The 144179-nt window shown below is 37.6% G+C and overlaps 2 protein-coding genes across 5 annotated transcripts; both read left to right on the top strand.

The window, feature by feature from the left end:
* Positions 1-46853: 46853 nt before the first annotated feature.
* LOC107772896 (uncharacterized) lies at positions 46854-54900 on the top strand. 4 transcript variants are annotated; one of them, XM_075244938.1, is made up of 19 exons: positions 46854-47223; positions 48226-48480; positions 48856-48980; positions 49174-49218; positions 49327-49408; positions 49492-49560; positions 49637-49807; positions 49910-49975; positions 50918-50986; positions 51220-51390; positions 51468-51526; positions 51666-51836; positions 53064-53167; positions 53277-53374; positions 53911-54033; positions 54117-54165; positions 54238-54299; positions 54463-54524; positions 54610-54900. In XM_075244938.1, exons 1-19 carry the CDS (start codon positions 47032-47034, stop codon positions 54668-54670), a joined length of 2034 nt encoding a protein of 677 aa, XP_075101039.1. In that variant the 5' UTR covers positions 46854-47031; the 3' UTR covers positions 54671-54900. The 4 variants fall into 4 exon arrangements, 2 of the variants coding, with proteins under 2 accessions (XP_075101039.1, XP_075101040.1); XM_075244939.1 differs by having other exon boundaries at positions 46855-47223; positions 54250-54299; XR_012705477.1 differs by lacking the exons at positions 54463-54524; positions 54610-54900 and adding an exon at positions 53461-53500 and having other exon boundaries at positions 54250-54299.
* A 17418-nt stretch (positions 54901-72318) lies between these two features.
* Positions 72319-89450, top strand: LOC107788317 (nuclear pore complex protein NUP155). The gene is made up of 13 exons (XM_075242962.1): positions 72319-72717; positions 73912-74081; positions 78745-78871; positions 79735-79997; positions 80268-81906; positions 81984-82196; positions 82368-82615; positions 82716-83127; positions 83516-83721; positions 86588-86945; positions 87746-87964; positions 88089-88417; positions 89034-89450. Exons 1-13 carry the CDS (start codon positions 72559-72561, stop codon positions 89149-89151), a joined length of 4461 nt encoding a protein of 1486 aa, XP_075099063.1. The 5' UTR covers positions 72319-72558; the 3' UTR covers positions 89152-89450.
* Positions 89451-144179: the final 54729 nt, after the last annotated feature.

Genomic DNA, 144179 nt, shown 5'->3' with positions numbered 1-144179 from the left:
AGTGCGAGTGATGAGTGATGGAGTGACATTGATGTGAGGTTGCATTTACTTTTGTTGTTGCTGCATTTATCTGTTAAACTTCTTTGTGGCATTTACTGAGTTATGGAATTTACCTGTGTATTTCTATTATTTTTAATTATGAAAATAAATAATTGGACTATTTAACTTAGCTCGTCACTACTGCTCAGGTGAGTTAGAGCGCGGCGATCGTTGAGTTCAGGCCGGTTATCTGTGGAGATTGCAAGGTAGCTGCTAGCGCCTGCAGGACCTTATTACTCCTTTTGTCATTTCTTCTTTTGGACAGTTAGACAGTTTATATATCTTAGTTTATAGTTTTAGATGCTCATGACTTAGTGACACCCCGATGTTTGGGGCTCATTTCCGTAATTTTCTATATTATATTTAGAGTTGATATAGTTTATGAAAAATTTAAATGTTTAAATATTTTATTAAATTCTTATAATCGGTTTAGTAGTAATATTTTGGGAAGTAGGCTTGCCTTGTAACACGATAGGCGCCATCACGACCATAGTTAGATTTTGGATCGTGACAGGTATGCGGGTCGCAAAATGCAATGCAAAATCGATGCCCAGAAATGGGCTTCACAAGATAGGTTTGCAACCATTTTGCGGTCGCATAACTACTTCTGCGATCGCAGAATGGTTCTGCGATAGCAGAATTTGTCGCAGAATCGCATTTTCCAGTATTTGGTAATTTGGTCATAACCTCTTGTAGAAATGTCCAAATGACGAACGGTTTGAAATGTTAGAAACTAGACTCAATGATCTTTCATTTGATAGGTAATACACCATATAACACTTGGTATCATGAGAGTGATGCACATTTGAAGTTGTGTCTTGTGCGAACTCACTTTAACTTTAGTCTATTATGAAATTTTTAACTTCTACATTCGATGCCGAAACCGATCGAATCAAGTCCGTTTGACCTCAAATTTTGCACATAAGTCATAAATGGTTTCCAGAATCAGATTCCGACCCCGATATCAAAAAGTCAACCCCAGTCAAACTTCCCAAAAATTAAACTTTCAGCATTTCAAGCCTAATTCCACTACGGACCTCCAAATAATATTCCGGACACGCTTTTAAGCCCAAAATCACCATACGGAGCTATTGGAATCATAAAAATTTGAATCTGAGGTTGTTTATACATCGGTCCATATCCGGTCCATTTTTCTAACTTAAACTTTAAACCTTGGAACTAAGTGTTCCAATTCATTCCAAAACCTCACTGGACCCAAACCAATTACCCCGGCAATTCACACAACAACTGTAAGGTACAATTTGAGCAGTAAATGGGGGAAACGGGGTTGTAATACTCAAAACGACCGGTCGGGTCGTTACATTCTCCCCCACTTAAACATGCGTTCGTCCTCGAACGTGCCAAGAGTTGTTTCCAAGCCACCAAATCACTGTTCCATCTTACCACACATGTACTCGGGGGTGAACCCACGTCACCCTATTCCATATAAGCTTGACAACACAATACAACTGAAAACCATTAATTTAACCTTAGCCCAAAAACCTTGGAGTTTAATTTCCAACCTTTAGAATTTCTTTCAAGACACAAATATTACATTTGCACACCGTATAAGTCCGAACAAGTTGCATCGAGCTATAACTATAACCACGGATATGATCAACCAACATATTACACAACTCGCATGCTCGTAGCACCATTCCTGATCGCAGTGACTACTCCAAAACCAACCACATACTAGTATGCCTTAGACCAAAATTAAAATTTAACACCTAACCATGAAATTAAATTGTTAATAGCAGATTCCCCCACTTGGCTCAAAGCCATAGATTAAAACACACCATAATTCACAATACCCATACTCTATTACTGTCATAATATCGTAGTCAATTCAACAAAACTTCTTTTCCAACTCATGCAATGCCAACCATAAAAATACCCCAATCAGCCGCTAAGCTCGCATTTATTCTCTTAACAATCAAGCCAACCTTCTCAGCTAGATTCAAATTCAAATCTCCACACCTACACCCCGTAGGCAGAAAAGAAACTCTCTACTCAAGTCAAAAGAATACACCTACGTAGATTACTCTGCAGGGGATAACCCACCTGCTTAACCTTAAATTAGTATCTTGTTATACCCTTTAGCAGTCACAATTTCTACGCAATCATTAAATCTTTCCAAGTCCAAACTTATTAACAAGACATGAGAATTTGGTCTGCCCAAAATTTAACAATGTGAAAGATCCTTCAAAACATTCGTTACTCGAGACTGTTCGTCACAGCAAATCAAAATCAGGCACCCAATGGCCTTTCCTTTACATTTCAAGGAAATACTTCTCGTTATATTCCAATCATCTTAACACATCCCGCGGTCACATCATACCTATCATACCGCTATTCTACTGCTCATCGAGCCACAATTTCCACTATAGGGTCATTACCGTACATATAAGTCCAATTGTACGAGTTACAACTGAAGCTACCAAGCTTAAGCTACGAACTAAACCTGGCCTCAAGTCCTCCAGATTGGCCCATCACCAAAACTCATAATACACATCTCGAACCTCGTTCATAGAATCACAAGTCGGTGATGCACAGCTGATATTGAGCGCTCATGTGCGCATACGAATACGTGGAAGGAATTCAAAGAGTTATGTCTCATGCTGAATCAATCTCGCACGATAAAGAAAGAAAGATGGGAAGTATATATCTTAAATGCCTTGTAGCCTCTCGAAGATAAGTATGGACGTCATCATACATATCCGTAAGACTCTACTAGACACTTGCTCATGATTTGTAGAACCTATGAACCTAGTGCTCTGATACCACCTTGTCACGACCCAAAATCCCACTAGTCGTGATGGTACCTAACCTAACCCGTTAGGTAAGCCAATTTCCATCTATCCAATCCCAATAAAATTAATTAAAAGAAAATATCTAAAACCGATACATCTCCCCAAGAACTGGTAGTACAGATCATGAGCTTCTAAGAATAGAGTATACAAAGCGGAAATGAAATAAATACATAGTCTGTTTGAATAATACATAAACAGATCTTTTATAAATCTAAGGCTACCCTGAACAAGAGGCAGCTACAACAGGAATGCAGGTATAACTTCAGATCCTGCAACCATCGAGCACAGCAACAACGGCAGCTATATCTGCACGCAATGTGCAGAAGTGTAGTATCAGTACAACCGACCCCATGTACTGAGTAAGTAACAAACCTAGCCGTAGGTTGAAAGCAGTGATGAGCTTCTACCAAGGTCGGGTCTAAAACCACTAGTCCACAACAGTCCATAACAATATTAAAGCAAATAATACCATAAGAAACACATAGATAAAATGCTCAGCCAAATCATGATTTCAAAAATAATAGTTCTTCCTTTCAAATACATTCGTGAAAAACCCAAATCGTTTGCCGAAGTTGCCAAAAATATGAATAGTTTGAGAACAGTAATTTTTCCAAAAATCATTTCAATAAAAAATAAAATATCTGATTTTCTTTCCAAATAACCAGTGTAAAACAAATGCATCACTATGCCCATCTGTCAACGTGCGTGAGAAATCATGAATAATGTGATACCGTACAGCATGAGGAAAACACATCTCTATGCATATATGTCATATGTGCATGTCAATGCAATGTATCTCAGAGATTGTACTCATGTACTCACACTCTCAGAGTACTTAATATCACTATCTCACATTCTCTCTCACTATGCTCAGAACACTCAATCACTCAGGGCTATACAATACCTATTGCGGCGTGCAGCCCGATCCCTGTTTATAGTCGACTGCGCTCACTGGGGGTGTGTACAGACTCATGAGGGGCTCCTACAGCCCAAGCACTATAAGCACGGACAACTCATGTGCTGCACGGACAACTCATGTGCCATAATATAAATGACTGGAGTATCAAATCCCTGGATTTGCACGGTCAACTCACGTGTTATGCGGACAACTCACGTGCCATAATATCAATCTCTGGATCTGCACGGTCAACTCACGTGCTACGCAGACAACTCACGCGCTATGGTATCAATACCTGGATCTGCACGGACAACTCACGTGTTGCACGGACAACTCACCTGCCTCAATCAAATACCTCACAACAGGCCATCATCCTCACTCAGTCATGTACCTAAAATATCCTCACAATCAAGCCCTCGGCCTCCCTCAGTCATCAATCTCTCCAGTCTCTCTCTCTCATGGGCTCACAATGTCATGAGAATAGTCCAACAATGATGATATAATGTATCAATAAATAACAACAGAGACTGAGATATGATATGCAATGAAATGAATATGACTGAGTATGAATTTTCAATTTAAAATAAATATTTCACAACAATATGACCTCTGTGGGTCCCAATAATACTGGCACATAGCCTCAACATGATTTTTAATATGCTTTTCAGCTCAATTTCTTTAACTCATAAAATCGCATGAAAAATGCCAAGATCATTTAACTCAAAAATTCCATAGAAACAATTATGTCATAATTTCTATAGTGCGCGCCCACACCTAGCATGTGCGTCACCTCCCAACAATTTACAGAATACATATATTCAGGGTTTATACCCTCAACTCTAAGATTAGAAGAGTTACTTACCTCGAACAAGACAAATCCAATGTCGAGCAAGCTAAACAATGCTCTAGAAATTCCATTATGTGCGTATCAGCTTCCAAACGGCTCGAATTTAGTAACAATTAATTTGATTCAGCTCATAAAAATTATAAGAATTAATTCCATATCAAAATACTAATATTTTTCAAAAATACGAAATTACGCCCCAAAAATACCCATGGGGCCCACATCTAGGAATCTGATAAAACTCACAAAATCCGAAACCCCATTCAACCACGAGTCCAACCATACCAAAATTATTCAAATCCGACCACAACTCGGCCTTCAAATCCTCAATTAAAATCTTTGAAGATTTCTACCATTTTCAACCCAATCTTTACCCATTTGAACTCAAAAATCTTTGCATAAACCTTATTGATATGTATAAATAATCCTATTACACCCCAAGAATCATACTCTTAATCACCCATCTTTACCCAAACTCGAAATTGAAGACTAGGGGTTAGAACCTTACATCTTGGGTGAAGATCTTGTGATATTTCCTTGTTGGATTTCAAAGCTTGAACAAGATCTTGATGAACAAAGCACTTGAGCTTCTTCATCTCTCTAGAAAACTCTCCCTTCTCTCTAAAAATGTCAGATTTTTGCTCCAAAATGAGTCCCAAAGCCTATTTATCAAAATGGGATCGGGTTATGAAAAGAAAAAAATTAACCCTCCGAAAGCAGGTCTGTGATCGCATAATGGACCGCAGAATGGGTATGCGGGTCGCAAAATGCACCGCAAAATCGATGATCAGAAATGGGCTTCACTGGACAGGTTTGCGACCATTTTGCGGTCGCATAACTACTTCTGCGATCGCAGAATTGGTCGCAGAATCGCATTTTTCCAGCCTTTGGTAATTTGGTCATAACTTCTTGTAGGAATGTCCAAATGACAAACGGTTTGAAGAGTTAGAAACTAGACTCAAAGATCTTTCATTTGATAGGTAATACACCATATAGAACTTCGTCATAAGAGTTATGCTCATTTGAAGTTGGGTCTTATGCGAACTCACTTGAACTTTAGTCTATTATGAAATTTTCAACTTCTACATTTGATGCCGAAACCTATCGAATCAAGTCCGTTTGACCTCAAATTTTGCACACAAGTCATAAATGGTTTCCGAAATTGGATTCCGACCCCGATATCAAAAAGTCAACCCCCGATCAAACTTCCCAAAAATTAAACTTTTTGCATTTCAAGCCTAATTCCACTACGGACCTCCAAATAATATTCCGGACATGCTCTTAAGCCCAAAATCACCATACGGAGCTATTGGAATCATAAAACTTTGAATACGAGGTCGTTTACACATCGGTCCATATCCGGTCCATTTTTCTAACTTAAACTTTAAACCTTGGAACTAAGTGTTCCAATTCATTCCAAAACCTCACCGGACCCAAACCAATTGTCCTGGAAATTCACACAACAACTGTAAGGTACAATTAGAGAAATAAATGGGGGAAACGGGGTTGTAATACTCAAAATGACCTATCGGGTCTTTACATTTATGTATAAAGAATATCGTAGTTGGATGTACAATAGGAATTATCCTAATCGTCGGTTTTTTAGGGAGGAATTTATAGAAGGGGTTAAGGAATTTATTACGCATGCAATGTCACTTGAACCATTTTAGATTGGAGGGTTGATTATGTGTCCTTGTGTGAAGTGCAAGTGTTTGCATTTTTTTGGATCGGAGGATGTTAAGGCTCATCTTTATAAAAAAGGGTTTATGGATAATTATTTTGTGTGGACTAGTCATGGAGAGATTGATGGTAATGATGGTGCATTTCATAACGTAGTTGTTGGTGAAAGTAGTAGGTCGGTGGGGAATAACGTTCAACATCCTAGATACCATGAAATGGTTGTGGATGCTTTTGGGATGCACTTCGATTTTGAAACCCATGAAAGTGTTGAACAACCTCTTAACGAAGAGGCAAAATATTTTTATGAACAGTTAGAGGATGTTAGTCGTCCACTAAGCGAAGGGAGTATGCACTTTCAGTTGTCTGTTGCGGTTAGATTATTAAGTATCAAATCATATACCAATATTTCTCAAGCGGGAATGGATTCTTTCATTGGCCTTATGAGTGAACTAGTTGACCCAACTTTCAACATACCTGAAGATTTCTATCAGGCTAAAAGATTGGTTTCTAAGTTAGGACTCTTATCTATGAGAATCGATTGTTGTGAAGATGGTTGCATGTTGTATTATAAGGGTGATGCAGATTTAGAAAGTTGTAGATTTTATGAAAAACCTCATTTTAAGCGGCTTTCCAGCGGGAAGAAGGCTGCTGTGAAGTGCGTTATGATCGTTATCATAGGATGATCATCAGGCCTGAGGGCAATGGGTAAGATTTATTTATTACTTCTTTATTTTTTCTGATTTATAATAGCTACTCTTGTTTATTTAATGTAATTGCTATGTTGCAGGTTCATTCCTAATCATCAGGTTACAAAGATAATCACTGATATTCTTGGCGGGTTGTATAATGCACCCTATCCGACTTGGAGTGACTTTACAGAGGATCTCGTGCAACAAATGTTCAACCAATTTAAGGTTTTAATACAATTCTTATCTATTTAAGCATTATATTAACAATATTTTCATCTAACGTTAGATATTTTATTTTCAGACTAAGTGTGCCTGGGAGGACCGGTATAACCGTGAAATTTTGCAAATTGGGAGTACAAATGCCGTAAGAGACTCTCTGATTCCTTCTGCTCCGCTCGAAAGGTTAACAAGAAGCTTCATGGGTTCTACCGAATTTATGGGAGGATCTGCAGAGGTATTGGGCCACCGAGATATTCGAGAAGCTGAGTGAACTAGGAAAGAAGGCCCGAGCATCTGAGAAGGGTGGCTCCTTGCACTGTATGGGTTCAAGGAGCATGGGGGATACGAGGAGACAACTGGTAATTCCTTAAAATATTTCGGTCTATTTTTATCAAACTATATTTATATATGTTAATTTCGTTAATACGTTTTATTATATTTGTAGGAAAAAAGATATGGGAGGAAGAAGAGTCATGATGAGTTCTTCATGGAGACTCACATTTGGAAGAAGAAGGCACCGACAGATCTAACTAGATAGGTCGAGGACCGGGCAGAGACTACACATGTAATTTTCATAACTACTATAAATGTTTATAATAATATATAGTTAGTAATTTTCTATCTTCTAAATAAAGGGTCTCTACAAGATTAATGTGGAGGAGTACACTCAGAGCTTGCCACCGAATGAGAAAGGCGAGCGAACGCCCATTTCACACGAAGAAGCGCAGAGGATATGGTTGGATGTTATCGGTGGTCCTAAAAAGGGGATATCATATGGCTTTCCAGATAAATCATTTCGGCGCTACAGGGCTGGATTACAAGGTATAGGGACTTCCTCCCAAGGCGAGGCAATTGATAGGTCGACTATATCGTCTATGGAACAGACGATCGCAAAACTAACAGCGAAGCTTGAAAAGACAAAGGCTAGAGAAAAAAGTAGAGATGAACAATTTGGTACCCTTCAAGTTCAGCTAGAAAGGAGGGACGAACAATTTAATCTCCTTCAAGTCAGCTGGCCAATCTTCTTGCTAGTGGTGCTTTCCCCATTCCCCGGTCTCATGAGCCTTCCCCATGTGCCGACGATGAAGGTTCTAGGAGTCTGTCACGACCCAAACTAACCCTTGTCGTGATGGCGACTATCGTGGAACTAGGCAAGCCAACTCATTTCCAAAACAAACCGATATTTTTATTTCAAAGATAATTTTAATGCTATTTAACATAAAAATCTTCGTAAAGGAGTTCAATTCAAAACACAAATGCGGAAAAGAAAAGTCCGACATCGGGGTGTCACTAGTCATGAGCATCTACTACAATATGTCTAACAATATCAAGACTAACTTAGCCGGGAAAATAGCTAAATACAACTAAAGGAAGATAAGAGGGAGAAGAGCAGGGCTACGATTGCCAGGCAACTACCTTGCTATTCCCGAAAAAAAAAACCTGCAACCAGAATAGTCAATAGCCGCTACCGTGTCCAAATATGCCTGAATCTGCACACAATGTGCAAGGAGTAACGTGAGTACACCAACTCAATAAGTAACAACAATAAATAAAGACTAAGCAGTAGTGGCGAGCAATAAGCATATAAAGTTCATATCATGAAATCTCAGTAAAATACAACATGCAAAATCAATGTTTGAATCAAATCATCTCTTTTAAACCCAGTTCCAGTAAAATCATTTAAAGATATTTTTCAACAGTTTTCAAACAGACGCTCAATGCAAAGGTGAGTAAAAATGATGAAATCATAAACAGCCCCTCGGGCAAACCTCACAGTCACTCGTGCCACTCGGGCATACCTCACAATCACTCTTGCCACTCGGGCATACCTCACAATCACTCTTACCACTCGGGCATACCTCACAATCACTCATGCCTCCCAATCACTTAGCACTCGGCACTCGCACTCAGTAGGTACATGCGCTCACTGGGGGTGTGTACAGACTCCGGAGGGTCTCCTTCAGCCCAAGCGCTATATCAAGCCAAATCATGGCATAAATCACTCAGGCCCTCGGCCTATATCAAACATGCTGCGGCGTGCAGCCCGATCCCATAATTATCCGAACATGCTGGGCGTGCAGCCAGATCCCATAATTACCCGAACATGTTGCGGCGTGCAGCCCGATCCCATATTTATCCTCACAAATCAGGCCCTCAGCCTCACTCAGTCATAGACCTCTCAAGCCACTCGGGCATTTCAGTAAAAACAGGGCATTCAACCCAAAACAACATTTATATGCATCAAAATAGAGTAATAAAACTGAGTTATGCAGTAAACAAGTATAACCATGACTGAGTATAAATTTTCAATCAAAAACAGTGAGAGGATAGTAAGAAAAGGCCCCTAAGGGTCCAAACAGCACTGGCACAAGGCCCAAACATGGCATTAAGCCCAATTTATACAGAAACTCTTTCTAAAACATATAACTATCATATAATTTCAACAAAATATGCAACTTTACAGTTACTACGGGACGGACCAAGTCACAATCCCCAACAGTGCACGCCCACACGCCTGTCACCTAGCATGTGCGTCACCTCAAAATAGTATAATGATACGAAATCTGGGGTTTCATACACTCAGGACTAGATTTACAATCGTTACTTATCTCAAACCGGTCAGATCTCTACCCATAAATGCTCTTGCCTCTCGACTCGGCCTCCAAATGCTCCGAATCTATTCACAATCAGTACAATACTATTAATATACGCTAATGGAATGAATTCCACAAGAAAAACTATCAAATTAGCCCAAAACCCGAAACTGGCTCAAACCCGGCCCCCGGGCCCACATCTCGAAATACGATAAAATTTACAAAACTAGGAAATCCATTCACTCATGAGTCCAACCATACCAAATTTGTCAAAATCTGACTTCAAATCGACATTCAACTCTCAAAACCCATTTTATGAAGTTTCTATTATTTTTCCCAATTTTCCACCCCAAAGTACTAATTAAATAATGAAATGAGTGATATATTCATGTACATTAACCAAATCCAACTTAGAATCACTTACCCCGATGAATTTCTTGAAAACCCTCGAAAAATCACCACAAATCGAGCTCCCTAGGTCCAAAAGGTGAAATAATGCCCTAAACCCCATTTATATAGTGCACTCTCTGATCTCCACTACGCTGACCGCGAAAATCCAGGCACGGCCGCGAAAAAGTAGCGTTGTCCGTGCTTCTGGTGGTTGTAGTGATAGACTTTAGTATTTTGGCCATAACTTTCTCTGCAGATATCCAAATGCTGACTTCTTAAGCTTTCTGGAAACTAGACACGAAGGGCTACAAATTTCATTTTTAAATCATCTCAAACTTCCTTGTAGATCAATAGATATAGGCTTCCGAAGTCGGACCAGCGAATTTGCATATCTGCCCTGGAACGCCCCCGCGACCAAATTTACGCGGTCCGCGCCCCCTCCTCCGCCCTCAGCGGAATTTTGCCGCCCTCAGCGGAATAGTTTCCGCCCTCAACGAAATGTTAAGCACCAGAACCATGCCTCAGTTCCGGTACTGCCCAGACTCGCTCAAAACTCACCCGAAACACACTCGAGACCCCTAGGACCTCAACCAAACATACCAACCAATCTTAAAACACCTTACGAACTTAGTCGAACCTTCGAATCACTCAAAACAACATCAAAACACCAAATTACCCTCGGATTCAAGCCTAAGAACTTTTAAATTTCCAAATTCTGCATCTGATGTCGAAACCAACCAAACCACGTCCGAATGACCTCAAATTTTGCCCACACGTCACAAATGACACTACGAACCTACTCCAACTTCCAGAATTCCATTCTGACCCCGATATAAAATTTTCCACTGCTGACCGAAATTGCCGAAATTCCAACTTTCGCCAATTCAAGCCTAATTCCACTACGGACCTCCAAATCACATTTCGGACGCGCTCTTAACTCCAAAATCACCTAAAGAAGCTAATGGAACCATCAGAATTCCAATCCGAGGTCAAATGCTAAAAAGTCAAACTTGGTCAACTCTCCAAATTTTAAGCTTCAACAATGAAATTCTTTCTTCCAATTCTATTCTGAAATACCTGCAAACCAAAACCGATGATTCACACAAGTCAAAGTACATCATACAGAGCTACTCATTCCCTCAAACAACCGAGCGAAGTGCAAATGTTCAAAATGACCGGTTGGGTCGTTACATCCTCCCCCACTTAAACATACGTTCGTCCTCGAACGTGCCCAGAGTTGTTCCAAAAGCCATCAAATCGCTGTGTAGATTTCCCATGCACATACCCGAGGTGATCCCACGTCACCCTATCCCATACAGGTCCGATAGCACAGCATAACTGAAATTTCTTAATTCAACCCAGCCCACAAGCCTTCGAATCTAATTTCCAATATCCGAAATTTCCTATAAGATCAGAAGTTCGCATCTACATATCGTACAAGTCTGAACAAGCTGTACTAAAAACCGTAACCATAACTCGAATACTCAAATTCAAATACCGCATAGCTCGAATGCTCGAAGCAATGATTTCTAATCACAGTATCGGCTCAAATCTACCTAGTGCCGGTAGTAAACCTCATATTAGATAAAACCTCATTCTAAAACCTTCGTACACTGCCGATGGTGAAAGAGACATACCGAATTCATAATTATTCATTAGACCAACAGGTCATGGAGCTCCCGTTCCTTCTACAAGAACTGTAGCCAATTTCAAAGCCGACTTCCGATATTATCCTACCAATTATACCACAATCAAATCCGATAGCATCCATTCTAGGCCCAATGACCTCGTCTCATCCAACACGACCACTCTAGTGACATGACACATTAATACAATCTAAAGCCACAACCTGTGCAATCCGTGCATCGGATAGCAACATTCCAGATGTACCCAATCATAACAATGACCAATACGCCATCAACCAAACAATATCCAATACTATTCTCGCTCAAATTCCGCTATAAGGCCACAATAGAATCGCACCATATATGCATGTAACCAACGAATCACAACTCCTCGTAGCATAGAAGAGTAACTCACAGATCATTTCAGAATACGAATAAGATTCACATCAATGGAATGGCACATCCTTCAACAATAGCAGTATGAAGCCAACCAATCCGGCTCGGTGTAGAATACACATCCTAATTGGGCCTACCAATGGGCCCTAAATCAACTCTGGTCAGCCACCAATAGATAAATAACCTCTGAAAGTCCACAATGACTGAATCATAACACATTCTATCATCTGGCTAGCTCCGACCATAACTTCACAGTCCACAACCATGAAACAATCTGCTCCTGAGAACTCTTGATCTCCAATTCCATAGAACACACGAATCACCATATTTGATTCTGCCTCCACCGCCCGAATGCCTAACACCTCTCTCATACACAATCATCCCACGAGAAATACTTTTAAAAAAAATTCGTGCCACCTAGCAAAAATTTGAATATCAGCAATTGATCAACCGGGAGAGTGCCGCAATACCAGCGAAGTATCCATAAATCAAAACACACTGCCCCTTCTGAAATGTACACTCTCATCAAGCCATACCAAATAGTAATATCATTTACCTAGTCATCTGAAACCGTCCATGCTGCCTAAGAACTTATGTCCTTCCCTTCAAAACTGAATTGTAATCTTGTACATGTAAATCCTATTCCCGCACAACATACCACAACTATTATGCCATCATGTGACAAGCATAAGAATTCTATTATCAACTCTGATTCACTAGCAAATTACATACCTTATTAGTCAGATACCTCATTCTTGCTTCTTTCTAGGAGGAAATCATAACACACAACACGTTCCGTACACCGGTAGAAAATATCTGGTTCAAACCATGGTAGAAACCATCATGAATACTTTGAAATCCATTTGCACATAACCAAGCTAGCTGAACTGAATTCCTCTAACTCCACCAAGCCACACAAGTTGCCAAATTCAAGAGCATTGCCACGAAACCCCTATAGATACTAGCCACGTCATAAGTACCCAAAGAACCGATCATACCCATTACTGTGCTAACCCAACCTACTACCAAGTTGTCCTATTTCTCCAAGTCCTTTCCAAATTGCCTTCAAATTGCTACGTTTTCCTTGTTAGAACACTACTACCCTTAACTAAAACTTGCCCCACGAACTCTAGCATAGAATCACACCGCCCTAAGGCTTATAAGCCGCCGAATTCCCTTTTTATGTATCCCAAAGGTTCCACAACCAAAAATGCTTACTCCGAGTTTTCTAGCCATATTTATAAATCGTGAAAATTCTAAATCGCTACATATAAATCTTGAATCCATTAGAATCATTCTTGAGAGTCATCCACTCTACTCAAATCTCAAATTAACCGACCAAACGGACCGAAACGACCTGTGCCCCATTAGCACACCAACACCCAAGGGAAATAAAGAGTAACCCACACTCCTATGCAAGCGAGCAAATTCCTGCTCCATGTACACTACATCCTTTGTGAATAAACACTCAATTATTTTATGGTCATCCTATAACCATAGAGTGTAATACAACTTGTGTCCATAAATTCTTTTACCCGAGTCATCCTCGATCTCGACCTTTGTAAGTCATAATTGATTCACCAGTATACCCCAAACCAAAACTAATACGACACATAACCGTGCAATCAACTCGTCAATAGCAGACTCCCCCACTTAGCCTAATGCTGCAATTACATAAAATTAGAACCTGCAAGGATTTCTCCTTCTCAATTACCAAGATCTCGCACTGTTAAGCCGCCAGACTTCTCGAAATCTTTTATTAAGCTTTTCATGAACATTATGAATCGCCAGCCACAATCACACACGCGACCTCCTACTGGATAGCAAGTAATATTCCTCACAAAAGCTTCATCAACATCACGCCACCACTAGCTGCACACAGGAGATAACCCACCTGTGGAATTCCTTATCGATATCTCCCAATGACACTGCACTGAGTGCAACGACCACGAAATCCGTAAATTTTCCTGAGTTCATGCTGGCCCACCATTTGTATAAGTTTGTACTTTCCCTATTGACATTAAATGTACGTTCAACAATACCTTCCGAACTCAAGTCATATTGCACCTGACACGATAATCAGATCGCCATGCCTCTCTTCATTTCAAACACACTCCTTTCTGCCATATTAAATCTTCCTTTGTACAGTAACCATCACTCCAAATAGAGTCTGCAGGCCAAATCACATACTAACACGATTCCAAACCATTCTACATTTTCTCAAGGCGCACGACTACCCTACCAGTGAATTCATATGCTTATCTGCCACCCTTACTTCGGTTAAATCATCTCCTTTAAGAAACTTCTCAACCTCTACATCTCATACTTGACCCGCTACTACTTCAACCGCGAAACGTTTCCCATCATGTCTTCCCTCATACTTTGTTGCCCAATTGCTGCATCAACTCGAAATGCATCTTTGTCGTACCAGAACCAATAGAATGTTACCAACTCTAAGTCTCTTCGAAGATTATCTTTCTCGAGCCATCAACATTAAAATACCCATTAGCAACCACCATTACTACACAACCACTTACTCTTCTTGAGTCCAAACTCATTGACAGACATGAGAATTTAATTTGCCCCCAAAATTTAACAACGTGAAAGATCCTTCAAAACATTCACACTCGAGACCGTACGTCACATCAAAACGAAAATCAAGCACCCAATGGTCTTCCTTTACATTTCAAGAAAACACTTCTCGTCATATTCACATCGTCTTAACACTTCCCGCAGTTACGTCATACTCACCACAAAGTTATTCCACTGCTCATCGAGCCACAAATTCCACTCGTAGGGATATTATCGGACATATGATTCCAAATGTATAAGTTACAACTGAAGCTACCGAGCTTAAGCTGCGGTCTAAACCTAGCCTCAAGTCCTCCAGACTAGCCCATCACCAAAACACACAATACACAGCTCGAACCTTGTTCATAGAATCACAAGTCGGCGATGCACAATTGATACTGAGCGCTCATGTGTGCATACGAATGTGTGGAAGGAATTCAAGGAGTTATGTTCCAAGCTGAATCAATTCTGCACGATAGAATACAAGAAAGTGAAATTTTCCTAAGGGTTCTGCAGCCTCTCAAATATAAGTACAGACGTCTCTGTACCGATCTACAAGACTCTACTAAACTCGCTCATGACTCATGAGACCTATGTAACCTAGGCTCTAATACCAATCTGTCACGACCCAAACTAACCATTGTCGTGATGGCGCCTATCGTGGAACTAGGCAAGCCAACTCATTTCCAAAACAAACTGATATATTCATTTCAAAGATAATCTCAATGCTATTTAACATAAAAACCTTCGTAAAGGAGTTCAATTCAAAACAAAAATGCGGAAAAGAAAAGCCCGACATCGGGGTGTCATTAGTCATGAGCATCTACTACGATCTGTCTAAAAATATCAAGACTAACTTAGCCTGGAAAGTAGCTAAATACAACTAAAGGAAGATAAGAGGGAGAAAAGCAGGGCTGCGATCGCCAGGCAGCTACCATGCTATCCCTGGAAAAATAATCCTGTAACCGGAATAGTCAACAGCCGCTACCGATATGCTTGAATCTGCACACAAGGTGCAGGGAGTAACGTGAGTATACCAACTCAGTAAGTAACAACAATAAACAAAGACTAAGCAGTAGTGACGAGCAATAAGCATATAAAGTTCATATCATGAAATCTCAGTAAAATACAACATGAAAAATCAGTGTTTGGATCAAATCATCTCGTTTAAACCCAGTTCCACTAAAATCATTTAAAGATATTTTTCAACAATTTTCAAACAGAGGCTCAATGCAAAGGTGAGCAAAAATGATGAAATCATAAACAGCCCCTCGGGAAAACCTCACAGTCACTCGTGCCACTCGGGCATACCTCATAATCACTCTTGCCACTCGGGCATACCTCACAATCACTCGTGCCTCCCAATCACTCAGCACTCGGCACTCGGCACTCGCACTCAATAGGTACCTGCGCTCACTAGGGGTATGTACAGACTCCGGAGGGGCTCCTTCAGTCCAAGCGTTATATCAAGCCAAATCATGGCATAAATCACTCAGGCCCTCGGCCTATATCAAACATGCTGCGGCGTGCAGCCCGATCCCATAATTATCCGAACATGCTGGGCGTGCAGCCAGATCCCATAATTACCCGAACATGCTGCGGCGTGCACCTCGATCCCATATTTATCCTCATAAATCAGGCCCTCAGCCTCACTCAGTCATAAACCTCTCAAGCCACTCGAGCATTTCAGTAAAAACAGGGCATTCAACCCAAAACAACATTTATATGCATCAAAATAGAGTAATAAAACTGAGTTATGCAGTAAACAAGTATAACCATGACTGAGTATAAATTTTCAATCGAAAACAGTGAGAGGATAGTAAGAAAAGCCCCTAAGGGTCCAAACAGCACTAGCACAAGGCCCAAACATGGCATTCAGCCCAATTTACACAAACTCTTTCTAAAACATATAAGTATCATATAATTTCAACAAAATATGCAACTTTACAGTTGCTACAGGACGGACCAAGTCACAATCCCCAATAATGCATGCCCACATGCCCGTCACCTAGCATGTGCGTCACCTCAAAATAGTAGAATGATACGAAATCCGGGGTTTCATACCCTCAGGACTAGATTACAATCGTTACTTATCTCAAACCGGTCAAATCTCTACCCCTAAATGCTCTTGCCTCTCGACTCGGCCTCCAAATGCTCCGAATCTATTCACAATCAGTACAATACCATCAATATATGCTAATGGAATGAATTCCACAAGAAAAACTATCAAATTAGCCCAAAACCCGAAACTGGCTCAAACCCGGCCCCGGGCCCACATCTCGAAATACAATAAAATTTACAAAACTAGGAAACACATTCACTCACGAGTCCAACCATACCAAATTTGTCAAATCCGACTTCGAATCGACATTCAACTCTCAAAACCCATTTTATGAAGTTTCTACTATTTTCCCCAATTTTCCACCCTAAAGTACTAATCAAATGATGAAATCAGTGATATATTCATGTACATTAACTAAATCCAACTTAGAATCACTTACCCCGATGAATTTCTTGAAAACCCTTGAAAAATCGCCACAAACCGAGCTCCCTAGGTCCAAAATGTGAAATAATGCCCTAAACCCCATTTATATAATGCACTCTTTGATCTCCACTACGCTGACCGCGAAATTCCAGGCGCGGCCGCGAAAAAGTAGCGTTGTCCGCGCTTCTGGTGGTTGTAGTGACAGGCTTTAGTATTTTGGCCATAACTTTCTCTGCAAATGTCCAAATGATGATTTCATTAGCTTTCTGGAAACTAGACACGAAGGGCTACAACTTTCATTTTTTGAATCATCTCAAACTAGACACAAAGGGCTACTATTGTTGCCACTAGCATGATTATACTGTTCAGGTTATATGTGGGTGTCATGTCCTAACCTCGTCACTACTTCGCCGAGGTTAGGCTCGGCATTTACCAGTACATGGGGTCGGTTGTACTGATGCTGCACTCTACACTTTCTGTGCAGATTTTGGTACCGGCTCAGGTAGATCGAAATTTTACTATTGGTCCGCTATCCGGAGACTCAAGGTAGATCTGTCGGCGTTCATAGACCTTGAAGTTCCCGTCTATCTTTTATGTCCTACTGTTTTCTTTCATTCAGACAATTATATTTCTTTCGGACTATTACTTGTAGTAAATTCTAGAATGCTCGTGAATTGTGACTCCAAATCCGGGTGGTAGTAATTAATACAGTTTTATAATATTCTGCACTTATTATATTTCATCTTAGTTAATTATTATTATTTACTTAATGGAAATAAGGAATTGGTTTAATGATTCTCTAACGTTGGCTTGCCTAGCAAGTAAAATGTTAGGCGCCAACACGGTCCCGTTGATGGGAAATTTCGAGTCGTGACACATGTAGTATAATATATCTATGCCCGGAAGTAATTATACTAATAAGACTCTTAAAGGTAATCATGTAGGATTCCTAACGTGTAGTATGTCCTAAAACTAATAGGATTATAAGGTTAATATCTAGAATTCCGGTTATGTCCTTTTATTGTGAGTTATTATGCTTAATATTAAAAGGTTATTTTTGTAAACCAATATTGTATTCATGCTTTTATAATAAAATATAGACTAGTTTCTCGGTCGGCACGTGCGTTGCACGTATTGCCGAGTTACATTATTTTTATTTTTATAATATAGTATTTATATTATTAAAATAAAATTAGAGTAAATAACTATACATAAAGAATAAAGTACAAGTTTCTGTGAATGATCAATGTGGATCGTCATATGGTCACTTATTTGCCAAGGTCAAGATGAATAGATGTTTGAACCTACGAAGATGAACAATACAAATTTAGTTAGATACACACTATATCATTAATAAAGAGAGTATAAATATAATACAAATTGAAAATAATGTTATCTCTACGTCAACCGGATTATAGGCCTAAAAACACCTTCGTGTTTTGGATTTTTACATGGTCTTATTACCCGTATTTAAATTACTAATACCTTTATCACCTAGTTAGATGACTATTTTTGTGTATTATGCAACTTAGTAGCAAATGGTAATACTAAGATGAGGAACGTCATGAATGCATACACGTCACACAAAATCATACATGGTAAATATATATGTGCAGTAAATCATTTTACCATTTCCTTTCTGTTAAAATCACAGAAAGAAAAGAAATACTCAATGATAATTATATCTCATTGATTTATGCCAATAGAAAATACTATCAATATTTTCTCATATGGGATCTTTGAAGCTGATCCAATGAATGTATGGTGAGTCGTGATTGTAGAAAAATAAAAGTGTGGTATTATAGATTTCTCTTTTTGGCGTGCTGAAACCCAGTTAATTAGAGTGAGCAGACTACTAATTATGCAAGTGCAAATAATTAATTACAGAAATCGGTGGACCTAATATTTTAAGTTTTTACTAATAATTTACCGATAATTTCGATAAGGTCAAGCATAAAAATTATCAGGGAACTGAATGGTCTACTTTTATAGAGTGCAACATCAATATAACGGGATAAGTAGATTTGGAGCATAGCTTTAGAACTCTTACAAGTCCAACCTTAAAAATATTTTACATGAGGAATAGACTTAGATGAATACAAAAAAAATGAATGTGAAACATACCTGAACTTCTTTTTAGCTTTTTACTGGTTTACCTAATGGCTAGACAATTATGTGGTACTTTTACATTTGTAATTTCTAATAGAAGTTGCGACTCATGAGAATGGCGTCGAGAGGACCGAGTGAGCCGCCGAGGTTCAGCATGTAACCAGTGGCCAAGTCAAAACTTTACTCAAGGGTGTTCAAACTTGAAAAAAGATAAAAATAAATTCTCTCACAAATAGTGTTTAATATATGTTATATCTACAGCCTAATATTTTATCTATATACACAATATCTCATACCCAACGTAGCTTCGCCCCGGCATGTAACTATAGTCAAACCATTAAACTAAATGTCCATAAAAATGAGCATATGAAAAAAATGAAGAACCACAAGATTAGATTGCTTGGAATGCTTGTGTCCAAAAAGTTTAAAACTAATTAGTTGCTTGACCATTAATTTAGAGAAAATATTCATTGCAGTCCCTTTTTAAGCACCACATGAATTTTCATTCCAAGAGATTTCTCAACCGTGTCTGAAGAAGAAGCTCTAATTCGGCAATGAGAGAGAAATTCACCTCTTCGCTTTGAGGTATGCTTTATTAACCACGTCCAGCCCTAAGGCAAAGGGGAAAAATGGAGAGGAAGATTTACGGGCTGGCGTCTTTTGGGGAGGAGGAGATAAAGGCTAAATTAGTATCAAAATTAAATATTATGGGATGCGAGAAGGTGTCATTACTTCAAAGGCATGACTTTTGAATTTTTTTGGTTGTTTGAGTGTTAACCCAAAAGACAATCAGTTAATAAAACTAAATTTAATTCCTATCCTGTCGGGCAATGTCTTCATGGTAATCGGGACGACAGCTACTATGAAAATCTAGGAGGAAAAGGCTAAAACAATACTTCATCGCTATAGAATCAAAGTCATACATATTCTTTCATATGTAGCACTAACAGTATATTTACTTTAATAAAGTGGTACACTTTTAGTCATAACACTAAAAAAAAAAGTCCAAAAATATACATTATCTTTGGTTTTAGACTCAAAGTCATACATATTCTTCCACATGGAGCACTAATAGTCCATTTACTTTAAAAAAGTGATACACTTTTAGTCATAACACTAAACACATTTTATTTTTTAACAGAAATCTAAGATCTGACAAAATATTTGTTCCCTTTATTTTCTTGTTTACCGAAAGAAATAAAGATAATAGATTTATCTAGATAGCAAATGGTAAATATACATAGAATTTATTTACTATTTATCTATTTATTATACGTAAAATATATATTTTACTAAGAAATGTTAAACACCGTTAATTTTTATTTGCAATGATTTTTATCTAGATAACCTCAAATGTTATCTAGATTTTTTATTATATACATAATATTTACTATACGTTGACATAAAATAATTATACGTAAAATTATTGCTGACAGTAAAATAAATTTTATTACTAAAATAAATATACGTAATATATATTTATTAGATTTTTTTATTTTATGGGAGTCAGCGTACTTTCGCACATTAACGTTCAAGCCGTTTTTCATGTACTTGGTCTGATATGGAGATTGGCTTTCGTTAAGTGCAATTTAGCCTAAAATATTCAATCACACAATTGCGCACTAAACTGGCCTTAAAGTTGTTGTTAGCCGTATTAGAGTCCTTCATAACTCAGAAGGACACAACTTTTAGGAAAAGACACTTTAAAAAAAAAAAAACTTTCTTTTTATGTATTTTTTGAAGTAAGATATTTAGGTTATTTACAAGGTATTTTAGTAATTCAACTTTTTACTTTTGAGATTTCCATTTTTAAAATAATATAGATAGATAGATAGATATACTAGTTTCTAGATACGAGCATTACACGTTTATCCCATATCAATCATTATGTAGCTTGTAACCAAATAAATAATATAATAACTATTAACTGCATACAAGTTTCAAAACATTTTGAGTTAAAAACATAACTTATAGTATACAAAATATTATTTGTAGTTATATTTTTATTATTTTATTAAGTACATAAATGTTATTGGTTATATCTAATTTAATAATTTCTTATAAACGATGCTCCTCATGATTATCTCTGTTGAAATCTAGTTGATCTTAAATAAAAAAAAAAAAAAAAAAAGGACCACCCAATTATTGCTATAAAAATTTTCATCTTCCTTCTTCCCAAATATCTTGAAGGAGACCACCTTCCATCCCAATTTATGTGCTCTTTTAATATAAGGTACACTGCAATATTCTAATGAGAAAGTAAAATGATGAAACATGTTCACACAATATTTTGAGTGATACATAAAGATTATTTGCACTAAAAAGCAAATGGTCTTCTAGACTTCTTAAGCTCCACCAAGATGAATAAAAGATAGGTCATGAACATCTTTTTCATCAAGAGCGTGTTTCAGCTGTCCTAGTTTTGATAGATACTCATCTAATGTCGGGAAAGAACTGCTTAAGACCTATGAATTTCGAAGAATCGCTGAGAATACTTGTTATCTTACAAAAAGTTATAGATTTTAAAGTTATTTCTCGAAGGTAAAATTAATTGTGAATGCCAAAGATGGATAGAAGAGACGACATGGTGAAGATAGCTAAGTAGAAAATTTTAAATTGTCCAAGCTATCATTTGATAAATTCTCCAAATGCACATACAACACTAAAGAAAAGACAAATATGAAATAAAATAGTAGCATTTGACTTTAACTAACCTGAGTCAAACTCCCTAGTTGCGTGAAGAGAAAACATGTTAGTAGTTAGCACCATGGATTTTGCTTTCCATAAAAGATCACAAAGTGCTTATTTGACTTTGGAGCACATCAATCTAAGTGCAAAAAAATCCAAACCAGCAAAAGGAAGAATTTCAGAATGTTAATGCCAAATTAATGGGAACGACTCCAACGAAAGAAGGCTATAAAGCCACAAGTTTATCTAAGCAATCATTGGCTTTTCCTATTCCTTTTTCACCCATGTAACCTCTGCCCCTTCGTTCCCACTATATTTCTTATGTTTAAAATGAAATGAAACTATTAATTGCCACATTAATATTTCGTAATCTCCAACTGTAAATTCTTAACAGATACATTCTCAAACTTTGTACGTTGTACGTATTTTATTGTTGAATGAATTATTAATTACCATTAACATGATAAAGGATATTTATGATGAAATATTTTTACCTTTTTATACAATAGTTTAACTACAACAAGAAACTATTTATTTATTTATGAAGGGTCCACTATTTTTTTATGGATATTTTAGTAATTAAGCTTTTAGTTAGGGGTTTTTCACTTATAATATAGTATGATGATTATATATATATATATATATATATATATAAATAATATTCAATAGTAGAGGGGTTTTTTTTGGTAAATAAAAATTAATCTTTTGTGAGAAAAAAGGAAAAAGAAAACATATCATCCTGCTCCTTATGCATGGAGTCGGTCTCGGAAAAAGTTTCGTCTTCCGTCTCACTGGGCGAGGTGCGTAGGTCCTACTCGCAGCTCCTTCTTCTCTTTAGCTAAGGCGTCTCCATTTTCCGTCTACACTCTCAAAAACAAAGTTTCTCCTTTTTCGACTTCCTCTTTCTTCAACGCAACAAGGTACAAAATCCATTTATACCCACTGGAATCTTTGCTACTGTTTTAGTCTCTATTAGAAAGATCATCACCGTAATTAATTTAACCTGACATTTTTTGAATTCGTGGATAATTACTACGTTCTTTCGACCACATTCTCAAATTTCAATTATTTTTATTTATTTTCATTATGCTTGTGCGAATTGAATGGGAGAAAAAAGTGACGATAAAGGTTTGATTTTTTTTGGAATTTAGGGTTTGAGTTGACTACTGTTGTGCAATCAATTGAAGGAGGAGTAAGATAAGGGACTGAATTAAGGATGTGGGCAGCTCTTGCCTTGCGTTATGCTGTGCGGCATGCGCTTGTGACGCTTGCCGGACGGTGGTGTCAGGGATTAGCCGGCGTTCCTCTAGGATTGCGTACTGCGGTCTTTTTTCTCTCTCACTCATTGTATCATGGATTCTTAGAGAGGCTGCTGCTCCTCTAATGGAGAAAATCCCTTGTAAGCTTTTGTTTTTTCCAATTACTGTCAATGAGTTTTTTTCCCCGCCTTTTGTTCGAAAACTCTTTTGATTGCACTTGCTTATTGATCGTTCTCTGCCTCTCTGGTTTCGCTATTGTGGGACTTTCGGATATGCTTATTAGAACAAGTTTTAAAAGAGCATCAGTCGGTTATAAGAACTATGTTTGTGTGTGCTTGAGTTATGTTTATATATGATTTTCCCTTTCAGCCAAGTTAGTGATTTTGAAATGCTATTGTAGCTCATAGTTATTTTCTTCAACCCAATTTACAATACAGAACCAGGATGATTGCTAGGAACCTTGATTTGATTTGTCCTGTAAATTTACCTTCAAATTTTTACCCTTTCGGTTTCCCTTGCCTATTGAGCATTATTTTCCTTGCTATGTTGTTTTTTCTGTTTATTGGAAGACTTTCGGGTGTTATAATTAGGATCTTGATTTATGAGTTTGGAAAAGCTCAAGTGCGCTGCCCATAGGGGTTTGGTTGAATGACAAAGGTAATACATCCGTGTGATGTATAGTAGGTGCACGTCACGAGTTTGAATTCTTTTGTGAACCAAGTTTGGTATTAAGTGTATAAGGGTAGATGGGCGGACTCATTATCTACAAGTTTCGAAGTTGAAAAATTGGATTTTCTGTTAAAGAAAAGCCCACATGCGCTGGATTTTACAGAATGTGAAACCTTGACGAGCTATATTTTTAGCATGAAGAGGAGTTGTGTCAGAGAATAAGAACTCTGTTTTTGCGTTCTTGAGTTTATGTTTATATCTATTTTTCCCTTGCAGCCCGGGTTAATGACCGTGAACTGTTTCCATAGCTCATTGTTATTTTCTTATAGACCAATCAAGATGATTGTGCAGAAACTTAATTTTGATTTGGCTAATAATTTTGCTTTTATGTAGAGGGGCTTTTTACTCTTACAGAATAACTTTACCTATCAATTATATTGCAGGGATTAATAGCTTTCACGCAACACCAAGCAGGGAATGGTTTGAAACAGATGCTGTACTTCGAGTCAGCCTGGGGAACTTTCTCTTTTTCACTATTTTGGCAATCTTGATGATCGGTGTAAAGAGCCAGAAAGACCCACGTGACAGTATGCACCATGGTGGTTGGACGATGAAAATTATTTGCTGGTGCATCTTGGTAATATTTATGTTTTTCCGTCCAAATGGGATCATCAGCTTCTATGGTAAGCAGTGTCATACCTTCCTATCAAGAGTCATGTCCTCGGTCAGCTGAAGCTACACCATGTCTTGCCTAATCACCTCTCCCCACCTCTTCTTAGGCCTACCTCTACCTCTTCGTAGGCCCTCTAATGTCAACCTCTCACACCTGCTCATCGGGGCGTTTGTGCTCCTCCTACTCACATGACCAAACCACCTAAGCCACGCTTCCCGCATCTTGTCCTCAATAGGGGCCACACCCACCTTGTCGCGAATAACCTCATTTCTAATTTTATCTAACCTGGTGTGCCCGCACATCCATCTCAACATACTCATCTCTGCTACCTTCATCTTCTGGACATGAGCGATCTTGACTGGCCAACACTCAGCCCCATACAACATCGTTGGTCTGACCGCCACTCTATAGAACTTACCCTTAAGTTTCGGTGGCACCTTCTTGTCACACAAAACACCAGAAGCGAGTCTCTATTTCATCCATCCCGCCCCAATACGATGTGTGACATCTTCATCAATCTCCCCATCCCCCTGAATAATAGACCCAAGCTACTTAAAACTCCCTCTCCTAGGGATGACCTGCGAGTCCAGCCTTACCTCCCCTTCCCCTCCTTGAGTCTCGCCACTAAAATTACACTCCAAGTATTCTGTCTTGGACCTGTTCAACTTGAAACCTTTAGATTCCAGGGTCTGCCTCCATACCTCTAACTGCGCGTTCACACCGTCTCGCGTCTCGTCGATCAATACAATATCATATGCAAATATCATACACCACGACACCTTCCCTTGGATGTGGCGCGTCAGTACATCCATCTCCAGAGCAAACAAAAAAGGGCTGAGTGCCGACCCCTGATGCAACCCCATCATAACCGGAAAATGGTTTGAGTGCCCACCCACCGTCCTCACTCGGGTCTTTACTCCATCAATACATGTCCTTAATCAACCTAACGTAGGAAACATGTACACCTCTAGCCTCCAAACATTGCCACAAAACCTCCTTCAGAACTTTATCGTACGCATTTTCTAAGTTGATGAACACCATATGTAAGTCCTTTCTCTCTCTATACTGCTCCATCAATCTCCTAACAAGGTGGATGACTTCTGTAGTCAAACGCCCCGGCATAAACCCAAACTGGTTCTCGGAAATAGACACACTCCTTCTCACCCATACTTGAATTCAAAGTCCTCAATATTGGGAATTCAATTTGTAATTCTTACAATTTTGTCCAAGATGCAATGAAGCTTAGTTTAATTTATGAAGATTAAAATAGTCAATTGATATTTCGAGGATATTTTAGTCGTTCAACATTATACTGAAGACCAATCATTAATCTCGAGTCTCAACAGTGTTTCAGACTAGGCCATCTTTTGGGCTAGGCCTTTTAATGTGTTAAAGTTAAAGCATGTATCTTTAATTTTGGGTTAGAAATTATGTTGAAGCAGGCATCTAATATTTTAGGTGTAATAAGACGGTTAGCAGTACTAGTGCTTTTCTTTTTCTTTTTTTTATATCTGGTCTACGCTTTATATGCAATGAGTGATATGATACATAGCGCAGTATATCCATTCACAAGAATTCTTTTAAAGATAATGTTTGAATCATTGTTGAAAGAGTAGCAAACTGTATTTTTTCCATCATGTTGGATTTGCACCTGATTTTTTTATGTGCAGAGACGATTTCGAAGTTCTCTCGGAAACAGTCTCTCTACCCCTCCGGGGTAGGGGTAAGGTCTGCGTACACTCTACCCTCCCCAGACCCCACTAGTGGGATTATTACTGGCTTCTTGTTGTTGTAGACGATTTCGAAGTTCGGTTCTGGGCTATTTCTCCTTGTGCAAGTTGTACTCTTGTTGGACTTTGTGCATAGTTGGAATGACAAGTGGGTTGGATATGATGAGCGGTTCTGGTTTGTTGAATTGTATATGACATGTTGGTTTTAGTTATTCTCACCTTCTTCTTGACTCTAATATCTCTCTATTACTCTCTCTTTTCTCTCCCCTCTCTTGATTGTTTTTTGTTGTTTGAAAATTCTTCAGGTACATCACACTGCTTGTCTCTTCACTTGTGTGTTACGTGGCTACCTTTGTCTTCAGTGGACTTCTCTTCCACTTTTTTATTCCATCTGGACATGAGTGTGGCTTTAACACTTTCTTTATAGTGATGACCCTTATATTCATCTTCGTCTTCGCTGTTGTTACGCTGCATCCATTGGTTAGTTTGCTACTGTACACCTCTCTTTTTTGGGGGGTTCTGGACCATTTTTCCCTTTTCAGTCTCTTCTTAATTATGTGGCATAATATGCGTTCTTCTGTGAATTGTAGGATTTGCTTTTTTCCGTCCTTACACTGATTAACTGATTTCCATATTCCGCCTATCTATTTTTTTAAAAAAATTTGTGATCATGTCCTGTCTACATTAGTGGACCTAAAGGTTCTGCCGTCCGTTTATTGCAAATCCTGGAAGCTGGAAAGTTATGACAGCATATGCGTCTGTCATCCTTTGCTAGATATGTCTCTCTCCATATTCGAATTTTCTGCATCTAGTGTTCAAGTTGTCTTGTCATGAATATCTTTTTAGCTCTCTTTGAACATATAGAGTTTCTGAATTAATTAGTAACGGAAAATATTTTCCCATGTGTTTTCTAGCGAAACGAAAGACTTCTAAAATTGGAAACAAAATTGGGACTTGGGATGTAATTCGTTCTCAACCAAATTTATCGTAATCTATCCTGAAATTATTTGATGTGCAACTCAAGAAAAAATCAATCATGAAGGCCTTATCATTTTTTCATGGAGACTACCTTTCAAAGGAAAAAAATTTCTTATCTATGTTTCGGTATTGGTTAGAAAAAAAATTGATGAGATGATAGCAGTGGTGGACAACTAAGATGGTATTTGGGAATATCTCTACTAGAAAGAGTAAGGGTAATATTCACATATCAGCAGGTGCAAGTGATATGAAATAGAAAAAAAGAATCTTTTAGAAGACAAAGACTTGCGCCCTTAAAGGTTGTAAATCATCCTTCCCTTTGTGTGGGGAAATATTGATTGAATACTCTCAACTCTTTAGGCAGCTAAACACCTTAAAACAATGTTATCAAAGTAACGTATTAAGACAATTGTAAATCATCCTTCCCTTTGTGTGGGGAAATATTGATTGAATACTCTCAACTCTTTAGGCAGCTAAACACCTGAAAACAATGTTATCAAAGTAACATAAGTATTAAGACATGCCAAACAAGGACGGAAACCAAACCGAACCATCTTCTTTGCTGGCAGTCAAGATCTTCTGTCTATAGGAGCAAGAAGAAAGATGTGATCTCTTGAGAAGGTGGTAGAAGGAGGAAAGAACTGAGAGAGAGCAACCTCTGGTTGTTCTTATTTCAGGATGAGGAATACCCGGAATCTACATCCTTAGCTTCCTTTCTGAAACAATGCAATTTGTCCTGGCAGCTCCTCAAAGGACTTCTCCCGTAAGTGTCACTTTTAAGTCATACAAAAATCAGTGATCATGGATTACTGCATGGAAATCTCCTTTATAAAGAGTTGCAAAATGGAATTCTTCATCACTGATCCTCAGATGTTTCCTTAGAAATCCATATATTCTGATTATCACTAAAGAACTTTTAGATGACTACCATTTCACGGTTTTTATTTTGGTCAATACACAAGTTGAACTACTGATGGAGTCACCTGTTCTGGATTTAGCCCAGGTTTGAAAACATTAGCAATATTACTTCCGAATTTCTTGATTCTTTACACATGCTTTGATGCTAAATTAATCAAAGTATAGCAGCCTGGACCTTCTTAGCATTGATATATGGTGAATACCTGCTTATTTTGGAAGATTGCTGCTCAACGACCTATGAAGACTAGGGATCTCTTACTCAATCATACTGAGATCAATGTTTTTATTGTTTGAATGTCATATTATAGGAGGTTTTCACTTAAGTTTCTTGTTCGTTGGCGTCTAACTTTTCTCGGTGCACATATATGAAGCTATCAATAGACTGGAGAAATTCTTTTCTCTAAGATAAAACTTTTATCGTTTCTGCATATGCAGGTGAATGGAAGCATTTTTCCAGCATCAGTTTTATCTTTGTACTGTACCTACCTGTGCTACAGTGCACTTGCCAGTGAGCCTAGGGATTATGAATGCAATGGTCTACATCACTCCAAAGCTGTTTCTACTGGCACACTTAAGGTTGGACTGCTAACAACAGTACTCTCTGTTGTCTATTCGGCTATTCGTGCTGGATCTTCTACAACTCTGCTTTCTCCTCCAAGCTCACCACGTGCAGGTTAGGTTCCATAATTCTGGACTGCTACTCTGTTTAAAGACTTTATGGTTCTTTTATTCACACTTGGTAAAATCGTGCCCTTTCGTTCCTCTAAATTTTGTCTGCCAGACCTTAAGGAGTTATTAAAATGTGGTTCTCAGCACATCGGCTTCCATTTGATAACATGACTCTCTAGGTGAACCACTTGGGTTTTTTAGGAGTCCATTACTCTGATGGTCACTCAACCTTCTGAATTTATCCTATCAAAGTCATCTTTCTTTCGTTTGTAACAACAAAGTCACTTACTATGCCTATAGCACTCAGAAGGTCACTCAACCAGATTTATCAAACTTTTGGTCGCCAAATACCTATTTTACCCTCTAAATTATCAACTTTTATCTTCTGTTTTTTTTTTCTTTTTAGTCAACATTATGGACTTACCTATAGAACAAAAATATTTTGTTTAAAAATAAAAAATATTTTTCTAGCATTATAATGTCGAAATAATAATATAATTGAGCATAATATTCAAGAATATGTAATGTATATTACAAAAATACTTTTATTTTAAATAATTATTTTCTATAGTAGGTGCATGGAATATATATTTTAAAACTTTTATTTTTTTCATTCTCAATTGTGTAAATAAATTTTGAGTTTATTTGATAATATCAAAATTATTATTACGAACAAATTGTTCTAATTAATTTTCTACTATGCTCAATATTTTATTATTCCAACATTATATATGCTTAAATACTATTTTAATTTTTTAAATTTATGAATAAAATTTATTTATTCTAAGGTAAGTCCATAATATAAATTAAAAAGAGAAAAAAATTATTATATTAAAAAGCTAAAAAAAATAAAAAGAAGATAAAAGTTGATAATTTAGAGGGTAAAATAGGTATTTGGCTATCAAAAATTTGAGAAATCTAGTTGAGTGACCTTCTTAGTGCTATTGGTATAGTTAAGTGACTTTGTTGTTGCAAACGAAAGAAAAATGACTTTGGTAGATAATTTTGGATAGTTGAGTGACCATCTAAGTAACGGACTCGGTTTTTTAGCTTATACCGAGGTTTCCCATTTCATTGTCCATTCTAGTGTGATTCTATTTCCTGGTTGTTCATTACTTGTTGTAGACTTCATTTTGCTAGCAACCTTCTCCTGCTAAGTGCTAAGTGATTTTACTTGGACCTGTTCTGCTTGTTTAGTAATCAATCAATCTAAAGTAAATAATAAGAGTATAACTTAATTGTCTAGGCTTAGCAGTTGTACTTTGAACTTGATTAGGCAGAACCTTAGTGTGTTTCAACTCATGTTGCTGCTAGATCTCTACTTCTCTTTCCACAACTGCGCTGCATTTTATTTTCCTCCTGTCACACCTCAGCTGATAGTAACACTTGGTGCCACTATTACCATAGATATCTACAGAGATTGACCGCAATATATATAGATGATTTCTACTAAAATGGTTCTTTTTTGTTCTGGTTGAAGGTGCTGGGAAACCTTTGCTACCAATGGACAAGGCTGATCAGGATTCAGGAGGAAGAAAAAGAGAAAGCTAAGCCAGTGACGTACTCCTATTCATTCTTCCACATTATCTTTTCTCTTGCTAGTATTTATTCGGCGATGCTTTTGACAGGTTGGTCAACCTCTATGGGGGAGAGTGGGAAATTGGTTGATGTAGGATGGCCATCCATTTGGGTCAGAATTGTAACTGGGTGGGTGACTGCTGCTTTATATATCTGGTCTCAAGTGGCTCCAATTCTCTTTCCGGATAGGGAGCTCTAAGCATCCCAAATAGGAGTAATGAATATGATAAGTTTGTATAGGAGTTAGGAGGATCAAAACATCACAACTGGATGGTTTGCATATCTCTCTGCCTTTTCAGTCACTGAATAAAATTACTGTGGTTTAAGTGACTGAAACTGGGCTTTCATTTAACGGCAAAGGGCCAAATATACTCGGTACTTTCGAAAATGGTCTAAGAATACCCCTCGTTATACTATTGGGCTATATATACCCTTCCCGTCATACTTTGGAATAAATATATCCTTATTTTGGATGGATCCAAGTGCCACGTGTCAGCACCAAACGAAAACGACCCATTTCTTTTTTTTTACCCGATCCGTTTTAAAATTCAGTTTTTTTAAAGCATATATTTTGTAAAAACTGAAAAACAAATTTGTAAAAACTGGAAAAAAAAAGGAATTTGCAAAATATATATTTTTAATTCTTTTCAGTTTTTTTAAAGTATTTTTTTTTGTAAAAACTGGAAAAAAAAAATATTTTTTAAAAATGCTTTAAAAACTAAAAAATATATATTCTGTAAAAACTGGAAAAAAAAAAAAGAAATTTGCAAAATATATATTTTTCAGTTTTTTAAAGTATTTTTTTTGTAAAAACTGGAAAAAAAAAGATTTTACAAAATATTTTCATTTTTTTAAAACTAATGCATATGTAGTCCACTGCTTTAGGATAGTCTTTTATTTTTTTTTTCAGTTTTTACCAAAAAAATACTTTAAAAATACTGAAAAGACTTAAAAATATATATTTTGTAAATTTTTTTTTTTCAGTTTTTACAGAATATATTTTTTTTAATTTTTAAAGCATTTTTTAAAAAAATAATTTTTTTTCAGTTTTTACAAAACAAATACTTTAAAAAAACTGAAAAGACTTAAAAATATATATTTTGCAAATTTCTTTTTTTTCAGTTTTTACAAAAAGAAATTCAGTTTTTGCAAAATATATGCTTTAAAAAAACTTAATTTTAAAACGGGTCGGGTGGTCGGTTTTTTAAAACGGATAGGGTAAAAATAATGGGTCGTTTTCATTTGGTGCTGACACGTGGCACTCCATCCAAATAATGGTATATTTGTTTCAAAGTATGACGGGAAGGATATATATAGCCTAATAGTATAACGAGGGGTATTCTTAGACCATTTTCGAAAGTACAGAGTATATTTGGCCCTTTGCCGTTCATTTAATTTAACCAGAGATTGCATACTTCTGAATCAAAATTGTCTTGATATGCAGTCTTATTTCAGTTTCTTTTCCCCGGTGTATATTGAATCTTTTTCAAAACTAACTCAATTGTTCTCGATCAATTAATGATTCAGTGTTGCTCAATTTAATATTTTGCTGTTATGGCGGGATACTTATAACTAACATAGTTCCTTCATTGCTATGAATTATTTCAAGATCATTCTCTTATACCTAGCATAATAACTCGCCCTTTTCTTTTCTCTTTCTTGGTAAATTAGTGACTTGAAGTAGTACATTGTCGATCTTGTTAGCTTATAATATAATCTATTTTTATTATTATAAAAGTATGAATACAACATCGATTTATAAAAATAACCTTATAATATTAAGCATAATAACTCATAATAAAAGAAGATAATCGGAATTCTAGATATTAGCATTATAATCCTATTAGTTTTAGGACATAATACTACACGTTAAGAATCCTACATGATTCCCTTTAGGAATCCTATTAGTATAATTACTTTCGGGATGTCTAATTCATATAAAATTGAACAAGTAAATATCTTTAGTTATGTAATCCTATTACTTTTAGGATATACTTCTTAAAATTTTTTATTATAATTTAATTTGAGAATGTATTATATTGTCCAAATTCATTTAGAAAAAGGAGGGCCTATATTATTATAAAAGCATAAATACAATATTAATATACCAAAATAGCCCTAAGAACTCATATGGAAAGGACATAACTGTAATAACCTATTTTTTTTTACTACAATACCTTCTATGCTAATTTTTAATATTTAAAATTTTAAAATTAATAAATTTTTGTCTATTAAATTCTTATTAAAAAGATGTAGGAAGGTTTAATAAAATTAATTTCATAAGAATCCTCCGTATTGGCAATACATTACTACTCTATAATGTCCAATACCAAGAAAAAATACAAGTAATATTAAATGAACCGCATAAAGTGTTGAAATTGAGAAAAAGATACCCCACGTTAATATATTTTATTTTATATTTAAACTATTTTCCTACTCAAATAATATTGTTTATCAATTTTTCGTGTAATATTGAAAAATACCCAATTATTAAACAATAACTAAGAAAATATTTAAGAATATAAATGTGTTAGGAAGAGAAAAAATATAGTTAGTAAGAGTCAATACCACTAATGATTCTACAAACATAACGATCTAAAAGTGAAATGTCATATCAATCTTTTAATCTTTGAAAATAAAATTTACGGTAGATAAAATTATAATTAAGATTAAATATTCAAAACAAGAGATGAACTAATATTAAGATTTGAATCAACATAAAATAAATTATTTTTTTATGTTAAAACCAAATAATTAAATCTTTTAATTAATTATTTACCAAGAGAATCCAATTCAATTATTTTAAATTTATCATATGAGTAAAATTCTTATTCAAATTAAAAAAAATCTTAGTGTACATAAATTTAATCCATAAAAAGAGCGTTAGAACATAAAGTAAAAAGGATAGTATATTATTAAGAATTAAATGCCATATAAGTGTCTAAGAAAGCACAATTAAAGCTAAATTCTAATCAAGAACACGCTTTCAACACTATATTATAAAGAGTCGACTTTGGTATAACAAGATTATTCTTTGTAGATGCCTCTCGCAGAATCGAAATAATATTTCTATGTCATGCATTACTTGCAAATATCATATTAAGATGCATGACACTATTAGCAATAATAGCAAGCTGTGTACCAACAACAATTTTATGGTGAGGTCAACCACTTTAGATTTGATATACATCTTCAAACAACTTAAATAACCATCACAAATATATCAAAGCAGAGCAATGGTGCTAAATTTATAAGGAAAGCAAAATTGATAATATGGGATAAAGCACTTATGGCTAAGTGTCACACGATCAAAATAGTTGCCCGGAGTTCTAGAGATATATTTGATATTAATGAACCGTTTGGTGGAAAATTAATGGTTTGGGAGGTGATTTCTGTCAAGTACTACCAGTAGTTCCAAAATCGACAAAAGCAGAGACTGTAAAAGTTATCTTGCCAAAGTTATATTTCTGACCTCAAATGAAAAAGATTCAACTAACAAGAAATGTAAAATAAGAACAGATCCAGTATTCAATGTCGTCTTGCTTCGTGTCGGAAACGAAGAAGAGCATCCAATAAAAGGTGATTTGGTTCTTCCTGAACACTTGGTTAGCAATCTCAATGGTAATGGTAGTGCATTTAATGTTAGGATCGGGAACCCGAGTAGTGCAAAATTTAGCCAAACAACGGTATAATAACAATAACAAAGACAATGGAAATTGATAATAACGACAATTAAAGAATATAAAGAAGACACAAATTTAACGTGGTTCGGTCAAGGTGGTCTACGTCCACAAGCGGAGAGGAGCAATTTCACTATACCAACAAGAGTACAAAATTAGAGTAAATGCTCTAATTCCCAAATACCCCAAGAGAATAATCTCACAATACCACTCCAAAGAAAGGGTTCACACAAGTATTTTTCAACACTCACTCTATTACAAAATACTCTATAATGAAATAGAGGAGAAAGTAAGACAAGAGTGAAAAGCTCTTGAATTGGTGTGTTTTCAAATGAGGAGAAATTCCTCTATTTATAGCAAGAAATCCTTGGCCTAATAGTGGATATTATGTCATGGCAAATGTCATGATCCATAAATTTGTTATAGTGGATATTATGTAATGGTAAATGTCATGAAAATTTGGCCATATTACGAATCTCCACCTTGGCCTAATTTCGGCTTATATATAGTAAATTTGCTTCACCTTCTCCGCAAAAATCCTAATGGGCAAAATCATTTTTCATAAATGCCAATCAAGTTCAGGCAGAGCTTGAACTTGGACACTGGAAGAGGTTTTGTAAACATGTCAGCAGGATTGTCTCTAGTGTTGATCTTCTGAACAGAGACTTTTCCTTCAGCAATAGTTTCTCGGATGAAATGATACTTTATATCAATGTGCTTCGTTCTCTCATGATCATTTGATCTTTAGTCAAGTGAACGGCACTTTGACTATCACGGAAAATGGTAATACCACCTTGGTATAAACTGAGTTTTGCAAATAGACCCTTCAACCATAAAGCTTCTTTGATCGCCTTGGTCACTGCCATATATTCTTCTTCGGTAGTAGATAAAGCTACTACATATTGTAATGTAGCTTTTCAACTAATAGCGTAACCACCGATGCAAAATACATAGCCTATCAGTGATCTTCTTTTGTGAAGATCACCTGCATAATCTGAGTCTACAAAACCAACCAAAGTGTTAGTATTTCTCCCAAACTCCAAACATGTGTTTGAAGTACCTCGCAAGTATCTGAGAATCCATTTCACAGCATGCCAATGTGCTTTACCAGAGCAAGCCATATATCGGCTTACCATGTTCACTGCTTGTGAAATATCTGGCCGTGTACAAACCATTACATACATAATACTGCTGACTGTACTGGAATAAGGAACATGTGCCATGTACCTCTCTTCTTCCTCGGACTGCGGGAATTGAGCAACTGATAACTTAAAATGAGCAGCAAGAGGGGTACTAACTGATTTAGCATCTTTCATGTCAAACCTCTCTAAGACTTTCTCCAAGTACTTCTTCTGGGTCAGGAATAGCCTGTTGGCTTTTCGATCTCTTTTGATCTTCATGCCAAGGATTTTCTTAGCTGCTCCCAAATCTTTCATCTCAAATTCACTTTTCAACTGAATTTTTAAATTGTGAATTTCTGTTAAATCCTTAGCAGCAATGAGCATGTCATCAACATAAAAGTAATAAGTACACAAATGAACCATCATTTAACTTCCGGAAGTAAACACAACTATCATACATGCTCCTCGAATAACCATGACCCAACATAAAAGAATCAAACCTTTTATACCATTGTCTTGGAGACTGCTTTAATCCGTACAAGGATTTCTTCAACAAGCAAACATGATCTTCTTTTCCTTCAATTTCAAATCCTTCGGGTTGATGCATGTATATTTGTTCCTCAAGTTCGCCATGCAAGAAAGTTGTCTTAACATCAAGTTGTTCTAATTCCAAATCATACATGACAACGAAGGCAAGCAAGACACGAATAGAGCTATGTTTAACAACAGGCGAGAAAATATCATTAAAATCAACTCTTTGTACATGACTATAGCCCTTTGCAACTAACTGTGCCTTATACCTCGCATCTTCAACCCCTGTAATACCATCCTTTTTCTTGAAGACCCATTTGCAACCAATAATTCTTTTTCCTGATGGCGGCTTCACAAGAGACCAAGTACCATTCTTGTGGAGAGACTCAATTTCTTCATTCATTGCAACTAGCCATTTGGTTGAGTCAGCAGCAGAAACTGCTTCTAAATATTTTGATGGTTCCCCAATTTCTTCAGTTTCCTGTGCAACTGAAAAATCAAATGCAACATAATCTCCAAACCTTAATGGTTGTTTGCCTTCTCTTCTTGGTCTATGTTTGGCTATAGAATACTCTTCTTCTTATGGTTTAACTTCAAGATTCTCAACTTCAGGAATTTCAGCTTCTGGCTCAACTTCAGAAGTTTCAACTATATTTTTCTTCAAAGTTGATGAGCTTGGCTCGGAAGGAATGCCAATCTCAACTTTCACTTAGTTCTGTGTACTCTTTCCTTTATCTGTATTACAAGAACTAGAAGACTCTTTTCTAGAATGTAACATAGAGGATTCATCAAAGGTTACATCTCTGCTAATTATAAATTTTGGTGCCGTGGGATCAGGATACCATAGTCGGTATCCTTTCACCCCAGATGCATACCCAAGAAAAATGCACTTTTTAGCCCTTGGCTCTAATTTTCCATCATTTACATGCATGTATGCAGGGCAACCAAATATCTTTAAACCAGAATAATTAGTAGGAGTAACTGACCACATTTCCTCTGGAGTCTTAAAGTTCAAAGGTGCAGAAGGAGCTCGGTTGATAATATTACAAGTTGTAGAGATAGCTTCTGCCCAAAAGGCGTTTGTCAACCCAGCGTTTGAAATCATGCAACGAGCCCTTTCCAAAAGAGTTATATTCATCCTTTCTGCCACACCATTTTGCTGAGGTGTCATTCTCACAGTACGACATCGAGCAATTCCTTCATTCTTGCAAAATTCTTTGAATTCATCATTACAAAATTTCAAGCCATTATCTGTTCTAAGCCGCTTAACATGTTTTCTTGTTTGCTTCTCAATCAAAACTTTCCATTGTTTGAAATTTAAGAAAACATCACTTTTATTTTTCAGGAAATAAATCCAAACTTTTCTTGAATATTCATCAATAAAAGTTAACATATACCTGGCACCACCTTTTGATGGGGTACGTAAAGGACCCCAAAGATCTGAATGAATGTAATCCACAGTACCTTTTGTTCTATGAATCGCTGGAGATTTGAAGCTGACTCTTTTCTGCTTCCCAAACACACAATATTCACAGAACTCCATATTTTCGGTACTTTGGCCACATAAGAGACCTCTTTTGCTGAGGATGGAAAGACCTTTTTTACTCATATGCCCCAATCGCATATGCCATAATTTGGTGATGTCAGAATCTGATTTATCTGATATTGAAACTGCAGCAACACCTGTAACAGTAGATCCCAAAAGAGTATACCAGATCTGCGTCCTTTCATGATTACAAGAGCACTATGAAAAATTTTCAGAACTTCACCTTCACCTGTGTACTTGCACCCAAGAGATTCTAGAGTGCCCAAAGAGATGAGATTTTTCTTCAAGTTAGGAACATATCTAACATCGGTGAGAGTTCTCACCACACCATCGTGCATTTTGATTCGGACTGTACCTTTTCCAATAACTTTGCAGGCATCATTATTGCCCATCAAGACAACTCGACCTCCAATAGATTCATATGTGGTAAATAAATCCCGACCGGGACACATATGATAAGAACAACCCGAATCTAAAATTCACTCATTGTTAGATTTGAAACTATTATTAGTTACTAAAAAAATAGTTCCCTCAATCTCATCAACAGCTACACTTGCTTCGGCAGTGTCAATATTTTTGTGCTCATTTTTCTTTTCTGTATGCTTTTCTTTGTTTTTCAATTTAAAGCATTCAGAAATAATGTGACCTTTCTTATGACAATATTTGTACATGACATTTATGTATCTGGATTTTGACCTTGATTTAGGTTTTTCACTACTTGAGTCTTTCTTATTGGATCTACCTCTTATGAATAAGTCTTCCCCTTGGTTCCTACTAGTTTCCCCAGTAATATCTCTATCTATTTGTTCTTTTGATTTCAAAATAGATTTGATATCTTTATAAGAGATATTATCCTTTCCATAAAGCATAGTATCTCTTATATGTTTAAACGCCTGGGGTAAGGAAACAAGCAATAACACAGTTTGATCCTCATCTTTGATTTCAACATCTATGTTACTTAAATCCATAAGAAGAGAATCAAAAGTATCAAGATGTGTAAGTATAGAGGTACCTTCAGCCATATGAAAAGTGTAAAGTTTTTGCTTTAGGTAAAGCCTGTTTTCTACTGTTCTTTTCATATATAGGGTTTTAAACTTTTTCCATATGCCTTTGGCTAAGCTTTCTGCTGCAACTTCACGCAAAACCTCATTTGAAAGATTTAAAATAATACTTGATTTTGCCTTTTTGTCTATGATAGCAAACTCCTCGTCCGTCATTTTATCCAGCATCTTCTCATTTCCTTGCAGTGCCAAATCTAAGCCATCCTGAATTAGGATAGCTTCCATCTTTAATTGCCACATTTCGAAGTTTGTACTTCGGTCAAATTTTTCAACGTAAGACTTTGTTAGAGTCATTTTGACTATTTAAACTAACCCGGTTAGATCTGATTCTGATATCAATTTATTAGGATCGGGAACCCGGGTAGTGCGGAATTTAGCCAAACAACGATATAATAACAATAACAAAGACAATGGAAGTTGATAATAACGGCAATTAAAGAATATAAAAAAGACACAAATTTAACATGGTTCAGTCAAGGTGACATGCGTCCACAAGCGGAGAGGAGCAATTTCACTATACCAACAAGAGTACAAAAGAGAGTACAAAATTAGAGTAAATACTCTAATTTTCAAATACCCCAAGAGAATAATCTCACAAGATCACTCCAAAGAAAGGATTCACACAAGTGTTTCCCAACACTCGCTCTCTTACAAAATACTCTATAATGAAATAGAGGAGAAAGTAAGACAAGAGTGAAAAGCTCTTGAATTGGTGTGTTTTCAAATGAAGAGAAATTCCTCTATTTATAGCAAGAAATCCTTGGCCTAATAGTGGATATTATGTCATGGCAGATGTCATGATCCACAAATTTGTTATAGTGGATATTATGTCATGGAAAATGTCATAAAAATTTGGCCATATTACATTTAATAAGAGAAATAATTCTATTATTAGATTAAAACGTAATTTGTGCAAGTCGCACGATAGAATTAAAAAGATATATTAGCTGCCAGAAATGAATATATTGATCAACTAAATAAAATGTTGATCGCAAAATTTTATAGTAAAAATAAAATATTTTTCAGCTTTTGACCAAGCAGAAAATGATACCAATAATTACTACCAAGAAGAATACTTAAACACTTAAATACTTTAATACCAAATGACCTTTTACCATACATGTTTGTTGTCAAGTTTATTATTTCTTACATATGTTAGTGTCACCATATGTATAATAGACTATGTTAAAATTTATCTCCCATTGTATATAAGTTATTTTGAAGAAAAATATGCCCATCATGCTACTGAAAAACTTAGACACGCCAAATAACTTATGTAATAGCACACAGATGGTATATAGAAGTTTTGATAATAACGTCATAAATGCAAAAATTATGATACTGGTCAATGTGCTTCTATGTATATTCTTATCCCTGAATTCAACTGTCTTCTTCCGAAACTAAGGAATATCCTTTTAAATTTGTGTGAAAATAATTTTTAGTGTTTATATTTTGTAAATATAATAAATAAAGTGCAAGGACAAACATCCTAAATATTGGACTATATTTACCGCAATATATATTCTTGCACGAACAATTGTGTGTTACGCTTTCAAGAAGGATATCAAGATCGACACCAAGAGTTCTGGTTAAGGCATAACAACCAAAGCATTAAGAGGAAAACATACACACACAAAAATTATCCAAAAAGAAGTGTTCATTAAGATACCATCACATTAAATACTTTTAAACTATAATACATAATTATCTAACTAACATGACAAAATTGATCATTTGTGTAAGTTTTGAAGATATTCTTTTATTTTAAATTCATGTATTATGCTAATGTAATAATAATTTTCTGCATTTAGATGATTGTTGTATTATTAAACATAAAATTTCTCTCATTAATTATATTTTATTGTTCTTTCATATAAATAAATATTTAAATCATCACATGTTATTACTAACGTGCAACGCATAAGAACGGCCAGCAGACCAGTTCGCTAGTTGGTTTCACGTGCACTTTACGCTCCTTGTACTCCACAATAGGTGATAACAAAAGTTTAAGGAACTTGACTTACCTTCTCCTATAGTTTGTCCTAACCTTTTGTTTTCCTTCGATATAATATGACTGAACTGTTGAGAATAGTAGAAAGAATGAAGAGAAAGAGGGTTCGGGGAGAGGAACGAGGTGGCTATAATAATGATGGCACGGGCTTGGCTAGAAGTAATCTGAAGTGGGCTAGAAAATGCCAGTCCATCCCACCCAACTAGCGGTGATCAGTTGAATCGACTTCACGAGTCGGGTGATGACAGGAATGGCCCCATAATTATTGCTCTTGAGTGTACGTTTCTTTATCGAATTGATAGAGTTTATGCTATAATTACTCTATGTATCTATTAGGTTGTTCATCAAAGTCTACCAGATTGGCATGATTTTGCTTTTCAGGGATTTCTCTATCGGATTGGTAGAGTTTATGTTATATTTACTTTATCTATCTGTTAAGTTGTTCATCGAAGTCTACCTGATTGACATAGTTTTTACGTGTTGTTTTAACAAAGTATTCTTCGAACTTGCAACTTTAATTTTGATCAAACCATACAAAATCTGCTCCAAATGATCTCAATTTTGAAATAAAACTTCCAAATCAAAAGAATCCCCAATCACCAATTTAGTAAATAACACTAAATTAAAAACACTCACTTTGTCTTCTTCAACACTTTCTAAGGTCCAACAATGAGTTTTGAGATTTTTTACAATAAATCACTAAATCGGTTTTAAACTAAAAATTTAAGCATAAATTATCAACATTCAAATGATTTTTAACAATAATGGATCGTTAACCTTCTACTTTCCATCACCAAACAAAAATTCAAGCTTTTAATATTGAACAATTATGGTATTCAAGTAAAAACAAATGAGAACATTTCACTAAGAATGTCAAAAATGGAAACATTCCGCCAAAACCAGTCCCGTTAGGGACATGCCGTGCAATTTTTTGTCACTTGTCGAAGTCTGTTTTGACAGTTCTAAAGTTCTTCATTAATTACTGTGGACTACAACGAGTAATTTTCCAAATATTGTAAATGTGCAATAGTATATGTGCATTACTTAGAAATTGGAAGTCTATAGCTTCCTTTACTTCTTTTGGTTTCTTTTTAACTTCAGAGCTTTGTTTTGATTTACGGAGAGTTTTAAAACATTGAATATATGTGATTTGGTCGTTCCTTTTAAGGTGTTACTCATACAACTATAATTAAAATTTTATTTAACTGGTCTATATCATTCAAAACGTTAAATGCATACTGCTTCAAAAGAAATTTACTTTTTTTTTTTTACTTTTGAAAACTTATAATCCAAAACGTTTGAGGCCATTATTTACCTCTTAATATTCTGATAATTATTGTCCTCTTTTTTCTGAAGATACTAATGTAAAAGAGGTATTAGATATTATTTCCTAAATAAAAAAGGTTAATGAAATTAAGCGAAATTTTCGCAAGAGAGAGAGAGGAGTGCGTGTCAAGAAAGAAAGAAAAGAGATGATAGCGGAAGGTAACAGTGGTAATAAAAACTACCTTAGCATCTTCCTTTACTTGCAATATAATCACAAATTGGTTTTCATAATTTTATGCATTCTCATTGGACAAAGTTCTTTACACCATTAGATAAACTTATCACACCATCAACTAATTAAAAGATTATCACGTGTATTATTTAGTCTAAACCATCTAAAGAAAGGAAAATTTAGAACTAAAATATGTCGTAGATAGGATTCCTAAATCTACTAAAACACATCAAATAACAATTGCCTAAAGTTTGTCCGCAAATATATAAAGCATGTGCGCATCACTAGTTATCAAACTATTCTAACAAAAAAAAAAATAGAAATAATATCATCGGAAATTACCAATTAGCTAGGGCAACTTTACACATAGAAACAAAGAAACCAGGCCATGTCTGGAGAAAAAGAAGAAGGCTCTCATCAGTACATGAAAAAATACCCACTAGGTTACAGGTTTGTTCCAGACAATCAAGAGCTGCTACTGTATTTACTTTGCAAGGTGAAAGGAGAAATTATACCGTCAGGACTAATACAGGACGCCGACATCTACGAACGCAACCCTTTTCAGCTTCCAGGTATGGCTTCGACAGTTACAATGACGTACTTAGATTTTGTGCAAGTTGTATCGACCTAGAAACTAAGTATTAAAACCCTAGCACGTCTCTAGACCAAAACACCTATGCAATAAGTTGAATTGTGACAATGATCGATATTGTTTGCACAAAATTCTATGTTAAGCCAATAGGGGGTGTCACTTTTATTTTTTAAGGCGGTGGACTAAACTAAAACTCTTTTACCGTAATATTGTTCATTCTAATCATCGCGAAATAGTCATAGTTGTTGCTTTAATTTGTTGCATCGATAATTACAGTGACATACTTAGATTTTGTGTAAGTTGGACACTTTTCCTTTTTCGGCCTCTTCTTAATTATGTGGCATAATATACTATTGTCATAATATGCGTTCTTCTGTGAATTATAGGATGTGCTTTTTCGTCCTTACACAATTAACTGATTTCCATATTCCGCCTATCTATTTTTTTTTAAATTGTGATTATCTCCTGTCTAGATTAGTGGAACTAAAGGTTCTACCGTTGGTTTATTGCAAATCCTGGAAGCTGGAAAGTTATGAGTTATGACAGCATATGCGTCTGTCGTTCTTTGCTAGATGTGTCTCTCTCCATATTCCGCCTATCTATTTTTTCGATAGTTACAGTGATGTATTTAGATTTTGTGTAAGTTGTATCGACCTGAAAACTAATTACTAAAACCTTAATACTGTTCTAGATCAAAACTCGTATACAAGCTGAGTTGTGATGATATCGCTTGCATAAAATTCTGTCTAACGCCACTAGGGGTCACGACTTTATTTTTTAATATAATACAAGAAACTTATTTTTTAGTTAATGGTTTTGCCATTATAACTGTAGGAATGGACACGAAAGAGGAGTATACCTATTTTTTCACAAGGAGAGAACGAAAATATCCAAACGGATTTAGGGCTGATCGGAGTACCAGGGATGGAAAGGGATATTGGAAAATTACCAACAAACTCACTCCTATATTCGCTGCTGGTAACTTGCCGTTGGGCAAAAAGAACGTACTTGTTTACTATCTAAAAACCCCAAAGGGCCAAAACGATATCAAGACAAATTGGATAATGCATGAGCTTGAACTACATAAGAGTCTCTTTTCTCGGCACGCTCCAGAAAAAAAGGTATGTACTATTCAACAAGCTTAAGTTTTTGCACTATAGTGTTTAAATCTTTTATATCACTGTTTAAGCTTACCTATAATAACATAGTATATTTTTTTTTTTCACGAATAATAAGTATGATATGATAATCTAAAAATAGAATAGCAGTCTGCTAATTCAGTTGGATTGCACAAATAATATAAATAATTTTACACTATCAGTGCATATAATTTAATTTCATTATTCATTAATGATGGTGTTGAGGTGGACTAATGTTTTGTATAAGATATATAGTTTTCCAAGATGAGTATTCTTATTCTATGTATTTTTTTACCTCTTAATTATGCCAATCTTATCTTACTGTTCACAAAACGAAAGACTTGATAATAACATTAAATTTCATGAATATATAGTAGTAACAACTACCAACTACGTACCAAATAGACATGTTATGTTTTACATATAGTATATTCATATATGTAAAAAATTATATATATGGTTAAAATTATGTATGTTCACTTTGTGTTGCGTGCAGTTCAACAATTTTATAGTATGCAGAATTTATGAAAGGGAAAAGAGGAAAAGAGACGAACAAAGGAATGTGGTAAATTCTTTGATTGAGCCCAAACAAGTGATGAACCATAACAATGGTCAACCACTTCGATCAACAAAGCGAAAATTCAAGACCAATAATACAATTATCAAGTCTCAGAATCCTCAAAATGTAGGCATGAAGTTGAATTATTTGTATAATGGCCATAAATTACAAGCTACTGCTGCTAGTGATTTTGGCCAAACAAAGACTTCATCAGCTGATATCATGTCAACTATAATGGCAAATCCTATAGCAGATTATCATCCTCCTCAAGTAGTGCAGCATACACATGTTACAGGAGATCAGAATGTTTATTTGAGTTGCAACAACAACGACAACATACTCAGTGTATTCCCACGGCAGGATATTTATTTGTGTGGAGAACAAAGTACTAATTCAGGGCTTCATCTCGTGAAAACTGAAGGAAATGCTATTAATGACCAACGGTTAGAGGGCTCTACTTCTCAACATATGAAAAGAGATGAACCTATTCCTCTTGTTCCAGAAAATGATTGTTGGCCACCTTCTGAAGAATTTTGGGACGGATTACCAGACATGCCACCAATGGATGATTTCAGCAACTACATGGATTTATTAGATTTTGATCTTGACCAAACACAACCTAAGACACTTTTTTAAGCTTGGAGATTGAAGAATGGGAGATGTACAAGTGCACAAGTATATGATCTATAATCTGTTGCTGCTGTTAATTAGGCTTGTCACCACTGTTATTATTTTAAAATTTCTATGTTTTCAAAGATTAATCTGGACAAATACCGTTTTAGTTTTCTGTTCTTTTTTACTTTCTCGCTTTTTCTATATAATTTCGACTGTGAATTCCATGACTGCTCTTTATTGTGGAGTCTTTTAATTATTAGTTCTGCATGAAATTTTCTTTTATTAAATTTGTTTACTGCTCATAAAATTAATGCGTTGATCACTATGTATATGTTGATGGATTTGTCGAATTGTTTGCAGTTAATCTGTAACAAGTATTCTTTCGTTGAAGATTATGTGTATAACGATCTAGATGCAATTCCAAGTAGTTTTTTCTTAACTAGTCTTAAGGTACGCGCATTATACATGTACTCGTATTATTGAATATAAAAAGAATTACGTTATATGAAACTAGTCTTTACTAGAGATTTCATGTAATGAAAGAAATTCAATTATATTTCAAGCATGAAAGATATTATATCATTCCGTGAGTGTACAATCATTAATAATAAAAAAACCTATTAGTAAACCATGCAATATAAGACAATGAAATAAAAGATATTACAGTTCAATCGAGTATGCAACACATAATATTTACCCAGAACTGGGGTTCATCACCACAAAGCAGAATCATCATTGAAGATAGAAAAAAAGTTTAAAACAGCAAGAAGAAAAGGATACAACTAAAGCAAGACAACAACATGCTAGTATAGTTTATTGTCAATTGAGATAGATGGAATAAATTAATCTCTTATAGACAGTTCATGTGATAAGGAAAATAAAATTACCTGGAAAGGATGATATTTCGTGTGTGGTGTGATGCATTGAGCCAACGTATCCCTTTGTATTATATAGTTTGTAAGAGCCTACGAGGTTGTTCAAATTAAGTGTTGTTGTACATGTGAAATTTGTATTACTTTGGAACTTCAAACACTGGTCAGGAACTTGATTAGTATTGGAAGTGCACGTGAATTGATACAATTAGGAAAGATTTATGTTACATAGTTCAAATAAAAAACTCTTAATTAATTTTAAAGTTTTAAATATTAGAATTTCCTACTAGTACAAATAAGAAAGATTTAATAATCAAAATTTTGGTCGATTTCAATATCCTAAATATTAGAAAATTAATAATCAAAATTTTAGGTGATGTCAATCTCCTAAATATTAAGAAAATAATCAAATTATAATTTTATACAATGTGAAATTTATTTTAAAGGTTAAAAAATCAATCAAAATTTTAGGTAGGACTTCGTGCATTTAATATAGTACTAACTATGTGTATGTAGCGTCAATTGTTTTAAATTTGTGTACAAGGAGATCGAATTATATAAAATAACTTAAAATAAGTACAACATTCATTTGTTAAAAGGCCCTTAAACTTGTTTCATAAAATCAATATAAAAATAAGACACACAAAAAGCCTACATGGCTTTGATTTAGTGGTCATGAAAGCGCAAGGCAATTGTGAGCTACGCACACATCATATTTGAACTCTCTCATATACAAAAAAAAATATGGTGGTATCAAGTGAAAACATTAAAGGGGTGAGTCCATTATTAATTGAGTTTTGAACCTTGTCCTATCTTCTTCGAGAATTTCTTACTTTCTGATGTATGGATCAATCAAATGTGACAAAAAAATTGATAATTTAGCGAATATGAATTAAAAATAGAAAGTAAAATCGTGAGGAAAAAAGAAGTATAGAAGAAAAAAAATAGAAAGTAAATATATCATTTAATTTAATGAGAGAGAAATTAATTGTATTAACTCACTCAATGTTACCTTTACCAAATTTTAAAATCTTCTATTAATAATTTATAAATATTATATAATTTATAGTAGTACTTAGCAAGTAGTAACTATATAGTAGTGTAGTAATAATTTTTGGGGCCTTAAGTAATTGGGGCCCAAGGCAATGGCCTTCATACCCTAGAGCTGGCCTTGGATTTTAATGGCTTTAAAGTTGAATTCCGCTGTGTTTTTACGTAGAATCCGGATCTGTGGATTACATGCATGCTGCGATTGTGAGTTTTGCAATAGCGTAGAACAGAGTGTTTGAATAATGGACAAGAAAAGTTTAGTAAAGAAGCCAAGCGAAAAGCGAATACAGTATACAATTGGATCCGAACATTACACACTGTACGAGGAGGTAGGGCAAGGAGTTAGCGCCTTGGTTCATCGCGCTCTTTGTAATCCTCTCAATGAGATCGTTGCCATCAAAATCCTAGATTTCGAGCGTGATAAATGTGATCTGGTAAAAAAAAAATTGAACTTCTTTTTATCTATTTACGGCCTTAATTGTCACAATTGATTAATTCTTAGCGTTGAAACCAATTTGAAATCAATGCTTGTTATTTTCTTATGGCGTTGGTTTCTCCAAGTTCCGTTTTTTATGTACATCAGACTTTTCACTCTCCACACTAGTTATAGTTTTTATTTGGTTCATTCTTGATACACAATATTTCAGATGTTAAAGTACTAACTGAGCTTTGGTAGCTTGGGTTTTCAGTACTGAAAATAGCTGAATAGAGGTCTTATATTCATTGTTGGAGTCATATCAGCTTTTCAATTGAGTTATTATAAAGTAGTGCTTTTTTCTTTTTTTTGTTTCCCAGAAAAAGGGATTGATAAGCCTTATGACTTATCCTATACCTAGTAGAAGCAGCTAATATTCCCACTTCGAAAGAAAGTTTATCTTTGCTAGTTAATATTGAGATGATAATCTTGGACCAGTGGTTAGTATTGAGATCAAAGGTTGTGGTGGTGTGGTAAGTATCCCTCCATTCTTAACCAGAAGTCTCGAGTTCGAGCCATAGGAATAGAGTCGCCTTTGGTAAGAAGCGCTTTATCCCCAAACTGAACTTCCCGACAAGAATCAGGATTAGTCGGCCCCAAAGCGTGTATCGAACACCGGATGAGAAACAAAAAAAAAAGGGTAATCTTAGAGCATAATTAGATTAAGTTGTGCTCCTAAAAACTCTCTATTTTGCAATTATCATCTTGAAAAAAGCTCCTTGATCTTCGCTTTCCGGGTGAATTCATTAATCCAAGCTTGGAAATCTATAAGTATAGAGTTCTTATCATCATCGTGCAATGGAGGATTGAATGTGATGTATTTTCTGTATTTTTCGTGAAAGTCTATGAATTATTTACTTCTCGAAAGTACCTAAGTTTACAGATATTATCATTTCGTTTGTATTGTGGTTGCTGATACTTCGATTAAATGAAGAAGCAAGTTGGCTGATTTCTAATCCAGGACCGCGTCTCACGGGAAGCACAGATAATGGTCCTAGTTGACCATCCCAATGTTCTTAAATCACACTGCTCCTTTGTATGTGATCAAAATCTTTGGGTTGTCATGCCGTACATGGCTGGTGGTTCCTGTCTCCACATACTGAAGGCTGCTCATCCTGATGGTCTCGGAGAGGTGGTTATTGCAACAGTCTTACGCGAAGTGCTAAAGGGTTTGGAATACCTTCATGATCATGGCTACATTCATCGGGATGTCAAAGTAAGTCCACCTGTTACATAAAGCCATTACTAGTTTCTTCGCATCAGCCGATCCTTTAAGCATTTGATGAGATTATGTATTCATCCATCAGGTTTCACTGTAGAGTCTTGCACTGCATTAAAGAAGGTGTCTATTGGACTTCTATTGCAACTTGTTTAATTAATTTCATTTTAGGATCTCTTTGGAGTTTGGATATGGTATCAAAGAAGAATCTTTAGGATATCTTTTGTGTTTTACGTCCCATGCAAATATAACAAAGGGAAAATTCTTAATCCATCCTGGTAGTTTAGCAACTGCATGGACAGATGAACAGGACGATAACTTTTCCATAACCTTTTGGAACTTGAAATCAACATACTTGTATGGTTATTGTAGGCTGGAAATATTCTCATTGATTCACGTGGTGGAATAAAGTTGGGAGATTTTGGTGTATCAGCCTACTTGTTTGATTCAGGTGATAGGCAGCGTATACGGAACACATTTGTTGGAACTCCCTGTTGGTATGCTTTAACCCAGAGATTGCTTCTCTCTTTTTGCTATTTAGCTTTTGTAATGTCTGTAGTAGTTGATAACCGTTGAAGAAGTCTTGTTTATACATAGCGATGCACATTCAGAAACTTAGGCATTAAAAATATTGATAAGCTCAGGTTCAAATATCAAGTTGTTTCTCCATAATTTACATTTCTTTTACAGGATGGCACCGGAGGTCATGGAGCAATTGCATGGTTATGATTGCAAGTAACATTTCTGTGTATTCGTACATTCTGCTTTTCCTAATTTTACTTTATCTGTAGGAAGTCTTTTGTTTTTTTGTTTTAAAATGTATTTTCTAATGGTTCCCCACAGAGCTGATATTTGGTCTTTTGGCATAACTGCTTTAGAGCTTGCTCATGGACATGCTCCTTTCTCAAAATACCCTCCAATGAAGGTACAGTGACAGTGCATCCTAAATTTGCTTTCCTGGTGGAGCCTTTGTGACCATAAATGCATTGCATGTTTTTCACTTTGCAGGTATTGCTAATGACATTGCAAAATGCACCACCGGGCCTTGATTATGAGAGGGATAAGAAGTTCTCAAAGGTATTTCTCAAACCATTAGTGGTTATGGTCCAAAAATGTCACTAACATCTGCTTGCAATTTTTTTTTTCTTCTCAGTCCTTTAGGCAAATGATTGCTAGTTGCTTGGTAAAAGATCCTTCAAAAAGACCTTCAGCCAAAAAATTGTTGAAGCATCCTTTCTTTAAGCAAGCTAGGTCCAGTGATTATATATCAAGAACATTGTTGGAAGGCTTGCCAGCTCTTGGTGATCGCATAAAAGAATTGAAGGTTTCATAATTTTTCCCTCCTCTTTGGAGCCATATATATTCCATCTAGATGATAACACAGCCTCAATATTTCTATGGTAACAAGAACCTTTCTTAATTGTAGAGAAAAGAAGAAGACATGCTAGCGCAAAAGAAGATACCAGATGGGCAGAAAGAAGAAATGTCACAGGTTCTGTGCCATAACCATAGCCAACGTCACTAGAAGAAGACTCTGATGATTTGATATCTTTATACTGAATAATATATTAGAACTGGAATTTGTGATTTTATAATCATAAGGGTTATTAGACGTGCATGCGTGATACTATATGGTATGGTACATATATCGTTGTCTAGAGCATGTACTCAGGTAGTGTGTACGCAGACCTTACCCCTACCTTGTGAGGATAGAGAGGTTGTTTCCAATAGATCCTCGGCTCAGGAAAGCATAAGCACCATTAATGAAAATACAGACAAGAAGGGACAGTACCAAAAAGCCATATAAAGGCAGAATAAAAACAACCAGACAGTAAGGTGATCAACAATGAAAGAAAACAATGGTTAGCCATATAGACAAGATTATATACACCAAATGAATATAGGTAATACTTTTTAATGGCTTAGACATAAAACAGGACACTGGCAGTTTGCTGGGAAAAGAGATTAAGGGATTATATTTAGTTCGCATGCATATTATTTTGCTATGCTGTGTGCCCAAGACAATATCATTTTGCACAGTTTCAATAGATTTACTTCTTGGAAGCTAAACAATACCCCACCTATGTTAGCCCAGCAAAAAGCTTCATGATATTATTAGGATTGCCACTTTACTGGAAAGGCTTTTCTGATCATGGAGGTTATTTTTTTATCATTCAATCCAGAGATTTTTAGTTCTAAGAATACAGCCTCTAGTAGAGGGTAAAAAAGAAAAGTACTTAACTACATCATCTTGCAGATGACACAAGAAATATCAAAATTGTACTTAAAAGCAAAGAAAAGAAACTAGTAACTTAAAATTGTATTTATTCCTACCATTTGTCTCGTTCGTTGGCTTATTGTTAAGGTACATTGTTTTGAAAGTCTTTTCTAACATTATAAGTTGAACCTTAATCTGATTTAACATCGTGTGCAGAATGAATATAAACGTGGGATTAGCAGCTGGAACTTCAATCTTGAAGATTTGAAGGCACAGGCTTCCTTGGTATTTTAATCTATAATTTATTGCACATGTACCAATAATATCTTTAATACATGTGCTTTAGCTTTACTTTTCTGATGAGAAAGTTGTCTGATGCGAAGAGGGCATACGATGTTTGGTTTCTCAAAGACAAATTAATCATTGTTTTAAATGTTAATTGTCGATTTTTTTTCTAAAAGCTAGATATATGAACACTAGTTTGCAAACAATACTTTTCTTCCTTCTTTTACTTTTAGATTCCAGATGAGGAAATTCTTGGTGAGAATTACCAAGGTGGGAGTACAAATTCACTCCCAGGGCTTGACAACCAAGGAAACCGGCTTCAAAATCAGTTATCTTCTCTACAACTTCCAAAATTTCAGCATCAATTCTCCTTTGGAAGTCAAAATTCAGATGCTACAGGATTCGTATGTCGATGTTCACTTAGGTTTTATATGATAGGAAGCAATTTGGGTTTTCCTCCTAATAATGCATCTCTCAACAGGATGATGACAATCCATCTGCCCCTCCTTCGCCTGCCGACCGCACCATGACTTATAGCAAGTAAGAAATCTGATGCTGAGAGGTCTCATCAATTGCTCTTGTATCATGTTTTTCTCCTAATCCAAAGGACCTAACAGATTTATATTATATGGTGTCATTATTACTTTTGCTAAGATGACTGCCTATTTCTACTTTTCAGAGCTAAAAACGAGAAATTTGATGATGATTTAAGCATCGCTAGTTCAATTCAAGATGCTCAAATGTCACAAAATTCTTCTCCTTGCTATGAGGAGATGAGTGTGGTGGGAAAAGGTGAACATGGGACTCATGCAGAAGCATTTGAAGGCATTCCCATAAATTCTTGTCAAAGGTATGATCTCAATTTTCTTAAAAACTCTTGGATATTTTGCGGAGGTGGTTTATGTCCTGTCAAAGGATGCTAAACGTTTTCCATGTGAACTTTAAACATTATGTAGTAGCACAATACCAGCATCTACTGTCTTCAGCATTTTATTTTTCTGGAATTACTAAATAAAATCAGCCTTTTATTCCTCCAAATAAATACTTTGATTGGGATTCTGCTCTCAGCGAAATACATTTGAACTGGCAGGGACATCGTACTCTGCCTTAATTTTGTTAATAGAGGATAGAAGTGATTATTGTATTTTCATTCCCTTTTAGAAAAGCAAATGAAATATGGTCTCTAAATTGCTCTCTCCAACATCAGGAAATACTGCAGTGTATGGCTGGCTTGTGCATTTTGTTCCTTATTTTATATCCCTTTTGTTATAATGTCTTACCATCAACTCCTTGTGATGCTTGTGGGTCTCGATCTCTCTGTCGACATCATCAAACCTTGTGATTGTCACAAAAAAATGTCTATCCCAAGTTTGTTGACCGATGTTAGCAGTAGCGGATCCAGAATTTTCATCTAGGGGTGTCAAAATATAAATAATTAGATATATCGAAAAGTCAAGGGGAGTCAACGCATAGCAAATATACATAAAATAAAAAAATTATCTAGTAAAATAGTGTAATTTTCCGGCGAAGGGACACCCCTTGCTTCAATGTGGCTCCGCCACTGGATGTTAGTAAAACGAAGTACATGTTAGTAAATAATTATGGATATCGTGAACAATGAAAAAGAAGGTTTTACCAATTAATGATCTAGCTTAGATAGCAAATCGGAGGCCATTTGAGTGAACCGAACGCTTAAAAGATCTGAAAATTTTCAGTTGAAGTAATCTGCACTTGCTAGACTGAAACTCGGACTACTTTTTGGACTGATTATCTTTGGACTAAAGCTAGTTCTTTACTAAATCACTGATGTTCAGGCAATTAAGTATGTAAAAGAATGACATGCCTGGGATGATTTATTTGCAGTTTTCTTTAATCAAATTCTTTAAATATGCTTTTGTGAATTGCGAAATTGTTTCAAATATAAAAATTGAGTAAATAGATTTCTAATTTTCCTTTAGCTTGAAGTCATTGCCCGTGTGCTTAATTGCTGGTTTCTTTAGTTTAGCAAGCAACCATTTTTTTGTGATGCCACTTTTTTGCAGAGTTTCTAGAATTGTCTTTTCTTTTCTGTGTTTAGGGATAAAAGTTCATCACAAAATATTTCCAGTTGCAATGTGGCTTTTCCTCAAACATCAGATGATTTGCCAGCTGAAATATTCATTAAACACTCCAGAACTTCAGGCAAGTTATAATGATACAACATGTATCTTTTATCTTATATACACTTTAATCCGAGTACATTTGCATTCATTGGTTTAATATTTGCTTGCTAAATCAAGACTGTATTTAGCCGGTAGCAGTGAAGATCTTGATGAGAAGACTAAGTATCAAGTCGTTCAGCAGAGAGGACGGTTTAAAGTTACCTCTGAGAATGTTGACTTGGAAAAGGTGAATGTCTAGCGGTTAACTTTTGTCTTGATGATGATGCTGAATTTCTCCTAAACTGGGGAATCATTTCTTGTGTTTTTCTGCAGGTAAGTTCATTTTATGCTACAAAAGAGCCACAGCTTGGAGGTGGTTTTCGACAGTGTCCCTCCCCTCTCTCTTTCTCTCTTTTTCTTTCTCTAAGAATAGTTTCTTAGCTTGTAAAACTGAGATGGTATATGTGCTCGCATATGGTGTCTCTTCTTTAGTGGATGTTCGAAGTAAATTCAAGAATCTCGAGTTCTGTAGTGGTTAATATTGTTCTCATCATTCACAAGTACTGTGTTGCTAGATTAAGTTTCAAGCATATCATTTGAGTTAGTAATGCGGTGGTAGAGTATGCAAATGGCTTGTTAATGTATGATGAATCAGAAACAAAAAGATTAAGGACTTGAAACATAATCCTATTCTAAATCTAGTCTTGTAAACCACTGATCTCTTCCTCTCTTTTCTTTTTCATCTTCTATTGTATTTATCTAAAGAATTTATGGATCATGTAGGTGACTCCAGAACATCCGGCTGCTACTCAACCGTTACCACCTGATGCTACACCAGCAAATCTTTCTTCCCAGTCCATATTTCCACTACTGCAAAACGCTTTACAGGCAACTATTACTGGAACAGTAAGAATGGATCTAAATCGATCATCTTGCTAGGATTTTCTTTTCTTCTTATACTTTGTAAAAACTGCTTTTACTCTTAACAGGAGAGTATTCTTAGTGCAATGAGGCAAGTGACCCGTGGTGACTCCACAGGTATGGCAATTAATGCGTCTTGATTTCACATTTATCTTTTCCATATGATCTGGTCTCACTTAATATGTTCAGCTAATCTTTCAGTGGACTTGGGATGCGTTCCGTCAAATTCAGTTGGAGTGGAGAAATCACTGGTAAGGATTTGTACTAATCTTGTTGCTACAGCCTCTGCAAATTCAACCATTTAATTGAATTTGGCTTCTCAAACCAGGAATTAATATTCTGTAATTTCTCTGTTTCCTTAATTTTTTGGGGGATCCAACATACTATATGACATCCTTCTCTCTTTCTTCGTAGTTGGAGGCAGCTCTTGACAGGGAGAAGGAATTAATTCGTGAAAATAATGATTTACGGTTGAGGTACGATAATTATACGTTAATATTGCAAGTTTATGCCGGCAATTATATCTAGTGGTCTTGAAGCTTCTGTTTCTTTGATATGTAGGCTATTGGTTGCTCAAGAAGAGCTTCAAAAATATAAAACAGAAAATAAGAGCTCAAAGTGACCTAAACTTTCACGTAGTCTGCATCAAAGTGAAGAAGGAAATAGCTATCTTTGTAAATGAGATACCATAGTTAACAGATTTAATTTCCAACTGTACAGTTGGTTTGTTTCTACTTTCTAGGAAGCGGTAAGTTGTTTTTGCTTATTCTTGTTTGCTAGGCTGATTCCTGTTAGAATAAAATACTTGGGGATACTGATTCATATTTTGAGTTAACACCACCTTTACATGAATTTGCTCCGTTTTTATTAGTTGCACCATAGGGAAGTTTGTTCTGGGTAGTAGTCTTTGCAATTTCAAGCACTTCTTTCATTAAGAAGAGTTGAGGATCTCACTCTAACTGCATAAAGTCCTTCGCTGGCATGTCAGTTTAGCTATGCAATAAAAAGTGTGTAATGTTTTTTAAACTGAATGGGACATTGAATTTTTCTGTCAATTTGGCAAACAACTAACCACCATCAACTCCCAGATTGTTTCTGTAGCACTGCATAACGGATAACTAGACTTGTTTTATTATTCCAACCTTGTGAAATCTCTAAGTTGTGTGAGCTATCGAACTGAGGAATACAATCATCATCGCTATTTTTGCTCCAAATAACTTGTGATACCTCCCATTGGTATGTGAGTTATCAAACCGAGATTCAGTGGTCACGTACGCTTTGCCTGCCGATCACAAGAAGTAAATGAAAGAAAGGTAGTCTATTTGGGTTTATCTTCTGACCGGTAGATTGTTCAGAGTACAATGATCAGACTATCTATTTTTCTGTCCCGAGCATTAATTCCTTGATTATTTTATAGCAAAGCTTACGTATTTTGATAATACATAGAAAGTACTACTACTATACAAAAATACAAAATTGTATAATAAGAAAATATCTAAAACATAAAGAAAAATAATAAAATTGAACTAAACAACTATGTTTGAATCCAAACTAATTTGAGACGGCTATATGAACCTTTAACGACCCTTCATTTAAGCTTCTAAGAAATATTATAAAAATGTCGTATAGAAGGGGAAAAAATTATTATAAAACAGTCATAGGACCTTTTGCAACCTCTCTTTTGACACCCTACCTGATCTCCTACTTCCTTGTAGGCTTCCTTCAAGGGCGTGCCCATTATTTTTTAAATTTTATGGTTATAACTCAGTTATTTTTAATCTGAATGCTCGGTTGATATATTTAAATAAATTGTTGCTAATTTTTCTGTGTAGTACTAGTGTTTGACTCCATGAATAATATTCATAACCTCGGCTAGCCATTGGCTTCCTACAAGTGCTTAGAACTTCTCCCTTTTGTAATAGTGACCACCGCCCTCCCTATTGTACCTTTCTCTGGCTTTTATCTAAAATCAATCATACGATGTATTCCTATAAGTTTATAGCTATTTAATATTATGGTTTATAATTCAGGAGCATCAACAGTATTAATAGCTCAAACGAAGTGAGAGGGAGAATGTAATTCAGTTCGAACGATGAGTTTATCCAGATTCAATAGTATTGTTACTTACCGATTTGTGTCTAAATATTTAACTTATTGTTATATTGGGGACTTGGATTAATAATTTTTTATTATTTGGAGACTAATAAGTACTATCAAATATTGGAACTGAAACCTTTTTTTTTTTGTGTAAAAGATAAACTGCATTAATTAAAAGTTTGCGTACAAGGGTTGGTGGTCATGCACCATAGTATATACAAAAATATTCCTAAAAGTAGCATCTAAGGTGGAGGTGTCTTCCCTAGTGTTACGATGGTGACAACTCCCAATGCTGGGAAGTGTTGGTTCTACCACAGCAATATTCAAAATAGTACGTTGAATACTGCTGAGGTATTCAAAATAGTAGGTTGAATAGTAGGTTGGAGCTATCAAGTTACTAACAAAACATGGTTGGGTACTCTCACAGCCCGCTCCATGTGCTCCTATGATTGTAACTGTGCGTTGAGTAGTGGCTCCCATTTGGTCAGCTTGAAGCTGACTTGACACAAAAAGTGGTGGTTCAACAAAAACTTGTAGAGCAACGTTCGGGGCCCGTTTTCGAAAGACAGATAGGTTGCCAAATGAGGTAGTCCACTGATAAGGTAATGCTTCGTGAAAATTGTCACGCCTTGAACCTGGGCCTGGACGTAACACGACACCCGGTGCCTGACTATATGTGACCGACGAACCAACTTGTTGGCTGAATCAATATGTGATATCATAACATACTGAATGCGGAAGATAAACTAATGCATGATGATATACTGAAAGTTTGAATGATATACATCAAAATATGAAAACATTAATATAAGTCTGAAACACATCTGAAGCCAACAATATTTAACATGAAAAGCTTGTGACTCTATCTAGCTATTGCCAACAATATTTAACATGAAAAGCTTGTGACTCTATCTAGCTATTACTCTAGTCTATGAAGCCTCTAATGAAGTACTGAAAATAGCTGGTACGAGAATCCTAGCGCTCTGAATCGTCAACCTGTAAATCATTACCTGCATCATGAGATACAGGCCCCGGGCAAAAGTGACGTCAGTATATTTGAATTGTACCGGTATGTAAAGTAACTGAAAGAAAGAACTATAAATTCTGAAACTGAGCTGATAACTGAGAACTGAATACTGAGATGATAACTGATAACTGAAATGATAACTGATAACCGATAGCTGATAACTGAACTGAACAAAGGAAGTAAGAATATGAATACTCCATCTTCTGAATGATGAACCACAAGTTTATTTGAATAGATTACGGCCTCGGGTACAATATCTATGTGCATAAGCTACGGCCTCTTCTACTTTCATGTAAATAACTGACAAAAATATACGTGCAACACACGTACATAGAAACTAGTATTATTATAAAAGCATGAATACAATGTTGATTTACAAAAATAACTTTTTAATATTAAACATAATAACTCACAATGAAAGAACGTAACCGGAATTCTAAATGTTAGCCTTGTAATCCTATTAGTTGTAGGACATAGATAAATAGTACGCGTTAACATATACATCTATTACCTAAACCTAATACTAATACCCCTAGGAACACAATTAGAATCCTATTAGTATGAGTACTTTTGGGATAAGATGTACGTCTATTACCTAAAATCTAATACTAATACCTATAGGAACACGTTATACTTCTTAAAAAGTCATATATTTGACAACGTACTATATTATCCAAATTCAATCGTATTACTAATTTATTGAAAATGTATTATATTGTCCGAGAAACGAATATAATATTGATAGTCCAAAATAGGTTTAAAATATCTAACGCCGAAACTCAGAAAAGAAAAACCAAGAAATAGCACACCTTAGTATGAAGACGTGTAGTAATATAGAGACTTAACTCACGTTAATAATATTCACGGTATGAAAGCCGTAATTCTATTTCTTCAAAATTGATAAAGACATCATCAATGCCATATGCATCCTTCAAACTCTACTTCCAATATGCATGATATAGGCTATTATCCTATTTCTTTATGGACATCAACGATGATAGTAAACTAAATTAAATTTTGATTTTCCTTCCCTTTTTCAGTTTGAATCATATTCCCAATTTTATTTTGACATGAAGAATTTCTTTAGAAAAGAAGCCAAACATTTTTTTTATAAAAGAAGTCGTTGTTCCATGTTGTAAAATCACGAACATGTATATTAGTTGACCAAAATATTCTTAAATTAATTTTGATAAAGACTCACAAGGAAAGAACATAGCTAGAAATAGCACATTTTAGGATGAAGAGTTGTAATCGAAAAGGTTTCTAATCATGTTTCTTTTTGGACAATAACGACACTTTGACCAATTTTAGGGTTCCAAGTAAATAGTCAAAGCAATATGAATATGAGTTGAAGAAGAAATATAACTCAAAATATCTAATGAAGCTTACAGTCACGTTAAGGTGTAGGTCTTGCTTAGGAGCAAATATCCTCTCTCCCTCTTGTTATAATTCTGTATTGCTGTAATAAACAATTAAACTTTCTGAAAAAATAAAACAGAAAGTTAGTAATACTTGTTTAACGAAATAAATTCTGAAAAAATATTATAGGAATAAATCGAGCCCACTGAATACACAGTGTGTCCTTAAGGAAATTATTCCCCTCAAGTACCCGAAGTGCTGGAATATGTCCTCCCAGGATAGAACGATTTAACTCACCAGTGTATTGGTACCAAAAACTCTGATGAACTGCGAACCACTCAATGGTCGTAAAACACACAGGAAAATATTGTGCAGAAGAAGAAGAAGAAGAAGAAGAAGAAGAAGAAGAAAAAGAAGCAGCAGCTCAGAAAATTTCGTAAGGAAAGATTCTGGGATTCAAACTCTATTTATAGAGTTGTTGGTATTGTTTCTGAAAAGGTTTGCAACCTTTCAGAAACAACCATGGCTGTTGGAAAGGGTTGTTTGAAATATTGCGGGAAAAATATATTTAAAATAATCCGGGAAAGAAAACGGGCCTGACCGAACCGTGTCGCGGGTCATGGGTTATTCCGGATTAAATTTTTCGTTAATTATTTAATTAATTAATTAAATAATTGAAAGAAATTTTGTCCAAAAAGATTAATCAATCAATCTTTGACCAAATCCGAATCCGAAGCCGAAGCCGAAGCCGAAGCCGAAGCCGAGCCGAGCAAGCGACGACGACGGCGCGAGGCTTGCCTTTTTCTTAACTCTTTAAGAGCTAGAAGAAGAGCAATTATATATATACCCATCAAAAGCCTTTTCTTCCTCCGATATGGGACAATGTCCCTTTTCCAAGGGAAACTCAAATATTTTATTTTTCCTCCATTTCTCATTCACCCTCTTTAAACTATACAAGCTTAAAATCCTAACAATCTCTCACATGAATGGGAAATGGCTATAAAATAAAGGAATACACGGATGTGTGTGTGTTTTACATGCAAGAATTAATTGCATCTGGATAAGTAGGTTTCCCTTTGAACTTTCCGTAGTGAACTTATATCGGATATATTCGGTCAATCGGTAGATTTGATATCTTTGAACCGTCGAGCTTTGTTGTATACCTAGACAACATAAGTCACACAATCAATCCTTAACCATCTATGGTTCTCACGGTTGTGTTCGTTTCAGCCATGAACATCGCCTGGTTTCATGAGTGCTTAGAGAATGGGCCTTTACTTTCATTTCCCCTTGAAGCGGCTTACACTTCACACTCACATAGGTGATTTCTAAACGTGTAATCCTATAGAAACGTTATCTGGTCATATCCTGCCGGACTTAGCAAATCATTAAAAAACCTTTAAGCTTTGTTGACTCATCAAAAAGCCTTAATGCTTTACCTCGATTTCTGAACATTGTCTTCATCACGAGAATGGGTTGAGTTATTTGATAATGTTGAACCGTCATTCATAACTTTGTTTGATCTCTTTGAACCTAGCTCGTGGGATCTCCAGTCTGCTAGATAGAGTTACCGTCATGATGACTTGTCATAGACCTTAACCCCATTCTCTTTGATGATCTTTCAACTGTCTCTCTAGATAGGCCTTTTGTAAGTGGATCCGACACGTTATCTCTTGACTTTATGTAGTCAATTGTGATAACACCACTAGAGAGTAGTTGTCTAACAGTATTGTGTCTCCGTCGTATATGACGAGATTTTCCGTTATACATAACGCTCCCTGTCCTGCCAATTGCCGCTTGACTATCACAATGTTTACAAATAGGTGCCAAAGGTTTGGGCCAAAATAGAATATCTTCCAAGAAATTTCGGAGCCATTCAGCTTCTTTACCGGCCTTATCTAAAGCTATGAATTCAGATTCCATTGTAGAACGGGCGATGCACGTTTGTTTGGATGATTTCCAAGACACTGCTTCACCCCCAATTGTGAAAATATATCCACTCGTGGATTTAAATTCAGATGATCCAGTGATCCAATTTGCATCACTATATCCCTCGATCACGGAGGGATATTTGTTATAATGCAAAGCGTAATTTTGGGTATGTTAAGATACCCCAAAATTCGTTTCATTGCCATCCAATGTATGTGATTGGGATTACTTGTAAACCGACTCAGTTTACTAATAGCACATGCTATATCTGGTCGTGTACAATTCATGATATACATCAAACTTCCCAATACTCTTGCATAATCCAGTTGTGAGTCACTTTCACCTTCATTCTTTTGAAGTGCATAACTCACGTCAATTGGAGTCTTGGCAATTTTGAAATCCAAATACTTGAACTTGTCAAGTACCTTTTCAATATAGTGAGATTGTGATAATGCTAGACCTTTGGAGTCTTGTGAATTCTGATTCCTAAGATCACATCAGCAACTCCTAAGTCTTTCATATCGAATTTGCTAACTAACATGCGCTTAGTAACATTTATATCTGCCATGTTTTTGCTCATTATCAACATGTCATCAAAATATAAACAAACAATGACTTCATGACCTAGAGTATTTTTAATGTAAACACATTTGTTGCATTCATTGATTTTAAACCCACTTGCTAACATTGTTTGGTCAAATTTGGCATGCCATTGTTTGGGTGCTTGTTTAAGTCCATAAAGTGACTTAACAAGTTTGCACACTTTCTTTTCTTTACCAGTTACCACAAAACCCTCAGGTTGTTCCATGTAAATCTCTTCCTCTAATTCTCCATTTAAAAAAGTTGTTTTAACATCCATTTGATGGATTTCAAGACCATACACGGCCGCTAGTGCCACTAACACCCTAATAGATGTTATCCTCGTTACTAGCGAGTAAGTGTCAAAGTAATTAAGGCCTTCCTTTTGTCTATAACCTTTGACAACAAGTCTTGCCTTATATTTGTCAATAGTACCATCAGCTATCACTTTCCGTTTAAAGATCCATTTCGAACCTAAAGGCTTATTTCCTGGAGAAAGATCTACCAATTCCCATGTATGGTTATCCAAAATTGATTGAATCTCACTATTGACTGCCTCTTTCCAAAATGCTGAATCAAAAGATGACATAGCTGCTTTAAAAGTTTGAGGCTCATTTTCAAGCAAGAATGTCACAAAATCTGGTCCAAATGAAGTAGATGTTCTTTGACGTTTGCTATGCCTTGGATCTTCTATACTTGGAGTATTTTCCTTTGGTTCTTCCTGAGGTCGTTTAGGTCTTTCACTTAACGACTCACATTCAGTTTTCTACGGATAGATACTTTCAAAGAATTCAGCATTATCTGATTCTATTACCGTATTAACGTGAATTTCGGGATTATCGGATTTATGAACAAAAAATCGACATGCTTTACTGTTTGTAGCATATCCAATGAAAATGCAATCAACAGTTTTTGGTCCGATTTTAACCCTTTTAGGTAAAGGAACTTGTACCTTTGCTAGAGACCCCCATACTTTGAAATATTTCAAGTTGGGTTTTCTTCCTTTCCATTTTTCATATGGAATAGATTGCGTTTTGCTGTGGGGTACTCTGTTGAGTATTCGGATAGCTGTAAGGATAGATTAGCCCCACAAACTTTGCGGTAATCCGGAACTTATTAATAAAGAATTTATCATTTCCTTTAATGTCCGATTTTTCCTTTCTGCAATTCCATTGGATTGAGGTGTGTAAGGTACAGTAGTTTGATGGATAATTCCATATTCCGAACATATTTCTGCAAATGAAAATTCATATTCTCCACCCATATCACTTCTAATCATTTTGATCTTTTTATTCAATTGACTCTCCACTTTATTCTTGTATTGCTTAAATGCTTCAATTGCTTCATCCTTACTATTAAGCAAATAAACATAATAATATCGAGTGCAGTCGTCAATAAAAGTAATAAAATACTTTTTCCCACCTCGAGATGGTGTCGACTTCATATCACAAATGTCAGTATGAATTAAGTCTAAAGGATTTAAATTCCTTTCAATAGACTTATAAGGATGTTTTACAAACTTAGACTCAACACATATTTGACATTTTGATTTATTACACTCGAATTTAGGAAACACTTCTAAATTAATTAACTTCTGCAAGGTTTTATAATTGACATGTCCTAAACGAATATTCCATAAATCATTTGACTCCAATAAATAAGAAGAAACTGCAATTTTATTCATACTGTCAACAACCATTACATTTAGTTTGAAGAGGCCCTCTGTGAGGTAGCCCTTTCCAACATACATTTCATTCTTACTTACAACAACTTTATCAGAAACAAATACACATTTGAATATATTCTTAACAAGCAAAGAAGTAGAAACTAAATTCTTCCTAATAGTAGGAACACGAAGAACGTTGTTGAGCGTTAACACCTTGCCGGAAGTCATCTTCAGGAATATCTTCCCATAACCTTCAATCTTGGCTGTTGCAGTATTTTCCATGGAAAGCTCTTCTTCGGGACCAGCAGTAGAGTAAGTCGCAAATGCTTCCTTGACAGCACAAACATGTCGAGTGGCTCCAGAGTCAATCCACCACTCCTTCGAATTTTCAACTAGGTTGCATTCCGAAAGCATTGCACCCAGATCATCAGTATCATAATTTTTCTCCACTATGTTGGCATGTCCCTTCTTCTTATACTTTTTCGGGAGACGACAATCAGGGGCTTTGTGATCGATTTTTTCACAATTGTAGCAGCTGCCCTTGAATTTCTTTTTGTTATGTTCCTTAGTCTGTCCAGAAGACTTCTTTCTCTTCTTACTTTTTGGAGCAGTCTCCTAAACGATATTAGCTCCCATGATCGTTGAATTTCCACGAGACTTCTTCTCGGCTGTTTTGTTGTCTTCCTCAATCTTGAGACGAATCACAAGATCTTCCAACTTTATTTCTTTGCGCTTGTGCTTAAGATAATTCTTGAAATCTCTCCACGAAGGAGGCAATTTTTCAATCATTGCAGCCACTTGAAATGCTTCATTCACGACCATACCTTCAGCAATAAGGTCATGAAAAATAAGTTGAAGCTCCTGAACTTGGGTTCCAACAGTTTTACTGTCTATCATTTTTTAGTCTAGAAATTTGGCAACCACGAACTTCTTCAAGCATGCATCTTCAGTCTTGTACTTCTTCTCAAGTGCGTCCCATAATTCTTTCGAAGTATTCATCGCACTGTACACATTGTATAAGTCATCCTCTAAAGCGCTTAAGATATAGCCTTTGCAAAGAAAATATGCCAGCTTCCACGCCTCAACAATCATGAATTTCTCATTGTCCGGCATGTCCGCAGCAGGCACTGGAGGTTCTTCACTAGTGAATTTCTGCATACCAAGTGTGGTAAGTCAGAAGAACACCCTTTGCTGCCATCCTTTGAAGTTGGCTCCGGAAAATTTCTCCGGTTTCTCTGCCGGTGGAACAACAGTGCGGCTTGACGAGGCTATCGTCGTTGCCGCAATAGTCGCAGAAGAATTTCCGTTATCAATTGCTATTTCTCACTGTAAACAACAGAAGAGTTCAATTAATGGCAAAATCAGAACAGTAAACAATACTGTTATTAACAAAAAAACAGTATGTATAATAAATAAAACCGAAGTTTTTATATACTGTTTCATAGAAAAACGATAAAGTTTTTATGTTCTTCAAATCATTTTATGAATTTCAATACTCTGATAAAGTTTTTTATATCTTCAAATCAGAATAGTAAAATTCAGAAGGAGTAGAAAACCACACAGGTTTTAATCTCCACAAACAAAATACAGAATATAGAAAATACCGAAGCCGAAGCCGAAGCGACGATGACGACGGCGCGAGGCTTGCCTTTTTCTTAACTCTTTAAGAGCTAGAAGAAGAGCAATTATATATATACCTATCAAAAGCCTTTTCTTCCTCTGATATGGGACAATGTCTCTTTCCCAAGGGAAACTCAAATATTTTATTTTTTTCCCTCCATTTCTCATTCACCCTCTTTAATCTACACAAGCTTAAAATCCCAACACCTCTCTCTCTTGAAAATTTATTTTAAGGAGGAATTTACACATAATACAACCTCTTTAAGACTTATTTAAATAAATTACAACTATTTACAAAAATTTACATAAAATACAATTTATACTATAATTTTTCAACTATATAATTAAATTATATACCACTTTAACAGCTCTTAAATATCTCATTTTAAAACTTGAAAATAGAAATTGCCTCCTAAAAATACTTCCACTTAACATAGAATTAGGGATTGCTTTCACTTCAATTTTATCAAATCTTTTATCTCCTTCGTACTAGCCAATGCGGGTCATTTCTATGGAGAGCTGTGCAAATGGTGGAGGGTACTACCATTACTCATATTCTGTTGTGTGAGGCTTTGACAACATTGTCCCAGTTGATATTTATGTTACAGGTTGCCCGCCTACTGCTGAAGCCCTTCTATACAGAGTTCTTCAACTGCAGAAGAAGACTAAATAGACGCAAGGATTTCCTTATACTAACTATGGATATAGTATATTAATGATATATATTTGGTATAAGATACGAATATAAATAACAAATATGATATATTACCACTAATATGTATATATATATAGTATATGTGATATATTGCTCCAAATATAAAATATATGTGATGTATACTATGTATACATAATATATGTTGAATATTAATATACCAAATATAAAATGTATATTATACACACCCACATAAAACAAATAAATGCAAAGTATTCCTACTGTAAGTATACGTTACGGAGAATGAAATTGAAACAACAAAAGTTTCCAAGATGGAGTACGTACCTATTTTTATGGAGGATATAGCATTGGTCATGAGATAGGAGTAGTGTTTATAGTGGTAACTTAATGTGTTTGTAGTGATAATCACTAATTAATAATTGGAGAATTTTTAGGGACTTATTAAGGATACTTCTAGAATGGTACTCTCCTTTACTAGGGAATTTACCATGTTTTTAGAGTATATCTTTTATATATTTGTTGTAGAATTTGTTATTCTAATATTAGTTGTAGATTATGAAATATTATATAAATCCGTAAGTAATTGTGAAAATTTCCCTATTAACATCTATGATAATTGTTTTTCATCTTCTAAGCTATGAGCTTTTGGTTGTCGGTTTCGAATTAAAATAAGGGTGTAATGGAACTAATTACTTATTTTTCTCAAGCAACTAAGCATTTTTGAAATATTTAATACCTGTGCTCTAAATTTTACTGCCTTGCGATATTCTTGGATTTTTAAAAATTAACAATCTATAATCACTAGAAAAACTATTATTTCAGTTTCCAATTGAATGCGAATTTGATTCTAATGACGAAGAATCTCTTTTTAGTCAAAACCAACGAACATCGACTGGAAAGTTGATTGATTTTCAAAGAGATATATAGGATAAAGTAGATCCAATCATACTATTATGAATTTTCACAAAGGGGAAAAGATATTTGTGGTGGGGGGGGGGGGGAGGAGGAATTCTATGTAGTAAGCAATTCAAATACACTCTTGTGTGAATTGCTAAGAAAAGAAAAGAAAAGAACATTAGACTAAAAATATAGTAATTATTTATCTTTTCTTGACAAAGGGCATAAAATTTCATGCATGATGGAGATGTGAATCTAATATTCCAATTAAATCTAAGATGACTATATATTTGAGACTTTGAGTTGTTCAATATGGGTTTCTTTACCTTCGATTGATTTGGATTGGAAGAATTATTTTCAAAGACTGAGATGTGGTTTTAGACAACAAACCTAACAAAGAAATTAAGTTTTAGAAAATAAACTTAACAAACTAAAAATTATTTTATATAAAATTGATAGTGGAAATTGTTCGACATGTATTCTAATTCGGAGAGGAACCATAATTCCAAGGTTAAGCTATTTTTCTAACTCCTTTCTCGATAGTGTTCTTTTTTGTTTGCGTATAATGCCTTCCTACTAATTCAATTGATTTTTATGTTCACAATTTAAAAGTAAAAAAAAAATTGTTATGATTGTTAATAAAATATTGTTTCTTGTTTTATTCTTTCTCTTCTAAATAGTTATTTTCGATGTAAAAATACACAAGTTCTTACATTCTTGGTAGTAACTTTGTAGTGAAATGTGAGTGATGAATCTATATTCGTTATCGAAAACATTTTAATATAATTAAAATGGATTGTGTTCTTTTTTTCCCCAATTGCCTCTACGGAGTGAATGATGAATTTGGTTGCCTGAGCATTGAGTTTTGGAGCGCTTGATTATCGTTGGGGAGCTAGGGGTTGGAAAAGATGACTTTAAATTTCTATAAATTGAATAGATTAAACAATTAATCAAAAATCAAAATAGAAGTCGCACTAAATGTGTTTGTAAAATTATATATATGGAATCAAAAGAAATTCATTTAACAATACATATAATAACAAGAACAAACCCAACTCTCATAAATACTTGATCATTATGTGAATCTACAAACATGATCAATTTAATTAAGTTAGTTAGATAATATATGAATCTTATAAAGCCCAATTGTCCGAGGGAAAATATTAATAATGTTATAAAATAAATACTATAAAGTAGATAAACTGAAGACAAGTATAGAGATAAACTGATATATTATTCAACTTCAAATTCATGTACATAATGAACTGAAAACTCCTCTATTTATAGAAGAAAGGAAGTAGCTGCGAGGCTTTTCAGGAAGCAGCTGCAAGGCTTTTCTTTACCTGCTTGTAAGCTGTCTGCATGAGCTGCTTGCAACCTGCCTGTTTAATAAGAAGCTGCTGCAAATCATTTCATTGAGCTGCTTGCAACCTGCCTGCATCAGCTGCTTGTAGATAAACTTCAACAAAGTACTAAATGGATAATCTTCTTCAGGAAGATTATCTATAGCAGAGTAATAAATGAACATCCACAATATAATTATTTTTATAACACTCCCCCTTGGATGTTCATTAAAAGGTATTGTGCCTCGTTAAAACCTTACTAGGAAAAACCCAGTGAAAAAAATCCTAGTGGAGGAAAAAGAGTACACATATTTAGTAATACGCATTTCTAGATGCCTCATTAAAAACCTTATAAGGAAAACCCTGTGGAAAAAACCTTAGTAAGAAAAAAAGAGTACATCGCGTATTTTACTCCCCCTGATAAAAATCTTATTTCAAATATTTGAGTCTCCGCATTCCAATCTTGTATACCATCTTCTCAAAAGTTGAAGTTGGCAAAGATTTAGTGAATAAATCTGTCGGATTGTCACTTGAACGGATTTGTTGCACATCAATGTCACCATTTTTCTGAAGATCGTGTGTGTAGAATAATTTTAGTGAAATGTGCTTCGTTCTATCTCCTTTTATAAATCCTCCCTTCAATTGGGCTATGCATGCAGCATTGTCTTCGTATAAAATTGTGGATCTTTTATCACACTCCAAACCACATTTTTCTTGAATAAAATGAATCATTGATCTCAACCATACGCATTCCCTACTTGCTTCATGAATAGCTATTATCTCAGCATGATATAAAGAAGTAGCAACAATTGACTGCTTTGTGGAGCGCCATGATATGACAGTACCTCCACATGTAAACACGTACCCGGTTTGAGATCGAGCTTTATGGGGATCAGATAAATAACCTGCATCTACATAACCAACAAGATATGCACTATCTTTGTTAGCATAAAACAAACCCATATCAAGAGTTCCCTTTAAATATCGCAATATATGCTTAATCCCGTTCCAATGTCTCCGTGTAGGAGAAGAGCTATATCTTACTAGTAAATTAACAGAAAATATTATGTCAGGCCTTGTAGCATTAGCAAGATACATAAGTGCACCAATTGCACTGAGATAGGGTGTTTCGGGACCCAGGAGTTCCTCATCCTCTTCTGGAGGTCGGAACGGGTCCTTATTCACTTCAAGTGATCGAACAACCATTGGTGTACTCAATGGGTGCGCTTTGTCCATGTAAAAGCGTTTTAAGACCCTTTCTGTATAGGCAGATTGATGCATAAAGATTCCATTTGCTAAATATTCAATTTGCAGTCCAAGACAAAGTTTTGTCTTTCCAAGATCTTTCATCTCAAATTCTTTCTTAAGATATTTATTTGCCTTTTGGAGCTCTTTTGGAGTTCCAACAAGATTTATGTCATCAACATAAACAGCAAGTATAACAAATTCTAATGCCATTTTCTTTATAAAAATACATGGACAAATAACATCATTTATGTAACCCTCTTTCAACAAATATTCACTGAGGCGATTATACCACATGCGCCCAGATTGTTTTAAACCGTACAATGATCTTTGTACTCTGATTGAATGCATTTCACGATGCTTTGAACTATATGCTTCAGGCATTTTAAATCCTTCATGGATCTTCATATAGACTTAATCAAATGAGTCATATAGGTTATGCCTTGCATTTAGATGGCATGACATCTTCAGGTGTCTGGACTACAGTTCCGATCCTCACAATCTTTTACAATATTGTACACTATATTGTATCAAATATATCGTCGACGATCATTTTATATTGGTTCGCAAGTGACATAACTTGTTGAGATCTCATCACTTTCTTTATTTTCAGGTACCTGAACTTCTTCCGGAGTTTCATGAAATGTTATGTCATGGGCTCTTCCAGAGCTTATTTCCTCCTTATTATGATTATTTTGATCATTTGCTCCTATTCTTTTCAAAAATTGTTACCTTTGGAACCGAATGGTCTACCACGCTTCATGCGTACAGTAAACTCTATCCTTCAGGGACTTGATTTTAATAGGAGCATTTGTAGATGAAATATGATATTTAATTTTGGATCAGCAAATGCTTCTGCATTTGACTTGAATTATCTTCTAAGCGATGATCATATTAATGATAATTCAATTCATATAACATATTTTCCAACTGTTTTATTCCATCCCCCAAATGTTAGAAAAACTAACATATATCCCAAATCTTCTTTGGAAAACATATCTTTGTGCATTGTGATAGAGAAATTAATCATATACCACACATCAAAAGTTATTAAATAGTACAAATATTTGGTTTCTGATCCTAAACCAATTGTGAGGGGATGACTTATCATATTTTGTTGGTCTGATGCATACAAGTGCTGCTGTATGTAATTTATAAAATCTTAGACCAACACATGAGGCTTTGTTCTCATAAGCAATAGTTTAGCCATTAATAGGAGGTATTCAATACTAAACTAGCTTGGATATAAACCAGCATCAACAAGATGAATTATCTTAATTTCATAATCTGAAAATTATGCTCTTAATTGAGAAAGACAATTTCAAATGTCAAACTGCAGTTGACAATAAACATACATGTAACCATCTTATATATGCATCTATAAGTGGTTCACATGATAGGTGAATGAGCCCATATTCACCTTTTATATATTCCAGAATTCGGGTATTTTAGTCCCAACTTTAGCTGGTATAATCAAGTTATTATGAGAACAAGCAACACAAGAGAATTCTTGAAGAATCTTCTAGTTCTTCAGTATATGCTTATCTGAATTATCAAATAGCTCATTTAAAAATGACAATGAAAACTTCAAGTTTATCATGGCATGTGCTATCTCTTAGCAAACTTCTGGTTTACTATGGCATAAACTTTTGCATTAATAAATTTCTGGTTTACTGTGATACATGATGTAGTACAAATTGAAGAATAAGGCAGGTAACTTCTCATATACATATTATTTTACCTCCTATGATTGTGAAAATATGAAGATTTTTAATCTTCCAATCATTTGTGGTCTCAATATGATAGCCATTTGTATCAGTAAACTTCGGGTTTACTACATCATATGTTTTGACTTTAATCATATTATAAGAATGACATATTTGTATATAAGCTCTCCGAGAGCCTTCGTTTATTATCCACAATCTAATATTTATTGGACACTACTGGTGTCATGTGTCTTCTAGACAAACATCCAGCTCTTCAGGAGTTGTTGATATATTTTGTACTATCAAATATTGCTCAGACACTTCTGGTATCATGAGAGAAAATCATAATCAAATAAACAATATAAAGACAATTCTAAATTTATAAATGTAAGAAATCAAGAATTTTAATATTTTTACCACCAACTTTGTGTCTCCTTCGGGGAGAAACGCCATTAACATATGAATATTTTATATCAAAGCGGCAACCACATAGTCATTACATCCTTCAGGGAAATATACATGAGTTGTTATTTTCTTCGGGGTAGTTAATAACAACTAACCATAATATATCAATGTGGTTGTAGTAGAAAGTATTCTACAAGAATGATTTTGCCTTAGAATGATACTTAATAAAATTATCCAAGATGTTTTACGTACAACAGGTACGTGCGACAATGATCTTTATGCCACAAAAATAATATTTATATCATGTGTTATTCTAGCTCTTCCGGAGGTGAGTTATAGTATTTCTTCATTCACTACAGGGAATGAAAATGTGCTTCAAAAATAACTTTGAATAGCTCATTATTTTATTTACGCACAGAACGACACAGTTTCATAATATTTTCCTGCTTCGGGAGAAAATTTTAATTTTGTTACTTCTTCAGGAGCAAATTGAAATACGAAAAATTGAGTATATATTCTCTCAATCATATTACCTCTTCTGGAGGTGAATTGTAATATATTTACATCAAGAGCACATTCATATTTACAACTTTATTAATATTATCACATTCACTTCAGAGAATGGATTAATATTTATCAAAAATTCTCATCCTTCAGGAAATCGAATATAATTATCTGAACGCGCATTAATCACATCAATTGTGATGCTTCAACCTCTTTTAAAATATTTACTACTTCAGGAGCAAATCGATGTGTGCATGTAATATAGAGAATATTTCTATAGCTTATCTTTAATTATAACCATAGAAAGCCTAAATTATCACTTCTGGTGGTCATAGGCATATACCACTTCTGGTGATTAACAAAATTTAGTTACAATGAGATATACGAAACATAACCACTTTTGGTGGTTGTATATTTCTTGCAAACTCTGCTGGAGTTTAAGTGGATCTAACAATGTTATCCACTGTGTAATCCTTTATTAAGATAATTAGGATAAAAACAAATATCAAAATAGGTACTATATACGTAACATATAACCAAGCAAGCGATGATAATAATATTAAAATATAAGCAAAAGGCTCAAATTAAATTATGCAAATTTGGCCATACCAGATGTAAGTGATATATATCACTACTGCGAAGAAGAAAAACTCACCACCTCAAGGATATAATCTGCCTTATGATGCTCGTTATGAACAAGATCTAACCACGGACATAAGAGTGTCGCCTTACATCGGAGACGAACATGATATAGAAATTAAATTCGAAGTAAGTGCTCAAAATAGTAGAGTCTCGTGCTGATAACGTGTTATAAAATAAATACTATAAAGTAGATAAACTGAAGACAAGTATAGAGAGAAACTGATATATTATTCAACTTCAAATTCATGTACATAATGAACTGAAAATTCCTCTATTTATAGAAGAAAGGAAGCAGCTGCGAGGCTTTTCAGGAAGCAGCTGCAAGGCTTTTCTTTAGCTGCTTGTAAGCTGTCTGCATGAGCTTCTTGCAACCTACCTGTTTAATAAGAATCTGCTGCAAATCATTTCATTGAGCTGCTTGCAACCTGCATGCATCAGCTGCTTGTAGATAAATTTCAAAAGAGTACTAAATGGATAATCTATAGCGGAGTAATAAATGAACATCCACAATATAATTAGTTTCATAACAAATAATATCTACTTGCCATTATTAACATTAACTGTTTAAAAAATTTGGGAACGAGATTGGGCTCTTAAAATTCTCACACTACAACAGCTTAATTTGCCCGCCACCGTTAAATAAACCTCAAACCACTAAAACCCTACCCCCCTTTTCACTCTCCTTGTTCAAATTTCTAGTTGCTTTCACCGCACCACCTCCCGGCTGTAGAATTTGCCATCTAGGGTTTGGATTTGTAGTGCAGCTGAGCTCAGTTGAAGCCCTAGGAATTCTTGCTCTAGCGGGTTTTCAGAAGAAGATGTCTTGGGACAACGAGATTGTGATGCGTGATGTTACTAATGCGGGACTTGTAGTTAGTGACCGCATTGGCCGTGACGTTGCTTCTCAAGTCGATCTCGAAGACGCCTTGGAAGCTTCTAGATATGCCAGTCATCCATATACTGCTCAACCCCGTGAGGTGATTTCCATAATTTTTTTAGTTATAATCTCTCACTCTTTTTCACTTTAGTTTTTACTATTAAAGTTATATTACCGTAAACTTGTTGAAATTACATTTTTAATGATGTTTGAGTTGTTGGGATTAATATTGCCTTTATTCTATATTGATGTTGGATTACAATGTGATGTTAGGAGTGCTGAATTCATTAATGCTAGTTAATTTCTTATTTATGTATTTTTGTAACTTGTATGCTTCACTTTGGAGAAGAAGCCAGTACTTCGTAAATTGTTTGCTTCTTGCTTAATGGCTAGGAGTATGTTATTTTGTGGTTTCAACTATTGAAAACATTAGGACGAATCACCTAATCCACCCAATTGTTACCCCAAGTTTAACACTGAATTGGGACTGATTAATTTTTTCCTGTGTATACCAGTAGAAGTGCAAGTTTTTTGTGAGAAATTGCTGTAATTAGGCATAGTTTGTGTAAATATATGTACATTTATATTACTAATCACAGCATGGAATATTTTTCTAATGAGTTTTCATATTATAGTGTTGCCTCTTAGCGTTTAATATTTTCTAAAGAATGTATTTTTTATTCTCACGAATCAGAGGAAAGACTCTCTGAAGAAAACTAAAATCAATTACAATAACCTTTACAGGTGGCAACTCTCCTCAATCACGCTCTATGGAGTAAAAGTGGTTGAAGAAGCTGTTTGAAGTCGAAAAAGTAGATTATCCTTCAAAGCATGTATATTTTACAGAGGCTTATCAAAAAAGAAAATAAAAGAAAAGCATATATATTTTACCAAGGTGGGGGGATATATTCTCAAGGCTTTATAAGAAAACAGTAAAGATAATTATGAAGCAAGAGTGTCAATGGAGTAATTTGTAGTTTCAACAGTGCATCTTTCAAATATCATATTTTTTAAGGAAGGCATTAATCTAATTTCAGAAAACTCACAAAAGAAGTGATTATAGCATGTGAAAGATTTTCAATTATTTAACGTCATAATCATCCTCATCAGCGGCAATACTGATCTTGTTTCCTATGTTACTATTTCCATTTAGCAGCTTTAAATTGTATTCATAGACGTTAACATTTGCAATCCTGTTATGATCCCATATTGCAATTCTTACCCGCATTAAAGATCTTTTATTCAATCTTGTTTGGAAAGGCACTGAATCTGTTCGTTCATGTTACTGCTGTAGTGGCCTCCTTTGGTGGAAGTCGTGGATTCTTGGGAGTTGCCTTCTGTATTGATTGAGAGATATAATGCCTCCAGTGGGGAAGGAACTGCATTATGTGGAATATTCCCTGAAATACACAGAGCTTGGGCATCAGTGGACAACACATTGTTTCTTTGGCGGTTCGATAAGTGGTGAGAATAATCAAAATTACTTAATTGTTTGACAAATCATTAAAATTTCATTAATATCATACCAGCTTGGGACTTTCTTTGTCCCATCAGCAATAGTCCTGGTGTGTCTTAACTTTTATTCATTAATTATCACACCAAGTCCGTGCAGAGGTTTTCTATGTACAAAGCTTGTAACTCAACCACAATCAGCCTAGTTTTTAAGTGGAGAAGGGTAGAGGGGGAGGGGCATTATCCCCGAGCCTCTAAGGTTGCGGTTGGTCCTAAGGGTTGGCCCCGAACAAATTTCTAAAAAAGTAAAAGTAACTCAACCACAATAATCTAACAAAAATTTGTTTGCGTTTTCCGAGTTGTTAAATCCATTTTTCTTAGTTGGTCAAATGTACATTAAACAATTTTCAGTTCCGTTGTTTGTGAGTTTTCACCTTGCCTTTCAAATTCAATTGTCTGGTATTGATCTTTGAGCATTGATCGATCTTCTTTTACCTGAAAAATATATATTCGTTGGAAATATACTGGGTATGTTGTTGTTGTTGTTTGCTAGCCTCCAAGCCCCAAATTAATTGTTATCCACTCCTTAAACCATTTCGATGATGTTATCTTTCAAATCCAAAAAATCATGGGCCTTTAAGTCATATCCACAGTCAAGGTTCTGTTTGTATCGCCTGAGGTTTTTTAGATATGTTCAGGAAGTTTACTTATGTATGTAATGAGCTATGCATTGAGAATTTTAGGATGGGATTATTTGTGGTACAACAACAACAACAAACCCAGTGTAATTCCACAAGTGGGGTCTGGGGAGGGTAGTGTGTGCTATTATTTATGGTAATAAAGGCTTATTAATGTCCTTTTTCTTGGGCTGTACTTCCAAACAGCATTTTCTCTATGCTGTTTTTACATTAATACAATCCTTACTTTACCTATCCAAAAAAAAAAACAACCCATTAGAATCCCACTTGTGTGGTCTGGGGAGGGTAGTGTGTACGCAGACCTATCCCGGAGGGGTAGAGAGGCTGTTTCCGGGAGACCCTCGGCTCAACAGACGAGACAATATGTAACGACCCGACCGTCACGACCCAAAATCCAACTAGTCGTGATGGCACCTAACCCAACCCGTTAGGTAAGCCAACTATTCACTATCCAATTCCAATGAAATTTAACAAGACAATTATTAAAGAAAATATATGAAACCATTATATTTCCCCAAGAACTGGTAGTACAAATCACTAGCTTCTAAGAATAGAGTATACAAAGCTGGTATGAAATAATACATCATTTGTTTGAAAAGTACATAAACAGAGTTTTCATGAATCTAAGGCTATCATGAACAAGAGGCAGCAACAACCGGAACACAGGTGCATCTTCAAATCCGGCAACCATCGAACACAGCAACAACGATAGCCAATATCTGCACGCAATGTGCAGAAGTGTAGTATCATTACAACCGACCCCATGTACTGAGTAAGTAACAAACCTAGCCTTAGGTTGAAAGTAGTGACGAGCTTCTACCAAGGCCAGAGTCCAACTTCCATAACCAACAATGGTTCATAACAATATAAAACAAGTAATACCAGTAGTAACTCAAAGAATAAATGCTCAGCTAAATGGTGACTTCTGAAAATGGTTCTGCCTTTCAAGTACATCAGTGAAAAACCCAAATCGTTTACCGAAGTTACCAAAAATATGAATAAGTTTGAAAACAATAATTTTTCCAAAATCCTTTCAATAATAAATAAAATGTCTCATTTTCTTTCCAGATAACCAGTGTAAAACAAATGCATCACTATGTCCATATGTCAACATGTGTGAGAAATCATGAATAGTGTGATACCGTACAGCATGAGGAAAACACATCTCTATGCATATGTGTCATGTGCATGTCAATGCAATGTATCTCAGAGATTGTACTCATGTACTCACACTCTCAGAGTACTCAATCTCACTGTCTCGCATTGTCTCTCACTATGCTCAGCACACTCAATCACTTAGCGCTATACAATACCTGCTGCGGCGTGCAGCCCGATCCCTGATTATAGTCTACTGTGCTCACTGGGGGTGTGTACAGCCCAAGCGCTATAAGCACGGACAACTCACGTGCTATAATATCATATCTGGATCCGCATGGACAACTCACGTGCTGCACGGACAACTCACGTGCTATAATAATATCTGGATCCGCACGGCCAACTCACGTGCTGCACAGCCAACTCACGTGCAATAGTATAATACTCGCGTGCTACACGGCCAACTCACGTGCAATAGTATAATATATATAAAGCCAACATGGCCTGCTGCGGCATGCAGCCCGATCCCCAAAAAAATATCTTCGCAATCAGGCCCTCGACCTCCCTCAGTCATCAATCTCTCCAGTCTCTCTCTCATGGGCTCACAATGTCATGAGAATAGCCCAAAATGATGATATGATGTATTAATAAATAACAACAGAGACTGAGATATGATATGCAATGAAATGAATATGACTGAGTATGAATTTTCAATTAAAATAAATAATTCACAACAATATGACCTCTGCGGGTCCCAATAATGCTGGCACATAGCCTCAACATAATTTTTAATATGCTTTTCAGCTCAATTTCTTTAACTCATAAAACCGCATGGAAAATGCCAAGATCATTTAACTACAAAATTCCACAGAAACAAATATGTCACAATTTCTATAGTGCACGCCCACACGCCCGTCACCTAGCATGTGCGTCACCTCCCAACAATTTCACGAAATACATATATTCATGGTTCATACCCTCAACTCCAAGATTATAAGAGTTACTTACCTCAAGCCGTGAAATTCTTATTTTGCAATGTCCTTTCCTCGTGAATTGGTCTCCAAACGCCTCGAATCTAGTCATAAATAATTCGTTTCAGTCAATAAAATTCATTGGAATTAATTCTATAAGAAAATAATAATTTTTCATAAAAATTCGAAAATTAGCTCAAAAATCGCCCGTGGGACCCACGTTTCGGAACTCGACAAAAGTTACAAAATCCGGAAGCCCATTCAACCACGAGTCTAACCATACCAATTTTACCAAAATCCGACCCCAACTCGACCCTCAAATCTTCAATTTAAACCAAGAGGGTTTTCAAACTTTTCCAACTCAATTCACCAATTAAATGATAAAAACAACCATGGATTCGGGTAATTTAACCAATATTGAGTTAAGAACACTTACCCCGTTGTTTTCCTTGAAAAACTCACGAAAATCGTCTCTTCCCGAGCTCCAATCCGTCAAAAACTAAAAATGGGACGAAATCCCATTTTTAGAACTTAAACACTCTGTCCAGACCCCTCTTCTTCGCGAACGCGACAGGTCCCTCGCGTTCGTGAAGCACAAAATGTGCTGCCCAACATTTGCTCTTCGCGAACGCGAGACACTGCTCGCGAACGTGATGCACAACCCAACTCCCCTTCGCGAACGCGAGACCCCCTCGCGAACGCGAAGAGTAAATCCTGCCTGCCTGAAATTTCTCTTCGCGAACGCGAGGGCCCACTCACGAACGCGAAAAATGCAGCAACAAATATCAGCAATCTCACCATGGCCACAAATGATCCGTTAACCATCCAAAACTCACTCGAGCCCCTCGGGACCTCAACCAAATATACCAACAAGTCTAAAACATCATACGAACTTAGTCGAGCCCTCAAATCACCTCAAACAACGCTAAAACCATGAATTGCACCTCAATTCAAGCCTAATGAACTTTGAAACTTCCAATTTCTACAAACGCCGCCGGAACCTATCAAATCACGTCCGATTGACTTCAAATTTTGCACACAAGTCATAAACGACATAACAAAGCAATGAAAATTTTCAGAACTGGATTCCGACCTCGATATCAAAAAGTCAAACCCCGGTTAAACTTCCCAAAAATTCAACTTTCGGCATTTCAAGCCTAATTCCACTATGGACCTCCAAATAATTTTCCGGACACGCTCCTAAGTCCAAAATCACCATACGGAGCTATTGGAATCATCATAATTAAATTCCGAGGTCGTTTACACATAAGTCGACATTCGATCACTATTTTAACTTAACCTTTAAACCTTGGAACTAAGTATTCCAATTCATTCCAAAACCTTACTGGACCCGAGCCAATTGTCCCGGCAAGTCACACAACAACTGTAAAGCCCAATTTGAGCATTAAATGCGGAAACGGGGTTGTAATACTCAAAACAACCGGTCGGGTCGTTACACAATAATATCAGAAAAGAACAAAAGAATAAATCGGTAACAACAAAAGAAACCAGAAAAATAATATCAGCATCGTAAGAGACAACAAATAAGTGTGAAGACACCATAAACCGCTAGCAGTCCTAGACAAAACTCTATCAGACACAATCCTTACTTTACCTATCCAACAAAAAAAGCTTTATTCTCTTTTGGTTTTTAGTCTACGGCCTCTGTCCCAATGATACCTTTTTAGTTTTAGAATCAATTTAGGTTTACTTCTCATTTTACCCTTAATGAGATGATTTATAGCCACACAAATATTTATGTCTTGTTTTAGACGAGTTTTAAAAGCCTTTCTTTTTTCTTTCTTAAAACTCCGGGCCCAATCAAAGTGCATCACATAAATTGGGACGGAGGTAGTATTATATTTTGTTTTGCGTATTTTGTTTTTGCTAATGGTATCATGTTTTGTTTAGGGATGGCCACTGTCCTGAATATAATGGAGATGAACAAGCTATATGTGCTGTTGCCCTAGCCAAAGTCAAGCCTGGAATTTTTGTGGAGGCCATCCAGTATCTTCTGATCTTGGCAACACCTGTTGAGGTACTATATCTTCATGAATTTTAAACTTTATTTATCCAAGCTTTGTGATATGCATTTCCATCCATTTGATCGTGATTCTATGTCTATCTTAGCAATCTTGAACATGTGGGTATCTTTGATAGACATTCTGATGTTTTACTTTATGTAATTCTATTATTCTATAGGTGTAACTTTCATCATTAATTTTTTTCTTTAGAGCTAAAAGGGATTTATTTTGACCGAGGATCATGATTAGAAAGATTGAGGACTAACTTTAAATAATTCAGCTCTTGAGCTTGCAAAAGTTGGGCTTTTACAACATCAGCTTAGCAATTTAAAGATGTAGAAATATTTAATTTTGTTTTTTGTTTGTTGTTTTGTCCTCAATCATATCTGTGTGCTTAGCCGTACACCATATTGCCTATAGATATGGAGATATTGGATCTCATACATGGAGAAGTGCAGATATCATTTGAGTTATCACTTATCAGTATCATGGTAGAGAATGACTTTGTACATCTAAAGAATAGCCTCCAGTTTTAAGTTAATTTTTGGTGCATTCATAAGATCGTTATTGGTAATATAGGAGATTTCATGTTTTTTTTTGGGGTAAAGAACCATATTTTTGTGTTGGTTCCCTGCTTTTTTATATACTAATTGTATAAGGGAGTTTCCCCACATCAATAATATTATTACTTTATCAAAAGAGTAAGTATCAGAACTCTAATGGACTAGTGATGTCGGCATTAGTTTGCTTAAATTGCCGCTGAACTTTAGACTTCTGTTTCAACTTTCAAGTCCATGTTACCTCCTCTTATCTTTTAACATCATCAACTTGTTCTACCTTTGGTCCTCCCATTTACCTCTAGCTCTGTTGCACTTAGTTGATCCTTGTAGGTGTATGTCATTCTGGGAGCAGCGACGGAACTGATCCATATGCTGAGGTGTCACTTCAGCAATTACCAGATTATACAATTCCATCTGATGGAGTGACCATGACATGTATCAGTTGCACAGACAGAGGTCACATTTTCCTTGCTGGCCGTGATGGCCACATTTATGAATTGCAATACTCAACTGGTTCGGGGTGGCAGAAACGATGCCGCAAGGTCTGTCTAACTGCAGGTGTCGGAAGTATTATATCAAGGTATTCACTTTTCTCTTAATTTGTTCTTTTAATGGGGGTGGGAGTGGAGGTTTTTCAGTAATCTACACGAAACTCTAATTTACCTCCGTTTCTTTGCTTTTGCAATTTGCATAGTCATCAAGGGCTTTCCAGAATCGTATAAGCATCTAAGTTCTCAACTTTGCCTACTTAGCCTTTTTCCTTCTCTTTGCATGCCTTTTTAGGACCTTAAAGTGAAAAGCCTGAGTGTGGAGTGAGGTGTAAGGATAATAGCTGTTTTATTTCCTGCAGGTGGGTGGTGCCAAATGTTTTCAAGTTTGGAGCCATTGACCCCATTGTTGAAATGGTCATTGACAATGAGAGACACATCTTATATGCACGTACCGAAGAGATGAAAATTCAAGTGTTTTCTCTTGGAGCAAATGGGGATGGACCCCTTAGAAAGGTAGCAGAAGAGAGAAATTTGATAAATCAGAGGGATACTTACGGTGGTAGGCAACCAGCAGGTTCAAGGGCTCCTAGATCAGCCAAAACAACTATTGTTTCCATCTCACCGTTGTCTTCCTTAGAATCAAAGTGGCTACACCTTGTTGCTGTTCTATCAGATGGCAGAAGGATGTATCTTTCCACCTCTTCTTCTGGTGGAAGCAATAGTTCTGCTGGAAGTTTCGGTGGTCTTAACCATCAGAAGCCAAGCTGCTTAAAAGTTGTAACGACTAGGCCGGCTCCTCCTCTAGGGGCAGGTAGTGGGCTTCCATTTGGAGCTGTATCTCTTGCTAGTAGATCACAGAGTGAAGATCTGTCATTGAAGATAGAATCAGCTTATTACTCTGCTGGGACTCTTTTCCTTTCTGATTCATCTCCATCAACTGTTTCTTCTCTTCTTATTGTAAATCGTGATTCAGGCTCTCAATCTTCTTCTAGTAGTTTGGGAGCAGTTGCAAGGAGTTCCCGCCCACTTCGTGAATTGGTGTCATCCCTGCCAATTGAAGGGAGGATGCTTTTCGTGGCAGATGTCCTACCTCTACCAGATACAGCAGCGGCGGTGCAGTCACTTTATTTACAGCTGGAATTCTGTGGCTATGATAACTCAGGTGAATCCTGTGAAAAAACCTCAGGTAAACTTTGGGCTAGAGGCGATCTTTCAACCCAACATATATTACCAAGAAGGAGAATTGTCATATTCAGCACAATGGGCATGATGGAAGTAGTTTTTAACAGACCAGTCGATATACTCAGGAGGCTATTGGAATCTAATTCGCCTAGGTCATTATTAGAGGATTTCTTTAGTCGTTTTGGACCTGGAGAGTCTGCTGCCATGTGTTTACTGCTTGCCGCAAGGATAATCTATACTGAGACTTTAATAAGTAACGTTGCAGCTGAGAGGGCAGCTGAAGCATATGAGGATCCAAGACTTGTTGGAGTACCGCAGTTAGAAGGTAGCGGTGCATTTCCAAATACTAGAGCTCCGGCTGGAGGATTTAGCATGGGCCAGGTTGTTCAGGAAGCTGAGCCTGTTTTCTCCGGTGCTCATGAAGGTCTTTGCTTATGCACATCAAGGTTACTTCTACCTTTGTGGGAGCTTCCCGTTTTTATCACAAAAGGAAGCACAGGTTCCTCAGTCGCATCTGACAATGTAATAATTGTCTGCCGACTTCCTGGTGAGGCAATGCAAATCCTTGAAGACAAGATACGTTCTTTAGAGAAGCTCATTAAATCTAGGAGGAATCAGAGAAGGGGACTTTATGGTTGTGTTGCTGGCCTAGGTGACCTGACTGGATCAATTTTGATTGGAACTGGCTCGGATTTTGGGGCTGGTGACAGAAGTATGGTAAGAAATCTATTTGGATCTTCTGCTTCCAATGAAGGTGGAGCATCAAACAAAAGGCAACGGCTTCCTTATAATTCTGCTGAACTTGCTGCCATGGAGGTAAATCTTTTAAAGAATTGGTTCTCCTTTATCCCCAGGCATAACTCACTTGCAAAACGAATCGAATTGTTTTACAGGTTAGAGCAATGGAGTGTATCAGGCAGTTGCTCCTTCGATGTGGCGAAGCCCTATTTTTGCTGCAACTTCTTGCACAACATCACTTGACACGCTTGATTCAGAATTTTGATGCCAATATCAAGCAGGCCTTAGTCCAGTTGACATTCCATCAACTAGTTTGTTCAGAAGAGGGAGACAGACTCGCTACGAGACTTGTATCTGCTCTCATGGAGGTACTTTAACATGCACTACAAAATTCTTCATTTTCAGATGCGGGTGATTTCCAGTTTGGCATTAGATAGTTGCTTGCTTGCAAAGGGAAAAATTGTTAGATTTCCATTTTAGTATGTTATTGCTTGCACTTAAGACATGTTTCTTCAAGTATTATTTATCTGCTTCTCCAGCATTACACTGGTCCAGATGGCAGGGGAACTGTTGACGACATAAGTGGTAGACTACGAGAGGGTTGTTCAAGCTATTACAAGGAATCTGATTACAAGTTCTACTTAGCAGTTGAATCTCTTGAAAGAGCTGCTGCTACATTAGACGCGGAGGAGAGAGAAAACCTCGCTAGAGAGGCATTCAATTACCTAAGCAAAGTTCCAGAGTCTGCAGATCTGCGGACTGTATGTAAACGTTTTGAAGACCTGAGGTCAGTTCATTTAGATCCATCTTTCACCTTTATCTAGAATCAGTTTTGTTCATTACCTAGATTAGTGGCGTCTTGTGCGTAGCATGCTATGATATTGCAGATTTTATGAAGCCGTGGTCCTATTACCTCTGCAAAAGGCACAAGCTCTTGACCCTGCTGGTGATGCTTTTAATGAGCAAATAGATGATGGAAATCGAGATCATGCACTTGCTCAACGTGAGCAGTGCTATGAGATTATTGCCAGTGCTTTGCATTCTCTAAAAGGTGAAGCTTCAAAGAGGGAATTTGGATCTCCTATCAGACCTGTCGCTCAATCTACTCTTGATCAAGCTTCTCGGAAAAAGTATATATGCCAGATTGTCCAACTTGGTGTGCAATCTTCGGACAGAGTTTTTCATCACTATCTGTATCGAACCTTAATCGATTTGGGCCTGGAAGATGAACTACTGGAATATGGTGGCTCCGATTTGGTGCCTTTTCTGCAAAATTCTGGTCGTGAACCTACAAATGAGGTTTGTTTATGAAGATTTCAAGAAGGCGGATTGTATTTTCTGTATATCTTTACATACATTGAGCAAGAGTACTTATACAAAAGGTCCTATGACTAATTTAGGGAAGGAAGTCAATTACAGCAATTACAACAAATCAATTAGAATAAAATCTCCTAAATCAAATCTTCTACAATTAAGTCTCCTACAATCAAAGCTAGCAGCAGTTTATTGTAGTTTGCTATTTCTATAATGCATATTCTTCTCATGTGTGATCCTCAATATTGATGCTTATCGAGTTCTTCAACACATTACTATCAACCAACTTACATTAACTTTTTGCCATTTTTATGCGACCAATTTCTTGAGATCGGTTCTTTCAGTTTCTTCATTTCTTCACTTTGTTTTGCAGGTTCGTGCTGCTTCTGCTGTGGCATCTCCAATGTCACCTTTGGCTCATGCTAGAGTACCTGTGGCATCCAACCAAGCAAAATATTTCGAGCTTTTGGCTCGTTTTTATGTTTTGAAGCGGCAGCATGTTCTTGCAGCCCATGTTTTGGTGAGACTGGCAGAAAGGCGCTCCACTGATGCAGGGGATGCTCCTACTTTAGAGCAAAGGTTCTTATTTCAACTGACCTAATAAATATTTATGTCATTTTTCTAGGATTGAGCTTAAGTGGTGTGAGTTAATTGTGCGAAGGCACAAAGGAAAGAAGCTTATTCTTAAAGTCACACTGTTATGCTGCTTCAACCCTCCCAGAATGATAGGTGTGCAGCCTACACTACGTATCTAGATGTGTGAAAAATTGAAATAGAAGGCTAATGTTATCTGTTCATAATCTTGCTTGAATGTTTCATTTATGCCTTCACATAATTCTGCAATTTCCTGTATACAACGACTACACCTCAGTCCCAATCAAGTTAGGGTCGGCTATATGAATCCTCACTTACCATTTAGGTTCAACTCATGTCAACATCATATACCAAATAAAATAGAAGTGAAAAGTGTGTAAAAGTGTGTGTGTGTGTGTGTGTGTGTGTGTGTGTGTGTGTGTGTGTGTGTATTGGTTTTGCGAACCAACTACATGGTTGTAGTAGGTTAGCATTGTATACATCTTTTGTTTTACTTAAATACCCTAACAGTTAATTGGCATTCATTACTAGGAGATTTTTTTTCCTTCTTTCCAACAAAAATTAAAACCCATCACAATTTTGCCCCCTATCCCCCACTTTACAGCTTTCCAGCTTCTCTCTCTTCAGAATCTCTCCTTCGCCATCCTCTCCACCAACACCATAGACACTCAAGAAATAGAAATTGATAAGCTCTCTCCCTTTCTTTCTTTCTCCTTCTATCATCATGCAATGTGCCCACAAGAATTCAACAATCTGTGTTTAGTTGGGCGCTTGGGCCTTCAGAAGAAGGAAGAGAAGATGTAGGGCATGGAATGTTGCTCCTCTAGTACTCATGTGGGTTGTTTGGAGTGAGAGGAATAGGAGAGCTTTTGATGGAGCGGAGAAAGATCTTGTACACTTGAGGAGTAACCTCTTTTCCCTTATTTATTTTTGGTGCACCCATGAGGTTCCTATTTGTATAGAAGATGGGGTGTCATTCGTAGAAAGCCATGTCCTCTTGTAAGGTTTTCTACTTTTTGGTATACTACTTGTATACGGGCATGTTCTTGCCATTTTTTAATGAATTTATTACCCTATCAAAAAACGAATTTAACAATCTGTGCAAGTGAAGCAATACTTCTTCACAAATTGTCACCCATCTTAATAAGAGAACCCAAAATACAATCTTTCATCTTCCCATCCCCATTCTCTGATCTGTGATACCAGAATGCCATATGCAATTTTAGATCTGATAAAATCATAAAAATGACGGGTTAGTGCCATCCGAATCTGATTTTATATTAATCTGATTGCTGAAGCTTCTTCTGAGAGAACCGAAAGGGAATGACATTAATGGGGGAGAAAGTAAAGACTATTTGTCCTTATGATATTCTAATTTCTGTTTTGTCTTTAGGTTGCAGCCATTTATATGTTTCTCCTTGTGGTCTCAGCATTGACGTGAGAAGAAAAGAAAAGAGGGAAGAATAAGAATTAGGCAGGCTTTGTTTTTGGACAAAAGGATAATAAAGTCCCTCCTACTAATATGTTGTGAGGGGTGCTTCTAGGGGCATAAAAGAGAAAACAAAGGATGTATACAATGCTAACCTACTACAACCATGTAGTAGGTTAGCAAAACCCGTGTATATATAATAGAAATAATATTAGAAGTTTTCTAACAAGTCTTAAAACCTATTCCCAACTAGTAGATATTCACCTATATGATAAAGAAATTTGTACGCGAGACATACCTTTAAACTAGAGTTGATTAATTTGTTATGCAAACCATGTAGAGTATTTCTTTTCTTTCCTCAAATTAACAAAAACAGTAGTTTGATCTAACACACAAACTACTAGTTCTTATATGTGAAGACAGTTCTCAATCTTATTTTCCATCTGTCCCGAATTATTCGTCACTATTTGATTGCATAAGGAGTTTGAGATGTTAAGTTGGTGTTCCAGGAGAACTTTTGTTATACTGCACCCTTATATCCTCTGCTGTAAGTTCAAGGGGTTCCAATTCTGCAATCTAAATTCTCAATATAGTATTCAGCTTAATTCCTAACATTTAATGAGGGTCGTAAAAATGTCTTGTTTTTTTTTTCCGCAATGGAAATTTCCTGTTGTTTCAAATCCTAAATTTTGGAGCAAAGATGAAACAGATGCTCATTAAATTAATAGCCATCTTATAAATTCAGGTGCTGTTAGCGCTTTGTGATGCAGTATTTTAAAATTTATTTTGGGGCAGGAGCACTACTGATTCTTTCAAACATTGAAGCAAGCCTGTTACCTATTCTCATTGGTCTGGCTCAGAAAGCCATACTTGCTGTTTCTCTGTGGACAGAGGGTTTCTTAGTTTGTCATTGTTTAACTGTTTATGCTATTCAGAACGAACCTCATTTTGTTTTTGTCTTGTTCCATTTTATATCACTGTATTAGATTGTGCACTAAAATTTTTGCATACTATGTTAACTGTAGTGGAAGAAAATATAGAGATAGTGGTTCTAAAGTTAGTTTGATCAATAAAACCTAACAGTAAAGTTTAAATATAAAGTCTAAATATGGTTAGTAAAATGGAATTAAATTCTTGAAACTTGTGAAAGCTGTTCTGAGATTAACTGAAATGGAGCGACATGGTTAACAAGAATTCATATAGCCGACTCCAACGCGCTTGGAATTGAGGCAGTTGTTCTTGTGAAAGGCTAAAAGCTGTATAAAATCATATTGTTAGTGGAATGTTATTAAACACTTTTGGGATGTAACGGAAATGGAAAGTATGCTATGCATATTTTGGATGGAGAAAATACTTTTTTGCATTAGTTCATAGAAATTTGTTGTCGGACCAGAGTTTGCTGTCTAATTTGGGTAATGACAGGCGGCAATACTTGAGTAATGCTGTTTTGCAAGCAAAGAGTGCCAGTGACACGGATGGTATGAGTGGTTCTGCCCGGGGTACTCTTGATAATGGGTTGCTGGATTTGCTCGAAGGAAAGCTTTCTGTTCTTCAGTTTCAAATAAAGATTAAAGATGAACTAGAGGCTATGGCTTCCAGGTTAGAGGCATCTACAGGCACATCTGAATCTGGCTCCAATGAAACATCACCCAATATGAGTAACTCTGTTGATCCCAACTTTGTGCGCATTCTCCGAGAAAAGGCCAAGGAGTTATCAATGGAGTTGAAGAGCATTACCCAGCTGTATAATGACTATGCTGTTCCCTTTGAACTATGGGAGGTATGAAACAATCGACACCCATTTGTAAACATGCTCTACTTTATGAATGATCTTTTCTGTTTTCTTAAAGAATTCATACTATATGCTGTACCCTTTTTTTGTCATAAATGTTCTGGTAGACAAGACAACTCTAGATCTTGAAGATGACTATTCTGCATGGGTGTATTTCAGAAAGTGATTTTATATAGGAATTGCATAACAAGTTAGACTACAGAGGCGATTTCTGGATTTTTTAGAACTAATAAGAGCAATAGAATACCGAGTTCTGCTATTTGTAACCTTTTTAATACAAAATTTCCTGTTTGGAAGAGTCGAAGAGCCATATATGCATCTATATGAGCTTCTGTGCAGCAATGTGAAAGGACAACTCAAAGGTCATATCCAAAAGTCACAGTTTGTAAATTGTAAAGTTTCAGCTTGTGTGAATGCTACCAGAATTCTTCAGCCATTTCCAACTATCCCCTCCTCTTCCTTCACTCTTTCTTCGTTGGATTTAAAGAAGGAAAATCTTCATGTCAAGGATTTGGCAACTCATTCTTAATTTTACATGCTATCCTTCACACATCATTGGCAATCTAGGACATATTGTTTAATGTGCAAAGTTTCTCTTTAATTAATTTGAATGTAGTCAAGTAGCCTAAAAAAGTCAAAGAGAAAGGTTAAGCCATCAACTTAACAAAATGTACTTTTGGATCACTTTCATCTGCTTGAACATAAAAAGATTGTTCAGTTTCATCAACATTGTTAAATCTCCAAGTTCAGGCAACTGAACCAAGATTTTTCTTGTTTCTGGCTTACAGATATGTCTGGAGATGTTGTACTTTGCTAGCTACTCTGGTGATGCTGATAGCAGCATAGTGCGAGAGACTTGGGCTAGGCTCATTGATCAAGCTCTTACAAGGGGTGGGATTGCTGAAGCTTGTGCTGTACTGAAGAGGGTTGGTTCCCATGTGTATCCCGGAGATGGAGCGGTTTTACCATTGGATACTCTTTGTCTTCACCTTGAGAAGGCTGCACAGGTATGGGCTTCCCCCCTTTGAGCTACTCTTGCCCATTTTCACTCTGTTAGTTCCTTTGCTTTCAATTAGTACAGCTCTACATTTTGGAATTTAATTTCTTAATTGATTCTTTAATACTGCAAAGGAGCGAGTGGTTTCTGGTGTTGAATCTATTGGAGATGAAGATATTCCAAGGGCCCTTTTAGCTGCTTGCAAGGGTGCAGTAGAGCCTGTATTAAATACCTATGACCAGCTGGTATCCAGTGGGGCAGTGTTGCCCACTCCAAATCTTAGATTGCGTCTCCTGCGTTCCGTGCTGACTTTACTTCGTGAATGGACACTTTCTGTCTTTGCACAGGGAATGGGTACAAGTGTTACTGGAGCCTCTCTGATTCTTGGTGGAACTTTATCATTAGGGCAGACAACAGTTGTTAATCAAGGTGTTCGCGATAAAATAACAAGTGCAGCAAATCGGTTAGTTTTCCGTTGTTCACTAATATATGTCATTTTACTCATTTCAGCAGTATCCAAGATAGGCTTTTCGTGTCTTTCACTATCTTCTGCATGTTATGGTTCCACCAATAAGGCTGGTTTGCTATAGCTTAGAATTTATTAAATACTTTATGGTGCACCAGTTTACCAGTGTGCCTTTTTATCTGCTTTTCTAGTTGGCCTAGGAAAGAGGAGTACTTTGATCTTTCCATTTATTTTTGCAAGGTCTATGATTTACGTGTACTTTCCATATGTGTTGTGAGGGAACTGAGAATCTCTTTTTTTTAAGTCTCTGTTAAGATAGTTTGAGCTTTTAGTGCATTTTTTCTTCCTTATCTTTTTTGTTGTTTTCTTATTGCCGAGTTGTGGGTGTGGGGAGAGGGTTTTTACTAGACAGATAATAAAGCTGGAAATGCGTGAGAAAAGAAGGTTGGTATGACCTTATTGGTTACAAAATAAGTGTACTAGGACGGGTAATAATTCTGACGAACTCAAGTAAAATCTTATATGTGTTAGGATTGGCGTACTTATCTCATTTAGTCATTATATATGTTTATTAGTGCATATCTAAATCTGTACGTGGGTTTTTCTTTTGCAGATATATGACAGAAGTGCGAAGATTGCCTCTTCCACAAAATCAAACTGAAGCTGTCTATCGAGGTTTTCGTGAACTTGAAGAATCACTGTTAAGTCCATTCCCTTTTGAACGGTTTTGATTTTTGTAATCATTATGGTTGTATAATATATCCAGCTTTCTTCCCTTTACCCCCCCCTCCCCCCCCCCCAGGTTGCGGATTAATTTAAGCAATAAAATTCCGTTTCCAATAGCATGTGACAGTACTATGAGTCACCTTTAAGCGAGCTGAAAGACAGCAATGGTGGAGTGCTGCTAAAAGCATTAAACCTAGACAGGATTGAAGCAATAGATTTGATGTTAAAACTGAAAGAAGGATATGGATATGTTAATTTTGAATTGTTGATGAATACATCTAATACATTAATCTATTTTAGTCAACATGGAAATCTGTAAATGCTGAATGATTGATCTATTGTGTAGGAGGATATTAGTCTGTACCAATTAACATGATGAGCTACTATAGTTAGAGAATATCTGAACATATATTCGTTAATTCAGTTGCATTCCACGGAAGAATGTATTTGTTGATTTGGCATTCAACGATTGCGATTAAGAAAATTTATGATATTTTATTTGATCTTAATATCTTTTCTTGAGCCAGAGTCTGGAGGAAATAGATTCTTTACCTTCTCAAGGTAGGGGTAAGGTGCTCCTTCATTGATATCGCTAAGGTGGTATCACTTGTAACTTGTAAGCTATTAGGTGATAAATCACTATCGACAACTGCGATTTCAAGTACTTCGATGATACTATAAGTATTTGTTCGTATATGGATAATAGCGGAGAGTTATTGTTTACCCGAAAAATGGATAGAGTTGAATTTATATGTAGTTCTAAGGGTACGCGGTATAACTTGGTGTAGATCGTATAAGCGGAAATATCGAATATTGACTATCAAGAATGAAAATACAAACAAGGTTCAAGGGAGGATGGTTTATGAGTAAGCAAGATGAAAATAGTGTATAAAGCTCAAAATGATAATCTCTTAATATGGAGCATATGCACAGTATCTGAGTTATGGTGTCTTAATGTCTCAATGCTCCCTTACAGAGATAATAGCCATTCCTTTTATAATGGGGGATCCTACTTTAGATATAATTAAAAATATATAGTGGAGAACCATGATAAATCAATTTTTCCCTTTTTCCTGCCGAGATTCTCTCCTTTAGTGCGGTTGTAACGACTCTTGTCTATAGGCTCGATATTGACTTAAGCTCGATACTGAATCGAGCTCGATATTGATTTGAGCTCAATTTTGACTCGGGGCCCGGTATTGATTCGGGCTTAGCATTGGTCGGTCTTTGCTTCGCATCATGGTTCGATTTGGATTCGAGCTTGATAATGACTTCCAGCTCGGTATTGATCGATCCTTGAAACTCGAAGCTAGGTAACCCGACTTCAGATCTTATCCCGAAATTATGAAGACGCTCTTCGGTCCATTATGTTCCCATCTCGACCAGTCGTACGAAGGCCGAAATCGGTTTCGACCGTATATAGATATACCCCTCATTTCTCGAAAAGGATGTGGCGAGAAATGATATGATTTCCCAATGGCTCGACCAGATATACACTGACGTTTGCATCGAACCCCGACCATGATGTACATGATAGCTGTCCCGTCGGTTCCGTTTATCAAGGCATTAAATGCGTGTCAAACGGTGGTCTGTCACTGCCGATATTGAACCGTCATTCCCCAATCTATAAATAGCTTCTCTTTTTGACCTTTTATCACTTTTACATCTCTAGTTTCCAAATTTTCTAAGCTCTTTCTCGAATCTTCTGAGTTTATCTGCAAGCCTGTGATTTTTATTGCCAAATCTTCCTTCTGTGGTCTTTACTGCAAAACCTTTCTTCAAAACACCACATCTTTGTCATCTATTTCTATTCTCGATCTTCAAAGCCAAAATGGTGAAAACATCAAAAACCGTTTCTCAAAAAGAAAAAACTTCTTCTTCACAGCCTGCCGCCGACAAAACACCGGTGGAGCCACGACCTGAGGAGTGTGTTCTCGGGGCGTGTGTTCTTATCTCCGATTTTAAGGTCGAAAAAGGCTTGTCGGTTCCCAGCCGATACGAGCCAGTATCAAGGTATCTGTGTTCGATAACCGAGGGGCATCTCGAACAGATAAGGAAAGATTGCAACTGAGAGAACAAAGAAGTGGTAATCCCGTCTCCCGAAGAAGACATTACTACTCATGTGAAAGGGGTTTTAAGTGTGTATACTTACCCTTTCACGTTAGGTCCTCTCAACCATGTTATCATTGATTATTGCCGTCAATACCAAATAACCCTAGGCCAAATCCATCCTTTTTCTTGATGGATTGTTATTTTGATCCGTTTCTTTGTGAACAAAATCGAGGAGATGCCTTTCACCCTCGACCACCTCATTCGATTGTATAGCCCCCGCCTCTTTCGAGGCGGCTTAATAAAACTTTAGCGCCGGGCTACCAAGGTTCTGTTCTCGAGCATAGACGAGGACAAGGATCGAGGCTGGATGGGTAGGTTCGTTCGAGTGAAGACTTCAGACCTAATACCGGCCGAGAAGATGTCATTTCCCGAGGAGTGGAACATGAAGCATAAGTGTAACTCCGTTGTTATCCCCTATTGTTTTGCCCCTTCGTTTCTTTCTTACTGATATCCCCTTTTTGTGATGCAGTGGTTCCTTGGATGCTCGGTGCAGTTCCTGACCTTAAGAACTGGGTACAAGACCTGGCTTCGACCTCTACATACGCCGAGCGCTCATGGCGTGATTTGTCAAAGGGCCGATGGGAGGCCAAAAATCATGGTAAGTCTCTTTCTCGTATCTTTGATAGTTCTAACGAAGTGTTTTCCATATACGTAAATCAATTTTCTTGTGTGTAGGTCTGGGCAAAGATGCGATTTTGAGGCCCCCGTCCGGCGAGAAAGAGGCTTCGGCCTTTGTTCCAAAACTGGTGAAGGATAATAAGAGAAAAATGGCCTTTACTTCCGAAGACCCAAAATCGAAGACGAGGATGGCTCGTAAGCCGAGGAAAAATACCATCCCTTTGACCGACGAATCAGTTCGGCATCTAAGGGATAAAGACGAGGAAGAAGAAGACGATGGGTCCATACTGGAGGCCCGAGTGAAGAAAACCATTGATGCCTCAAAGGCAGCTGGATCGATGGTGGTTTGTGTGTCTCCGCCTCGAACTGAGGTGGTATTGGAGAAGGATTCGGGCAAAGTCCCCGAGTTAACGGAGGTCGAGGATGCCTCCCACCGAAGTCGACAACCGGTGGATATATCCGAAAGGGCTGATCCTGAAGCTCTCCGAACCGAGGAGAACGCCCCAAGCGACTCGCTTGGGGCAATAGTAATCGGAGACTCGCCTACTCCCCCCGCCTTTTCCGAAGGGGCGATTCGAGAAGCCCAAGCTTTGGTGGCCCTCGAGGTAGATGATCCTCACGAGGGAGAGGACCCTTTTTGTGATCTGTTTACCGGTATCAAGGATGCTGCCGGCCCTAGTGATGCATTGGGTCTTTTCCACGAAGTACAGCACGCTCTGAATCGGGTAAGCCTTAACTCACTTCATTGGTACCAACAGCACGCTCTGAATCGGGTAAGCCTTAACTCACTTCATTGGTACCACCTTCATGTTTGTTTTTCTTTTCTAACTTCTTTTCTTCTTTCTTTGCAGGCCGCGGCGGTTCATCGAGAAGCGTGTTCTCGATCTCGAGCTGAGCTGCGCCGGTACGAAGTAGACCTCCAACGGGTCACGGAAGAGAGGAACGCCCTTAGACTCCTCTTCGGGCAAAGGGAAGAAGCAATCAAGGACCTCCGAGCTGGTTTATCAAGACCAGACCGACCTGACCGAGCAGGTAATGATAATCTTAAAAACCCATGGGCTCGCTTCTGGAATAGTGGTTAATATTTCGATCTCACAGCTGCAGCAGAAGCTTGAGGTGATTGTGAAGCTTCGTGAAGAGGTCGATATGATAAGGGTGGAGACCTTGGGATGGAAAGATGGTATGGACCGTCTCGCCACAGAAAAAGAAACTGCTCGAGCCCAATTATCATCGGCTGAAAGCCAAGTTCAAGTCATGAAGGAGAAGAGCTCGGTCCAAGCAAGAACAATAGTGGAGCTCGAGGCTCGGTTGGCCTCCGAACTTGCCAAAGCCAAATCTGACGCTGAAAAAGCAAAGGCCAATACTGATGCATTCGTGGCCGTCTATCGGGCCGACGCTGAAGCCGCTCAGGTACAAGCAAGAGAGGCAGCCGAGACCGCAAAAACTCAAGCATATTGGACTGCTGAACTTGCCAAATGCCAATCTCGGAGGAAGACCCTCGAGGATATCCATGCTCGAGGTTTCGATCTCACCGAAGAGATAAAAAGGCTAAAGAGCTCGAAGACGATGCTGAAGCCTTGACTTTCGATGACGACGATGATGATGATGGGAGCAAGAGTGGGTTTGAGAGTGGGAAGGAGCCCTATGGAGAAGATACCGCCTCCGGAGATAACCAGGAGACTTAGAGTTTTTCCTATTTTTTGTGTAAGGTCCTTTTCGGACGTTGTAAACACTCTTGAATATATATAAAGATCTTTTCCTTTCCCGACTTGTTTCTGCTTTATTTTCTGCCTTGTGAAGATCTTATTTCATTCATGCCTTATGAAAGTTTTCATAAGTTCGAGGCTTTAGGCAATTTGATCGAATTCGGACCTTTATAGCCTTTATAACTGTCACGACCCAAAATCTTACCACAGTCGTCGTGATGGCACTTAGTCTCTAAGACTAGGTAAGCAGATTTCAATTACATTTTGAAGCCATTTTTTTTAATTAAATAAGTAATCAAAACTAACAACGAAACAAATATGAATATACAACCTCCCAAGACTGGTGGTACTGAGTCGCGAACTCTAACTGAATACATGGGATGATCACGGGGACCGAATATACAATACTGTTTGATTAATAATGAACAGTACAATGAAATGAAAAGACTCCAAGGGACTGCGACGACCAAGCAGCTCTACCTTGAATTCTTACGATCCCACTTAAACTCCGCCCAAGTACGATATCTCCAATACTTGGCTCTGCACAAAAATGTGTAGAAGTGTAGTATGAGTACACTACGGTCGGTACCCAGTAAGTATCAAGACTAACCTCAATGGAGTAGAGACGAGGTACAGTCAAGAAACTTACTAGTCTAATAACCTGTGCAAAATATGATATACAAAATAATAGGAAACAAATAACAATAATGGCAACATAAAACAACCAGTGATATGCACAGTAAGACAATAAAATCACCATTAATATCGCTCATCAATTGATAAATACAATTACACCCAGTTAAATCAAGTTCTTCAATTAAATATCTTTCGTATATAATTCTGTTACGCGACGCCTTCCCGAAATTCCTTGGAAGGGCGACGTAAGGCTAAGCAACCGATGTGTGTGCGGCTGCTATGCGCCAACTGAGGTCCTCGCCGTACGCTAGACTAGATTGTCAGTGCCGTACGGGAAGACCAATGTCGTGAGCAATTGAGCAGCGGAAAATGAGCAATTGATAATGAAAGCTGATGATTGTATTGATGATGATGAAAGCTATTACAAGATGCAATACGGTGGCGAGGGGGGGACACTAGGGGGGGAGACACCAGTACTGAGAATTGTTTGAATGCTTTGGTCCCCTTAATAATGCTTAAAAAAAATAAACCAAAGTTACATGAGTTGACCTAAGAAAGCTATAGAAGCACACTGAAAATGAATGAAGTAAAACTACTCTATAATTACAATGAAAAGGACTTAGTCTTCTATGGAAGTAAGTCCGATGGCAACAACTTTGTCTTGAGCAGCAGGGTCTGCGCACGCATTGCTGTAGGCGCGCGCGACACTATTTGGATCTGCCAGCGGCTGGGCGCTGGTGCTTGGCATTGGATCTGCGCGCGGGGCACTGTCTGTGCTTGCGGCGCTTTTGCAACATGATGGTTTGTGCGCGCGGCATTGTCGGTGCGCGCGACACTGATGGCATTCGCTAGCCGCTTGGCGCTGACACTGATTATCGGTGGGGCGACAGAGGTGCATGCGCGCTTGTCACTTGGCGCTGCCGAGACCACGGGGCCAACCGTGGTGCTAGGCATTGGGAGGCTTGCCGGGACGCTACGGGGCACGTCCAAAGGGTCATGGGTCGATGATGGAAAGTAGCCCATGACATTCTCCCCCACCTGAGTTGGCGACGTCCTCAGAGCCTTACCTGCAGGATGATGATGATTGTTCATGCTCTTGTTGGCTGTGAGGTCTGTCCCCCTCAGTGTTGTGATATGTCTTTCTGAATGATCTTCCATGTATTTTTGAAATGACCTGAGGCGGCTGACATGGAAGACTGGATGGATTTTCCACCAGGCTGGTGTGTCCAGCTGGTATGTGGATTTTCCGATGCGCCTTTCAATCAAAAAGGGTCTGATGTATTTTTGCAATAGGCGAGGATCTTGGGTCCTCTTTGCAAACAAGTTCCGCACCGGGGTTCTTACCATCACTTTGTCCCCTGCTTGATGTTGGGCAAAGCGAAGGTTTTGTTCGGCATACCTCGTTGCCCTCTCTTGGGCTTTGACAAGATAGCTCCGCACTATCTTCAAAGTTTGCTCCCATTATGTTGAGAAACTGGCAGCTCGATGAGATGATGGCATGTTTGGTACATTCACATTTTGTGGGAGTAGCGGTTGCTGTCCGGTAACAATTTCAAAAGCGCTTTTGTTTGTATGGGCGCACATTTGTGAATTGAAACACAGCTGAGCAGCTTCCAGAAGCTTCACCCAATATGTTTGTGACCCGGTTGCAAATTGGCAGAGATATTCCTCTAGCATGTCATTGAACCGGTCTGTTTGATCATATGTTTGATGATGATGATGGTTTGAGTTGTAACTCAATTTGGATCCGAGGCAACTGAAGAGTTGGGTCCAAAATTTGCTAGTGAAGCGTGGGTCGCAGTCACTAATGATGTTGCTGGGCATACCCCAATGTTTGACAACATGAGAGAAGAAGAGTCGATCCGTATCTTCTGTCGATATGTTCTGTGGGGCTGCGATGAAGGTAGCATACTTGGAAAATTGGTCTACTACCACCATGATGGTTGCATGATTTCTGACCTTGGGTAATCCTGTGATGAAATTCAGGGAAATGCTTTCCCAAGGTCTCTGTGGGACAGGTAGCGGCTCCAAGAGTCCCGCTTATGCTGAGTGATCTGACTTGTCCTTTTGGATTGCTTGACAAGTCTTCACATGATGAGGGACGCCATGAGCTGTTGGACGCCGATGATCTGATGTCTGTTTGATGATGTTGAGGGCAGCTGGAACCGTAGGTTCAAGTCTGTTGGTTCCTTCCTTTAACTGCATGGCCGTGATGTTTCCAGCGGCCATCTTCATGGGTATGCACGGTATGGTGCGGGGTTTGGCCCCGTTGTCTCCCATCATGTTGGCATATGGTACCGGGATGGTGTTGGTCTGCCTGAGGAATTCCAATCCCACTAGCAGTTCGAAGTCATCTATGATAGCTATTTGTAGGTTGAATATTCTCTTGTATGGGCCAAGCTTGATTGGCACTTATTTGGCTATTCCACTCACTTGCTGAGATGGAGAGTTGATAGCCTTGACACGACCCTTGCATTTTTGCACTGCTAGACCGAGGCGTTGTACCTGAGTTGAGGCCAAGTAGTTGTGGCTAGCACCCGTGTCTATCAATGCCTGAATAGGTCTGCCGTTTACTTTCATGTGAATGAACATTAGGGTCCTCTTTTGCGATGAGGGAGGCCTCTCGTCCGCCTTTCTTTTCCCTTTCTTGTCGATTGGGAATGCGTTCTTCTTGGGGTGGCCAACACTGGTTCCCGCCAAGGTATCATGAATGGAGCCAACAAATACGTTGAAGGCACCTACTTGTTCTGCGCCGACTGAGCCGTCCTCATCTGACTCATCATCGTCAATAGTTTGTTGAGCATTGATTTGTGTATTGGGGCATTGATTGTTCCAATGTTCCCCGCCGCAATGACGACATTCTGATGGGGGCTTTCTCCCCTGATTGTTGTTGATTGATGCAGCACTGTTGCTGCTTGAGGAGGGAGTCTTAGATTTGGATGCACCTCGATCTCCTTCGTTTCTGTTGGGGCCACCGTTGCTAGGTTGGCTATAGTTGTATCCCCCTCGGACAGGCGGCTGGGGCCTTTCCTTCTGAGTTTCCAACTGATAATCCCCAAGGCACTCTGTAGCTTGAATGGCCTTGGGCAGGGTATCTACCAGTTGTCTTTGCGGCTCTATACGAGCATGAGGTTTCAAACCGTCTATGAATGCGAACAGTTTGTCTTTGTCCCCCATATCCCGTATGTTTAGCATGAGTGTGGAGAATTCACACACGTAGTCCCGCACCGACCTGGTATGGCGAAGTTCACGCAACTTTCTCCGTGCATTGTATTCCACATTTTCGGGGAAGAACTGCAGGCGTATGGCTGCCTTCAGTTCTGCCCATGTGTTGAGAGTATCTTCACCGGCCCTAATGGCTTCGTATTTGAATCGCCACCAGAGTTTTGCATCGCCTTGAAGATACATGGCAGCAGTTGCTACCTTTTTGGATTCTTCCAACTGTCCAACGACATCGAAGTATTGTTCGATGTCGAAAATGAAGTTTTCCACTTCTTTAGCATCCCGGGCTCCGTTGTATGGCTTGGGCTCCGGAATTTTCAGCTTTTGTGGCATGGGGGCAATGTTCATGGCACCCCTGATGTGGTTTTTGCCTCCTTTGAGCAGGCTTTGAAGGGCATCATTGACAACATTGAGCTGGCTTGTCAAGTTGTCTATGGTTTGCTGCATGACGGTCAGTCTATCTTCCTCTAGTTCCCGATGGGCTAAATCCTCGGCACTCTCCTGTTGGAGGTCCTCGAATTTGCCATGAATTTGATTGCCTTGACGGCAGCCGTTTCCCGATCTTCCTCAGATTCGTGACTGATGTTTGCTATGTCAATTTCTTCCTGCCACATTCTGCGGTCCAGGTCATCCAACCTTTGCACTAGGCTGGTTTTTAGATCAGGCAACGTATCCACGATGGGCCGTAATGCGTCAACCGTCTCTTCTAGGGTCGTGATGCGATCCCCGTAATTCACCATGGTCAGAAATGGTGATAATGATGGCAATGAGTTCCCTTGTCCGATGCCGAGCCTAGGCTCTGATACCAACTGTTATACGACGCCTTACTGAAGTTCCTTGGAAGGGCGACGTAAAGCTAAGCAACCGATGTTAGTGCGGTTGCTATGCGCCAACTGAGGTCCTCGCCGTAAGCTAGACAAGATTGTCAGTGCCGTACGGGAAGACCAATGTCGTGAGAAATTGATGATGAAAGATGATGATTGTATCGATGATGATGAAAGCTATTACAAGATGCAATGCGGTGTCGGGGAGGGAGGGGGGGAAGACACCAGTACAGAGAATTGTTTGAATGCTTGAATGTTTGAATGCTTTGGTCCCCCTTAATAATGCTTAAAAAAAATAAACCAAAGTTACATGAGTTGACCTAAGAAAGCTGTAGAAGCACACTGAAAATGAATGAAGTAAAACTACTCTATAATTACAATGAAAAGGACTTAGTCTTCTATGGAAGTAAGTCCGATGGCAGCAACTTTGTCTTGAGCAGCAGGGTCTAATCGCGCTTTGCTGTGGGCGCGCGCGACACTATTTGGATCTGCCAGCGGCTGGGCACTGGTGCTTGGCATTGGATCTGTGCGCGGGGCACTGTCTGTGCTTGCGGCGCTTTTGGCAACATGATGGTTTGTACGCGCGGCATTGTCGGTGCGCACATCACTGATGGCATTCGCCAGTCGCTGGGCGCTGGCACTGCTTATCGGTGGGGCGACAGAGGCGCATGTGGGCTTGTTACTTGGCGCTGCCGAGACCACGGGGCCGACCGTGGCGCTAGGAATTGGGAGGCTTACCGGGACGCCACGGGGCGCGCCCAAGGGGTCATGGGTCGATGATGGAAAGCAGCCGTCGGTTCCCGGGGCATGTGTTCTTACCTCCGATTTTAAAGGTCGACAAAGGCTCGTTGGTTCCCAGCCGATACGAGCAAGTATCGAGGTATCTGTGTTCGATAACCGAGGGGCATCTCGAACAGATAAGGAAAGATTGCAACTGGGAGAACAATGAAGTGGTAATACCGTCTCCTGAAGAAGACATTACTACTCATGTGAAAGGGTTTTTAAGTGTGTATACTTACCCTTTCACGTTAGGTCCTCTCGACCATGTTATCATTGATTTTTACCGTCAATACCAAATAATCCTAGGTCAAATCCATCCTTCTTCTTGGCGGATTGTTATTTTGATCCGTTTCTTTATGAATAATATCGAGGAGACACCTTTCACCCTCGACCACCTCATTCGATTGTATAGCCCCCGCCTCTTTCTAGGCGGCTTAATAAAACTTCAGCGCCGAGCTACCAAGGTTCTGTTCTCGAGCATAGACGAGGACCAGGATTGAGGCTGGATGGGTAGGTTCGTTCGAGTGAAGACTTCAGACCTAATACCAGCCGAGAAGATGCCATTTCTCGAGGAGTGGAACATGAAGCATAAGTGTAACTCCGTTGTTATCCCCTATTGTTTTGCCCCTTCGTTTCTTTCTCACTGATATCCCCTTTTTGTGATGTAGCTGTTCCTTGGATGCCCGGTGCAGTTCCTAATCTTAAGAACTGGGTATAGGACCTGGCTTTCGACCTCTATATATGCCGAGCACTCATGGCGTGATTTGTCAAAGGGCCGATGGGAGGCCAAAAATCATGGTAAGTCTCTTTCTTGTATCTTTGATAGTTCAAATGAAGTGTTTTCCATATACGTAAATCAATTTTCTTGTGTATAGGTCTGGGCAAAGATGTGGTTTTGAGGCCCCCGTCCGATGAGAAAGAGGCTTTGGCCTTTGTTCCAAAACCGGTGAAGGATAATAAGAGAAAAATGGCCTCTACTTCCGAAGACCCAAAACTGAAGACGAGGACGGCTCGTAAGCCGAGGAAGAATACCATCCCTTTGACCGAAGAATTAGTTCGGCATCTAAGGGATGAAGACGAGGAAGAAAAAGACGATGGGTCTGTACTGGTGGCCCGAATGAAGAAAACCATTGATGCCTCAAAGGCAGCTGGATCGATGGTGGTTTGTGTATCTCTGCCTCGAACTGAGGTGGTATCAGAGAAGGATTCGGGCAAAGTCCCCGAGTTAACGGAGGTCAAGGATGCCTCCCACCGAAGTCGACAACTGATGGATATATCCGAAAGGGCCGATCCTGAAGCTTTCCGAACTGAGGAGAACGCCCCAAGCGACTCGCTTGGGGAAATAGTAATCGGAGACTCGCCTACTCTCCCCGCCTTTTCCGAAGGGGCAATTCGAGAGCCCCAAGCTTTGGTGGCCCTCGAGGTAGACGATCCTCACGAGGGAGAGGACCCTTTTTGTGATCTGTTTACCGGTATCGAGGATGCTGCCGGCCCTAGTGATGCATTGGGTATTTTCCACGAAGTGCAGCACTCTTTGAATCGGGTAAGCCTTAACTCACTTCGTTGGTACCACCTTCATGTTTGTTTTTCTTTTCTTCTTTCTTCGCAGGCCGCGACAGTTCATCGAGAAGCGTGTTCTCGATCTCGAGCTGAGTTGCGCCGGTACGAAGTAGACCTCCAACGGGTCACGGAAGAGAGGAACGCCCTTAGACTCCTCTTCAGGCAAAGGGAAGAAGCAATCAAGGACGTCCGAGCTGGCTTATCAAGACCAGACCAACCTGACTGAGCAGGTAATGATAATCTTAAAAACCCATGGGATCGCTTCTGGAACAGAGGTTAATATTTCGATCTCACAGCTGCAACAGAAGTTTGAGGTGATTATGAAGCTTCGTGAGGAGGTCGATATGATATGGGCGGAGACCTTGGGATGGAAAGATGGTATGGACCGTCTCGCCGCAGAAAAAGAAACTACTCGAGCCCAATTATCATCGGCCGAAAGCCAAGTTCAAGTCATGAAGGAGAAGAGCTCGGTCCAAACAAGACAAATAGAGGAGCTCGAGGCTCGGTTGGCCTCCGAACTTGCCAAAGCCAAATCTGATGCTGAAAAAGCAAAGGCCAATGCTGATGCAATCGTGGCCGTCTATCGGGCCGATGCTGAAGCCGCTCAGGTACAAGCAAGAGAGGCAGCCGAGACCGCTAAAACTCGAGCACATTGGGCTGCTGAACTTGCCAAATGCCAATCTCGGAGGAAGACCCTCGAGGATATCCATGCTCGAGGTTTCGATCTCTCTGAAGAGATAAAAGGGCTAAAGAGCTCGAAGCCGATGCTGAAGCCTTGGCTTCCGATGACGACGATGATGATGATGGGAGCAAGAGTGGGTCTGAGAGTGGGGAAGAGCCCAATGGAGAAGAGACCGCCTCCGGAGATAACCAGGAGACTTAGAGATTTTTCTATTTTTTGTGTAAGGTTCTTTTCGGACGTTGTAAACACTCTTGAATATGTATAAATATCTTTTCCTTTCCCGACTTGTTTCTGTTTTATTTTCTGCCTTGTGAAGATCTTATTTCATTCATGCCTTATGAAAGTTTTCATAAGTTCGAGGCTTTAGGCAATTTGATCGAATTCGGACCTTTATAGCCTTTATAACTGTCACGACCCAAAATTCCACCACAGTCGTCGTGATGGCACCTAGTCTCTAAGACTAGGTAAGAAGATTTCAATTACATTTTGAAGCCATTTTTTAAATTAAATAAGTAATCAAAACTAACAACGAAATAAATATGAATATACAACCTCCCAAGACTGGTGGTACTGAGTCGCGAACTCTAACTGAATACATGGGATGATCACGGGGACCGAATATGCAATACTGTTTGATTAACAATGAACAGTACAATGAAATGAAAAGACTCCAAGGGACTGCGTCGACCAAGCAGCTCTACCTTGTATTCTTACGATCCCGCTTAAACTCCGCCCAAGTCCGATATCTCCAATACTTGGCTCTGCACAAAAATGTGCAGAAGTGTAGTATGAGTACACTACGGTCGGTACCCAGTAAGTATCAAGACTAACCTCAATGGAGTAGAGACGAGGTACAATCAAGAAACTTACTAGTCTAATAACCTGTGCAATATGATATACAAAATAATAGGAAACAAATAACAATAATGGCAACATAAAACAACCAGTGATATGCACAGTAAGACAATAAAATCACCATTAATATCGCTCATCAATTGATAAATACAATTACACCCAGTTAAATCAAGTTCTTCAATTAAATATCTTTCGCATATAATTCTTATGAATAAAACTCTTTTTCTAATATAATTTCCTCAAATAAACATCTTTCGAATATAAAAATTCTTTCACTAAATCTCTTCAAATATAATTCTTTCATATAATTCCCTTTGAATTAAAATTCTTCCAAATAAATATTTTGAATATAATTCTTCCAATTAAAAAGTCACTATGTGATACCTCATTTCATAATCATAAAAATACGGGTCTCACCCCATTTTCATCTTTTCATGGCACTTCGTGCCCATAAATAAATCATCATATTTTTCCGGCACCTCGTGCTCACTTTTCATATCACTGCTGCACGGACAATTCACGTGCCAATATTATTATCATCATTGTATATAAGATCCGTATGATCAATTTATTTTCAATAAAGTAAGGTAAAAATCTTTAAATCAAGTAAGAAATAAACAAAAAGATAAGTTTATTTTAGAAATCGTTGGATTGAAGAAAATGACATTTTCATTAAAATAAAGTATCAGATAAACTACTGATTTGGATATAAAATTTATTAAATTAAAACATACTAAAATTTTTTTCACTTAAAACAACTCAATCATCAAAACAAGTATAACCCTAAAATACAAATCCTCAAAGTCTCGTACGAAAAAGTCAAGGTCAACACAATATATCAAGAAATACAAAACACTTAATATTAAGTGAAATAATACATCACGGAGAACACAAGAATTTATAAATTTCGGAAAAACAAAATAACCAAAGGCAAGTACAGTCATAGAGGAATATCAACAAAAGGGCACTCCCGAGGTACCGCCTCGTAGTCCCAAATCATAAATAAATTTACAATCTTTCATTTCCTTATATCACCTCGGGAGCCTTCACATTAAATTTTTAAAGAAATTATTTTTTTTCCAAAATAGCATCCCACGTTTTAGCCAGCCTTATCATACCTCATGACTTCTAGTAGTTCCCCTACTAGCCACGTGTTTCAAGCCACCCTTATCTCACCGCATGCGTTTCAACACCCTGACCTTATATATCGCATGACTTCTAGTAGTTTCCCTACTAGTCACGCGTTTCAAGCCACCCTTATCTCACCGCATGCGTATCAATATCACAATATTTCACAAATCGTACCCCAAGTGCCCAAATATCACAGCATAATACAACTTGCACCTCAAGTGTCCAAATATTACAACATATCACAAATTACACATCAAGTGCTCAAATATTACAACATATCACAAATTGCACATCAAGTGCTCAAATATTACAACATATTATTTTTCCACAATAAGGAGCCACAACTCAACCATAATGTGCACAACATCTTAACAAAATGTTCGGGAGTGAACAACTCAACCGAATAATATTTCACAATTTGGCACTTTACCTCAATATGATTCACGGCCTTTATAATTCAATACCAAATTTTCAACAATGTAAACTGAAAAGTAATTCATCCAGGAACAACACCTCTTTTAAATCACAACTTCAGAAAATAAATAGATTTATTCATCTTATTAACTAAATTTTCCATTTAAATTATCTGTAGGTAAAATCAATAATGAAAGTATTTTCCATAAAAATGGCAACTCAAACAAACACAGAGTTCACATAAAAGTCAAGTGGCAATCACATCAAATTATCATATAAAAACAACCTCGGCAAACAAGGAACGAGGTATGACAATAAGGGATTTAATAAGTTACAATAATTTTCCAACTTAATACTTAAGGCGTCTACAAATTTCAACCAATATAATTTGCACATATAAACCAAGTACGTACTCGTCACCTCGCGTACATGGTTTTCAATTACATAATTTCCACATAAGACTCAATGCCTAAGGAAACATTCCCCCACTCGAGGTTAGGCAAGATACTTACCTTATTGAAGTTATGCCGATATTCCAAAATTGACTTCTCACTTGAATTGACCTCCGGACAGCTCAAATCTATCCAATTCAATTGTATAACTTCATTAAAATTCATCGGAAACAATTTCTGATAATAAAACGTCGACTTAAAAATTTATTCTAAAAAGTCAACAAAAGTCAACGTGGGGCCCGCCTCTCGGAACCCGACAAAATTTTCATGAAATCCGAACACCCATTTCGATACGAGTTCAACCATACCAATTTTATCGAATTCTAATAACAAATCGACCTCCAAATCTTAAATTTAGACCAAGAGGGTTTTCACAATTTATTCAACTAAATTCACCGATTAAATGTTAAAAACAACCATGAATTCGGGTAATTTAACCAATATTGAGTTAAGAACATTTACCCCGTTGTTTTCCTTGAAAAACTCCCGAAAATCGCCTCTTCCCGAGCTTCAATCCGTCAAAAATTACTTAAACTCACTGCCCACGGATTTCTTCTACGTGATCGCAAACTTCCTCACAATTTCAACACTGCCAAAATTAACTCTACGCGATCGCAGAAAGTCCTACGCGATCGCGAAGCACTGACTCCGCTACCCTACGCGATCGCGAAGCATTAAGCGCGTTTGCCCAGCTCCTCCCTCTGTTCCTCTTCGCGAACGCGGCCTTAGCCACGCGTTCGCATGACACAACTTGCCCAACCTACGCGATCGCGGACTTGCCCACGCGATCGCATAGAACAAATTTTTCTGTTGCCCAATTAAGCCTACGCGATCGCAATCCCATTCACGCAATCGCATAGAACAAAGTCTCCTATGCCCAAATTACTCTACGCGATCGCAAACGGACTTACGCGATCGCGTATAAGGAAAATTAGAAGAAAATGCCAGCAGCTATCAACTATTTTTCAAAGGTCAAAAATGATCCGTTAGCCGTTCGAAACTCACCTGAGCCCCTTGGGACCTCAACCAAATATACCAACGGGTCCTAAAACATCATACGAACTTAGTCGAATTCTCAAATCACCTCAAGCAATATCAAAACGACGAATCGCACCCCAAATCAAAATCTATGAACTTGAACTTATCAAATTTTATATCCTGTGTCGAAACATATTAAATCAATTCTGAATGACTTCAAATTTTTCACACAAGTCATAATTGACATAACAGAGGTATTCAAATTTTCAGAATCGAATTTCGACCCCGATATCAAAAAGTCAACCCCCGGTCAAACTTCCCCAAAATTCATCTTTCGCCATTTCAGACCAAATTCCTTTACAGACCTCCAAATAATTTTTCGGACATGCTCCTAGGTCCATAATCACCATACAGAGCTATTGACATCATCAAAATTCTATTCCGGAGTCGTTTGCTCAAAAGTCAACTCTCCGGTCAACTATTTACATTTAAGCTTCTAAATAAGGATTGTTCTTTTTCTTAAATTTCGTATCTTCAGTAAACCAAACTTGACCACACCCACGGGTCATAATACATATTGCGAAGCTGCTCGAGATCTTAAGTCACTGAATGGGGTGTTAATTCTTAAAATAACAAGTCGGGTCGTTACAATAACCCGAGTGGGTGTTTGCTCAAACTTGAAGCGGTGTAGCTCGTAGGCTTTATGGTCGAGTTAGTGCTTCGCTCTAAATCGAAGTAATAGTTAGTCCGTAATCTTTTATTGGTCGTGTGAGTGTTTTTCTTGAATTCGAAGTAAGTTAGCCCGTAGGCTTAATAGTTGAGTGAGTGTTTTTCTCGAACTCAGAATAATTGTTAGCCCTTAGGCTTAGTAGTCGAGTGAGTGATTGCTCGAACTCGATATAATTGTTAGCCCTTAGGCTTAGTAGTCGAGTAGGTGATTGCTCGAACTCGAAGTAACAGTAGCCCTTAGGCTTAATAGTTGAGTGAGTGATTGCTTGAACTAGAAGTAAGGTAGTCCGTAGGCTTAGTAATCGAGTGAGTGATTGCTCGAACTCGAAATAATAGTTAGCCCGTAGGCTTTATAGTCGAGTGAGTGATTTCTCGAACTCGAAGAAAGGTAGCCCGTAGGCTTTATTAGTCGAGTGAGTGTTTTTCTCGAACTCGGAATAATTGTTAGCCTTTAGGCTTAGTAGTCGAGTGAGTGATTGCTCAAACTCGAAGTAAGAGTAGCCCATAGGCTTAATTAGACGAGTGAATGATTGCTCGAACTCGAAGTAAGAGTAGCCCTTAGTCTTAATTAGTCGAGTGAGTGCTTTGCTCGAACTCAAAGTAAGGTAGCCCGCAGTCTTAATAGTCGAGTGAGTGTTTTTCTCGAACTCGAAATAATTGTTAGCCCTTAAGCTTAGTAGTCGAGTGATTGATTGCTCGAACTCAAAATAATAGTTAGCCCGTAGGCTTAGTAGTCGAGTGAGTGATTGTTCGAACTCGAAATAAGAGTAGTCCTTAGGCTTAATATTCAAGTGAGTGATTGTTAGAACTCGAAGTAAGGTAGCCCGTAGTCTTAGTGTGGGGTTTGGCATCGTTGATTTTTCGATTGGCAGTCTCGCTTTATGGGGTAGTGGTTGGCCCTTAAGCCTGTTTGCGTAATAGATGAAATAGTGGATGGGTTCTGAGACGTGAGATATCGGCAAAGAAGACATTTCTCTTTATGTCGTAATACATGTTTTCATGTTTTGTACCAGGGATTGAGCAAACTACACGAGCATGGAAGTAAGCAAACTACACGAGCATGGTTCATTTTGACCATTTTGGCTCTTACAATTTTTCCTATCGAAACCCTGTTGTTATGAAGTAACTTCCTTGCATCAAACTTGACATATGAACTTGATATATTTGAGGGTAACGCACCCCACTATTCGAGGTTGATTGTAAATAGGCCTCGGATACTGTTGAATTGTTCTAAGTTAGCATGATCAGTGGTTGACTTATTAAAAACCTTGCCGGAAAACCCATCTGGGATAAAATCGGTCTAAGGGAAAAAGAGTGCAACACGTGCTTTCAGGCCTAAGGTTTTGTGTTGAATAACCCATTCATGTTCTTGGTCGAACTCCTGCAAGGGTTAGTTTCGAAGTATAAACGAACATGGGAGGATCATACCTTAGCAGTAGTATCATTTTAGGTGCGACACGTTCTAATTGCTTGGTAGTTGTTTTCCGTTTATAACACCGAGCTTGTAGGATCCTTTACCGACGATTTCGAGTACCCGATACGGTCTTTCCCAATTTGGACCCAGTTTTCCTTCATTTGGATTTCGGGTATTGAGGGTGACTTTCCTTAGCACTAAGTCCCCAATTTTAAAATGGCGAAGACTGTTTCTTCGATTATAGTATCTTTCGATCCGTTATTTTTGGGCGGCCAATCGGACGAGAGCGGCTACTCACTTTTCATCCAATAATTCGAGGCTAGTATTCATAGTCTCGTGATTTGACTCTTCCGTTGAATGTCGAAACCTCGCACTGGGTTCCCCTACTTCGACTGGAATCAAGGCCTCAGAACCATATACTAAGGATAACAGGGTTGCCCCCGTACTGGACGTTGATGTTGTTCGATATGCCCAAAGGACTTCGGGTAAAATTTCTCTCCATTTCCCCTTAGTGTCGTTCAACCTTTTCTTTATGTTTTGAATGATAGTCTTGTTCGTAGATTCTGCCTGTCCGTTCCCACTAGGGTGGTACGACGTTGTTAATATCCTTTTTATTTTATGATCTTCCAGGAATTTCATCACCTTGCTGCCGATAAATAGTTTTCCATTGTCACACACTATTTCAGCGGGTATCCCAAATCGACATACGATGTGATCCCAGATGAAGTCTATAACCTCTTTCTCTCTTACTTTCTCGAACGCCTGTACCTCAACCCATTTAGAGAAATAGTCAGTCATAAATAAAATAAACTTAGCTTTACCTGGGGCCGACGGTAGAGGGCCGGCGATGTCCATCCCCCATTTCATAAATGGCCATGGGGATAAGACTGAATGAAGTTATTCTCCGGGCCGATGGATCATCGGTGCAAACCTTTGGCATTTATCACATTTTCGAACAAACTATTTAGTGACTTTTTCCATGCTATACCAATAGTATCCTGCTATGATGATTTTGTGAACCAGTGATTCGGCGCCGGAGTGGTTCCCACAAGTGCCTTCATGGACCTCTCGTAAAACATAATCGGTATCCCCTGGTCCTAAGCATTCTGCCAATGGTCCATCGAATGTCCTTCCGTATAACATTCTATCTTCAGCCAATGTGAATCGAGCAGCTTTGGTTTGTAGGGTCCTTGAATCTTTAGGGTCCGATGGGGGCTTTCCGTTCTTCAAGTATTCAATATATTTATTCCTCCAATCCCAGGTTAAGCTTGTAGAGTTTACCTCGGCATGACCTTCCTCGATCACGGATTTCGAGAGTTGAATGACAGTCCCCGAGCTGAACTCGTCTTCCTCGACCGACAACCCCAAATTTGCAAGTGCATCGGCCTCATTGTTTTATTCTCGAGATACATGCTGTAAAGTCCATTCTTTGAAACGGTGCAAAGTTACCTACAGTTTGTCCAAATACCTTTGCATTCTATCCTCTTGAACTTCGAAGGTTTTGTTCACTTGGTTCACCACTAGTAAAGAGTCACACTTGGCTTCAATGACATTTTCTCCAAAGCTTTTGGCTAGTTCGAGACCTGTAATCATGGCCTCGTACCCTGCCTCATTGTTAGTCAACCTAAAAGTTTTGATAGATTGCCTAATAGTGCTACCTGTGGGCGGCATCAAAACGATGCCTAGCCCGGACCCCTTCACATTCGAAGTAGGGGTGTTCAAAACCAAACCGAAACCGAAAACCGAATCGAAACCGAAGCTTAATGGCTTATTGGTATCGGGTTAACGGTTTAACGGACGGGGAACAAATTGAATTTTTTTTATTAACGGCTTATCGGTTTGGGGGCGAATTATTCAATTTTCTTAACAGATAATCCGTTAACCCGTTAAGAATATATATATATATATATATATATATATATATATATTTAAAGATCAAAAACCCTTCTACTTCTTCCAGTACTCTATCTCTAAGTTCTAACGCCTAATTCCTAAATAATCAGAACCCTTACGTACTATGCATCAGAGGATCCCAGGCTTGGCTTAGCTTAGCTTATTCTCCCACCCTACAACAAGATTGTTTAAGTTGATGACTATGGTTCACCTCTGCTTTTACAAGTAATACTGAAAGAGATTCAATAGCATTAAAGACGAAACAACAAAAGAATTAAATAACTTTTACACCATCAATGTAAAAAGCTTATACTCAAAGAATAAACATACCTTATAAGTAATTCAGCTACTATTTCATAAAATATTTGTCAAATATTGCCTTTCTCGATTTTTGGCTTTGCTCAAAATCTCACAAATCAAAATTGTCTGATCATCCCATCTCAAATATATACAATGAGAGCTATTTAAAATGGTAGAGCATGTGAATCACAACCATATTCCTTTCTATATCATCTCCTTCTCGAGTATTCTACTGCTCATCAGTGAAAAATATGTAAAAACTCAATATTACAGATGCATATGTACTGTCCATATAATCAGTTTGAGTATTCCGGCAGAACCGCATGCTATCAAACGACAATATATACAGATTATGTGTAAAAACTGCAAGGCATGCAAATTAACTTTTTAAGCAAAATATTGTGTTGGCCCAAGTAAAGGATAGTTTTGAAGATTGACAAAGTAACTCAGGGATGAACCAAGATCACTGGTAGGCATAGACACGGGCATATTCAAAGCACGTGAGATGTACATGCAGGAGATAAACAAAATCTGGCACAATAATAGATATCTCTTGATCGAAAAGATTGCATAATTGATAAGGATAAGGACTCCTTACTCAACGAGAACATCATCCAAGATAAGGAAGGAGTTAGGAGTTGAGATTAACTAGAACTCTTCCACCGAGGAAGAGTAACATTAGAACTCTAGTTATTTCTACTCTACTAACTCTATAAATCGCAGGATGTTCTCATTCTACAGGTAACGCACAAAAGCAGAAGTTAAACGTGAATTGAGAGCAAAATAGCAAGGCATTTTGCAAGCAGTTCGTGTGTGATTCAAGTGTGCGAACCTGAAGCTACACGAACTAGATAGAAGAACCAGCTTCAACTGTCTGTCTTTTATTCTAGTTCAATTGTATTAGGTATTTTTATATTGTACCTTTCAGCTTTATCTAGAGGCAATTGTAATAGGTACTCAGAGTATTCAAGTTAGAGTTAACTTGAAGTTGTCGCAGCAGTTAGAGGCTGGTTGCCACAACGAGATTAGAGTTAATCCTAGGTTTACAAAAGTATTTTGTAAATGCAGTTTTTGGCTCAATGATTTAGTAGAGAGTTTGGAAAAATCCTACTGGGAAGTAGGTCGTGGTTTTTTCATCTTTTGAGCCTGGTATTTTCCACGCAAAATACTTGTGTTCTTTAATTTCTGCACTTATTATTCCGCAACAGTAGTATAAGAAACACATAGAAGAACCAGGTATTTCTATAATCTGTGCACGCGAAAAATTAAATACCACACAAATCACCCCCCTCTTGTGTGGTATTGAAGTTAAAACATCAATTGGTATCAGAGCAGGTTATCCTTGAAGAGGCTAACACCTTAGGAGAAGATCAAGATGAGTGCACTACCTGGAAACTGGGAAGGGCAATCCACTGCTAGGCCACCACTCTTCAACGACCAATATTACTCTTGGTAGAAAAACAGGATGAGAGATCACATCATAAGAGAAGACTATGAGCTGTGGGACATTGTCACAGATGGTCCACTGGCTACCATGAAGATAAATGTCGAAGGAGAAGAGGTGCCAAAAACAAGAGCTGACTGCACTGCTGACGACTTGAGAAAATGGGAGAAGAATGCTAAAGCCAAAAAATGACTTGTTTGTGGACTCGATCCAGATGAGTACAGTAGAATACAAAGTTGTACCACTGCTAATGAAATCTGGGATACTTTGCAAGTGGCCCATGAAGGAACACCTCAAGTGAAGAGGTCCAGAGGAACACTACTATATTCTCAATATGAGAATTTCACCACGAAGGAAGGGGAAACCATCCAAGAGATGTATACAAGGTTCACCACACTGACAAATAAACTTAAGTCTCTTGGAAGGATTATTTCTGAAGAAAACAGAGTTGAGAAGATTCTGACAAGAGTTCTGCCAGTTACTTGGGAGAGCAAAATCACTTCCATTCAGGAATCAAAGAACATTGCCACTCTTAGGTTGGATGAGCTAATTGGAAATCTCACTACTTATGAACTTAGAAGGCAAACCATGAAGATGGATGTACCCAAGAAGGAAAGGAGCCTTGCACTCAGAATCACTGAAGGTTATGATCTAGAAGATGATGAAATAGCTATGATCACAAATGACTTCAAGAAGTACCTAATGAGAGGAAATGGTTCTTCAAGAAGTGGAGGCTACAACAAACCAAGGGTTCCTGAAAAATAGACCAATGAGGGCTGCTACAAGTGTGGGAAGACTGATCACCACATCAAAAACTGTCCTCAATGAAAAATTGAATGGAAGAAGGAAAGAGCTGAACGAAGAAATAGAAAGAAGGAACAGGTTCATTCCAAGAAGAATAAAGGATCAACAAAGGCTATGGTTGCTGCTTGGGGAGAAAGCTCAGATTAGGACTCAGATGATAAAGATGAAGATGAACAAGCACTTATGGCAATTGGAGAATCCGATGAGGAATGTGAAGTAAGTATAATCCATCTAAAAGACAAGATTAAGTTTTTGTCTAAAGAAAGGCTATTTGAGTTACTTCTAGATTTCATTGATGAATCTGAGCATATAAATAATGAAAAGAAACAACTGTCTAAGGAATGTGTGATTTTAAAAGCAAAGTGTAAGAACCTGGAACTTAGAGTTAGTGAGACTGTAAGTGAAAATACAGCACTAAAGAACCAGGTTCATGCATTTGAATCAAATGTCCTAGAACTTAGATCTGAAAACCTAAAACTGAAATTAGGAACAAGTAAGAAGACAACTGATTGCACACAACTCACTCTAGAAGAAAATGTAGGTAAACTAAAAGATGAATTGTATAAGAAGGATGAGCAGGTAAGAATTTTGACAAAGGATCTAGGCGAGGTCAAGCATGAACTAGACAAAACTTATAAATGGAACAGGTCCTCCGATGCACTGTCATGGCTACAGAAACATCACAGTAGCAATAGAAGAGGAATTGGCTTTGGGAATCTGCCACCTAAATGGGATCCCAAAAGCAAGTATCTCACACTTCCTGAGAACAAAATTTGCACACATTGTGGTAAGACTGGTCATTATAAAAGTGAATGCACAGCAACCGAAAAGGCTAGTCAAAAGAATAAAAAGTTTGTTCAAGGGAAAAATAGGTTTCCAGGTTGGGCTAAAAAGAATTTGATTTATACTTTTGCCTATAGAAAGGGACCCAAACTAGTTTGGGTTCCTAAGACTAACCCCTGATTTCCTTTTGCAGGTCCAAGTGAAGGGGAGCAGCCAAATATGGTACATGGATAGTGGCTGCTCAAAGCACATGACAGGAAGCAAGAACCAGTTCCTTTCACTTGAGGACCTCAAAGGAGGTAATGTCTCCTTTGGAAATGGGAAGAAAGGTGAAATCATTGGGGTTGGTAAGATAGGTAAGACTGACTCTCACTCGATTGAGAATGTCTATTTGATAGACGGCCTAAAATACAGTCTAATTAGTGTATCACAACTGTGTGATAGAGGTAACTTGGTAGCATTCACCTCTACAAAATACTTTGTGATTAATTTTACCACTGACAAGATTGTTTTGCAGGGAAAAAGAGTGAACAATATATATATTGTAGATCTGTCCACACTGTCAGAAAATGAACTCACTTGCTTAAGTGTGTTGGACAATGATCCCCTCCTTTGGCACAAGAGACTTGGACATGCAAGTCTGAGTCAACTCAACAAATTAGTCTCCAAGGACCTGGTGATAGGGCTGCCTAACATCAAGTTCAAGGAAGACAAAGTTTGTGAGGCTTGTGCAAGGGGGAAGCAGGTAAGATCCTCTTTTAAATGCAAGAAAGTGGTAAGCACCATCAGGACGATGGAACTAGTTCATATGGATCTCTGTGGTCTAATGAGAACATTAAGTAGAGGTGGTAAAAGATATGTGATGGTGCTTGTTGATGGTTACTCTAGGTTTACTTGGACATTATTTTTAACATCTAAAGATGAAGTATTTGACATGTTTACTTCTTTTGTTAGAAAAACTCAAAAACAACTAGGTAATCAACTTGCATCAATTAGGTCTGATCATGGCACTAAATTTGAAAATGCTAAATTTGTTAAATTTTGTGATGAGCATGGCATAGATCATAGTTTTTCTGCTCCTAGGACTCCACAACAAAATGGATTAGTTGAAAGAAAGAATAGGACACTTGAAGATATGGCTAGGACTATGCTTCTTTCTAGTAAACTGCCCCATAGCTTCTTGGCAGAAGCTGTAAATACTGCATGCTACATCATAAATAGGTGTATGACTAGACCTCTTGTAGAGAAGACTCCATATGAGTTACTTAAAGGGAGAAAACCAAATATATCCCATCTTAGAGCATTTGGATGCAAGTGCTTTGTGCACAATAATAGTAAAGACTCCCTAGGTAAGTTTAATCCTAAAAGTGATGAGAGAGTATTCTTGGTATATTCTTCACATAACAAAGCCTATAAAGTCTATAACAAAAGAACTATGTGTGTTGAAGAAAGTATTCATGTGGTTTTTGATGCAACTAACATTCTTTCTGAGAGACAGGTTCATGATGATGAAGCAATTGGGCTAGTAAGAAACTTAAATGAAACCACATCCCAGACTGAAGCTGCACTGGAAGAAGGAACATGTGATGGAACAGGTTGTTCCACCCAAAGCAACATGACAGGGGGAACAGAACAAAGAGAAAATGATCCCCAAACCTCAATGGAACCTGTCCATAAATTTGTTACACAACAGCAAAACACTGAAGGAACATCAAAGGAAAACTAGTTGGTTGTGAAACCTTACAAGTATCAAAGTTCTCATCCCATTGAGAACATAATTACTGATCCAACCTATGGAATTAAAATCAGATCTTCATTAAAGAATTTTTGTGCTTTTGATACTTTCTTATCTCTTATTGAACCTAAAAATATTGCTGAGGCTTTGCAGGATGCAAACTGGGTAAATGCAATGTAGGATGAACTCAACCAATTTGAAAGGAGTCAAGTTTGGCATCTGGTATCAAGACCCTTGGACAGATCAATAATTGGCACAAAATGGGTCTTCAGAAACAAACTTGATGAAGATGGAACTGTTACAAGGAACAAGGCAAGATTGGTGGTTCAAGGATATAGCCAGGAGGAGGGCATAGACTATGATGAAACCTTTGCTCCAGTTGCAAGGTTGGAAGCAATAAGACTCCTTATAGCCTTTGCTGCTTGCATGGAATTCACCCTCCACCAGATGGATGTCAAGAGTGTCTTCCTCAATGGCTATCTAAAGGAAGAAGTGTTTGTCAAGCAACCTCCGGGGTTTGAAAGCAAGGAGAGTCCTGATCATGTGTACAAACTTGACAAAGCACTTTATGGGCTCAAGCAGGTGCCAAGAGCATGGTATGAAAGATTATCAAAATTTTTGCTTGACCATGACTACAAGAGAGGTAAAATTGACAATACTTTATTCTTGAAAGAAAAAGGTAAAGATCTCTCGGTAGTTCAGATATATGTTGATGATATAATCTTTGGAGCAACTACTGATAAGTTAAGTAGAGAATTTGCTAAACTAATGGGGAGTGAATTTGAAATGAGCATGATGGGTGAGCTTAATTTCTTTTTAGGCTTACAAATTAAACAACATCCAAATGGAACTATGATCCATCATCAGAAGTATGTAAAAGAGTTGCTTAAAAGGTTTAAAATGGAAGATTCCAAAGAAATTGACACTCCTATTGCAACAGCTACAAAGTTGGATATAGATGAACCCGATTCATCTGTCGATCAGAAATTGTATAGGGGAATGATTGGCTCATTGTTGTATCTCACTTCTAGTAGACCTGACATTGTCATCAGTGTAGGCCTTTGTGCAAGATTTCAGGCAAATCCAAAGGAGTCTCAGTTGACTGTTGTCAAGAGAATTTTGAGATATCTAAAAGGCACCACTGATCTTTGTCTTTGGTATCTAAAAGGTAGTAATTTCAATCTTGTGGGATATGCTGATGCTGATTATGCAGGTTTTCTTGTGGATAGAAAGAGCACCGTAGGTATGGCGCACTTTCTTGGCTCATGTCTTGTGTCTTGGGCCACCAAAAAGTAAAATTAAGTGGCCTTATCTACTGCTGAAGCTGAGTATGTTGCTGCTGCTTCATGTTGTGCTCAATTGTTGTGTATCAAACAATAATTCATGGACTTTGGAATTGATGTTGGTTGTATCCTTATTTTTTATGATAACACTAGTGCAATTAGTATGACCAAGAACCCGGTTCATCATAAGAGAACTAAGCACATAGATGTTAAGCATCACTTTTTGAGGGATAACTATGAAAAAGTGTTAGTTTCTGTGGAATTTTGTGCTACTGACAAGCAAATAACTGACATCTTCACAAAAGTCCTAAGTAGAGATCACTTTGAAAGGAACAAATTAGAATTAGGGATTATTAAGATCACCTAAAAGGATCAGTTCAGAATTCACAATGAAAAAAAAAAGAAATTAAAAAAAAATTGAGAAAAAAAATAAAAAGAAAAATTATTGGTTTTGGTTAGAAAATCTGAAAATGTGTATATAATTAGATTAATTTTTGCTCAGACTCATACTTTCAATAGTATACTCTTGTGCCATGTGTTAAAATGACTCATTAATCTCTAATGATATTTTCTCTATTTTGGCAAATTTAGATTTACACAAGAGAATTATCAGTGAAGAACCCAGTTCATCAAGATAACACGGTATGTTTTCTACACTCTGCATAAGTTGAAATAATAATATTTGGATCATGACCAGAGTCCTACTTAATTCCAAACTCCTTTTGGACTTATCCGTTACAAGTGAACCCGTTCTGTTCAAAAGAGTCCCAACCGAATTGAAGTACCTAGATTCTAGGGATACACTCCAAAGTCTTTTCAAAACTAAAATTTAGTTTGATTGGACTTCCACACCCACTATCATCCCTTCCACCACCCCAACCTCTAAGAAAAGAGTAAAGATGCTTGCTCGCAAGGTTGTTGCGGGGAGAGAACAAATTTGGAGAATAGGTTTATACTAGTAGGGTCTAAAGTAGGTGTTGAAACTACAGAGTCTGGAGGAATTGGTGGTAAAAATGAAAAAGAAAAAGAAAAAGAGAGCAAGGGTGTTCCAAGTGTTGTGAGGGGAAAGGGTAAAAAAAAGTAGTTGATTCTTCACCCACTCCTATGAGTTTAACCAAATACACAGGTGCAATGGTTGTTTGAGGAGAAAAATCTGTTGGAGTAGAGGAGAGTGTAAAGAAAACAGGGGGAAGTGGGTCTGGCAAAGCCGCTGAAAGGCTGGTTCAACTTGGGAAAAATATAGATGAACTTGTTTCATCTTAACAGGAAACCCTCGCAGACCTACTGAAGAGAGTGACTGAATGTTATAATCCAAAGAAGAAAGGGAGGTTGGTACAAGCAAGGATCATTTTGGGACAAATACGTTGTCTGCTTGTAACTATGAAGTCCATGTCACTCCTAAATAACCTGGTTCATCTAAGAAGGTACTAGTAAATATCAAGGTGCGAGCCTTGGTGTAAGAAAGTAGGGCTAAGGATGCTGAGATTGAGAGGCTGAAGAAAAGGTTGGCTGAGGTGGAGACTGAGAAAGATGCTCTCAGAACTGAGCTGCCAAGAGAAAAAGAGAAGAATGATGGCATTCTTCTGGATATGCTGAAACTCCTCCAAGCCAAAAACCAAGCACCTAGTTCTTCCAAACCTTAAACTCCTAACCCAGTGTAGACCTTTCAGTGACCCAGTTTGGGATTTTTTTTGTTTGCTCATGTTTTCAGTATTTTTATTTCTTTTTATTCTTTGTGGAAGAATCGTATCAATCATCAATGAAATTCACTATTTTTGCTCTAACTATTTATTTATATTTCTTTGATGGTTAAAATTCTTAGCTTGATCTATGATGATTAATCCATGATTGCATTTGAAGTAGCCCCAGTGGCCATGAGTAAGTTTTAAAATCTGGTTATCTCACATTTTTTATGCAACTTTTTGATGATACCAAAAGGGGGAAAAAGGTTGTGCTTTACACTTTGAACAATGATGTTTATAACCTAATGAACCTGGTCCTTGATGATACGTGATAAAAAGGAAAAAAGTTTCTAACATTGTGTTGATGTTGAGCTAAGTTGAAATAGGGCCTAAGCTTATGGAAGCACATAATTTGTCATCATCAAAAAGGGGGAATTTGTTGGACCAAGTAAAGGATAGTTTTGAAGATTGACAAAGGAACTTAGGGATGAACCAGGTCCATCACTGGTAGGCATAGACACAGGCAGATTCAAAGCATGTGAGATGCACATGCAGGAGATAAACGAAATTTGGCATAATAATAGATATCTCCTGTTTGAAAAGATTGCATAATTGATAAGGAGAAGGACTCCTTACTCAACGAGAACATTATCCAAGATAAGGAAGGAGTTAGGAGTTGAGATTAACTAGAACTCTTACACCAAGGAAGAGTAGCATTAGAAATTTAGTTATTTTCTACTCCGCTAACTTTATAAATCGTAGGATGTTCTCATTCTACAGGTAACGCACAAAAGCAGAAGTTAAACATGAATTGAGAGCAAAATAACAAGGCATTTTGCAAGCAGTTCATGTATGATTCAAGTGTGCGAACCTGAAGCTACATGAACCAGATAGAAGAACCAGCTCCAAGTGTCTGTCTTTTATTCTAGTTCAATTGTAGTAGGTGTTTTCATACTATACCTTTCAGCTTTATCTAGAGGCAATTATATATGTACTCACAGTATTCAAGTTAGAGTTAACTTGAAGTTATCGCAGCAGTTAGAGGCTGATTGCCACAACGGGATTAGAGTTAATCCTAAGTTTACAAAAGTATTTTGTAAATGCAGTTTTTGGCTCAGTGATTTAGTGGAGAGTTTGGAAAAATCCTACTGGGAAGTAGGTCGTAGTTTTTTCATCTTTTGAGCCAGGTGTTTTCCACGTAAAATACTTGTGTTCTTTAATTTCTGCATTTATTATTCAGCAACAGTAGTATAAGGAACACATAGAAGAATCAGATCCTTCTATAATCTGTGCACGCGAAAAATTGGACACCACACAAATCGCCCCCTCTTGTGTGGTATTGAAGTTAAAACATCACATTGTGTGTGAGGCAACAACTGATAAAGTCGATTATTGAAGAATTCAGTCCGCAAATTATTCATATAGTGGTATGAGAGCTTCAATCTCCTTCTCAATGTGGAATTCGTATGATTTAAAACTTCAAGAAAAAGTAGGACATCATATGTTAAAATTCGGAACTTGATCGGCATCATAAATTTATGTAAAATTAGGAAAAGTCTTACACAGTAAAACTTTGTCCATTATGAATTAATTTAATGAAGATATATTTTATATTTTGAAGGCCATAAAAGTCGATTAAACTTTTAAGGATGTTTTAGTCGATCAACATTTAACGTGGAACATTGGTGCTTTATATATATATATTCACTTCCATGCAAGAAAAATAATTGCACGTGGTACCTATAGCATAACAATATTAAATTCCTTAAGATTGTTATTCCCGCCAAAATTGCTGTATTTGTAAATAATAATTCTGCAAAATAAAAGTTATCGTAATGAAACAGTAATTAATTCGAGCCCACTGAATTCACAGTGTTTCCTTAAGGAATTTAATCCCCTCCTAGTACCCAAGGTTATGGATTATTTCCTCCCAGGATAGAACGAATAACACACTGGTGTAGTGGTACTTCAAACCCCAGTGTTTCAGCGAACACAAAGTTCGGTAGCAAATCACACTTACAGTTGCTTTGTTTGAAGTTAAAACAATGCAGAACGAAGGAGTAGAAACTCAGAAAATCGTATGGAAATGCTGAGAGGAAGGAGTGCAATGTATAGCCAAATCTGTTGAGCGATTTCAGTTTTGTGTCTTGTGTATTGTGTGTGTCTTTCTTCAACAGCTGCTGCACATATATATAGCAGCCAGTGTTGAAGAAGAACAATCGTCCACCCTCCATGGTGGAGCATGCACTAGCTTGTTTGTGGAGCAAGCACTTGTTTGTGGAGCAAGCACATTCATGGTGGGAAGAGCATTAGGCGGCTGCTATTGCAGCTGGTGGTCAATACACGGATTGGAAAAATATCTGTTACAAATGCGGATAATCTTACGTTAATATTTACTATTAACAAATAAATTTGGTCCAAAAAATTAATCAATCAATCGATCATTTGACCAAATCCAAATCCAAATCCAAATCCGAAGCCGAAGCCGAAGCCGTAGCCATAGCCGAAGCCGAGCCGAGCCGAGCGAGCGACGACGACGACGGCGCGAGGCTTGCTTTCTTCTTAACTCTTTAAGAGCTACAAGAAGAGCAATTATATATATACCCACCAAAAATCTTTTCCTCTTCCAATATGGGACAATGTCTCATTGTCAAGAGGGGGAAACTTAAAATTTTACTCAAAAATTTCATTTTCCCTCCATTTCCCATTCACCCTCATTTTACGACTATTTCATCTTAAAAACAAAAAACCTCAACAATCCCCCACATGAATGAGGAATGGCTATATCACAAAAGTATGCATGGAAAAACTGTGTGATTTACAAGCAAGGATTAATCGCATCTGGATAAGTAGGTTTCCCTTTGAACTTTTCGTAGTGAACTTATGTCGGATATACTCGGTCAATCGGTAGATTTGATATCTTTGAACCGTCGATCTTTGGTGTATATCTAGACAATCATAAGTCACACAATCAACCCTTAACTGTCTTTGGTTCTCATTGTTGTGTTCGTTTCAGCCATGAACACCGCCTGGTTTCATAAGTTCGTAGAGAACTGGCCTTACAAAGTTCTCCTTGAAGCGGCTAACACTTCACACTTACATAGGTGATTCCTAAATGCGTCATCCTATAGATACACTATTTGATATACCCCGTATCAAATTTAGAAATTATTAAAAAGCCTTAATACTTTATCCTTGGTACTGAACATTGTCTCATCACGAGAACGGACTAAAATTTTATTTGACAATATTGAACCGTCATTAATGACTTTGTTTGATCTCCTTGAACCTAGATCTTGGGATCTCCAGTCTTCTAGGTAGAGTTACCGCCACAATGACTTGTTCTTGGCCATAGCCCCATTCCCCTTGATGATTTCTCCACTACCTCTCTAGTTAGGCCTTTTGTAAGTGGATCCGACACATTATCACTTGACTTTACATAGTCAATCGTGATAATTCCTCTAGAGAGTAATTGCCTAACGGTTTTATGTCTTCGTCGTATATGACGAGATTTACCGTTATACATAACGCTCCCAGCCCTTCCAATTGCCGCTTGACTATCACAATGTATGCATATTGGTGCCAACGGTTTGGGCCAAAATGGAATGTCTTCCAAGAAATTTCGGAGCCATTCAGCTTCTTCACCGGCTTTATCTAAGGCTATGAATTCAGCCTCCATTGTAGAGCGGGCAATACATGTTTGTTTGGACGACTTCCAAGATACCGCTCCTCCACCAATAGTGAATACATATCCACTCGTGGACTTAGAATCAGTTGAACCGGTGATCCAATTTGCATCACAGTATCCCTCAATCACCGTAGGGAATTTACTGTAGTGCAAGTCAAAGTTCTGGGTATGTTCTAAATATCCCAAAACTCATTTCATTGCCATCCAATGAGATTGGCCTGGATTGCTCGTATATCGACTAAGTTTACTTATAGCACAAGCTATATCTGGTTGTGTACAATTCATGATATACATTAAGCATCCCAACACACGAGCATAATCCAATTGTGATATGCTTTGGCCTTTATTCTTTGCTAATGCAAGATTCACGTCAATTGGAGTCTTTGCAACTTTAAAGCCCAAGTGCTTGAATTTTTCAAGTACTGTCTTAATATAATGAGATTGTGACAATGCCAGACCTTGAGGAGTCTTATGGATCTTAATTCCCAGAATTAAATCAGCAACTCCCAAGTCTTTCATATCAAACTTGCTATTGAGCATACGCTTAGTAGCATTTATGTTGGCAATGTCATTACTCATTATCAGCATATCATCCACATATAGGCAAACAATGACTATGTGATTTGGAACATTTTTAATGTACACACATTTATCACATTCATTTATCTTAAAACCATTTGACAACATTGTTTGGTCAAATTTCGCATGCCATTGTTTGGGTGCTTGTTTTAGCCCGTAAAGAGACTTAACAAGTCTACATACCTTCTTTTCTTTACCTGGAACCACAAACCCTTCAGGTTGTTCCATTTAAATTTCTTCCTCCAACTCTCCATTTAAGAAGGCCGTCTTAACATCCATTTGATGAATTTCAAGACCATACACTGCAGCTAATGCTACTAACATCCGTATGGACGTAATTCTTGTAACTGGAGAGTATGTATCAAAGTAGTCTAGACCTTCTCGTTGTCTATACCCTTTGACTATGAGTCTTGCCTTGAATTTATCAATAGTGCCATCATCTTTGATTTTTCTCTTAAAAATCCATTTAGAACCCAAAGGTTTATTTCCAGGAGGAAGATCAACCAATTCCCATGTATGGTTGTTTAATATGGATTCTATTTCACTATTGACTGCCTCTTTCCAAAACAATGATTCCGAAGAAGTCATAGCTTCTTTAAATGTTTGAGGCTCATTTTCCAATAAGAAAGTCACAAAATCTGGTCCAAATGAAGTAGACGTTCTTTGACGTTTACTACGTCTTGGATCCTCCTGATTACATATACTTTCTTTTGTTTCTTCCCGAGGTTGTTTAGATCCTTCACCAAACGACTCACATTCCTTTTTATACGGATATATATTTTCAAAGAATTCAGCATTATCTGATTCTATAACTGTATTATTATGAATGTCGGGATTTTCTGATTTATGAACCAGAAATCAATATGCTTTACTATTTGTCGCATATCCTATGAAAATACAATCAACGGTTTTCGGTCCTATCTTTACCCTTTTGTGTTTAGGAACTTGCACTTTTTCTATGGGGCACTCGATTTAATATTCGATTAGCCATAAGAATGGCTTCCCCCCACAAGTTCTGTGGCAAACCAGAACTTATCAACAACGCATTCATCATCTCCTTTAATGTGCGATTCTTTCTTTCCGCAATCCCATTAGATTGGGACGTGTAAGGGGCTGTTGTTTGATGAATAATTCCACATTCTAAACATATTTCTTCAAAAGGAGATTCATATTCACCACCCCTATCACTTCTTATCATTTTTACTTTCTTGTTAAGTTGCGTTTCAACTTCATTTTTTTATTGCCTGAATGCGTCTATTGCTTCATATTTACTATTCAGTAAGTAAACATAGCAATATCGAGTACCATCGTCAATAAAAGTTATGAAATACTTCTTTCCACCGCGAGATGGTATTGACTTTATGTCACAAATATCTATGTGAATTAAGTCTACAGGATTTGAATTCCTTTCAACTGACTTATAAGGATGTTTAACATACTTAGATTCCACACATGTTTGACATTTTGATTTTTCGCATTCAAACTTAGGCAGTACTTCCAAGTTAATCATTTTCCGCAAGGTTTTATAATTGACATGACCCAAACGTATATGCCATAAATCATTTGACTCAAGTAAGTAAGAAGAAGCTGAAATATTATTATTGTTTTCCACAACCATTACATTCAGATTGAAAAGGCCCTCGGTGAGGTAACCTTTTCCTACAAATATTTCATTCTTACTTATGACAACCTTGTTGGACACAAAAACGCACTTAAAATCGTGCTTAACAAGAAGTCCAGTAGAGACTAAATTCTTTCTCATTTCAGGAACATGAAGGACATTGTTCAAAGTCATGACCTTGCCAGAAGTCATTTTCAGAAATATCTTCCCATATCCTTCAACTTTTGCTGTTGAAGCATTTCCCATATAAACTGTCTCTCCGGGTCCAGCAGGAGCATAAGTAGCAAAAGCTTCTCTAACTGCACAAACATGGCGAGTGGCTCCTGAATCAAACCACCACAGTTTAGGATTTCCCACCAAGTTACATTCAGAAAGCATGGCACACAAGTTATCAATATCATCATGGTTTACTACCATGTTTTCTTGACCCATTTTCTTGTCTTTCTTCGGAGCACGACACTCCGTAGATTTGTGTCCGATTTTCCCATAGTTGTAGCAGTTTCCACTGAACCGCTTCTTGCTTGGGTTGTATTTTGGACCAGAAGCCTTCTTCCTCTTTTTGTTATCTTCAACAATATTTGCTCCCATTATTGTTGAATTTCCACGGCCTCTCCTTTCAGTAGCTTTATTGTCCTCTTCGATTCTCAACCGAACAATGAGATCTTCAAGGGACATTTCCTTTCGTTTGTGTTTCAAATAATTTTTGAAGTCCTTTCACAACGGAGGGAACTTCTCAATCATTGCTGCTACTTGGAATACTTCATTGATGACAAGACCTTCAGCAAGTAGATCATGAATAATCACTTTCAATTCCTGGACTTGGGTAATAACAGACTTGCTATCTACCATTTTGTAGTCCAAAAATTTTGCGGCAATGAATTTCTTCATCCCGGCATCTTCAGTTTTATATTTCTTTTCAAGCGCATTCCACAATTCTTTTGACGTCTCCACGCTACTGTATACATTATACAGATTATCATCCAGTCCGCTAAGAATATACTTCTTGCATAAAAAATCAGAATGCTTCCACGCTTCAATCACGATAAAGCGTTCATTCTCTGGAGTTTTATCAGGCAGATCAGGAACATCTTCCTTGATGAACTTCTATAGACATAACGTAGTTAAGTAGAAGAACATCTTCTGCTGCCAGCGCTTGAAATCAATCCCAGAAAATTTTTTGGGTTTTTCTGCCGGTGCCAACGCCGGTGTTCGGCTTGTCGATGCGTTGGCAGTCACCATCGGAATAGCTTGGTTTTCGCTTTCAGTTGTCATTTTTTCTGTTAAAAAAAAAATGACACAAATAAACGTTTAATACACGTTTTCAAACAGGAGTAAAAATCACGTAGATTTTAATCTCCAACAAAACGCCACGAAGGCTTTGCTCTCCAAAACAGGAGTACACAAAACCACAAAGGTTTTAGTTTGCAGAATAATAAGAATAACTCAAATACAGAAATAAATATTAAATTCCTTAAGATTGTTAGTCCCGCCAATATTGCTGTATTTGTAAATAATAATTCTGCAAAATAAAAGTTATCGTAATAAAACAGTAATTAATTCGAGCCCACTGAATTCACAGTATTTCCTTAAGGAATTTAATCCCCTCCTAGTACCCAAGGTTATGGATTATTTCCTCCCAGGATAGAACGAATAACACACTGGCGTAGTGGTACTTCAAACCCCAGTGTTTCAGCGAATACAAAGTTCGGTAGCAAATCACACTTACAGTTGCTTTGTTTGAAGTTAAAACAATGCAGAACGAAGGAGTAGAAACTCAGAAAATCGTATGGAAATGCTGAGAGGAAGGAGTGCAATGTATAACCAAATCTGTTGAGCGATTTCAGTTTTGTGTCTTGTGTATAGTGTGTGTCTTTCTTCAACAGCTACTGCACATATATATAGCAGCCATTGTTGAAGAAGAACAATCATCTACCCTCCATGGTGGAGCAAGCATTAGCTTGTTTGTGGAGCAAGCACTTGCTTGTGGAGCAAGCACATTCATGGTAGGAAGAGCATTAGGCGGCTGCTATTGCCGCTGGTGGTCAATACACGGATTGAAAAAATATCCGTTATAAATGCGGATAATCTTACGTTAATATTTACTATTAACAAATAAATTTGGTCCAAAAAATTAATCGATCATTTGACCAAATCCGAATCCGAAGCCGTAGCCGTAGCCGAGCCGAGCGAGCGGCGACGACGACGGCGCGAGGCTTGCTTTCTTCTTAACTCTTTAAGAGCTACAAGAAGAGCAATTATATATATACCCACCAAAAATCTTTTCCTCTTCCAATATGGGACAATGTCTCATTGTCAAGAGGGGGAAACTTAAAATTTTACTCAAAAATTTCATTTTCCCTCCATTTCCCATTCATCCTCATTTTAAGACTATTTCATCTTAAAAACAAAAAACCTCAACACCGAGAACAGGAATTATGCCTTCAACAAAAACAGAGATATCTAGTTACAAAGTAAGTGTTGAATTAAACTTCTACATCTACGTGCTTTCTTTGAAGTTCTTATTAAATTTAGTCTTTCTAATCTGTAGTACTACCTCAGCTTTATGTACAGTTACACATTTGAACAACTTCCAATTTCTGGCTCTCCAAATGTGGTATAACAAAGCTCCCGTGTATCCTTTTAATGCTTTCCAAAATTTATTTGATGTCTCCTGCTTGCACTGTGATTCCTATCCACTGATTAACTTCATGCCTTGCTACTTTAACCCAATCGCAACCCACAAACAAATGAGCATTAGTTTGTGTTGCTTGAGCATCACATAAACAACACATTTCATCATCTACTTGTATATGAATCTTGAGCAACCTTATTCCTAGAGAGTAGTCTCCATCGAATTGCCATCCATACTATAAATATTTATTTTGGTTGAGCCAATGAAGTCCATACCAGATCGGCTAATCCCCATCTTAAGTTGATAACTTATGAGAGCAAGTTAACTTCTAGTTACTGAATGTTCACCACCTAAAGTGAGCTTCTACCTGCCTTAAGCATACTATCCTTGCATTTGAGTTTTTAAGTGAGTTGATTTTCTTCCAATACCAACTGCAGTCTAAAGGAAATTTGTGAGCCCAAATGTTTGCTTCTGCCTTCATATATATACCATGCACCGATTTGACCTATCAGGATTCCTTAGACATGAGTAGTTGTTATAACAACTTGCCCGCTGAAGCTACATTCCAATCCCTACTGCCTTTGATGTTCAGCCCCCTAGCTTCTTTGGACAAGAGACTTTTTTCCAAGCAACCAGTAACACCTTTTCTTTTCATAGATATTCCCTGCAAATATTGTGTACCTCTTTGAGAATACTTTTAGGTAGGATGAATATTGCACTCCATATGAATAGAAAATAGTACTGCATTAATTATTTGCAGTCTACCCCCATAATACAAGTGCTTTGAATATGTGACATTAATCCTCTTGCGTAATCTTTTCAACGAGCAGGTGATAATCTAGTTTGTTCCCTTTCTTTGGGGAAAGGGGCAGGTCTAGATACCTGATTGGGAGAGTACCCAGTGCAAAACTTGTTCTAGCTAATAATTGTTCCTTAATACAATTATCCACTCCAGCTAAAAAGATGATGGATTTATCCATACTTGCCATCAAACCAGTAACTTTACTAAAATAACCCACAACCTCTATTACTCTATTAACTGAGCTCACATTATCTTTGTAGAATATCATCTGATCATCAGCAAAGATGGGGTGAGTTAGTTTTAGGGGGATGCACATGGGGTAAATTTGAAATCAGGCAACATACTCAATATCTTCAAATGACTAGATAAGTGCTCCATCACAAGGACAAATAGCAAAGGAGAAATGGTTGAGTCCTCTCTTCCCTGCAAATTATCCATGGCTTCCTCCATTAATTTTGACTGAAAACTTTGTAGTCGACACACAGATCATGATCCACTGAATGAATCTATCTAGAAAACCAAAGCCTGAATGCTTTTTCAAGAAATTCCCAACTTACCATATCATATGCTTTTCTAAGGTCAATTTTCATAAGACACTTGGGGGATCTCTTCATGTTATAATGTATTCATAAGTCATGATAAATCAAAACATTATGCATCATAGATCTCCCATGTACAAATGCAGATTAATTGTCTGCCGCTATATGGTTTACGTCTACTTTTAATATTCTACAAATTAATTTTTAAATACACTTATATATAACATTGCAACATGAAATTGGTCTATATTGGTAACTAAATTCTGGTACCTCCACCTTAGGAATGAGAGCTATATTTGTTGAGTTAATTTATTTTAGTAATTTTTCGATCTAAAAAAACTCAAGCACTGCTTCTGTAATATCCTACCCCACAATTTGCCAAGCTGCTTTGTAGAAGCCACTGGCAAAACCATCAGTGTTTGATCAAAAAGTATAACTTTCGGCTAAACTATTAAATTTATGTAATAACGGGTTAAATCTAGTTAGTGATAATAACTCTAGATGTAAATCTTAAAAACGTGTGTGAGAAGAGACAGACCCAGTGAAATGTTGACAATGATAGGCACAAAACGTGCATAAAGAATCAGCAATAATGGAGATGTAACTAGCAATAAATAGCATTTAAGTAAATAGGATGAATGACTCACCCAATAAAGGATGGATTGGACGAATATTCCTTCTGACAATGATGAATGACGGATAAGTCCAAAATTTATTTGAACTATTCTCGGATATAGTGTAAAAGTATGGAATAATACGGGCAAGAATCTTGATAAAAAGGTAGTCTTTGTATCTTTACAAGAGAGGGAGAATCTTCTTCTGAAAAGTGTTCTTATCAAGTAAATATTCCATGCCCCTCTCCCTTCCCTTTTTCCCTATTTATCTGAGATGTGTCTCTAACAAACCCTAATAGTACTAGAATATTCTCTTTAATATCCTATTTCAAAAACTAGCCGTTGTTGTTCTGCCAACGGTGCTCGACCTCGTCCATTGTTGCCATCTTTACCACTAACCTCACTATTCCCTGGCCGACCTCGACTGATTCTTTCCTTAATGCTGCATTACCCTAAATATTTTAGTTGGCAGCGTGTCGCTTTGTGAGCCGCACTTTCTGGGTCATATGTCCCACAAATCAGGATGACGTCATGGCGACAGGCGTTATTGTGACGCAATTTCCCGATACGTTGCTTCGTTTCGCGCGTGCTTTCTGATTGAATCTACCATTTCGGTTACAGTGCCAGGTAATAATGGATTAATTCCTTAGTTTCGATGTCTGAATTTTTATAAATAGGGGTGTGTGGGTAATGTTCCAGCCTTTTACGAAACCTCCTACATCCAAAAACTATGTATCTTCTTCCATTGTTTGAAATTTCTCACTAGTTTTAGTGATTCTCGCTGCTTTTAACATTTCCTTGCTTTTACATCTTTCATTAATCAACATGACTAAGGTGTTCTCTGTTTCTGGTATGGCAACTGATCTTGTTCCTTTGGCAGTGCTTATACCTCCTCCTGCTGATAGGATTTATGTCGCCATAAAGGAAGAGAACTTTCCAACGGTAGAGGAAATAATCCCTCGTAGTGAGAAAGTTAGGTTCGATTTCTCGAAGGCGCCTGAAGGTGAGCCTAAAATCTCGGAGTTAGCGATGGGAGAGGCCGATCTGACCGAGCTTAGGGCAAAATTTAATATCCCTGCCCACATCGATCTGATTCCAGCAGGGCGCGACATGGTGCAAATCCACCGTCCCAGATATTGCACGTTTTACGCGTATCCTTTCCAGGTCGACTAATTTCTCCCCTTTCTACCACTGGCAGAGGAATTTTGCTGATATTACGGTGTCTGCCCGACCCAACTCTCTCCGTACATTTACAAGCTTATCGGGATGCTCTCAAAATTTTCGGAGTTGGCCGGAGTCGAGGTCACACTCCGCCATCTCATGCATCTCTTCGCCCCTAGCTTTTATAGGGGGACGATGTTGCATTTTAGCCACCGAGGAGGTAAATGCTTGGTGGTGGAGATGGATGATAAAGAGAATCGTCAGTTCTGGCTCAACTACTTCTTCGTCAGAACCGTGGACGTGGTAGCCAACGCGGACGACTTTCCTGAGACCTGGAATAGCGCTTGTAAGTACACGTCTTTTTCGAAAGGTATTTGATTTGTTTTTTTCTAGTCGTAGGTTCTAACATTCTCTCTTCTTTGTATAGCCAAATACGCGCCTCCTCCTTTGGTCGGGGACATTTCCGACTGGGTTGGCCGGATTCTGCCTCACACGGTGGGGATTCATGAGTGGTCGGGCTTTCTCAAGAGGTTTGGGCCTGCTTCTTCCTTAGACGGTGAGTTCGTCTATTATTTTTGGTTCTCCTGTGACCACATGGTTGCTTGCACGCTATAGTTCATTATTGGTGATGACGGAACTTAATCCTTTTTTCAGTTCGAGGGTCTTCGAGGAGGCCGAAGGCTCCTCCTCATGCGTTTCGCAAGAGGAAAGTCGCTTCTTCTTTGGAGTCTGTTCCTACTATGACTGCGGCTAGGCCTTCTCGGTCATCTGCCTATGTTCGTTCTTCTGCTGCGGCCAGGTCTACTCGTTCGTCGACCATACCTACTGCCGCTTCCGTACCATTTTCTTCTATGCCCGCGGTTATATAGATAGCGGAGTTTCCGACTTCTCCTTTGCTTCACCTAGTGGATGAGAACGAGGAAGAGGAATCGTCACCGAGTGATGGTAATTTGGTTTCCCGCAAGAGGAGATCAGTGGACGTCGGCGAAGGGGTTGTTCGAGCGGTGGATTCAGTGACGGGTGATTTTGTCATCCGAGAAACGACAACCATAGAGCTTGAAGATGACGCCGAGTTACTGCCCGTGGTTCCGCCATCGACTGAAGCCGCAGAGGGTATGTCTCTTCCTGAAACCACGATGGAAGTTGAAGGGTTGTCGGCGAGAGTCCCTGATAACTTGCAGTAGGATGAGCCATCAGCCTCGCGACCGGCCGAGGATCCTTCTTCGATGGCCTACATAAAAGGAAAGTGCATAGCAGAGGTCGGTTATGAGACGGGCTCTGATGTGGACGCTGATGAGGTGAGGATGATGGGGGAGGGATTTACCCGACTTGAAGTAAGGTTGGATGGGTCCACACGGGCTACTACGATCCCCATGGATCGAGATTTGTTGGTCGACATGGAGGACGTGGTCCCTTCTCTTGGTCACCTCTGTTTTGATGTGGAGGGTAAAACCCTCAAAAATTTGAATGATGCTACCTTATCTAGGAGCATAGCCGACCTCTCTCTTAGGGTAAGCTTTTCTATCCCTCTCATTTTTGTTTGTCGAGTTCAAAGTTTGTTTCGTTCTTACTTTTCGTTTCTTTTCCTCTTTCTTTCAGACTGTGATTTTGGAGATTGAAAGCGCCCGAAGAGAGAAGAGGCATAAGGCTATTTTTCTGAAGATGGAGAGAAAATACCACGAGTACCACGGTAAGTATCGCGAGATTTGTAGGCGGTTTGGCGGAGGCGAAAACTTCTGAGCTCTCAGAGACGAGCTGAAGGAAAAAGATGACGAGCTGGTGAAGGTCATCGAAAAATGAAGTGTTCTCGAGAGGGCGCTAAGGGAAAAAAATGAGGAAATAGAGGTTAGTAGAGGGGTCAAAGCCTAGTGCGGTGATCTGTAAGACCAGGTGCTCTCGTTGCACGCCGAGCTCGAGGAGTGTGAATTCAATGTCGATGCTTTAAGGGGTGAGGTCACTGATAAAGAAGCAGATCTTGATAAGGCATAGTTAGCTCGGTCGGGGTCTTTGAGGAAGATGGAAGCTTTGGAGATCGTCATTCGTGTCCTCCGATCCGAGTGAGAGAATGCCTTGGAAATGGCATGACTTAAAGAATAGCTTCTTGATGAACGGATTGGAGAATTGGAGAAAGAGGCTTTTGGCCTTTGTGATCGACTCGCCGCTCTGGAGGCCGAGAAGGCACAATTATTGGCTCGACCATCTTTTTCCCATGTTTCTAACTTCCCTGATGTTCCTCGAGATTTATACGAGGAGTGTATTCACGCCGAGGCCCAGCTGGATATATTCAGAGATTTGATAAAGGCGAGAACTATTTCGGAAGCCGTCTTAGAGGATGTTCGTGTTAAGGCACATGAAGCTCGAGTCACATGTGGCTACGATCCTGGTATACCGGAGGCCGGTGACGACGACGAGGATGCGGGCATGGACCAGATTGAAGAGGACGCCTGGTATGAATATGAGTATCCTGATGGCGATGGTGATGGTGAAGGGGCAGATGACTATGGTCTAGGCGACCAGGCCGATGGTGCGGCTGGGCCAGGTGGCGATTAGTAGCTTTTATTTTCCTTCTTTTGTGTTGCCACAGACTTGTGCGCTTTTTGGTGGGCGTCTTCTTGAGCCTTTGTAAAACATATTCTAAGTATGAAATACCAGTTTTGTTATTTGTACCTGATCCTTTTTTCTTCTGTTTGGGTTTGTATACTTTTTGATTTTGTTGCTTAGTTGCCTTGGTTTTCTTGGTCGTAATAATTTAGCTCGAGTGGGGTCGAACGAGGTCAAAACAAACTTAGGTTTGATCATGCCCGGGGGCCAGTGGGCGTTAGTTCGAATGAGTTCGAATATATCATATGTTTATTTACGGCCGAGGGCCGATTAGGTGTTGATTCGAACGAGGTAGAATGTAATATGTACTTAGTTATGGCCGAGGGCCGATAAGGTGTTGATTCAAACGAGGTCGAATGTAACTTGTTCTTAGTTATGGCCGAGGGCCGATCAGGCATTAACTCGAACGAGGTCGAATATAACCTATGCTTAGTTATGGTCGAGGGCCGATCAGGCATTAATTCGAACGGGGTCGAATGTAACCTATGCTTAATTATGGCCGAGGACCGATTAGGTATTAATTCGAATGAGGTCGAATGTAGCCTATGCTTAGAGAGAATAGGAATAAACTTCATGTATTTGTGTTTTCTTCATACAGTTGGAGAAATTTACATATTTTCCGGGCGTTGGCTGGCATTTCAGTCCCAGTCCCAGTCTATCTAGTCCCTTTATTGGTCGACCTAGAAAAGTATTGAGAGGTCAAGCAATGAACTATCTGTCCAGTGCCTTCATCTGTGCGTACTTCAATCTTTAAGTGTTCCCTTCATCGCCTCGTTAAAAATCTCCTCGAGAAAACCCGATTGGGATAAAACTCAAGTGAGGGAAAAAAGAGTGCGATTTTGGGGATACCATCTTTTAAAAGTTGAAGTACTTGAGGTGTGTAATATTCCAGTTATTTGGTAGTCGCTTTCCTTCCATTGTTTCTAGTTGGAATGACCCTTTGTTTGCTGTTGCCATGAATTGTAGGGGTCATCCCAGTTTGTTCCTAGTTTGCCTTCCCGCGGGTCTTTGCTTGCTTGTGTTTTGGCTTTGAGCACGTGGTACGCGACTTTGAGTGGTCTGATCTTTGACTTTTTGTTATAATAACATTCTGCTTGTTGGTTTTGGGCGACCATTCTTACGTAGGCCATATCTCTTTGTTCCTCGACTTCGTCGAGCTCCTGCCTTCTGTTGTCATCCTTCCGGGGTCCGCTTTCGTGGGAGTATCTTAGGCTGGGCTCCCCGACCTAGACCGGTATTACTGCATCTGTCCCATAGACTAATGAGTATGACGTCTGCCCTGTGCTCGTCTTTTGCATTGTTCGGTAGGCCCAGAGTTCTTCTGGTAATATTTCTGGCCACAATCCTTTGGTGTCCTCGCGTTTCTTCTTCATGATGTTCAGTATCTACTTATTGGAGGATTTCGCTTTCCCGTTGCCTACAGGGTGGTATGGCGTTGAGAGTATTCTTTTGATGTGCCATTTTTCAAAAAACTCAACGACCTTTTTTCCCGCAAATTGGTTCCGTTGTCACAACTTATCTCTTTGGGGAGGCCGAAACGGCATATGATGTTTTTCCATATAATGGCGATCACTTCCTGATCGCGTATTTAGGTGAATGCTCCTTCTTCTACCCATTTAGAGAAATAGTCAGTTAAAACCAAAAGAAATCATACATTACCTCGTCTTTCTGGGAGGGGGCCTACGATGTCCATTTCCCATTTGATGAACGGACAAGGGGAAGTCACTGAGTGTAGGTATTCACTTGCTTGGTGAATCATTGGGGCATACTTCTGGCATTGCTTGCATTTTTTCACGAAATCTGCGACCTCCTTTTTCATGGTGGGCCAGTAATATCCTGCCCGTATGAGGCACCTGACCAAAGCTCGATTGCCGGAGTGAGCTCCACAGTGGCCTTCGTGTACTTCTTCAAGGAGGCGTCGCGTCTGATTTGGGCCTAAGCATTTCATTAGAGGGCCGCCATACATCCTCTTGTACATGTCGTTATGAATGATGCTGTATCTAGCTGCTTGCATTCACAGTTTCTTGGCCTTTGTTTTATTATCTAGGAGTGCTCCATCCTACAAATATATAACAATACGGTTGCGCCAGTCCCAAGTCAGGTTTATGGTTCTTACCTCGATTTGATCTATCGATGAGTTGAGGAGGTAGACCACAGTTCTTTCTCCGGTTGTAATGTTTTTGGTGGCTGCGGCTAATTTAGTGAGGCCACCCGCCTCAGTATTCTGTGTTCGGGGGATATGGTCGAGTTGACATTCGTTGAACTCGGGTAGCAGCTTGCAGTTTTTGATCTGCTACTTTTGTAACCTTCGTTCCTTGATTTGGAAAGTCCATGTGACTTGGTTGACCACGAGTTGAGAATCGCAGCGCAGTCTTAGCCGCTTCGCCCCGTATTTGAGTGCTAATCTTAATCCTGTAATTACGGACTCATACTCGGCCTCGTTGTTAGTCATGTCTAGGCATCTTATGGATTGGCGAATCACTTCGCCTGTTAGAACTTCGAGTACGAGTCCTAGCCCAAACCCTGACGCGTTAGACGCTCCATCAGTGTACAGGAACCAAAGGTCCTGTATTTGGGGGGAAGCGTGAATGGCTTCTTTTTCGACTTCAGGCATTATTTTTGCACTGAAGTCGGTGACGAAGTCTGCGAGGACCTGTGACTTTATCGTCGTTCGCTTCCGATATGTGATATCGTGCTCGCTCAGTTCGATGACCCATTTGGTCAGCCTGCCCGATAACTCGGGTTTATGCAAAATGCTTCTTAAGGGGAAAGTCGAGATGACCGAGATGGGGTGGAACTGGAAATATGGTCTAAGCTTTCGTGAAGCTATGACTAAGGCCAAAGCCAGTTTTTCGAGATTGGGGTATCTCGTCTCGGCGTTGACTAGTGTTTTGCTAATGTAATAGATGGGAGATTGCATACCTTTATTTTCTCGAACCAGGACCGTGCTCACAACTACTTCGGACACACTGATATAAACAAGGATGGGCTGTCTCGGTTCTGGTTTCGAAAGCAACGGTGGCGATGACAAGTACACCTTTAACTCCTTCAGGGCTTGGACGCACTCAAGGGTCCATTGGAGGCCGTTATCCTTTTTGAGTACGCCGAAAAACTTATGGCACCTATCGGAGGATCATGAAATGAACCTCGAGAGAGCGGTGATATGACCAGTCAACCTCTAGACCTGTTTTTTGGTGGTCAAGTTCTCTGGCATCCCTTTGATGGCCTTGATCTGATCGGGATTGACCTCGACACCTCGTTGCGACACTAGGAAACCTAAGAATTTTCCCGAGGCCACGCCGAATGCACATTTTTTGGGGTACAGTTTCATGCCGTATTTCCTAAGTATACCGAAGGCTTCTCTCAAGTGGTCGATGTGATCTTCTTTCCTTTTGGATTTGAGCAGCATGCCATCTATGTATACTTCTATCGTTTTACCGAGTAGGTCTTTGAACATCTTCATCACTAACCTTTGATAAGTTGCCCCCGCATTTTTCAGCCTGAAGGGCATGACCTTGTAGCAATATGTCCCCTGGTGGGTGATAAAGGTGGTTTTTTCCTGATCGTCTTCCTCTATGAAGATCTTATTGTAGCCCGAGTAGGCATCCAAGAAGCTTAGTAGCTCATGCTCGACCGTTGTGTCGATGAGTTGGTCGATATGGGGTAATGGAAATGAATCCTTAGGGCAAGCTTTATTCAGGTCAGTGAAATCTTCGCACATCCGCCATTTGCCATTCTTATTTTTCACCATGACTACGTTGGCGACCCATTGGGGGTACTTCGACTCCTTGCCGGAACCATTTTTCAATAATTTTTCCACTTCTTCACGTATTGCATCATTAATTACGGAGTTGAACTTACGCCTAACCTGCCTCACCTGGGGTAGAGTGGATCAACATTCAATTTGTGTATGGTGATCTCCTTTGGGATACCTGGCATATATGCATGGCTAAAAGCAAACGAGTCCGCGTTAGCAATTAAAAATTCACGAAACTTACCCAGTTCCTGAAGTTTGCAGCCGATGTAAGCTTTCTTATTATGGTAATTGTTGTCTAATTGAACGGGGTCGAGGTCCTCTATGGTTGATCCTGTAGCCTCGACCATATCAAGGTCCCTAATGATGTCCTCGCTGTCATCGCATACCGACATCGACCATGTTGATTGCTATGTCTCTTTTTCTTTATCCTTTGTTTGTTGGGTGGTCGTACGGTCTAAGGCGATGTGATAGTATTCCTGTAATATGCGTTGCTCTCCTCGTATACTGAATATTCCCCATGGAGTTGGCAATTTGATGACTTGGTACAAGCTGGAGGGGAAGACTCTCATGGTGTGTATCCATGGTCGCCTTATTATGGCGTTGTATGATGTGTCCTGGTCCATAATATGGAATGTGGTTTCAAGAGTGATGCCACCTGCTAGGACGGGGAGTGTGATCTCGCTGGATATTCGCTCAACTGTATTGTTAAAACCTGTTAGTGTGATGCCGCGCAACACTATCTTGTCCTCGAGTTTCATTTGTGCAAGTACTCGAGGATGGATAATGCACGTGCAGCTCCCATCATCTACCATAGTCCGTCTTATGTCGGTATCTAAACTTCGTAAAGTGATAACAAGAGCATCATAGTGAGGGAAAGCCAAACCGTTGGTATCTTACTTATCGAAGATGATACTTTCTTCGAGTTCATCATACCGTTCGTGGGTGATCGACCATTTGAGCTTGTGGGTTGTGGTGAACTTCACACTACTGATGGAAACATCATCCCTGCCACCGATGATCATGTGGATGGTGCGGGCCGGCGAGGGCGGTTTTGGCGAACCTTGATGTTGTTCACGTCCTCTAGTAAAGTTGGTCCTTCCCCAGCCGCTCAACAATTCTTTAAGGTGTCCCTGTCGTAGCATATTTACGACCTCCTGTCTTAGGGCAATGCAGTCTTTGGTTTTTTGTCCTCGCTCTTGATGAAACTCGCAGAAGGCGTCTGATTTTCTGATATTTGGGTCTGATCTCATCTTTTGCGGCCATTTCACCTTTGGTCCGAGCTTCTCCAAGGCGTAGACTATCTTTGTAGGTGAAAAAAAAAATTATGAGCGGATAATAAATGTGGCATACCTCTCTCGTTCCAGTGAGTCCATGTTCTTGATCGGGGTGGGCCCTCTTCATGGCGGGATGAAGATGCAGCGGTGGTTTTGACATATGGGAGATGTCATTCCCGGTTAGGTCGTGAGGCAGCGTGATCTCTTCTTGTATCATTTCTTCGATCTTTCCTGGATTCTGCTTGCACCGAGGTCAGTCGATGGGTCGACCCATTGAGGTCGTCCTCATTTGCTCGGACTTCGATGCAATATGCGTTATGTATTTCGCCCCAAGTCATTGGGGGTACTTCATAATCCGACTTAATAACTTTCTTATTGCCCTTGAACCATTTCTGCTCAGCCCGTTCTGAAAAGCTGCTACCGCCATTCCTTTTGATACATTTGATAAGGTCATCCTTACTCGGTTAAAACGGGCGAGGAAGTCCCTCAGCCTCTCTCCCGGAGCCTGTTTAATAGAAAAGATGTCGTTTACTCTTGCCTCGGCCTTCTTGGCCCCGGCGTGGGCCGTTACAAATTTATCGGCCATTTCCTCGAAGGTTTCAATAGAACGTGCAGGCAGTTGTGAATACCAGGTTAACGCGCCTCCCATGAGGGTCTAGCCGAATTTCTTTAGCAGAATAAAGGATACTTATTCCTTGGCGAGATCATTGCCTTTCACGGCGGTGACGTAGTGAGTCACATGATCTTCGGGGTTGGTTGTAGCATCGTATATTTTCAGTTAGGGCAGCATTTTAAAGGTCTTTGGTATGGCATGTGGGGCAACACCATCACTGTACGACTACTCGACGAACTGACCGGCATCTCTCTTCGGCAAGAGCTTAGAAGCGCCTAGTATTTTATTGACCCTTTCTTGGTGTTCTCTCATTGGTCCCGAAGTACCTTGTTCTCATTTTTCATTTCCTCCATCATTTTCAGAATGGTCGTGAGAGCGTCGTCACCTGCATTGCTACTAATATTGTGAGTAATACCTATCATTGCGGGAGGAGGAGGAGGAAGTTGATCATGTTGCTCGTCCACTGGTGGTATAACACAAGTTCTTGCATTTTCTGTGGCCGTATCCCTAACGGGCTTATGGAGCATGCTGGTCAGCGTATCAACTAGTCAGGCCTCAAGGAGCTTCTTTATTGCTGGTGGCACCTCCTTTACCATGGATATGGAGGCTGCCTTACCAAGAGATTTTGTCATGCTGCAGTGGGGAAGGGGTGATCCACCTCGCCTGGGGGAGACATTGGGTGTTGTGTCCTCGTCCACTGCTTCAGAGCTCTCCTGGATGACGTTTATGAGGTTGGTTGGGAGGTCACTCATTATTCTCGTTCTTTCTTCTCTGCTACCTATCATATTAGATCTATGCATGCAGAGAGAAAAGGTTCTTGTTCTTTTTTTTTTTTTTTTTTTTTTTTACACGTTAGTAACCAGTGTCGATTGTAGATCTAGAAGAAACTAAAAGATCTAACTAGAAGCTCCCCACAGACGGCGCCAAATTGTTTGACCAAAAAGTATAATCTTCGGCTAAACTATTAAATTTATGTAATAACGGGTTAAATCTAATTAGTGATAATAACTCTAGATGCGAATCTTAAAAACGTGTGTGAGAAGGGACATACCCAGTGAAATGTTGACAATGATAGGCACAAAACATGCATAAAGAATCAACAATAATGGAGATGTAACTAGCAATATATGACATTTAAGTAAATAAGAGGAATGATTCACCCAATAAATGATGGATTGGACGTATATTCCTCCTGACAATGATGAATGACGGATAAGTCCAAGATTTATTCGAACTATTCTCGGATATGGTATAAAAGTATGGAATAATACGGGTAATAATCTTGATAAAAAAATAATCTTTGTAGAGAGAATCTTCTTCTGAAAAGTATCTTATCAAGTGAATATTCCACACCCTCTCCCTTCCCTTTTTCCCTATTTATCCGAGACATGTCTCTAACAAACCCTAATAGTACTAGAATATTCTTTTTAGTATCCTATTTCAAAAATTAGTCGTTGATGTTCTCCCAACGGTGCTCGACCTCGGCCATTGTTGCCATCTTTACCACAAACCTCGATGTTCTCTGACCGACCTCGACTGATTCTTTCCTTAATGCTGCATTACCCTAAATATTTTAGGGCAGACTTTGACAATGAGGCCGAATACTTTTATTGCTATCAATATGAAACACCGTCTCATTCACATCTTTATCTGCAAAAGGTTTCAACAAATCAATCTGTTGTTCAACTGAAAAAACTAGTCCATTCTTTAAGAAACTCTCAAAGGCTTGCACTCTAGAATTTGACTTCCTTCCCAGAAAGTTTTTCATAATACTCAACAAAAAGCCTTGCAAAAATATCTCGATCAGTTTGCCAGTTGCCTAGATCATCTCTTTTAATTGAGTAGTAGGCTAGTAGCCTGCTTTAGCTTCCTGTATGTTATGAATGAATAGAAGTATTTTGTGTTGTCATCACCCAACCTAATCCGTAGGAGTAACTTTTATAGTATATTGTTAAGAATACGATGATAACGTTTTTAATGTCTTTATAAATTAACATATACTATATTATAGTCTAATAAATTTAATATATTTCATTTTTGAGAAGTAATTGACCGCAGGTCCTAATACTCACGATTAAAGTGTAGTTGATAAAATTAAGGGAAAAGGGCAAAAATGCCCCTCAACTATGGGAGATAGAGTAAAATTGCTTTTATTTTGAATTTGGTCCCATTTATTGCCCTTATTATGAGTGGACTAGCTCATATTTGACTTTAAAAACTAATAAAGTTTTAACTTCTTATTTTTGCCCATTTAAAATATATTTTATTATTTAGAAGGAATGCCACCATGCAAGACAATAATCTTAACCTCAATTTGTTTTATAAATTTTTTTTATCATAAAAATTATTTATATCCAAAATAATTAAAAGAGTCGAAAATATCTAATTACTCATCATATTCATGCCTTTCCCCTATTTAAGTTTTTTTAACTCTGCGAAAATTTAGTAACTAAACTAAATAAATATCAATTCTATAAAACTAATAATTTTTCATGAGAAAAGAAATAATCTTCAAGAAAACAAATATACATTAAAATCCCTAAATCAGCGAAGAATAATTAAAAGTAAATAAAGCAATTGGAAGGAGTTATTTTGTGCACTTAACAACAAGTTCTAATCTTGTTGAAGAATTTGTAATTGCTACAATGCCTGAAAGAATAAAATTCATAAAATATCAAAAAAAAATTTGAAGCTACATTTATGCATATAGCTGCAATTGCATAGACAAGAAAGTACAAGTCTCCACAAAGACAGAAACTAGAAGAGAGAAGACTTAATAGTTGTCCATCGAGCAAAATAAAATATTTTATGAATCTTTTTTTTTTTTTTGTCTATTTCTGGAGGGAAAAAGATCTTCATGTTCTTTTTCATTTCTTCCTTTTGTTCACCCTCACGTTGTTTTAGAAATAGAAGTCAAAATTTGACCTTAAAGTAAAAGTGTTGATCCAAAAATATAAATTTTATTAGTTTTGAGAGGTAAATATGAGACAGTCCACTCATGATAAGAAAATATTTGGGATCAAATTTAAACGGAGAGCAAATTTATTTTATTTTTCATAGTTAAGGGATAAATATGAACCAATCCACTATTAATAAGGGTATTATTTGGGACAAAATTCAAAGTTAGTGCAAATTTACTTTATATTCATAATTGAGGGACATTTTTTTTATCCTTTTCCCTTATATATAATTAATAAGTGAAGTGAAGTTTTACTTTTTTAGTAGTGGACTGTTATGAAAATGATTCTGACAATTTGTTTTTTAATTTGAAGACTAAAATGCTTATGTTATTATAGTTAAATTTAAATATATTTTTTGCAAAATAATTTCAAAAATTAATATAAATTTATCCAATTTGAAAAATACACACCACTCTTCTGGATACTTATTTAGATAAATACAACAGAAAGGCAATTCTTATTCAGACTTTTCAAATTTGAGCACTTTAAATGTGAATCAATACACTCACATTCACAAAAAATTGAGTCGCAAATGAGGCCTAACTTCATATATCAAAGCAAAAGACAACATTTAATAAATCGTCTCAGGACTCAATAATAACAGGAAATAAATTGTTAACCGCAATCCAAACAACTTACTGTTTGCAACACTAAAAGAAGACTCGAAAATTTTTAAGTTTATAAGAGTGAAAAAAATAGTACAACCAATATGGAAAAAAATCAACTTTATAACTAAAGTAACTTACATTTGACCTAGGACATTTATAAATCTCTTTCTCACGTTAAAAAGAATGCTTGAAAGTGAAAAAGTTGGCAACCAAACTACGGCAGCACCTCCTCTGCGACAAACAACTATTATGTAATATTTGACAACCTAATCGAACTCAACTTAGGAAGCAAACAAGAGAGAAGGCCAAAGGGAAATGAAACTTATAGAGCTATTAATTGATTTGGAGGAAGCCCCTTGATGAGCGATGGGTTTTTTCTTCACCGGTGGAACACACGAAGGAGATAACTAATTTGTGAGGAAGAATTGCAATAATCAAAAGGAGTTTAATGAGTTATAGGTTAGTGGATAATTTCAAAAAAAGGCTTTTTTTATTAATATGGTATTTTTTTTGTTAGGTTGAGTGTATTTTTAAAAAGTTTGCCTTATAGTAAAAACGTAAGATAATCTATATCTATATATTATTAAAAAGAGATGAAAAAACCATCTCCTTCAGCCAAGTGGTAGCCTAGAAAAAATCCACATGGCATAAGTAGTTAATAATTAGTTATTGGTTATTATTTTTGTATTTAAATATTTATAAAATAATAAAATAGAATATTTTATAATAAAAAAAGAAAATCAACAAAAATAACTGTCCATTCAAATTGGAGGTAGTTTCAAGTTGGAGTTTTTAAATTATTTTAAAATAAAAAACTAAAATTACAATAAATAATGCCAATTCAAAATTTCTTTGTTTTCCCTAATAATTTTTGTTTTTCTTTTTAAAATTACAAAGTTTATTTATTCAGAAAATATTATTGAGAATAATAGAATAAAATATAAATTATAAAAATATATATCTTCTATTATATTATTAAAAAAAGCAGCATACAAAAATTTAAATAAAGTAATATGCTAATAAAAGTTTCTATTAACAATGAAATAATACTAAAAATGGATAATATATAAAAAAAAAATACAAAACAAAAAAGTTATTCGATGACTATATAAGTCTCTTTAATTTAATAGAGATTTTATTCATTAAAGTTCAGATAATATTATTGAGAACAATCTATATATTATTAAAAGGAGAGGAAAAAGCCATCTCCTTAAGCCAAGTGGTAGCCTAGAAAAAAACCACATGGTTTAAGTAGTTAATAATTAGTTATTGATTATTATTTTTGTATTTAAATATTTATAAAATAATAAAATAAAATATTTTATAATAAAAAACGAAAATTAACAAAAATAACTGTCCATTCAAATTGGAGGGTAGTTTCAAGTTGGAATTTTTAAATTATTTTAAAATAAAAAACTGAAATTACAAAAAATAATGCCAATTCAAAATTTCTTTGTTTTCCTTAATAATTTTGGTTTTTCTTTTTAAAACTACAAAGTTTATTTATTGAGAATAATAGAATAAAATATAAATTATAAAAATATATATCTTCTATTATAGTATTAAAAGAAAGTAGCATACAAAAAGTTAAATAAAGTAATATGCTAATAAAAGTTTCTATTAACAATGAAATAAAACTAAATATGGATAATATAATAAAGAAAAATACAAAACACAAAAGTTATTCGATGACTATATAAGTCTCTTTAATTTAATAGAGATTTTATTCATTAAAGTTTAGATAATATTATTGAGATCAATAGGATAAATTTTAAAATAAAAAATATTTAAAGAGTACTAAAATATATAATGTCACGACCCAAAATTCCCATCTTCGGACCGTGATGGCGCCTAACATTTCACTTTCTAGGCAAGCCAATGTTAGAATAATATTAACTAATTTTTAAATTTATTAATAACAAAGAACAAATGCGGAAGCAAGTTTGAAATATAGTGAATAATACATAAAAATAACGGTGTCTAAATACCATCCCAGAATTTGGTGTTACAAGTGCATGAGTTTCTAGAATAATACAAATAAGGGCCTGAATAAAATAAAGCTGTCTAGAAATAAACACACAGCTAAAGTAAAGTAGACGGGGACTTCAGAACTGCGGACGTCGTGCAGTTATACCTCAAGTCTCCTCTGAGTAGCTGAAATCCGAGCAAGTCTATGGTACGCTGCTGGGACCAACTCCAAAATCTGCACAAGAAGTGCAGAGTGTAGTATCAGTATAACCGACCCTATGTACTGGTAAGTGTTGAGCCTAACCTCGATGAAGTAGTGACGAGGCTAAGGCGGGTCACTTACATTACCTATACACAATATTAGTAACAATAACAATAAATGAAATAAATCAGGTAACTCATTTATAATAATTGAAGCCAATTCAGCAGTCATAACCAATTATCATTTTCATCAATTCTGTTGCAGCGTGCAACCCGCTCTCACAATATATTCATTTTCAATCCTCTCATATAATTATTTTTAATCAAGTATATATATTGACTTTTAAATAAGTCTATTGCGGCATGCAATCCGATCCCCCAATATGGACTTTTAATAAGTCTGTTGCGGCGTACAACCCGGTCCTCCAATATGGAATTTTTAATAAGTCTGTTGTGGCGTGCAATCCGATCCTCCAATATATCCATTTCAATCAATTCTGTTGCAGCGTGCAACCCGCTCTCACAATATATTCATTTTCAATCATCTCATATAATTATTTTTAATCAAGTATATATATATATTGACTTTTAAATAAATCTATTGCGGCGTGCAATCCGATCCTCCAATACTTAATAAGTCTGTTGCGGCGTGCAACCCGATCCTCTAATATATCCATTTCAATCAATTTTGTTGCGGCGTACAACCCGATCCTCCAATATATCCATTTACCAATTCTTATAGAAGAAATTTCCCCAATAAATGCAATATTTAATATAAAATATATAAGACAACAAGCATACAATAATTATGATTTAATTATGAAACAAACAATGACAAATAGCAAATTATTATAGAAATCAGGAAGAAAATAGGCAGTTTAATATTTAATAAGCTAAATGTCAAATAACAATTAAGACACATAATTCAAATAGCATGTAATTAATGCAGGAATTCAAAATTAATATTTGACAAAGAATAGGAGAGAAACATTTATTATAATAATTAATTCATGATTTAAAACGATTTATGATTTTTCAAGTAATTATGCAAACCATTAATTTGACGACATATAGACACTCGCCACCTTGCCTATACGTCGTTCACATGCATTTCACATAACAAATAGTTTAAGGGTTCTATTCCCTCAAGTGAAGGTTAACCACGACACTTACCTCGCTTTGAAAATTCCAATCAATTACTCGACCACAACTTTTTCTTTTAAATTTCTCTCCAAAAACTTCAAATCTATTCACAAACAATTCGATATACTTAATACGAATCATAGGAATTAATTCCATATGAATTTATTAATTTTTCGGATAAAAATCTAAAATTTATTTAAATATTTGACAGTGGGACCCACGTCTCAAATCTAGG

The sequence above is a fragment of the Nicotiana tabacum genome, chromosome 22 (genome assembly GCF_000715075.1).
Source record: "Nicotiana tabacum cultivar K326 chromosome 22, ASM71507v2, whole genome shotgun sequence".
NCBI classification, from domain to species: domain Eukaryota; kingdom Viridiplantae; phylum Streptophyta; class Magnoliopsida; order Solanales; family Solanaceae; genus Nicotiana; species Nicotiana tabacum.
Note: the sequence above shows the minus strand (reverse complement) of the source record. Positions and strands in the feature narration are given on the sequence as shown.

Bases quoted from the DNA above. Each gene is read 5' to 3' on its own strand.
- LOC107772896 (XM_075244938.1), top strand. From the start codon at position 47,032: ATGGACAAGAAAAGTTTAGTAAAGAAGCCAAGCGAAAAGCGAATACAG. The intron at 51,527-51,665 runs GTAAGAAATCTG...TCTACTTTTCAG, and splicing joins CGCACCATGACTTATAGCAA to AGCTAAAAACGAGAAATTTG. The intron at 51,837-53,063 runs GTATGATCTCAA...TTCTGTGTTTAG, and splicing joins CCCATAAATTCTTGTCAAAG to GGATAAAAGTTCATCACAAA.
- LOC107788317 (XM_075242962.1), top strand. From the start codon at position 72,559: ATGTCTTGGGACAACGAGATTGTGATGCGTGATGTTACTAATGCGGGA. The intron at 81,907-81,983 runs GTAAATCTTTTA...ATTGTTTTACAG, and splicing joins CTGAACTTGCTGCCATGGAG to GTTAGAGCAATGGAGTGTAT. The intron at 88,418-89,033 runs GTTAGTTTTCCG...TTTCTTTTGCAG, and splicing joins ATAACAAGTGCAGCAAATCG to ATATATGACAGAAGTGCGAA.